Below are 141098 nucleotides of genomic sequence, written 5' to 3'. Positions count from 1 at the left end.
CCAAAAGGTTCAAGGTGAAGAGGTGAGACTCAGTAGGTCCCAGAATAGATCAAAGTCTCTTTCAGGCGGGAGTGGTTTTATTGCATACCCAGCCGGGGTGATGTGAGGGCTGCCCCACATGCTCAGCCTTTGAGGTGCCAGATTCACCAGCTCAGTGAGACCACAGGGTTGGGAGCCTAGAAGAGCATGCCAGGAAGACCCTGCAGTCAAGAAAAATCTCCAGGATCGGAGAGCAGTGGGACCCCAGTCCCAGGGAATACTTGGGTGCTGTCTGATGGGACTCTGATACCTTTCTTCTGTGCAGTGGGGATGATCCCATTCTCTGCCTTCTGGAGTGCAGTGCAGCCTTTTCTGGAGGCAGAGGTTGTGTGGGTCTGCTGCCTCCTTGGGTTGAGGGGCTTGAGCCTATGTGGGGTGATGACTGGCTCTGCACATGCACTTCCCAGCGGCCCAGCAAAGACACTTCTGTGAGTTCATGTTCCTTAACCCTTGCCCATCCAGTGGGGCTGAGCGGGACCAAGCTGGGCTGTGGAGAAGGGGGCTGCGGGGCTTGCACGGTGATGCTTTCCAAGTATGATCGTTTCCAGAACAAGATCGTGTATCCTTTGCCAGCTGGCTGATTGTCCATGCAAGGACTGTGATGCAGGGGTCAGGTTGTGAGTGCGTGTGTGCATGTGTGTGTGTGCATGCACACGAGACCTTTCTTGATGTTTATTTAGTTTTGAGACAGAGAGAGACAGAGCATGAAGGTTGAGGGGCAGAGAGAGAGGGAGACACAGAATCCGAAGCAGGCTCCAGGCTTGAGCTGTCAGCACAGAGCCGGACGTGGGACTCAAACTCACAAACTACAAGATCATAACCTGAGCCAAAGTCAGAGGCTTAACTGACTGAGCCACCCAGGCTCTCCTGAGACCTTTCTAAGATCCAGATTAATTTCCCATCCCACGAAATGCTTTACTTGGTCTCAACTGCCTATGGGATAAAGTCCAATCACTGTGCTTAGCACTCATGGCCCATAGAGGAAGGTGTGCCCCACCTTGCCTCTCCAGTTTTCTCCCTTCGTTGGACCAGCATCCCACCCCTGGGACAACTGTGGACTCCTAACACTCTCTTCCCGCTGATTTCCTGGTCTTTGCATAAGTTGTCATCCAAGTCTTAGAGTGCCCTTTTTCTAGGCCTTCTCTAGTTGGCTAACTCTTGCTAGCTCTTTCAGACTGGGTAAAATATTACCTCCTCCGGGAAGCCTTCCTTGACCTCCTAAGGTTGGGTTGGGTACCCCTTGTCTGTGCAGGTCCCACAGCGCCCTGTGCTCAGCCCTCCTGAAACGCTTACTATAAACTCTTTAGATTGCATCTTTATGCTGGCTTCTATTTTCCTGAGTTGACCACAGACTTCTAAAGAGCATCGTACACACCTCCATTTCCTCAGCCCCCAGCAGAATGCCTGGCATGTGACTGGCCCTCAGTAACTGATGTTGAGTAAATGGATGAGGGGTTCATAGAAAAATGGATATCAGGAAGCTCTGTGTAAGGGGCTGGTGTCTCATGTTCCCCGGGGACTGCCCCTCCCTGTTCCCCACAGAGCATGGGAGAAAAGGAGGTAGCTGAGAGCTGGGGAGCAAAAGGGACTGGAGCTTCTGAAACTGGAGAGGCTTCGGAAGGGCCCTACAGAGAGAGGAGCATACACTGTGCCTGGAACCTGTGGCAACTTCCTCTTGACTCAGCCTCCAGGGTCGGGCTAAGAGGTGACTGCGGGTGACCCTGGCGCCCGTGCTCCAGCTCGAAGGCCTAGGATGCACTGATGCATGCTCCATAGGACCCTGCAGGGGCTCGTGTCTCCCCGGGGCATGGCGGGGGGGAGGGGGGGGAGGGCTTCCTTTGTTGCTAGCCCAGAGTCCTGGGTGGAGACTTGAGGACAGCGGTGGAAGAGGCCAGAATGTAACGTAGAGTGAGGAGTAATGACACAAAGCGTCTCAAAGTCTCTGATGGCCTGTGTGGACAATGAAATGACCTTAATCTGGGGCTCCAGCCACTTTTCTGCCAATGCCTGCCTGGCCCCCATCTGTTCTTTGCATCATGTTGCCGTGACGACTGTGGAAGGAATAGGAAGCACCAAGTCGAGGCTGCATCCTGTGCAGGTAACTGGAGGAAACAGAAGCTCAGCCAAGGGCTACAGACTTGCTTTGGAATGTGAGGCTGAGTGTTACTGCCTGGCCGGGAGGTGCTGTGGCCCGGCCACCTCTCCATCTCCTCTGGGGGTGATGAGGTGGAAAGACGAGGCCTCAGGCCGAAAGCTCCCTCCTGGGACCATTGCATGACCCCAAGGGAACCACGAGGTCAACCAGATCTGGTGGCCAGGGCAGTCGGGTCATGCCAGAGCTCGAAGGGGGAAGGGGCGATGGATCTCCCCACCCAGCCCCCTGAGTGTGCTTAGGGAACCCCTGTCATCTCATATTCAAGATTCCAAAAGCTCTGTGCTCTTGATTAAGAAGGCTGCCTATTCCCTGCTCCCTCGAATGGTAATTCCATGGCTCCTCTCATGTCCTGCCTGCAGAAAATACAGATGTGAACTACAATGCCTCTATCGTCACTAACATGGAGGTTAGGATGGGCTTAAGAAGAGAATAGAGGCATCTGAATGTCTGACCGAGGCTTTTTTCCTGATGGTATCAGGCCACCTGGCAGTGGATGGAAATTAGGTACAAAGAGTGGACAGTAATCTGAGAGGTTTTGTGGAGAGAATCCAATGCTTTGGGGCAACGTGGAAAGAAATGATAGCAGAGCGCTGTGGGAAGGGAAGGCCCTTGTCCCCAGAGTGTGGGGAAACTGATGCAGGGGTCTTCTGGACATTATAGTCACAGAAGGTACCAGAGGCAGGCCCACTGGCCATTTGAGGAGACATGTTGCTCAGATCGTGCCTTTCTTGGGCACTTTTACGTGAATGTGGGGTCAGGGCCTCTGGCTGAGCAAGCTGGCTGCATTCTAGGGGAGGCGTGAAATTTTATTTTGAGCTTAAATTTCTTTGAAAGCAGATGAAAGAACAGTTTAAACACAGGGATCATGTCTGAATAATCAGCCAAAACCCTCATTTCCAATGGTACAGGTTCTTATTCCCAATGCACTTATTTTGGCCCCAAGTTGTTGTAGAGCCAGATTTCACTCCCGCTTTTCCACTGGCTTTTCTCTTGTGGTTCCTATGACACTACGCTTTGTTTGAATTCTTCCTACTTCCAAGTTGGTGCCCTGTGCTGGCTCCCTGCCGGTGGAGGTCCTGATTACTGCAATGTCCTCCTGGCTGGGGCCTGGGCCCTTCTCCTCTTGCCCTGCACACTCCCCCTAGGCAAGTTCATACCATCTACGTGTGCACAGCACTCACATTTATATCTTCAGCTTTGACCTCTCCTCACAGGTTAGTTTCATATTTCCAACTGCCTACTTGACACCACTATGTGAATGTCTAATCTCAAACTTGACAAATCCTATTTGGCCCCTGACTTCTTTCTTCCCCAGTCTTCCTCCCTCTGAATCAATGGCAAAAGCATCTGCCCACTTGCTCAAGACAAGACCTAGGAGTCACCTGTGATTCCTTCTCTCCTGTATCACACCCAATCCATCCAGAAGTGGTGTCTACTTGACTCCCAAAGCCTACAATGGCTTCTTCATCTTCTGTCAGTTTCCCCAATTACTGCCTGGTCCGAGTCACATTCCCTCTTGCCTGGACCATTGTTGTGTCCTGGTTCCTGTTTCTACTCTTGTCCCCTGGAAACCATTACGTAGCCAGAGCTAGAATGATTCTTAACAAACATAATTAGATCCTATATACTCTTCCCTGATCCAAATCAGGTCATTAATTCAACTTCCAAGTCACGTCTTCAGAGTGGCTGTTTCTGACCCCTCCAAGTAAGCCACTGGTCACTCCGGGTCCTGTCAGCTTATACTAATTCTCTACATAGCATTGGCCTCCACCTGGAATTTTCTTGTCTCTTTTGTCAGTTTCCCTACTAACTTCATGAGACTGGAGACCTCGTCTCTCTTCATTGCTCTGTCTCCAGTGCCTTACCATGTGTGGCATGTACTAAGCTCTCAGTAAATATTTATAAAATGGATGAACATATATGCCAGGCACTGGAAATGCAATATTTTAGCAATTTTATTTAACATAAGTCCCAGGAGAGACTCTGAAAAGACAATAATAATGATGATGATAATAATAATAATGTAATATGGAGAATCTCCTTGAACGAAAAATCTTGCATAAAAATCTTCTATATGACACATTTCCAAATTCGTATGTCCCCACTGGACTTCAAGGGTTTCCTTCACTTAAGAATGTAGTGATATTCCAGTTTGGAAAAAAATGTGTTCATCTGTTATTTTATTATTATTATTTTTTTAATGTTTACTTATTTTTGAAAGAGAGACAGAGACACAGTGTGAGCGGGGCAGGGCAGAGAGAGAGACACACAATCTGAGGCAGGCTCCAGGCTCCGAGCTGTCAGCACAGAGTCTGATGGGGTCCTCAGACTCACAAATCGTGAGATCATGACCTGAGCCGAAGTCAGAGGCTTAACTGACTGAGCCACCCCAGCACCCCATGTTCATCTCATTCTTAATAAACGCTGATTGAGGGGCGCCAGGGTGGCTCAGTTGGTTAAGCCTCTGACTTCGGCTCAGGTCATGATCTCACAGTTCTTGGGTTCGAGTCCTGTGTCGGGCTCTGTGCAGACAGCTCAGAGCCTGGAGCCTGCTTCGGATTCTGTGTGTCCCTCTCTCTCTGACCCTCCCCTGCTCACACTCTGTCTCTGCAGGTCTCTGAAAAGTGAATAAACATAAAAAATGTTTTTAAACTGCTAATTGATTTGGATTGCAGGCTAGTGCATTAAAAGAATATGACACAGCTCTTCCATTCACCATGTGCGATTTTGGCTAAATCTTTTAAAACTCTGGGCCTGCTTCGTCCTGTGTCCAATGCAGAGAATGGAGGGTGAGAAGTCCTTCCGGTTCTACTGGTCAGTTTTCTTTGAAGAGGCTTTTCTGTGAATAACTAGCATCGGTCGACTACCTGTTATGTGCCAAGTATGATAATGTCAAGGGTGTCATGTGAATTATGTCATTAAATCCTCACCACAGCCCCAGAGATAAGTACTAGGGTGGTCGTCATGATACAGATGAGGGGCCTGTGGCTCCCGAGAGGGTTGGTAACCTGGCCAAGGCCACAGTCAGCACTAAGACTGACTTTGTGCAGTGACTGCTACCCCACGCCACCTGTCGACGTGGACTGGCTTCAGCTGGGTCATCTAGAGAGCCTGAGAGCGTTTGTGCCAATGCATATGTGTACGTGGTCTGTCCCTTTTAGGAGAGAATTGCCAAAAGCCATGGCTCCCAGTGCGGGTTCTGCACCCCTGGCATCGTCATGAGCATGTACACGCTGCTCCGGAACCAGCCTGAGCCCACCATTGAGGAGATCGAGGATGCCTTCCAAGGTACGGGCCTGGAGGCACAGCCTAAGGGGTCGAATAGCAGCTGGGGCTTTGCGGAGGTTAGGGAAGGGCCAGAGTGTCAGCCAGGAATGGGTTGGGAGATGGGACACTGCCTTTTGGAGGAAAGGCTCAGGTACCCCAGCGTGGTGGCTACGGTCTGCTGGGAGCTTAGCCCTCTCTGAGTTTGAAGAACACTCACATGGTCTGGAGACCTCCTGGGTCTCCTGCCTTAGTGTTCATCTTCCCGAGGTGTCCTTCAGCGCTCGGATGGGGTGGCACTGCCTGGTTGGCACAGGAGGAGATCATGTGGAAAATTCCACAGAGGCTAGTCATGTGGCTTCTATTCTTCTCAGCTTTTATTAGACAGGATCCTGCAAAGGCCATTTAATGAGGAAGGTGGCTGTGATTCTGAGCCTTGGGCAGGAACTGGCTTCCCACTTGGTCTTTTGTGAATGGGCCCAGAACCCTGGGCATGGTGTCTGTGCCTCTGAATTGAACAGAGAAGACTTGCGTCCTTTCACCATTTCAATTCATCATCGACTCAATCAGTTGTATTGAGTCCTATCATATGTCAGGCACTATACAAGGTACAAGGGACACAGGGATGTCCCAGGGGATGAAAGATGGTCTCTATGCTCACGGAGTTTGCAGTCTGAATGGGAAGAGAGACTATAATGTAGTTTGATAAACTCATTGAGAAGGCCATGACCAGACACCAGGGGAGCGCTCAGAAGACACCTGATTCGGTCTGGGCAGTGTAGGAAGGCTTCCTGGAAGAAGTGATAGATGTTTTGAAGTCAGAAATACGAGGAGGAGGACAGGGTGTTCCAGGCAGAGACAACAGAATATGTAAAGTGAGTATTCAACTGAGCCAGGAGTAAAGTCACAAGCCCCTCACCTGCCCCCGGTGCCTGTGCTGACAATGCAGCTTTGTCCCTTGGCCCACAGGAAACCTGTGTCGCTGCACGGGCTACAGACCCATCCTCCAGGGCTTCCGGACCTTCGCCAGGGTAAGTGGGGGCTCTGGGACAGCTCCTCAAGCAGCGACACTCCAAAATCCCAGTTGGCAGGGTGCAAGGGCCCCTGGAGGAAGAGGAAAAGGGGGGATGGCCAGCTGGTGGATCTACCTGCATTGGACTCTGTTGTCTTTGTTCCGTCCACGTCAGTAGCACGAGGACTTCCCTTCCAGGGAAGGCTTGTTCCTGGAAGAAGCACGATGCCCAAGGCTAATTTCCTCCAGGGCATTTGGGTCTGACAGTGCTCTTGTGGCCCAGGTGCTGAGCCCTGGTGTTAAGTAACAACCCAGCCCACCCCGCAGCTGCGCCTCTCCTCCTTCCTCTCCCAGCTGCTTTCCGTGGTTGGCACCCTGTGGGGCCTATAAACCTGCTAATGAGGTCTCCAGACAGTGTGTGAATCCCTGCAGTGTTCGTACACCTCCGAGGGAGAAGTCTGGGGCTGGCTGTGCGGGCGCTGATTACATAAACACGACACACACCTGCCATCTGCCAGGGGAGGCGGACAGAGGGCTGGCCTCTCCCTCCTTGGCTTCTCTCCCCAGCTTCTACCTGGCCCCCCAACAGGGTCGAGTTGACTCTGACCCCAATCAAACCGTCTCATCTCAATTTAATTTTGGGTTGGGGGCAGAGTCAGATGCCTTTCACTGACCTTTCGGGGTGCTACATTAGGAAAAGGATATTGTATCCAGATGACCACAAAGAGTGGAGACACAGACAGAGCCTATGGGAGGGAGGGCAGCCCACTCTGCTGAAGGCGTTTGATGACAAAGAACAAGGAGGTGCGGATTTAAATGAAAAAGATCCAAAGACTCCTCCAGTCTTGGAGTCTGCAGACCTGGGTTCAAATCCTAGTCTTTCACTTACCCAATGTATGACCCTGGGCAATTTCCTTGTTTCTCAAATGGGGATTATAATGGCACATACAATATTATAACGTTATAATAATACATATATAATTGTAATAATATTACGAAATTATAATAATGCCTATAATAATTCTTATAGTGTTTGTGGAAAGTACTTCTTGTAAAGCCCTTAGAACAGTGCCTGGCACATCTTAAATATTAAGTATTTCTTCTCTCACGCAATATTTGATCTACATAAATTGCTCAAGCTTCCCTGAGAGCCAAGGATTGTTAATCTCGCCCACGTATTTATTTCTTAAGAGGCTTCTCAAAGAGCTACAATCTTATCAGCCCTCCTACTTTCTGAAAAAGTGAAGGGCTTTTGAGTGTAGTAGATGGTTATGTCCCTTCTCAGGGTTGGAGTTTTATCATCGTTGAAATGGTCCTCGACCAGCTGCCAGGCGGTGTAGAGCTGAGTGGCCTGAGCTCCCCAAATGACTCGCACACAGGGTGTGCTCAGAAGCTCATGCACACCAGTCGTTGGAGACCCCTGTCCCCAAGGTCTTATTCAGAGCCTTTGAACTCTGACTTTACCCACCATTCTAACAAACCTGCCTACCTCATTTTCATGCCCATAGCACACATTAGGTAAGTGAGGAGGATTTGCCAGAAGGAGGCACACTGTTCACAGCAAGAAATGGCACTGTCCATCTAGCAGCAGGGAAGGAAATGGAGGAACAGTAAAACGAGCACAAGCCTAGTAGTCTAGTACGCTGAGAAAAGGAGAAATCTCTCCAGGGGAGAAAAACCCAGCCTTATCCAACCTCATTGACATTAGACATTGAGGGAGTGACACATTATTGTACATCCCAGTAATTTATGTCATGGCCATGGCAATGGATTATCAAGAAGAACAATGTCAGGAAGAATGAGCTGACACTTCATCCGGAAAGGGTACTTTGGGGAAATATATCCTTCCCCCGCCAAGCACCGGGTGAGCGAGGCCGATGGCTTGCTGTATGCAGGTTCCCTCGCTTTGGTTAGGGCCTGGTGATTCTCCTGCATCACCCCTCTCCAGGAAGACAGGTGAGAAGAGACACTACAGGGACATTTATTTCTTCCAGAGGAAAAGGCAAGGCCGTGGTGGGAGGGTCCAGAGGAGACAGCACTGTGACGTCCAAGGCAAGGCTGTGAGTGCAGAAGGTGGCTGTGCACGGGGCAGCACGTGCAGGGACTGAGGCCAGGGCAGGGTTCTCTGTTGGTGACAGGTCTAACAGCACTTTCTTAAAGGCCATACTTTCAGCCTCCGTGGCCCTTTGGGGACTTTCCTGGGCCCACTAGTGGGGGTGTGACTCATCCCTTGGGAACTGGCAGCACGGAATGGTGTTTCCCATGATTCAAGTGCAGAAGGGCCACCCCAGACCTGCTGCTGTAGAAACTGGCTGCCTTGGAGGGGTGCCCGGGGCAATGTCTGGGAATTTCTCCCACCTTTGTCTCTGAGCATGATTCCATGATTCTAGAGTGTCTCCCAGGTCCTGAGCTGAGACTCCCGTCTTCTCAGGATGGATCACTCAGGTGGACCCACCCTTTCCCCACCCTCATTTCCTTCGTTCTGGGAGCTCTACCCTGTGCTCTGCCCCTGGCACCCTGAAAGATCTTGAGCTAGTCTTTCCCCAGGGAGATGGGTCATCAGACCTGTACCCATCCTCAAGCATAGGATCACAGTGAGGAGGGAAGTATGTCTAGCTTTCGTGAGGTCATCTGGCACACTGGCTGGACACCTCTTTGAACCCAACACTGGGCCCAGACATGCTTTGAAGGAGCTCCACAAGACCCCAGCCTGGAAAGAGGCCATCCGGGCCCCCTCAGAGCTTGACTGATGTAGAAGTAGAGGCTCTTGGGGGCCCAGAGAATAAAGGGAGAAAATGGAGCTAAAGATATGTTTTGGTAGAGTAGGACTTAGCTTTAATAGAGACATTTTCTCAAAATTTCCTGGTGCTTCCAGGAGAGATCTTACTTGTCTAGTCATGAGTGACTTAGTCTCCATCAACCAAGAAAGGGAGAGTGGTTAGAGCAGAGGTCTTCCGTCTGCGCAGAGGTCAGTGGAATAGGAGCGGCTGGCGGCTGTTTCTACTGATGCTGGCACAGCAGCAGGCCTCAATTTCGTTGAATATTCACGATCCAGCATCTGTAGCTTCTGTGCAAACTCTTTGCAAATATTTCTGTGTGAATATCTGTCATCTTTCTAGGATGGTGGGTGCTGCGGAGGAAGTGGGAACGACCTGAACTGTTGCATGAACCAGAAGACAGACCACAAGGTGAGTGGGACCTCCTTTCTCTGGAAGCCTGGGGGCCAATCTCAGATCCAAGGAGCAGCAGACTTTCTTCACAACCTCAGCAGTGCGGCCAGAAGAGGAAACGTTGATGCCCACCCTGAGTGGGGGGTGAATGTGCACATTAGCCCCGGGGCCTCTGGCGAGACCTCCTTGTTCCTGCCTCCCAGGAGCAGCACGGCCCCCCGCCAAGCCTGCTGGGGTGGGGGTGGGGAGGTGCAAACAAGCTCGCTTGGACAAAGGATTGGGTAGATCATACAGGCGTTTTAGAGGAGGAGATGAGGTATCACTCATCTGTTCCCTTTCCCAGCAGATCACTCTCTCGCCATCTCTATTCAACCCGGAGGAGTTCATGCCCCTGGATCCCACCCAGGAACCCATCTTCCCCCCAGAGTTGCTGGTAGGTGATGCCCCGCGGAGAGGCCCCGCTAAGTCTGTGTGCCATGAGCCCCTGGAGACCCACTTTATTCATACCAATGGGGACCTTTGTGTCCTTGTCCTTTGGGTTTTCCTTTCTCCTTCTGACACTGGAGGTCAAGTCCCTCTGTCACATACTCCCAAAGGGACCCACACTTGTCGCACACATGTCACTCTGAGCACAGAGAGTGGATCCCTCCAGGACCCTGTGCAGAGTAACAGGTGCTCCAGAAGCATCTGCTGACCTGGCTACGTCGGGTGTAAAAGTAAGTCCCTTAGCACCCATTCTCCTCCTTGCAAGCAGTCCATTATTTTACAAACCAACAACAAAGAAGCAAAGCTGTACTCAGAGGGCACAATGCATGGCTTGCTGCTCTGGTTTAAGGGCACTCTCACACCCACCCTCCCACCGTGACGATTCTGCTTCTTCGCTCCCACATTCATGGCAAGGAAAGAATCGTGCCTCTCTCTAAGTTCCCGAGTGCAGATTCCCTGGGGGTGTTGAGCACATGAAGACAGCCTGTTGAGTCCAATGGGACAGAAGGAAGGGCTTTGGGGCAGGCCACCGGCACACCTTTCTCTGGATCGTGCAACCTTGAACAAACTGTCAGTTTGATTTGGGGTTTCTCTCGCCCAGCCCCACGTCACCCCTCACACACTAGAACCAGCCTCTGCTGCGTTCCCTCCTGACACCCCTTCCTTTGCTACCTCGTCCCCCCCACACCTTGTCCACTGCACCTGCTGGGGACAGCGGGGGTGGGGCAGGGGGCACTGCACTGAACCTGGGCTTTTGGTCAGAACAGTTCAGGTCACCTGGTGGCAGGTGAAGGTCCCATAACGTCCTGGGTCCTCAGGTTCATCCCGCACCTGTGAAAGGTGGGGCTAACGATGCTTCCTCCCCGGAGGTCTCCTAAAGCCTAAGTGAGATCATGTGTGTGCCACGTCCTCCCTGCCTCAGTACGTGCAAGTTCCCCTCCCTTCTCCCCGGACCTGGATCCTCGTTCTGAATTCAGTATTGAACGGATCAGTAGAAGACTAGACCCCTTTGGGGACCTAAATTCATCAGGGAATGGCCGTAGGAAGGAGACTGTGTGGCAAGAAACTACATTTTCCAGAGGCTGAAAGATACTCCTCAGAAGCAGCTGCGTTTTGAAGGCGAGCGAGTGACCTGGATCCAGGCCTCAACCCTGCAGGAGCTGCTGGACCTCAAAGCCCAGGACCCCGAGGCCAAGCTGGTGGTGGGGAACACGGAGATCGGTGAGAGCGGGCCCGGCCTGCAGCCTGCAGGGGGCCAGTCTGCCTGGGCAACCCCACGCTGGCTGTGTGTCCTCAGGAAACTTGCTTTTCCTCCCCTGGCCCTGGTTCCCATTATATACAGGGAGGAATAACACCTCCTCAAAGGGCTGTTCTGAGTATTGGATGAGATCCTTACTGACCGCTCTCCGGAAACACGTCGGGTGCCAGCTATGTGCCGGGAACTGTGGGAGGAGCTGGGCTACCCAGATCAGTGTCTTCGTTCGTTCTCTGGAGTACCTCCCAGTGGAAGTGAGGGGGGAACAGTGGAAGTCAAGGTTCTAGGCCAGTGACAGATGCTAGGGGTTCCAGAAATGACATTCTCTCGTCCCCCACTTTTTCTGGGGGGTGATGTGGTAAAGGGAAAGGAGAGATGTGCCAATGTGACTGTGTCTGTGTTGCCAACAACTGTGGCCACCGGCCCTGTTCCTGCCACCACCTGGGACGTGAAGCTCACAATACGTGAATGGGCCAGGGTGGCTGGGGAATGTGTAGCTCTCTTCCCCAGTGCTCGAAGGGATGGAAGCAGAGGTGCCCAGGTCGCTGCTAATGTCCATCCGTTCCTGGAGCTGGCTTGGCCCTTTTCTCCTTTGCTGGCTCCCAAGCCCAGGGAGGCTCCAAGGAGAGGATCGTGGCATAGCCAAGGTCTTAGAGGACCTCTGGTTTCGGGGCAATCGACATACTTTTAAGCCACCACAACCATCCTGTGGGAGACTCCTGGCTGTTGTTCTGGAAAGAGTCCCCTGGGTCCTGGGTTTTTGTTGGATCTGAGGACACAGAGAGGAGGGCCTGGCTTGGCTCTAAGCTAGCAGAGTACAGATGCGGCCCCGGCCCCGTGAGCACAGGTGTGGTACAGAGACCCCAGCTGCAGTAACGTGGACACGTGAGATGTGCCTCAGGTGATGTGGTCCTGAGGGTCTGCGTAGCTGTGGCCCTGGGGTCCAGGGCAGCAGGAGTTAAAGTGGAGGACGACTGTCTGGAAGAGTCTTTGATCTCCTTTGACATGTGACATGTTCCTTGTCATGGGTCACCTAACATCCTGGACCCAGTTAGATTCTAATAGAAGGGAATCCATAAACATTTCATGAGCTCCAAGTGAGAGGGAATTTCTTACGACCACTCCCTCTGCCTCACCCCTTCTCCCTTATATATACACGCAGCAGTGTAACCACTGACAGCCAGGGTAGGGTGCTGGGGAAGCCGGGCATAGAGAGAACCTTGTCAAGACAGGCTGCGGATGGCCTTTGTCTGCAGTCTTTATCCTGGGAACCGGTATTCAAACAGGCCAGACTCCGCAAAGCCTGGGCCACCCACCAGACACTCTGAATAGCCCCCGAGAGGGTGGGGAGGATGGGCAGACATTTCTTTTTGAACCTTCCCAACTGTAGGTCTGTGGGAGGGGCTGGAGGGGCAGAGCTAACCAGGTCTCAGGAACAGAACAGAGGGGCGTCTGCTCACAGACCTTTCTAACTTGACAGAAGGCCGGTAGAGACGTGTGGTCCTGCAAAGTCCTGCTCAGGCAGGTGTCGGGGACCAGGAGGCAGATTTGATGTTTTCTCTCTCAGACGATTTTCCTTTTTGTCTGAATGCTAGACTTTCGTGTTATTAGGACTATTATACCCCAACTCTAAGAATTGTCTGTTCTTAGCTGTGTAATGTGGGCAAGAGCCTCACCTTCCTGTGCCTCAGTTTCTCTTCCTATAAACTGAAAATCACAGTATCTCCCAAGGCTATTGTGAGGATTTAATGAGTTAAAACATGTAAAGTGCTTACACAGGTTACTGACATATTTTAGCATGCTGCAGCTTCATCTATTATCCCCCACCCCTGTCCCATACACAGACACACACTCACACACACAGGTTAATTCACATTTCATCTCATTTAACACTAAAAGATACGTCAGCAGGGCCTACGGTGGTTCCATGTGTGCGAAGTGTGTATGACAGGATCAAGCAGGCTCTCCTTACTGAAGAGCAGAAAATCTGAAGGTGTTGAAGGTCCAAGCACAGAGTCAGAAAGCTAAATTTAAAAAAAAGGAAGGTTTTCTGGGTGATAAAAGAAATCAAAAGGCAAAAAAGAATTTCATCTCATCTGAATTCCACTAGGATTTTTGGGGGGAGGGAGAGAAAGACAAGTTTGCCGGCTGATAGTGTGGAAACCGCACTGAACCCCACATCTTATCTCCTGCACCTGCCAGTCCTAAGACACCCACAGAGCATGATGCGATCGTGAATATGTCATAGGTCCTGTGTGCGTGGTGGGAACAATGCCGAGGCCCGCCTGGTAGAAGCCTGTTAACTTCGGGTTTCTTGTTTTTCTCGAGGCATTGAGATGAAATTTAAGAATAAGCTGTTTCCTAAGATGGTCTGCCCAGCCTGGATCCCTGAGCTGAATTCAGTGGAGCATGGACCTGAGGGTAAGGAGGGGTTTGCCCTGAGCCCACGGAAGGCTGTGATGCTGCGGATGGGTCCCTTGGGAGGGGTGGCCGGTGCCAGGAGAGCCTCTCCTTTGGCTCCGCGGCCACCTGCTTCTCCTGGAGCTGCCTTGCGTGGGGAGCAGGGACCCCCTTCATTGCCTTCCTCCACTGAGCATCTGTGGCAGACTGCCAGTGGGCAAGGGGGCTGTGAGATTCTCTACAGTCATTCTCAATCCTGGCTCCACATTAGAATCGCTCACAGGGGGAGGGGGTCAGTGCTGGGAGATCTTGGGCACTTTCAAAAAAAAACAGGACTTCTCCCTCAGAGATCTGATTTTATTGAGATGACAACCACTGGTTTAGAGAAGTGAGCATTCTGGTTGTAGGATCAAGAGGGCTGTGGTTCAGTCCTGGCTGGTGTATTAGCTGGGTGGCATGGGGCAAGTCACTTCACCTCTCTGGGCGTTAATTCCTCATCCTTATAAGGATGTGAGAGCTGGTTCATCGTCACTCAGGTACCAGTAAAGCATCGTAGGGGCTGTGTGTCCAAATGTTTTCTGAACTGTGAAGGGAATCGCTGTTTTTCTGCGCACGTGTTCCCAGGTATCTCCTTCGGAGCCTCGTGTCCCTTGAGCTTTGTGGAAAAGACGCTGCTCGATGCAGTCGCCAACCTTCCTGCCCACCAAACAGAGGTGTTCAAAGGTGTTTTGGAGCAGCTGCGCTGGTTTGCTGGGAAGCAGGTCAAGTCTGTGGCGGTGAGTCCCTGTTCAGGAGCCCTCAAGGCTGAGGTCATGGGGCCTTTTGTCACAAGGCAGATGCGTTAGTCTGTCCTCTGCTGAAGATCTGGTGCGCCCCAAACTCTAGTGCTTAGAACTTGTGGGGTGTTTGTTAAAAATGCAGTTTCCTGGGCACTGCTCTCAGAGATTCCGACTCAGTAGGGCTGGGATGGAGCCCCAAAGGTGCTTCTGGGGAAGGGGGCCTGCGGGTCACTCTTGGAAACACATGCTGTGTGCCTCAGTCTTTACCCCTGAGGTTGGCAAGATGGAGCCTCCTGCCCACCTTGTTCCTGAACTTGGCCGAAGCTATCAGCAAGTGGTTGAGAGATTGAGCCAAATGTAGTCTTGGACTACCTTTCATCGTTGGGGGGAGAGCCAGAGGTAGACACCCCCAGAGAGGAGGGAGGGGTCCAGCTGTTGACTGTTCACAACTAAACTCCAGACTAGCCCCCAGGTTCCCCATTTGCTAGCGGCATTCACACACCCAGGACCATCGGCGGCTCACAACAGCTGACGGTGTAGGGTAGGCGGGGGTGGGGGGGGAGGGAAGGAAAGCCACCCCATCCATTCTATTTTGTTGTTTTCAATTAGAACAAAACCCAAAGGAAACAGCCCCCACCCCGTTCCTTCACCCTACCCCAAGCACCTGACACCTCTGATTGTGGCTGAGTAGACAGAAGCTCAGAAAGCTCCACTAAATTCTGCAGCTGGGTGGGGATCTACTTCCAGGAAGTATTTGCTTGCATCATGTGATAAACCACCTCAACCCTTTCAGAAAAAGTTTGGATGAAACTGAGCAGATTTCAAGGAGCTGACCCACATTACCGACGAGTAAATTTTAGAGCTGAGATCCAATCCCAAGTGTTCGGATCTCAGGTTTTGCACGTGGTTCTGGATGCTTGAGTTACGCCGGTCTTGTGCCTTCAGCAGGCAGGTGTCCCCCACCTGCCCTGTGTTCTGCAGCCTGCTGTGAGAGCAAGGTTTTCCTGGGTGGGCTGGGCTCTCACGCACACTCTCTGCTTGTTCTAGTCCATCGGAGGGAACATCATCACCGCCAGCCCCATCTCTGACCTCAACCCTGTGTTCATGGCCAGTGGGGCCAAGCTGACCATCGTGTCCACAGGTGAGAGCTACGTCATGCAGAAGTCAGGAAAGAGGGCCCCACGGGGGAGAAGGCTCACAAGATAGGTGACTTTTTGGAGAGACAGGGCCCACAATTCAATGACCCAGCCGTCCTAAGGTTTGGATCCCTGGGAACTGCAAGGGAGATATACCCAGATTGGGGGCCAGGAGAGCCAGACCATTTCCTTATTAAGAATTCCCAACAGGATCTGTCACCTAGAAGCCTTACCTAGTAGTGTGCTAGAGCCAGAATGCACTGGCTCACCACAGCCCACAGCTGGATTTTCAGGGAGTCTGTGAGTGTTTGATAGACATGGCCATTATTAAAAATTGAATTGTAGAAACTTACAATAAAATAAATTACATTAAAAATAAAGGTAATAAGTGCTCAAAATTCATCACGTCCTAATATTTGAGTTTATTTTACTATTGCCCATGCCCTTAGAGTTATTCCCATCTGTTATATCTGTAGAGTGGAAATGCTAAGTAATGATATGCTGCTATGCACCGTCCTTGTTGGAGGGTCCTCGAGACCATCCCAGTTTTGATGACTCCTCGGAAGTCAGGGAGGACTCCCAGCACTCAGCCTATCGTCATACTCATGGCTATGACTTATTAAGTGGGAGGACACAAAGTAAACTTGGCAAAGTGAAGAGGGACCTGGGGCACAGTCTGGAGGAATCCAGGCACAAGCTTCCAGAGACTTCTCCCGGTGGCGTCACACAGGACACACATCATTCCCTCAGTCACAAGCTGCATTGTGATAACACACGTGAAGTGTTGTCTGCCGGGGAAGCTCGTCAGAGACTGAACAGCTAGGGCTTTTTGGGGGGTTGTTTGCGTAGCCCTTCTTGGCAGGTACCAAAAGCCCAGGCACCCAGACAGAAAGCAGATGTTCAGCATAAACCATGCTGTTTGTATGAACAGTTTAGACACAGTCAGTCATCTTATCGGGGAATCTGCTGAAATGCAAGTTCCCAGAAGACAGCCATGGCCAACCATTGTAGGCAGTCCTTTCAGAGGACAGCAGGCGTGTCATGTCAACTCTTTGCCACCCTCTTTCCAACTTCATGTTCACTGATGTCACTCCGGGAGCCTGAAATTGGCTATGGTGGGAGTATTGACCGTAGAAATTAGCAAGTACTGCAAATCTGGACTCCCTCCGCCCACACATAGTCCATTGTTAAACATTCACCAGCACATCCCTGCGTAAGGATTTTAGATGGAGGACCTTGGCCCTAATTGTGCCAGCACTGCCCTCTGACTGTGGGTACCAGAGACCAGGATGGGGAATTTACCGGTGCCTCGTTCTCTGCTTTCTCACACTGGCTGCTCTGCATCCGGCCTGTGTACAGGCACCAGGAGGACGGTTCGGATGGATCACACCTTCTTCCCCGCGTACAGAAAGACCCTGCTAGCTCCGGAGGAGATACTGCTTTCCATCGAGATCCCCTACAGCAGGGAGGTGAGCTGCTCAGGAGCGTCCCATGTCACTCTTACCGCAGCGAGGCTCCAGACAAGAGACCAGAGTCTGCCTCGGGGACCAAGCTCAGCATCTCTCAACTTTAACAAAGTCTCTGAACACTGCCTTTCACCAACCATAGTGTTCTCTGGGCAATGAAGAGCTTCAGGGCAGGGAAGAGGGCATTCCATGGACTCATGGCACGTGATCATGGGCAAATCGTTTCAGATTTCTGAGCCTCAGCTTCCTCGTCTGTAAAACGGACACAGTGTTACCTACCCGGGAGGTTATCGTGTGGATTGAAATCAGGAATGCCTAAGTTTCCAGGCCGATGTCCAGAAACCAGTGGGGATCTCCATCTGGTAGCTAGCAACATGATTTCAAGAGCACATCCAGCCACTGAGCACTTCTGTCCCAGGTCAGAGGAGACTGGGGCTTGCACGCTGAGTGGAGGGGCTGCCCGTGGGTCAGGCCCACACATGTTGATGAGGTGTTTATTTGCTGACCTTGCTCTGAGTTGGCGTGGTTGCATTTCTGCTCATGGGAGGTTTTTCTGTCCTGTTGAGGCAAGTCTGGGCACTTCTGGCTGCCTCGCTGTTGTTCCTGGGGGCTCGTGGTGGCGTCACCAGGTGCCTTTCTCTCCTCCCTCACCAGCTACACATTCCATAATGGGCCGTGTAGAAAACTGATCTGTGTGAGGCTGGGAAAGCAGCTGTGATGGAGAGTATTAGGAGTTTTACCCAGGTAGCGCTTGAGCGCGCGTTACGAGGCATGTTCGCCCATGCTAATTTTGGCCCCCTTAATGAGAATGCTAAATAAATTAGAGCCATGATGTCCCTGAGGTGGTTTCTTACTGATTTTCTAGCTTGTCCTTATAGACCATTTTGAGCAGTGATTCCCAGACTTTTTGTATTTCACAGATCAGTAAATTTTCCTCTTTTTAATTATGAGTTGGAGAAGGGAGGAGGGAACAGGCATACAGGAGTCCAGTTTTTATTTTGCCAGATAGGGACATTAGCCAAAAACATTTCATAGGGGCGCCTGGGTGGCTCAGTCAGCTAAGCTTCTGACTTCAGCTCAGGTCACGATCTCACGGTTCGTGAGTGCAAGCCCCACATCGGGCTCTCTGCTGTCAGCACAGAGCCCGCTTCAGATCTTCTGTCCCTCTCTCTCTGTCTCTGTCCCTCCTCTGCTCATTCTGTCTCTCTCTCAAAAATAAATAAATACACTGAAGAAAATCTTTAAAAACAAAAACCATGTCATGACAGAAAGGAGATTTTAATACCCAGAAGTAGGGAGGATTTCTCAAGAAAGGACAGCTGCCAATCTGACACTGACATGGCGTGGCACCCCAGTGGACACGTCACCGTGGACTGGCACAGTCCTGTTCCAGAACCAAGCGCAGACTCCAGGCTCACGGTCCCGGGGCCATGCTTGACATCGGGAATCCGGACTAGCGTCATGGTCAGGAGGAAGCCCGATGACTTCTTCAAACAGAAGCTTGTGGCCAGTGTGGGCGTCCACAGTGAGCCTCGTTGGGCTTTCTCAACAACGCTTCCCTTAAGCCTCTGCCTTTGACGTTAATCAGAATTTGCGGTGCCAGCTGGTTTCAGACCTCAAGCAGAACCTGGCCAGAAAGGGCTTGATATGAGATCGTTCTTACCTGGAAAGCGACTCACGCAGCCCTCCTATCCTGACAGACAGGGCCTGCCTGGAGCCCAGTGGGAAATGTGTGGTCAAAGCACAAAGGGAGCTAGTGTTTCATAGTGTGGTTCATTCTTTCAGGAAGCAAGGTTTCTAACCGTGAACAATAGACCAGTGGGAGAGACAAGCTAGAGAGAGCACGTGCACAGGCGTGGGTGAGGGTGCGTTTCACACGCCCGGTGGCATCTCGTTGTATCTGCTCGAGAGGCAGTTAAGCCAACAGAGGTTTGGGCACAGCCGAGAGGCTGGGTGGGCTCTGAAGCTGGGCGCCAGGATGGGAGGACTGGGGGCTGGGGGACCCTGAGCAGCCTTTGTGAACATGTCTTTCCTCTTCCCAACCCTGCTCTCCTTTTCCTTGACTTTGGGTGTTCCTGACCGACAGGGGAAATCTCTCCCCTTTCCCAGCTTCTGGGAGTGTTGTCCGGGCCTCGTGCTGAGCACGGGACAGTCGGCGCCGCCCACATCTTTGAGTCCCACTGGCAGCCCCTTGCGGGGTTGCCATGGCCCTGTCCCTTCACCTGCCCTTTCACCCCCGTGCTTCAGCCTCACCATCTGCAGTTGTGGCAAATGCAGGGGAGAAGCAGGAACCTTTCTCTTGTTTTGCAGGGTGAGTATTTCTCAGCCTTTAAGCAGGCCTCTCGGAGAGAAGATGACATCGCCAAGGTGACCAGCGGCATGAGGGTCCTGTTCAACCCGGGAACCGCGCAGGTGAAGGAGCTGGCCCTTTGCTACGGCGGAATGCACGACAGAACCGTCTCGGCCCTCAAGACCACGCGGAAGCAGATAGCAAAGTGAGAGCTGCCGGCAGAGTGAAACGACCAGTGCCGCTCCGACTCCCGCAGTGCTGCTAGCTGCCGGGACTGCCGGCGGCGTTACTCTTGCTGCCGCTACAGCCATGACTTCCGCCCTTACCGGGGTTACCGCTGCTGCCACCCTGGCTGCCGCTACCCGTAGCTCGATTCCTGGTAGCATGGCTGTTGCTGCGCTGGTTCCACCCTGCCTGCTACGGCTCCGCTGCTCTTGGTACCGCTGGGCCCGCCGTTGCTGCGGCCACGAGCGGCCACCGTTGCCACTGCTCTCACGGCTGGGCCTCTACTGCAATTACTGCGGCTGGCACTACTCACACTGGTACTGCTGCTTCTGTTGCTACTCTTCCCGCTGCTGTCACTGCTGCTGTTTCTGCCACCGTCTCTCCTTGGACTAGTGTTGCCGCTGTGCCTTCCACAGCTGTTCCCAGCGATGCCACCACTGCAGTCTCTCTACCGCTGATGCTCGTATTGCGGCTCTATTCTTCCTGCGGCTCCTCCCGAGAGTACTGCCGACAGCGTTGCTGCTGCCACTGTGTGAATGCTGTTGCTGCCACCGTTGTGTGTGTCCCCACCGTGACTCTCGCCACGACTCACGGTCGTGCCTCTGCTGCTCCTCCCGCTACTAGTCACCAGCGCTGCTGCTACGGCTCTCACCACTGTTCCTCTTTCCACGACTTCTACGCCTTCTGCTTTTGCTTCTACCACGGCTGTTACTTCTGCTGCTCCTGTTCCGGCCACTGCTAGTATCCCTCCTGCGGTATTGCTGCTGCCCCTCCCGCTGCACTCTGACTGGGGCTACTCCTACTACTATGGCTAGTGTGTGACAGCAGTTATCCCGAGCCCTTCCCCGGCGCTGGCCTCTGTAACGCTGCCAATAACCAGATGGATAAATAAGGCTTACGTTTGGCGTTTGGCGTTTGGCTCTTTGGTTCCGATGCCTGGCTCCAACACTTTCCAGACGGCTCAGAGAAGTCAAGTTACAAATCTTCCCGTGCCTCAGTTTCCTCATCGGTAAAGGAGTATACAGATTTTCCATGCTACATTTTTACATGGAAATGAAAAGTGATCTTTCGTAAAAAGCACGGAGGACATTGCTTAGGGCGTTATAAGGACTGAATAGATTTAGTTAGTATAATTTTGTGGTCGTTTTAACATTGTGTCTATTTTTATTTGTATTATTTCTGTATGTATGTATTTATTTATATTTATTTTTATATTTTAGCGAGAGACAGAGAGAGAGAGAGAGAGAGAGAGAGAGAGAATCTTAAGAAGTGGGGCTGACCTGAGCGGAAATGAAGAGTTGGGTGCTCAACCGACTGAGCCATCAAGGCACCCAAATTGTGTCTAGTTTTAAATTTTAGGAAACTGAGGGGTGCCCGGGTGCCTCACTCGGTTAAGTGTCTGACTTTTGCTTGATCTCAGGGTCATGATCTCAGGGTTCATGAGTTTGAGCTCGCATCGGGCTCTGTGCCAACAGTGCTGAGCCTGGAGCCTGCTTCAGATTCCTAGTGTCCCTCCCTCTCTGCCCCTCCCATGCTTGACTTGCATCTCTCTCTCTCAAAAACAGAGAAACATTGAAAAAAGTGTTTTAAAAAAGATGAGGAAACTAAGGCTCAAGCAAGTAACTTACCTAAAGTTACACAAGTATAAGTATCCAAGCCAAATTTTGAACCAAGTTTCATATGACTACGGCCCTGTGCCTACCACCCCACACAAGTGATTCTGATGGCTGAGTAGGAGCGCTCTCCCGCCTTCTGCTCTCTGGCAGTTTCTGGAACGAGGAGCTGCTGCAGAACGTGTGTGCGGGCCTGGCGGAGGAGTTGTCCCTGGCCCCCGACGCCCCTGGCGGCATGGTGGAGTTTCGGCGTACCCTCACCCTCAGCTTCTTCTTCAAGTTCTACCTGACAGTGCTTCAGAAACTGGGCATACAGAACTCGAAAGATGTGAGTGTGGGGTGTGGGCAAGATACAGACTCTCTGCAGGACTTTTGTTTGGGAATTTAGGAAGCCAGTCTGAGGGAGGGGTACGGTGGACCAGGTGGTAAATTGGCTTCTCCCTTCTGACATCTAAGGACAGAGGAGCCTTTGCTCCAAGGACACACGGCCCAGGGAGCCACATGGAGATGGGAACCAACGGGATGGTCGAGAGGCAGAACACTGAACTGGGCGTCAACGACTAGGGTTCTGGTCCCTCCCTTGAAACTTGAATAGGTCACAACTCTCTTTAAATCTCAGTTGGGAAATCTGCTGATCTGGGTGGTAGACCAGATGATCCTTTTGACAGGCTAGCTGTTTCAACTGTGGTTTTGTAGTTAGAATGGAACGTGGAGTAAGATGAGAAGGTAGAGGGTGGAATGAGAATGTAATGGGTGCTGCTGCAGTCAGGAGACAGTGGTCACGGAGAGGGTGTGCATTCTGGAAAGGGTATGGCTGAGCGGAAGCCCAGCTCCCCATATTGGTTCAGTAAGCATTTACTTTGCACCGTCTATGCATAACATTGCACTTGGCCCCGGGGGCAGCCTCGTGTGGGAGAGAACGTGATCACTAAAGGCCAGCCTAGAGTGACAACTGAGCAGATGGCGTGGGGAGTGCAAAGGAGAGAAGCTTCCACAGATGTGGGGACCGCAGACAGAAATCCCTCTTTAAAAATCATCCCTAATAGCTTTCTTCTTTTTCTTTTTAAAAAGCATTTGTTTATTTATTTTGAGAGATAGAGAGAGAGAGTCCATGCATGCAAGTGAGCGGGCAGGGGCAGAGAGAGAATCCCAAGTAGGCTCTGCACTGACAGCACAGAACCCAACGTGGGGCTCGACCTCAGAACTGTGAGATCATGACCTGAGCTGAAAGCAAGGGTCAGATGCTTAATTGACTGAGCCACCCAGGCACCTTGAGTAGTTTCTGATTATAAGAGTAATACATTTCCTGTGGCAAACTTAAAAACACAGAAATATATTAAAAATTAAAATAGAAAATAAAAAACATTTCAACTTTTTATAAAAAATTAAATACTTTTTTTATTACTTTTCTTTTTAATTAAATAGCTTTTCTCTCAGATTCTAGAGGAAACCACTGCTACTAGTCTTGCTTTTTCCTCTGATCTTTTTCCTACATTCATTTGTCCATCTTCTGTCATTCTCTCTTTTCTCTTTCTTTCTATCTCTCCTTCCATCCCTCTCTCTACATACCTGTCGTCTTCCTATCTTTTGATCTGGACACATCATTTTCTAAACAGATTTAGGGTCATGCTGCATATAGAGTTTTCCATTTCCCCTGATTCTGTTGAGATTATATTGTGCGCATTTTCCATATCATTAAATATTTCCCATAGAAATGAGGAGGAAGAAGGTTTCCAGCAAGGCAAGGAGAGAGAGAGAGAGCAGCGTGAATAAATGCAGGAGGGAGGGAAACCATTTGGTGTGTTGGAGGAAGCACAAACATTCACCATGCAGGCTGCAGGGGTGGGAAGGGGCCCGAGGCTGTTATAAAATGCTGGGCTCTCAGAGCCCACGTTCTGATGTTGAGATAGATCCAGCCGGCACGAGGAGTGTACGATGAGGAGGTGAGGGGAACAGTTGTTACTGTTGCCACTTGGGGACAACCAAGGGTGGGATCAATGATAGAACTAGTCATGATCACTACTGTTAACTTACCTCCACAGAAGTGCGGCAAGCTGGACCCCACCCATGCCAGTGCCACCTTACTCTTTCAGAAAGACCCTCCAGCCAACGTCCAGCTCTTCCAAGTGAGTATACCTGATGTATGGCTGATATCACAGGCCCTTGCAGGGCACATCAGATGATGCTGACCTTTGGTGAATGACTGACTTGAGTCGTATGTAGGTGCTTAAAGCTCCTACTGCTTTGCATAAATATCCGGTGAAGAAAATGGGAATCGTATTAATGTCAATGAAGCTCTTTTCCTCCTTCCGTACCTAAATTTTGTCTCTCTTGAGATTACTCTCATCTTCACCTGCTCCTTAAAGAATAAAAAAAAACCTGTTGTCCTGATTTTGTCTTTTCTGGTGCCTCTGTGGGGCTGATGTGCAAAGCCAGGAGTTCTCCTGGCCATAACAACAAAACAACAACTTTCTGTCAATGGCAAGTTTTTGAGAAGCACTAGGTAAAGGGTTAACTTTCTCTGTAGACACTTTGGGTTTTGTGGGCCCTATAGTTTCAGTTGATGCTCCTCAACTTTGTCATTATAGCATAAGAGCAACCAGAGGTAACACGTAAATGAATGTGTGTGGTATGTACCAATAAAACTTTATTTATAGAAGCAGGCAGTGGGCCAGATTTGGCCCACAGGCCACAACTTGTGGAACCATGCAGTAGAGGCTAGTGGTCCAGAGTGTGAACTCTGGGCTCCACTGCCAGGACTTGAATTCAAACTCTGCCAGTTTGTAACTGTGTAACCTTCGACAAGTCACTTCCTCTCTGTGGCTTTTGGGCAAGTTAATTATGCCCACCTGCAAGTGTCCCTATGATGGCACCTGTTTCCTAGGATGGTTCTGAGGATTAAATGTGTTAGTAAAAGTAAATAGCTTAGATTAGCTCCTGGGATATATTAAATACTCAGTGACATGTTAGCCATTATTATTATGTCTTTGAAAAACCACATACAACAGAATTTTGTTACAAATCCATTTTGGAACACTTTGGCAAGTACAGAAAGATATAAAGAAGAAACGAAAATGACCCCAAGATCCCACCTCCAAGAGAAAATCATGATATTTTTGTTGACTTCTTTCCTTTTTTTCCTTTGCATATATGGACATTGACATGCTATGTTTATAACATACATATTTTTCCTACAAAATTCAAATCATCATACGCACACACAATGTTTTATGTCCTGTGTTTACATGTAATGTGAACATTCTTGCCTTCTAATTTAAAGTCTTCAAAAGTATGTCTTAATAGTTGCATACTGTTTGATTGGATGCACGTAGCACCAGCTTTTTACTCCACCCCCCATGAGTGCACATTGAGGTTCTTCTTTAGTTATTTATTTTTCCCCCCGTATGGGGACACTGTGACCACCTCGGCTCTGCTGGTCTGTTCCTTTGCCCTGTGTCCCTCCTGCCTCCTCCGTCTTCACTCAGGTTTGCTTTGGCCTGAAGCTCCCTGCAGTTTCCCCAGGCCTGTAGGGAAACAGTGTCTTATGCAGCTCAGCTTGACTGATGACCATGTTGTTCCAGGAGGTGCCCAAGGGTCAGTGCGAGGAGGACATGGTGGGTCGGCCCCTGCCCCACCTGGCCGCGGCCATGCAAGCGTCTGGGGAGGCCGTGTACTGTGACGACATCCCTCGCTACGAGAATGAGCTGTCCCTCCGGTTGGTCACCAGCACCCGGGCCCACGCCAAGATCAAGTGAGTGGAGTAAATATCCTGAGGGAGGAGGGTGCTGGGAAGCTCCTCCAGGGCCTTCCAGTCTAGAGAGGGACTGGGAACTCACCTGAAAACCAGCCTGGAGAGGAGCGGGAGAGGTTAGGGACTCAGTGGTGCCTGGCAGGGTGAGGGGATGCTGTTGGAGGCATAGGCAGGGGCCAGAACAGGAGAGCCTCGGAATGCTGAACCGGGACATTGCATTTGAGCCAAAAAGCAGTGAGGAGCTTTTAACAGGAGCAGGTCAGCTCTGCACTTTGATATTGGGCTAAACTTCAATGCAGTATTTCAGGAGAACTTGAGTCAGCACTAAGGGGAAGAGCGTGGCGTTAGAGTCAGACCGACCCGGGATCGAGTCTCTGTTCCAGTGTTTACCAGCTGTGACCTTGGCCTGGGATGCCTAAGCTCACAGTGTCTCTATTCATAGCCGGGTGTTTTCATGATGATCAGTGACAGAGTCTGCAAAGGACCTAGCAGAGAAGAGCCACCTGTGCCCGTTTGTTGAATTTGGAGAGCCCAAATGACAGGCATCCCCACCTCTATAATAATAGCAATACCCAACACTCATGTGGCACTTAATATTTGCTGCGGCCTTTAAAGCATTTTCCATACATTGGCAGCTTTACTCCTCACAACAACCCTACAGGCAGGTCCTGTTATGATCCCCATGTTCCAGATGAGGAAGCTGAGGCACAAGGGCGGTAAGTTACGTGCCCGAGGTGACAGAGTTGGTAAGCAGCCAAGCGGGAGTTTGAAGCCAGGCAGCATTAGCAGCCGAGCTGTGCTGCCTCTTGATGTTCAGGCCAGAGACTGCATTGATCTCCTGGTGGGCATCAGACACATATCCTGTTGAACAGAGCAGCTAGGAGAAACCCTCCCTTGGGCGCTGCCACTGCTTGGATTAGGGATCCCGTCTCCCCATCATTGGTTTTTCCCTCTGGCGCTCCTAGCTGCCTGGAGACAGGCTGCAGGAATGGTAACCTGGACACCGAGAAAACTTAACAGGTAAGTAAAGTCTTCTAGCTCTCTGAAAAAACTGTTTCAGACGATGTGGTTGCCATCTCTGGGGTAAATTCATTTGCTTTATCCTTGTCTTGAGCCCACACTGACCACACTGGCCACGATCCACATTGTCTACGTTCTTTGCTCCATCTGAGCGATGTGTGAATGGATGGAGGAGGGTGGGGGGCTCTGTAGTAACGGCAGTGACCTGGGCTTTCCCGGCTGCGTGCACTTGGAAAGAAGCGAGGACCTGGCTTTGGCTCTTCATAACCTAACCTCAGTCCTAATCCCACCTACGTTGCTCTCTGCTGGGTGACTTTGGAAAAGCTGCTCAATTTCCCTGAGCTTGAGTTGCCCCAAATGTAGAAGGAGGATAATGATGATGACGTTCTGGGCTCTGGTGAGGTTTGCCTGTTGGAAGTTGCTCGGCCCTTCAGAGTGGTTTCCATACCTTTCTGTGAGGTGCCTCTGCTCTATCTCCCCTTGGGGGCCCGGGCCAGAGTGAGCAGAACATAGTAGAGACTGTTATTAGTGAAACAGTCTCCAGGTGTTCTCCCTCTCGGGCCTGATGATGGCCGGGCTGCCCTGCTCTTCTGGGATAGCTTCATGAAGGTGGGGAGACAAATTTGGCTGTGTGACGATGTTCAGGGACATTCGATCAGTGGTGCAGCAAGGGCCCAAAAGTGATGATTCTGTGTGGGTATTAGCTGTGATGTGGGTGTGAGCTGGAGCTCTCAAGAGTAAATGCTACTCACTGTGATGTGGTTCCGTAGTAGAAGGTCCATGGGGGTGGGCCTGTCCTGTTCATTTTTTGTTCTCCACAGCACTCAGCATGGTGGCCTTCACAGGGTACGTATTTCATGAGCATTTGCAGAATAGGATAGGGTAGGATAGCCTATGGAATGTAGGCTAGGATAGAATACAGAATCTGGAAAGGATAGCATAGACTAGTGGATGGAGAAGGAAGGAATTTGAGTGGAGGAAAAATCAACATGAGGACAGTGGTATCCAGTTGGTGGTGGGTCTTCTGCTTCAGTTTCCCACCTGGGCCCCTCACTGTGCTCATTCTTGCAGGTCCATAGATACTTCAGAAGCTCAGAAGGTGCCAGGGTTTGTCTGCTTTATCTCTGCTGATGATGTTCCCGGGAGTAATATAACTGGAATTGGTAATGATGAAATGGTGTTTGCAAAGGATAAGGTATGTGTTGGATTTTGTTTTTAGATATGAAGTTAGTGGAATGGGCACTTGAGATTTAGTTTGCGCTCATTCCTCCAAATCCTTAATCTTAAAAAGATTACACATTGGTACATACTGTGGCCTTCATCGTGCAGGGCGATCAGTACAGGGATGGAATCGGTCTGGTGGCACTCTTAACTTTCACTTATGTTTACTTGTTTATTTCATTGTTGGTGGCTAGTTGCACATGTTAGGATGACTCCAGGCCAAACTGGTATTAAAACAAGACTGGTGATTATTTTTTAAACTGCCAGTTAGGTTTCAGGGGATAAATAGCTCCTTTGTGAAAAGAAAATAAAAATATGGTAAACAAACTACCAGAATAAAAATCACAATACTGTCACTATGTGTATTGAAAATTAACTTATACGAAAATTCATCTATTGCTGTCAAGCATATATGGAGTTTTGACACACACACGCACATAGACACGTTTTGAAACTTTCAGGGTGGAAGTCACTTGACAATTTTAATACAGTTCAAATGCAAATTGGAGATGAGTTGGCATTGCCTAAGGGCATATTCACTTTATTATTAATGTACAAGAGAAAGAGAGAATAAAAAACTACAACTATGAGACACAAGGACTCCATTTAACAAGAGAACAAATTGCTTTTGTAAATTTCGAGAATCTCTAAGACTACTGCTAACATGACGGTTAGTGAGAATTAGCTGGGATAAACCACCACAGCCCAATCAATTAAGTTAACAACTCAACTGGGTCCTCAAGAGACAACTATCAGAGACAGTATGGCTTTCTACTGTCAGAAACTCATATTGCAAAGTGATGAGTTGGACAATTTTTTTTTTGGTTCATGTTTGGGGATTTTTGGAAGAAAAATGCCTCTGAAGGAATGGAATCATTAAGTGGTGAGAAAATGACAATCATTGTTCTGAAAATCTAACAAAAACTGGTTTATTTATCAAGTCTGAGAACCAGAATTTGGGAACTCCTGCTTCTGGGCATTTGGATGAAGTGTAAGACATGATTGCTGCCTTTGAGAAACTTTTGGTGTAAATCTGGAAACAGAAATTCAAAGGGAGAGGGGTGCTAGAAAGAAAATGGAACTGGAAGCCAGGGCCTGAGATTTAGTCATGGTCTATTAATGAGCCAAGGCAAGACCATGATCTTGCCTTCTGGGTCTGCATCTCTTCACCTGAAAAACAAGGGTGTTGGAGTGCATCTGAGTCAACAAATAGACTTCATGCTTCCGTACCGTCCGTTCTGCTTACGGCGACATGACTAATCAATCACCACTTTCCATCCTGGGCAACTTCTCAACAAGCTGCCAGCGGTAAATCATGAAATTGGTCCCTGAGATAAAGCGAGTTTGCCATCTTGATACTCGTGATCTCCAAGTCCTAGTCCAGTTCCACTACTTCTAAATCCTCAATGAAGAAGCACATAATCCCAAACAGTAGGACAAAGACATGCCAAGATCCCAGAGGCATTCCTGGATGTCCCTTAAGGAAACTGTGGGGGCAAGGACTTCCTTCGCCTTTTGGGCAATCCAAAATCATTTGCTTCATGAGGAATGCATTATATGCTTTAACAGTTTGGCTCGGTTCCCAGGTGACTTGCATTGGGCACATCATTGGTGCTGTGGTCACCGACACCCGAGAACATGCCCAGAGAGCCGCTCAAGCGGTGAGAATCACCTATGAAGATCTTCCAGCCATTATCACAATAGAGGTAACTGAGAAAGGACTGCATGGGGAGGGGTGAGCCCCCTGTCCCTGGAGGCACCTTTACTGGGATACTTTAGAGGGGGCTGCAGCAGCATGTGGGATTCGATTAGACAGGAAGAGGTAAACCCTTCAGCCCCAGGATTGTGTGTTCTTTGGAAACCTTCCCCATCATGATCCCAGACTCAGTCTGCCAGAGGCCAGACTAGGTCCCTCCTTCCAATGCCAGCTCCCGTTGGTTCCTTGAGGGACTCTACTTTTCCTCAAGATCCAAGCGTGTCCAACTATCTCTGAGGAAATGGAGGCACATGGCCCCAGGCTACATGCAAGCTTACTTGAAGTCTGTGTAGGACCCTTGTACAGATGCCTGTGTGAGAAGAGGGAGGGTGGTTGCAACAACCTCTCTTCCCTCTGGTGGGAATGACCTTCCTTCTCCTGAAAGTCTGGTCACTGAATCGTCTTTGTGGTCCTCAGGATGCTATAGCAAAAGACTCCTTTTATGAGCCTGAGCTGAAGATAGAGAAAGGAAACCTCACGAAGGGGTTTTCGGAAGCAGACAACATTGTTTCAGGTACGGCCGTGCCATATAGTCCTGGGGTATGGGCTGGCCCTGGTTTATGAATTAAATTCAAGAGCTGGACCTTGAGTCCTGGAGCAGGGGAGTGAATTTTTAACAGAAGAGTCCTCCTGATGTTTGTAGCAAAATAGTGGACAATTGGCAGGGAAAGACCCTCTCTCATTTTTTTAAAATTTAAATGTTTATTTATTTTTGAGAGAGAGAGAGAGACAGAGCATAGGCTGGGGAGGGGTAGAGAGAGAGGGAGACACAGATTCGAAAGCGGCCTTCAGGCTCTGAGCTGTCTGCACAGAGCCCTACGAGGGGCTCAAACTCACCAATCAGGATATCGTGACTTGAGCTGAAGTAACGCTTCATTGACTGAGCCACCCAGGTGCCCCTAGACCCTCTGCCATCTTAATGTCCACCTCCTGTCTCCAGGTTACATATCTGTATGTGGTTCTGGGTAGCTGGGAGTGTGTGAAATTTAGAAGGCTGTCTGGGGAATTAGTGGCTACAGGTCCTGGCCCTCCCTGTGGGCAGCGGGGCACCCGTCTGCTGGTGACATCCCTTTGGGTATTGTTTCCTACATTGTCCATAGTGTATTCCTAAGCCACTGGTGAGTCATCTCTCCAACTGGCCCGATACCTTCCGTTCCAGAAGATGCTCTCATTTTTAGCTTTTCAGTCACATCTGTTAATCTGTTAATTCCTTCCTTACCATTCCCTAAATTTTACAAAATAATTTGAAAATCTGCAGTGAAAGATAGCTTCATGCCTGATGCATTTTGGTATCATTCTGGTTTCTTTGTTGGGGTGGGGGATTTGGCTCCCCCAGGTGGCTAAGGCTTTGAGACCCTTTTCACCCCTGCTGGGAACCTAGAGGGTACCTGTGTGTGAGCAGCTGGTTCCTGCCCAGGGCCCTAGGGGAGTGCACTCTCCTTCAGCAAACTCCGGATCACCATGAGGGTCACATTGCCTCCCCAGGCGAGTTGTACATTGGTGGCCAAGAGCACTTCTACCTGGAGACTCACTGCACCATCGCTGTCCCCAAAGGCGAGGCAGGGGAGATGGAGCTCTTTGTGTCTACACAGAACACCACGAAGACCCAGGTACCGTCCTGTGGGTCAGCTCCAGGGCCTGGGCACGGCACTGGGGAGCTTCTGGCTGACTAGGAGTTGGCGATGTAGGACATGGGAAAAGGGAGATCTCGGCTGGTCCAGAAGGGTATCTGAGGGTAGTGGTCCTGGAGCCAGACCCTATCAACCAACAAGCTTGTGTCACTGAGTTGTGACATAACCTTTCTTGGTTTCCTCTTCCATAAAATGGGCCTGGTAGGGTATTGTAATGACTAGATGTTTACTACTTGGATAGCACCTAATAAGAGTTGGCTTTCATTTTTCCAGTGAGATATGGCCTTGGTCAAATCACATCCGATCTCAGGCTCCTCATCTGTAAAACGTGGGTGATGGGTTTAGTGATAGCCACAGAGACCACTAAATTATCTGTGGCAGCTCAAATATGGCGGCTCCCCATTTCTCTATTGCTGGTAAGGCGACAGTACTGGCCAGCATTGTGGGCAGCTGGTCCTACCCCCGCAACTCACCAGTTCTTGGCTGGATGAAATGAACTTTGGCTCTGAAAGTCTGCTGTGGCCAGCCGCTGACCCCCCTTGCTAGAAACAAGTGTCTGAATTCAGTCTGCACTGACTAATGAGTGTTAGACTTCAGCACCTCGAGATCAAGGGCTGCCTGGGGAGGTGAGGGGGATTCCGGAATCAAGGAATTTCAGAACTGACGGCACTAAGTAGGCTTGCGGATGGCGGGCGGCTCTAGGTCAGGGTGAGGTAAGTCCAGATGATGTGTTCAGTGCAAGTAATTTTTCTTTTGTCCACAGAGCTTTGTTGCAAACATGTTGGGGGTTCCGGCAAACCGGATTTTGGTCCGGGTGAAGAGAATGGGAGGAGGCTTTGGAGGGAAAGAGACCCGGAGCACTGTGGTATCCACGGCAGTGGCTCTGGCTGCATACAAGTGAGTCCCCCTAGCCAGCTCAGAGAAGGAGAATAAGGCTGCCTCTGCCAAGAAGGCTTTCTGGATTTCTCCCTTTTAGAAGTAGATTTCTCTTGCTTTGAATTTCCACAGCCTTCTGCTTTTAGAACTCTTGGGCATTGGGGTGAGGGTAACACCACGTGTTTCTTTGTGTTCGATGCATGGATCCATGTTTAGCCTCCCCTGCCTGGCTGTGAGGGCCCTCAAGGCAAGGGCACACATCATATCCTTACATTCCCCATGTGTCCAGCAGCTTTATTTCTAGACAGTGAAGCAACCCAGCTCCAGTCCGCTTGTGCGCCAGGTGGAAAAAGAAGTCTCCCTTGCTTCCTCCCTGAGACCCAAGGATTGGGCTGTTGCAGAACCTCCCAGGGTGCTAACCCTCTGATGCCTCCCTTAGGACGGGCTGCCCTGTGCGCTGCATGCTGGATCGTGACGAGGACATGCTGATAACTGGTGGCAGACATCCCTTCTTGGCCAGATACAAGGTTCTAGTTGTCGGGAGCTATGTCGGGGCGGAAGGGGAATGCCATCTCACTGGGAAACCTGGAGATGAAGATCCAGGGATCCTGGGATGTTCTCTTACGTTTTTCACGAATACCTGTAGAAGTTCAAAGAAGAAATAGTAATGAGAAAAATTTAAATCTGCCAACAGCAACATAGAAGGGCGATGCTGGCCGGCCACTTCCCGAGTGAGGTCGCAGCATGGTGTTTACACCTTTTGTGAATTTTCTCTGCCCCATACCTAGTCTTTCTCCTCTCAGGCTCGGAAGCATGAGTTTTCAGTAGCCCTGGGGTAAATCCCTCCTGCAGAATGACCTAATGTGTTCATAGCCAGATGCAAAGATCAGAATGACTACTTTGTAATTTACAGTAAGAAATAAAGCTTCCAGGTTGTTAGGGTGGGCACCTGCTCCACCAGACCAGGGGTGGCGGTCCCTTTGCTGAGTCTGTGTGGATGACCAGCATCCTGTCCCTCTAAACACTAGTACAACCTGACAGATCCCAGTCTGGGAGCCCTTTCTCTCCATTAGGTGGCTTTGAACATTCCCCCTGTGACCTCTTCTCGTTTTGTTTCCTGATTGAACTCCCCCGAAGGGATTATATTTCCCTTCTTCCCAAATTCTTGCAGACCTGAAGAAAGTCCCAGGTCCTTACTTATGAAACGGCCTATAAAATTTGTTCTGATGGCTACCTAAGGTCAGGGATGTGAAAGCACATTCCTGCTTGTTGTGCACATTCCTGCTTGCTGTGGCTTGCTGGCCAAAATGTGTGAGGCATATCTCCAGTATCTCTCTGTTTCTCTTCCCAGCTCTCCCTTCTCTGCCTCCTCACTCCCTCTCATAAATTCAGAGCCAGTGTGGGTAGAAGGAAGGGGGAGCGTGGGGAGAGGGTGTGTCCAGGGTTGAGGACCCATGGAGCGTCACTGGAGAGATGTCAGGTCCTCTCTGCTTCACCTGTTAGCTCCGGTGACCTTGTTTTCATGGTATGATGTCTTGTTCTTTCTGCTTCCTCTGGGTAGCATGAGTGGGAGGGGATGACTCAGGTTAGGCAGAGGAAAGGGACTATCGAGAACTCTCTCCTTTTCATCAGGTTGGCTTCATGAAGACTGGGAGGGTTGTGGCTCTGAAGGTGGAGCATTACAGTAATGCAGGGAACACCCTGGATCTCTCCCAGAGTGTAAGTAGGGTGCGCCCATGCCTCTGGGTGGGGGGTGACTGGGAGGTCACGGGCAGGCCCCACAGCCCCACAGGCATAGGCCTCCTCACTTCCTACCTGGGATTATTGCAGTAGCCTCCCTGTTGGTCCCCACCTTGAGGCTCTCCACCCCTGGTTAAGGTCTAAAGCACAGAGATAATCCTATTACTTTTCAGATTGGAAATTCTTCCTTTGGGGTGCCGGGGTAGCTCAGTCAGTTAAGCATCATCGGATTTCAGCTCAGGTCATGATCTCACGGTCTGAGATCGAGTTCTGCATAAAAAAAAAAAAAAAAAAAAAAATCCTAGTAATAATAAAAAGAAAAGGAAATCCTTCCTTATTTTTCAGATATTTTGCCAAGCCAGCCAAGTCAGTTACAAAACTTTATGCAGAGTATGGTGACATTGTATGTATGTGTCTGTAAGATGAATATACCTCTATTATAGATATAATCATGTGCCTGGAAAATTCCAAAAGAACATATACTAAACAGTGATTGGATGGGATGAAGGGAGGGGCACCCACTGTCATTTTCTTTGTAACATATTTTTGTGATGTTTGAATTTTAAGTAATGAATTTCTTCTTTTTTTTGGTAACAGTTTCACTGAAATATACAATTTAAGGGTTTTTAGTAAATTTTAAGAATTATGTAACCATTATCATACTGTAGTTTTTGAACACTTCCATCACCTGAATGTGATCTCTTTCCATCACTCACGTTCTCACCCCCTACCCAGCCCAGACATACACAAATCTACTTTCTGTCTTTATAGATTCTCCTCTTGTAGTCTATTCATATAAATAGACTCTACACTGTGTAATCTTTTGTGTTCGGCTTTTTTCTCAGGATTGATTATTTATTTATAGTTTTATTTATTTAAGTGATCTCTGCACCCAACATGGGGCTCAAACTCACAAGCCCGGGATCAAGAGTTGCATGCTCCTCTGACTGAGCCAGCCAGGTGCCCCTCAGGATAATGTTTTAAGATTCCTTAGTCCTTCATTCTTTTCTCTTGATAATATTTCATTATATGGATAGGCCATTTTTTGTTTTCTACTCATCACTGAAGAGACTTTTGAGTTGTTCCCTGTTTTCAGCTTTTATGGGTAAGGCTACTTTGAACATTCTCATACTAGTCTTGTGTAGACATGAAATTTTGTTAATCTGTGTTAATTTTGTGTTAATTTTATTAATTTTGAAATTAGCAGTTACCTTTGTGGTATTACTTTTTATAATTTTCTTAAATCAGAATTTTATAACCATACTAGGTACAAACGTGTAGACTTTTCTTATAAAAGTCAGTCAGACATTTCAGGGCAAACAGAAGTTCCTGTTAGCCCCACTCCCCATGCCACTCCTCCTTGCTAGGGGCTAACTGGTTCCACTATAAAACTTCACACTTCAGATGCAGTGTAAAAACTGCTCAAAATAAGCAACACATTTAGTCTTCTCACCATTTGCAACCTGGGCCTCTTGGTGTTTTGGAAAAATCAGATTGAAAAAGATACAGTGCTTGTCCCCCAAAATCTTAGAAGCTTTTAAATCCAATCCAGCGAACATTTATTGAGCGCCTAGGGTGGCAACATAAAGAATAGATGGCATTGTTTCTGCCCCGGGAAGTTCACAGTACGGTGGGGGAGACAGATAACAAAAGACAAAATGAGGGGTGCGTGGGTGGCTCAGTCGGTTAAGCGTCTGACTTTGGCTCAGGTCATGATCTCGCAGTTTGTGAGTTCGAGCCCCGCATCGGGCTCTGTGCTGACAGCTCAGAGCCTGGAGCCTGTCTCATATTCTGTGTCTCCCTCCCTCTCTCTGACCCACCCCTGTTCATGCTCTGTCTCTCTCTGTCTCAAAAATCAATAAACGTTAAAAAAAATTTAAAAAAAAACACAAAATGAAATAGAAGTACAAGTTAGACAGAGTGCTAAGGGAAAGCAAAAACGGAATTAATTGAGACATACTCAAAACATTTAGGATGACTAAGACTAAAATAATCAAGGGCACGAAAAGCAGCCTGTCTGAGAGAGAGAATATACATGGGGAAGTAAACCAAACCCAAAATGAAACGAACAAATAAAAGCTGCCATTGATCTCATCAGGAAGATGAGTTATTACACCTTCAAGAAAGAATAGGAGGCCATAAACATGAAGCATTTGGAGAATAAAAACTAACTCTGGTGAGATAAAACTCTGAAAGCAAAAGGGTTGAAAGACACTTCAGCAAATCTCTCCAAACAGAAGAAAAAAAATACAGAAAAATTGGAAAGAAAATACAATGAAATTCGAGGACTAGTCCAGGAGACCCAAATGATAGAAGTTTCAGAGAGAAAGAATGGAAACAAGAGAGAGGAGGCAACTATCAAGAAGTAACTCAAGAAATCTCCCCAAACTATGGAACTGGAGAGTGTTATGCTAAGTGAAATGAGCCAGGCAGAGAAAGACGGATACCATATGGTTTCACTCTTATGTGGATCCTGAGAAACTTAACAGAAACCCATGGGGGAGGGGAAGGAAAAAAAAAAAAAGAGGTTAGAGTGGAAGAGAGCCAAAGCATAAGAGACTCTTAAAAACTGAGAACAAACTGAGGGTTGATGGAGGGTGGGAGGGAGGGGAGGGTGGGTGATGGGTATTGAGGAGGGCACCTTTTGGGATGAGCACTGGGTGTTGTATGGAAACCAATTTGACAATAAACTTCATATATTGAAAAAAAAAAAAAGAAATCTCCTCAAACTAATGGGCATACACTTTAAGGTTAAAAGAGCCCATCCAGTAACAAGCACAATGAAGGAAAATAGAACTATGCTAAGTTATATCACTGTGAACTTGGAGAAACCTGGAGATAAAGATTTTACAACTTGCAGGGAGGAGAAAAACACAACTATTTCCAAGAACTGGAAAGACATCGATTGGATTTGTCAATACTGGAGAGCTCGAATGCACTACCAAAATGCCTTCAGAATGTTGAGGGAAACTGGAAAACCTAATTCCAACCAAGAATCCTATATATATCTAAATCATTAGTTAAGGGTAAGAGTAGAAGAAAGACATTTCAGACATGCAAGTTTCAAAAATGTACTTCACGAAGTATTAGACTCTTAAAACTACTTGCCATACAACTTCAATGGGAAAAGAAACTGCTTTAAAAAGAATTCAAGGGTGCCTGGGTGGCTCAGTCGGTTAAGCGTCTGACTTTGGCTCAGGACATGATCTTGTGGTCGTGAGTTCGAGCCCTGCATCAGGCTCTGTGCTGACAGCTCTGAGCCTGGAGCCTGCTTCAGATTCTGTCTCCCTCTCTCTTCCCCTCCCCCACTTGTGCTCTGTCTCTCTATCACTCAAGAAAATAAACATTAAAAAAATTAAAAATAATTCATAAATCGCTGTTTTTCTTTTCTTTTTTTCTCTTTTCTTTTCTTTTCTTTTCTTTTCTCTTCTTCTTTTCTATCTTCCTTTTTTTATAGAGGCAAATGACCAGTCCTAACTGGGGAGTCTGGGAAGGGCTTCCCCAGGGAGGAACTGAATGAGGATGTTAGTAGATGGGAAACGTGCAGGGGAGGGCGGGCATGTCAGGTGATAGTAACATGTAGTCAGAAGAGAGGAAAAAAATATATTGGGGAAAAGTCATAAAGAGTCTTGTGTTCCATGCTGAAAGATGTATGAACTTTACTCTGAAGAGATTAAGTGCCATTTTTAAGCAAGAGGTTGACACAAAATGACCTTATGTTGTAGTTTGAGGCAGAGATTAGAGGAGGGAGAGACACAGAGTCCAGGAGCCCAGTAAGGAGTCTGTTGCAGTATCAGAGAAGAAATAATTTGGGCCTGAGGAGGAGCAGTGACCAGTGGGACTGGAAAGGCAAGGATGGGTGCAGCCCTCAACATCCCTTTCTTGAGGAGCCAATGAAATCGGTGCACTGCTCTCTCCCATTTTGGTTTCCTCTGCTGCAGATAATGGAACGAGCTCTATTCCACATGGACAACTGTTATAACATCCCCAACATCCGGGGCACTGGGCGGATGTGCAAGACCAACCTGCCCTCCAACACGGCTTTCAGGGGCTTTGGGGGGCCCCAGGGAATGCTCATTGCTGAGCATTGGATGAGTGAAGTCGCAGTGACCTGTGGGCTGCCGGCAGAGGAAGTAAGCTGGGAATTTGGTGGCACAGGTTAACCTACTTTGAGGGGACAGTGGCTTTGTGTCTTGGGCATCTCCCATGGGGGCAGAGGAGAGGGGTTGGAACCTTAACTTTAGGTTGTATCCGTTCATCTCTTGCCACCAACAAGGCCTCAGTGTCTCTCTCCTTGCAAAGGTGCGAAGGAAAAACATGTATAAGGAAGGGGACCTGACCCACTTCAACCAGAAGCTTGAGGGGTTCACCTTGCCCAGGTGCTGGGAGGAATGCCTAGCAAGCTCTCAGTATCATGCCCGGAAGAGGGAGGTTGACAAGTTCAACGAGTAAGCACCGGGAGGGGAGGAGTCTGATATTCTGGCATTCTCTTGGGTTTCATATTCTACAGCACATTTGCGATACTCATAATACCAAGCTAGTAAGGTGCTTGAGGGTGCTAAGTTTGCTGACCCACTCCCAGCCATCTCTTTAAGATACTCAAATGATTTGTTCAGCCTGGGGGCAGATGGGCATATACAGCGTTCACTCACTATCATAGCCCATCGATATGGTTCACCTTTACACTCATCTGCTGTTGGGGCACACCAGCCAAGGACTAAGAACACCACAGTGATGCAGCGGCCTCTAACATGAATCTATCACTGTGACCTTACAGTCACTCCATTTTCTTAGGCCCCAGTTTCAACATCTGTAAGATGGGGGTAATTACACCGGCCCTCTTTCCTCACTAAGTTACCCAGAAAACCAAACAGAAAGCACAGAGAAGGTGTTAACCACTATCATCAGTGAGTGTCATAAATGACTGTCTTCCCTGGTACAGTCACAGCACCCTGACTCTGTTTGAGCTCCACTCTGGGAGGAAGTTTTGATACTTTCAAGTGCAGACCCTCAGGGATGGGTCCTCCTTCAGCGCAGCTGAAGAACACAATCCCACCCCTTTTTCATTTGGTTTACCCAACTGGAGCACAACTCAGTTATGATAAGTACCATGTGGGCAGCACCAAGGATGCCTTATTTCAACTTTACAAAGATGTTGACTGAAACTACATCTGAGCTGACACAACCATGATAGAAAATGTTCTATGAGAATCTTCCTTTTTTTCTCCAGGGAGAATTGTTGGAAGAAGAGAGGGTTGTCCATAATTCCTACCAAGTTTGGAATAAGCTTCTCTGTTCCTTTTCTGAATCAGGTAATTGCCTTGTATAATTTTGTGCCTCTCCACTGGGCTGGGGCCCCATTTCCCTCCCTGTCTGCACTATCACATGGGAAAGGCCGTTGTGGCTGGTGCCAGAGCAGAGTGGAGGGGCTCTCTGCTGTTTAAATGGACTTGAACTTGCATATCCCTATTTGTCCAGGACGTCACAGGTCAGTGAGGGCAGCACAGGACTCAGAGATCTGGGGTCAACTCTCAGGTGTCCTTCTTCCTGATTGAAGGGCTACAGACAGCTACTCTGCCTTTCTGATCCTATGGCTTCATCTAAAAATGAGCACAAAGACATTTGACCTCCTTCCCTCTGTGGAAGACACACAGAAAGAGAGAGAGTGGAAATTTTTCGGGAACTGTTGAAGGGCTACATGATTAAATCACAAGATTCACGGTGCTTTAATTTGAGTCTGAGGCTGTAATCCAAAATGCTGCTTCCGGTTTTCTTTCTCCTGGGCTCCAGAAATATTGGCCCCAAGCATCTGGCTCAGTTAGGATTGACCCAATTTTGTGTTTGGAATCCTTCTCTTCCTGTAGGGAGGAGCCCTGGTTCACGTGTACACAGATGGCTCTGTGCTGCTGACCCATGGAGGCACTGAGATGGGCCAAGGCCTTCACACCAAGATGGTCCAGGTGAGCAGCCTGCAAAGGGTTGGGGGGGGGGGGTCCTCTCCGACATCATGGCGTCCATGTGAGGGAGGATGCTATAAGCAAGTGAGCGGCGGCACACCTGAGAAGCAGAAGCCGGCCTCAGCTTTGGTCAGTCCTGGCTCTGCTGCCCATTTTCGTGTGACCTCGGGCAAGTCTTCTCCCCTCTCAGCCTCTGTGTCTTCCTCTGTGCAATGCAGTTGGCCGGGTGACCACTCAGGTCACTTCCATTACCCACATTCTAGGGCCGTGGGGTTGTGTTGGTTTACAAGTTGCTCGGGAGCTTCTTGGGAGTAATCTGAAACTGGCCCCTGGACTCAGAGGGCAGAGGCAGACAGAAAAAAGAGGCCCAGGTTGGCAGGTCACAGTTGTAAGATGCAAAGGGAATTTACATGAGAGTCTTGCCTTGGGTGGCAGCAAGACAAATGGATCCCTACCCCCGCCCACCAAATCTTAAACGTTTGTAGGGAGAGAGGCCTCAACTGGGTTTAACCAAGGTACTGTGCAGGTGTTCTCAATCCCACGTCATCATCTCGAGGCTGTGTCCTAGAAGCAGCATCCAAGAGCCAGAAAGGCAAGCAGAACCCACATTCCAAGGACAGGGGAAGTGGTGAGGAGCCTCTGATCCTTTGAGTCCAGCTCATGGGTCAACTGGTGGTCACATTTTAAAAAAAAAAGGTTATTTATTTATTTTGAGAGAGATAGAGCATGAGCAGGGGAGGGACTAAGAGAAAGGGAGAGAGAGTTCTGCACTGTCAGTGTGCAGAGCCTGACTCGGGGCTTGAACTCATGAATTGTGAGATCATGACCTGTGCTGAAACCAGGAGTCAGACGCTTAACCAACTGAGCCCCGAGGAGCCCCCTGGTTGGTCACATATTTTTGGTGACCTTCCCTAACACTGTGTAAGAGGCTGTGTTATGTGTATAAAGGCTTCCCCCACACAGAGGAGCTAGGACATTGGAACTGGAGTAGAGTTGGAACACCTGCTTAGCTCATGGACTGGCCAGAGTAGATTTTTTAAAAAGCCAAGGTTAGCTTTAGAAAGCACTGCTAGTCACCATTAGGTTTATGAATTTTTTTTTTTTTTTGTAGCAAAATCACTCCATAAAGTTTTGCTTCCAATTGAGACAGATATAAGAACATCCCAGTCTCAGTGGGCTTATGGCTTATAAAATTATTATATTGCCTGTAATGGTGAACCTTAAACGGTCTTGGGGAGAAGGCAGCCAAGCCCCATGCCAAGCCCTCCCTGAATAAGTGATGTTGTCTCTTTTCTCAGGTGGCCAGCAGAGCACTGAAAATCCCCACCTCTAAGATTTACATCAGCGAGACAAGCACGAACACCGTGCCTAACACGTCTCCCACAGCTGCCTCCGTCAGCACTGACCTCAACGGACAGGCCACCTATGTAAGGAGCCTGGGGAGCCAGCAGAGCTGAGGGCCAGTCAAGGGCTTTGGGCCCAGAGCGCTCCCTGGGGTGGAAGCTGGAATGGTCCTTATAGGCTCTTTGGCTGTCTTATCCAAGAGGATGCTGTTCCTCCCAACACCATGTTGAAAGAGAGACCTAAAAGCCACAATCACTTCTGTCAAAGTCAAGAAGGATGAGTGTAGGATGGGGAGGAGACTTGGAGGGTCCCAGGGGGCGTTCTGCAAAGACATACTCCCCAGTGTTAGAACTGGCCACAAGACCATGGACTGAAGTTGGAATTCGATTTTGCAGCTGGCCAGGTCAGACCAACTCACTTCTCTTTCCACATAGAGGTTGTAATTAACAGATGAGTTTGATGGGAGAAGTCACTTCCTTTGGGTTCCCTCAAATATTTCATCTTCTGTAGCCTAAGAACCGGGTGTTCTCCCAGCAAGGGCCAATGCCAGTTCCTGTGGCAGGGTCCTGGGAGTGGAAGCCACACAGTCATTCTTAAGAGGGTGGCAAGACTATTTGCGTGGCACCTTGGGCACAGCATTACTTGGAGGTAGCCTTGCTGAGGCCCTTGGGGTTTTGCCTGGGCCAGGAAATACGGAAGACTGATATGTCTGGTGTGTGGGCATGTGTTCTTAGGAAGCTTGTCAGACCATTCTGAAAAGGCTGGAACCCTTCAAGAAAAAGAATCCCAGTGGCTCCTGGGAAGACTGGGTAAGTCTGAGCTGATCCAACGTGCTTTTGAAGAGGAGAGAAATTAAAGGCAGGTTCTCTGTCCCTGCCGCAGCAGGAATAGGTCACGATCTAGTCCCAGAGGCAGAGAAGCTGAGTGTTCCATAGGGTTCCACAGCACAAGTAAATGCTCCACCTTGCTGGGCCCCTTTCTCTAGGGTTTTCATAGTGGAGGGAAGGCACTGGAGGAAAACTTCTGAGCCAGGATCTTGACAACCCCATGGCGACTGGGGGTTTGGCTGCCCTGAGCCTGAGAAGGTAGGGCGACCGCTGAAGGTGCCTGACTCAGGCCTGGTTCCATACCCCACTTGTCCTGAGGCTTGAGGAATCTGGTTTTCCTCAAACCTGCTCTCCGAGGGCTGCTTCGCAGTACTTCCCCTTCCTCAGCTCTGGAGTCTGGGTCCACTGAGGCTCCATCTGTGAAGGAGTGGGGAAAAAGACATTTCCCAAGAGTTTATATCCTTCCTGTGGTTTTTTACAAGTGGCAGGCAAGCCACTCGTCTCATCACAAGAATGAACCCAGTTCTCTGGTTTCTGGTTTGGTGCCTGTGTGTCAGGAACCCTCAGAGGGAAGCGGTAAGGAAGTCTCTCTCTGGGGGCAGGCGGGGGGCTTCATCTCTTCCAACAAGCAGACATCTCAGTGGCAGCCCTGCTTTACCATCTCCCAGAGTAGAGTTGGGGTGGGAAAGTGAGCACAGTGGGAACATAGAAAATGAACCCACACCTGACCCACCTCAGATTGTACTAGTCTCCCTCCATAGACTCAAAGAAAATAGCTATTTTTCTCAGACCCACTTGCCTTATTGTGCCGCACGTGACCTCTACTTCCCTTCCAGACTCACAGATACCGCACACATATACCCCACGAATGTAGGTTGATTTTGGTAGTTTGGATTTTAGCGAGGAGACCCGGAGAGGCAAACTTGAGCTGGTCGTTGAGGGGAGAAAAGGATCGGGACAGATACAATGCAGGAACCACACGAATGGAGGTGCAGAGGTGTGGGAACATGGAGGGACTAAAATACATGAGTTTGGCTGGCATGGCGATGACGCGTGGGCAACATAAAGCCAGAGAGAGGATTGGGGTCCTTAATGTGAAGCATTTGCTCTATGGACAATGGGGAGTCAGCCAAAGTTGTCGAGTAGGGGAGTGATGTAGGCAGTATGGTATGTTAAGATGCTCACTGTGGTTGGGTTGGGCTACCTGGCAGCGTGGGGAGGCTATGTGATGGGGGAGGAGGCTACTGTAGTCCCCCAGGCTTCCAATGGCGGGGACCTAGTGCAGGTGAGAGCACAGTGCGGTCACCCAGTGCAGTGAGAATGTGAGGCAGGGTGTGGAAGCGAGGACCACCGGTACAAATAGTCGGTCAGCTTCCGGAGGAGGAGGGGAAGCTCATGAAATCTTAGTGCTGGGTCAGGGATTCTGGCACCCATGCTAAGCCCTTCCTGTTGTGTCTTTCCTCTCTTCAGGTCATAGCTGCCTACCTGGACGCAGTGAGCTTGTCTGCTACCGGGTTTTATAAGTAAGGACAGTGCTGCTGTCACCCACCTCACAAACTGTGGTCATCCTAGCCTCTGAAGTCCCCTCCCGCACCAAATGCTCTCAGCCTTTGGTCAGGAGAGAGCAGTCCCACCGAGACGCTTCAGTGGACTTGTGCCAATTTCAATTGAAAGATGCTCTGGAATACCTGGCATTGCCAACCTATGTGCCAACGAGGCAAAAGCATGAGCTGCCATTAAGAGAAGACCTGTGTTCTAGTTCTGGTCTTAAAGGGTACCATTCCATTTGGAGAAATGAGGGATTCTCTCTGAGCCCTTTTCCTCATTTACGACGTGGTGGGACCATCCCTCCCTCGGCATTCCCCTAGACCCAGGGCTGTCTGCTGTGTGGCGTTACCCTCGTGTGTTAGTTACTCTGCTGTGTGCGTTGGCTTTCTTTACGGAGGCTTTCCTGGGACAGAAAGAGAGGAAGATTTAGAACACGTGGTCTCATTACAAAGTGCAGAGTTCAGGGGAACTTGACGTGGGACTTGGAAAAGAGCACACGCCTTCTGCTACTTTGAACTCCAGTAGCAGTACAAAGAGCTAGAGACCCCGCCCAGCTGATGTAAAGGCTGGAAGAAGATGGGATCCAATTTGCTATCTCCCATAATGTTCTAGTTTTCTCTGGAGAATTTATTTATGTATAAAAAATTTTTTTTTTAACATTTATTTTTGAGACAGAGAGAGACAGAGCATGAACAGGGGAGGGGCAGATAGAGAGGGAGGCACAGAATCTGAAACAGGCTCCAGGCTCTGAGCTGTCAGCACAGACCCTGACGCGGGGCTTGAACTCACGGGCCGTGAGATCATGACCTGAGCCGAAGTCAGACGCTTAACCGACCAAGCCACCCAGGCGCCCCTTCTCTGGAGAATTTAATTAGGACCTTTCTTTCACAGATCAGTGGGTTTGGAAAAATAGTTCAGTATGCATTTTAGGCAAAGTCACGTTTTGCCAGTGCTCCTTGGGTTATGTGACATTTGACCTGCACAGGCAGAGATTAGAGCAGATGTTCTCGGATGTTCTCGTTCCGTTGTCAGAGTTGGTAAGACTGGGTAGGATACAGGAACACCCAGGTGAAGATGATGACCTCAGAGGTCAAAGGAGGTGGTGGGTTCTCCTGGGAGAAGCCTTTTCTCTCAGCTCCGAGTTGGTTTTGTTTTCATGCAGATTCCGATCCCTTCAGCTCACGTTGTTTCTGTGTCATGCGTAGAAAAACGGAGAGGCAGAGTACTGTGAACTCCAGGTGGGAGAATATGCACGTACACACGTGTGGATCGTGTGAACTTGGAATTGTATAAGATACTCAGGATCAAAGAAGAAAAACGTAGAAGAGAGCATCTGCTTTTATGAATAGCACTTTCCCCGAATCATTTGTTGACACCGAGAAGGGGCCAGTAGCCAAGGAGAAATGCAGGCAAGGGGTTAAAGGTACACCCAGGCTGACATGAGATGCTGACCTTAACTCTCCCCTGGAGAAAGGTGAGCAGCCCAGGAGGTGGCACAGGCAGGGGCTTTGGTTCTGAGAGCTTGAACTCTAATCCAACACTTCCTTTGGGTGTGGTTTTCGTGTCGTTTGTGAGCTTGTGCAAATGTGTCACCTGCTTCTACCACATAGAGGTGGGCACATGGATACTATACACCCCTGGGCTGTACAGAAGGCATCACATAAGGGCCATTGGCAGATCCTAGCAGACATGAGGCAAGAAACTCTGGAATACCTGGGTTTCATTAACAGGTCCAAAATATTAAAAACATGTGGACTCTTTTGAAGGGCAGCTGAATGAAAAAATAAAACCTGTGGAGTCTTAGGATTTTGTGGGACAAGCTGTGTGTGTGTGTGTGTGTGTGTGTGTGTGTGTGTGTGTGTGTAGGTGGGGGGCATGTTAATCTTAATACATATGCAGTGTTTTCTGTTTTCTCCTCCAGAACACCCAACCTTGGCTACAGCTTTGAGACAAACTCTGGGAATCCCTTCCACTACTTCAGCTATGGGGTGGCTTGCTCTGAAGTGGAAATCGACTGCTTAACAGGGGATCATAAAGTAAGAAGTTTGTAAAATCTTAGTACTAAGTTAGGGGAAAGAGAAGAGAAACAAGTGAGTTGCAAACATCAAGAACCAATAGAGACACACTTTCTGGCTGGGAGAATAATGTGTGATGTCACAGCCTGGCAAACTTCCGATGAAGGACCAGAGAGTAAATACTTGAGGCTTTCTGGGCCACAAAGACTCTGCCTCAACTACTCAATTCCATAACTGTAGCACAAGAACAGCCAGAGATGTATGCAAACAAATGGGCATGGCTGTGTTCCAATACGATGTAATTTGTGCACACTGAATGTGAATTTCACATAGCTTTCACATGCCGCGACATATTCTTAATTTTGTCAGTCATCTAATACCATAAACACCATTGGGGCACCTGGGTGGCTCAGTGGGTTAAGCGTCAGGCTTCGGCTGAGGTCATGATGTCATGGTTGATGGATTTGGACCCCACATTCGGCTCTGTGCTAATAGCTCAGAGCCTGGAGCCTGCTTCAGACTCTGTGTCTCTCTCTCTCTCTACCCCTGCCCTGATCGTACTCTGTCTCTCTCTCTCTCAGAAATAAATAAAACATTCCAAAATCTTAAGAAAATGTAAACACCATAATTAGCTCACAGGTCCTACAAAAACAGGGCACAGACTAGAATCAGCCCGTGGAATGTAGTTTGTTGTCCCCTTCCTTACACTATCTATCCAGACTCAGGTTCCGAGTCCCAGGAGCCTGGGAACCAGCCTTCCTGCTCATGGGTGTGTGTGCCTGTGTGTGTGTGCACAGTTCCTTCTGATCGCCCAGAGAGTGTGGCCACTCCCTTCCCCTGCCTAGTGGCCACAGACTCAAACTTCAGCATTGACCATGCCAGTGCAGACTGACAGGGATAGGAGCACCCTGCCTGAGCATGCCCAGGGCACGCTGCTTCTGAAAGTCCTATCTGGGTTGACACAATAATTTAAGGGTCACTGTGCCCCATCTATCATTCCGCACATTCCTTTCTTCTCACACTATTTGTATTTTGCCATCCACTTTAGAACCTCCGCACAGACATTGTCATGGATGTCGGCTCCAGTCTGAACCCTGCCATTGATATTGGACAGGTAAGGCACATGGGTGACCAGGGTGGTCATGGACTTGGCCAACCTTCAGTGCTAATGCCTTCGCTCTGCCTACACCACTGCCTGGCGAAGGCCCAGATAGCTGATCCCAGGCTGGGCAGGAGCCAGCTGGGCTGTCTGCAGAGGGCTGTTTTCAGCTTCTTTCCATGCCCACTCCCCGTGGGGCTTGGCGCCTATTGTGGGAAGCGGTATCTGTCCTTGGGGAGGGGTAGGCAGAGTGGCCATGGTCTCTGTCTGGCCTGCAGGTAGAAGGGGCGTTTGTCCAGGGCCTTGGCCTGTTCACCCTGGAGGAGCTGCACTACTCCCCGGAGGGGAGCCTGCACACCCGTGGCCCCAGCACCTACAAGATCCCTGCATTTGGCAGCATCCCCAGTGAGTTCAGGGTGTCGCTGCTCCGTGACTGTCCCAACAAGAAGGCCATCTATGCGTCCAAGGTACTGTTGCCCTGGGTCTGCACTGTGGGAGGACATGGGGGTAAGACCCACCTACCGCATGGGTCTGCAGGGGGCTTGTCTGGAAGAGACCAGGGTGCTTGACACGAGTTTTGGCGAGGATGGTGGAGCGATGGGCAGTCCCTGCCTGGGAAAAAGAAAACTGGGATGACACCAGCTCTGTGTGGTCAAAGCCAGCTCCTTTGGGTGCACTCGGAGAGATTCCTTTAATCCAGTCCTGTAGGTCAAGTCCTGACCAACATCTATGTCTCAGGTGTGCATCTTGAGCTTGGTCCTAAAGAGGACCCCACAGGTACACACCCCTCCCTGTTATCCCTTAAAAATAGCACATTCACTGCAGATGGGGCAATACTTCTGTGCAATCCCTTGTGCCTCCTTCAGTGGCTGGCACCTGACTTGAAACTTGATCTGCACGTCTCAAGGATTAGAGTCATCCCTTATTTCCTCCCGGTCCCCAGTAATTATGAAAAATGGTTGAAAATCCCATAAGCTGATTGATACAGTCCTAATCAAAGAAGGAAAACACATAATCACTTGTAACCAGTGAAACATACCCATTTGTTCCTTTCATGATTTACTTCACTGTGGTTGGGTCTGGGACACTTTTTGATCTCGCCATCGACTCTCACACTTTAGTATGCCTTGGGATCACTGCAGGCTCATGAAAAAAATACATTTTGGTGAGACCTGTCCCTAGAAATTTGGTTCAGGAGGGCTGGAGTAGGACCCTGCAACATGCATTTTTAATAAGCATCTCTAGTGCTTTTGATACATGGAATTTCTGGTCAGTGCTTTGGGGGAACAAAACCAACTCTGCTAGAAAATGTTTAATTCCTATTGGTCGTGATGCCTAGATTCCAGATGACGTTGTAAGTATAATTAGGGTGCCTACAAGTATAATTAAGGTGCCTGTAAATGTGGGTGTCAGAGTTGCAGGTAGAGGATTCCCCCAGCCTTATAACTGCGAGGAAAGGGTCCAAATTCAGGTCAGACACTTTGTCCATAAAATATAATTATTTAAAACAGCTTTGAATGGTACATTTTCTTTGCATGGTGTCATCAGAGAAAAGTGACACAGTAAGAGTTGAGAACGCCATGGAGGTTGAGTCATTTACCAGATTGATTGTTCTCAGCCCTGAAGAATTTTGAGCAGCCTTCCTGCCTTGCTGGCCGTGGCCCGCTGGGGCTGGCTGGGGTTCCTGGCATCTCCAGCCCTCCTGGCGCAGAGGCTGGGGTCCTGTTGCCTGACTCCCTGTCCTGCGCTCTGTCCGCCCAGGCTGTCGGCGAACCGCCCCTCTTCCTGGCAGCCTCCATCTTCTTCGCCATCAAGGATGCCATCCGTGCAGCTCGAGCTGGGAACCCGGATTGTAAGACAAAGAAGCTTTTCCAGCTAAACAGCCCCGCCACCCCGGAGAAGATCCGCAACGCCTGCGTGGACCAGTTCACCAGGCTGGTATGAGGCCCCTCGAGCACCCACTCCGTTGGGGGGAGGCCGGGCAGAGGCGGCCCATGCAGAGAGGAGAGCGGGATGCCAGGCTGTCTGTCCACTGGGCAGCCTTGGGTCCTCGCTGCCTTCCTTGTGCCGTTGAGGCACCCCCTTGAACTTGCTGGAAAAGAGCAAGAAATGAAGTTTGTAGCTGGGCTTCCTTAGAGGAAAGAGGGCTCTTTGGTGCACAGCTGTCAACCACAGATTTAATTTTTTCCCTTGAAGATGAGGGTGATGGGTAAACGTCCAGAAGAGCCTAGTCTTTAGCGTCCATCACTAGCACTTTGGGGACCCTTCTTTGCGAAAGTCACCGTGTGAGTGCTGTGGAGACGGAGACGAAAAGGGGAGTTAAGGAATTGATTAGATGCACCACGTTCGTTCTGCGATGACTATATGCCATACCGATGCTGGCACACATGGATGCCCACAGAGACTTTGTGGTATTTTAGGAAACCAGCTAATTGTATTTTGCGGTGGCTGGTTACGACCTTAGTGTACGTAGCAGCATGTAGGAGGAATTCTATGGTCTTTGGACCATGGGAAGCGCTTCCATGATACTTGTAGTGCGCAACGCCTGGCCACAGAGGACCATGCAGGGACAGATTCTTCCCCTGTTGCCTCTGAGTTGTGCTGAAGCGGGCTCTGCCCACACAGGACCCTCCAACTGCCTTTACAACAGCAGCCTCTGTTGAGTTAGCAGAGCCAGATTCTTCCTGATAACCCAAGTTGGATTTCCTCCTGGGTATTTGATAGAAGATTTGTTGGGCCTTTTTGGTTTAGAGGTGAAATGGGTACTCATGGACCGAAAGGGTTCCAGGGATGGGAGGTTGCGGGAGAGTCTTGAAAGCAGGCCAATCTGCCTTTTCAGGCCTCAGCACCAAGGGTGAGGGAGACCGAGGGGTCCCCAGGTAGGCCACTGTCATCTGCCAATAGCTTTAGCTATGGGGTAAGACCACCAGACCACGTGTTGAGTTTCCAGGCAGCGAGGATGCCCACAACTCTGCAGCAACCTTCCCACAGCCCAGAACCTTCTCACCATGGCCACATGCTGACAGTTTCCCAAACCCCTTCCCCGGGAGACGAGGTGCTGCCTGGCTCCCGATAAGCTTACCCAGGTGGCCAAGTTAGCTCCTTGAAAAGAATCTGATGCAGAACTCATTGATTTAATGAAGCCCTCCAGGTCCTCAGACCTAAAGCACAGATTCTGACCCAAGCCCCTTTGCTCTGTTATAACACACCAGTGAGTTAAATCCCTGCAGCAGGTTTGCATGAGTAACTGATTCTATGACCCAATCATGATTTCAGGGACTGTGTGTAGCACGTGTGAAGGGATCACTTCCGTATTTGGTCATTCCTGTGGCTTCGGGGCCTACTAGAGTGCCTCCCACATGGGAAGTGCTTGGCAAAACTAAAGGAATGACTAGGCAGTTAGAGGGCCCTGCCCTGGGGGCACTCCCAACAGCTGAGACTGCAGAGGGATGGCTCACCTTGGAATGGTGGCCGGCAGTGGTGGGAGGTGGCATGGGCATCCGAGTGGGCAACGTGTCCTGTGCTATGGGAAGACCCCGGTGATGAGTTTTCTTTCATTCCTTCCTAGTGTGTCACTGGCACTGCAGAAAGCTGTAAGCCCTGGTCTGTGAGGGTCTGACGACAAAGCCCCCAGCAGAGTCTGCTTATGCTGTGCGGGAGTTTCCATGGAGCATGAGACATGCCTGCAGAACATGATCTATACATGTCATGGGGTGACAGTGCTGTGAGTCATCAGGATGATGTTTGGAAGCACACGGAATGCGTTGGAAGATTTTGTTTTGTTTTCGCTGAAGATTTTGATCAAAAATATGGTTTGCAAACATAATGAAAAGCAAATTCAGAACTCTGAGGCCACGTGGCTAATATGCAATGAGAGTCTTTGTATGTCTGCTTTAATCATGTATGTCAAATAGGTGTATGTGCTCTGTCCCAGCTCACAGGCAAGGCTGTATAGCCTCAGGTGCTGACAGTGTCTGTCCTTCAAAGAAGATGCCCCCCCAGCCTCTGGAAGTTTCCATCCTAAACCAGAGTCTTCCCTTCAAACCAATGAACATCACATTATAACCGCTGACCCATAGTCAACTTTGCAATGGGACAGTGGGGTGAGATTCAAATCCCTAACCACCTTTGATCATTGAAGAGAATAGACACTGAAACGAATTCAAGGTTAATCTAACCTTGTTAAGTGGCAGCAAGGAAATTATTCTATAGCATCCAAAGCCGACCAACCCATTTACTGAGCACCTACAATGTGCTAGGTTTCTTTCTCTTCCCCTTTGTACAGTAAAAGAAATCAGGTTTAAAATGTTTCACTCGAGGGGCTCCTGGGTGGCTCAGTTGGTTAAACATCTGATTCTTGACTTCGGCTCAGGTCATGATGTGAGATCAAGCCCCGCGCCGGGCTCTGTGCTGACAGTGCACAGAGCCTGATTGGGATCTTCTCTCTCTCTCTCTCCCTCTGTCTCTGACTCTCCCATGTGCATGTTCTCTCTGTCTCTTGAAACCAATAAACTTTATAAAAAATTAAAAATCTTCATTCATTGCCAGAGTAATTTCCATTTAGAAATCATGCAACCAAAAGCAAGATCAGCCCGAAGAATCACAGTCAAGAAGCCTGGGTTCTCATCCCAGCTGCGTCTCTATCTGTGTGACCTCAGTCTGTCACTTCTCTTTTCTGTGCTTTTCCTTACTCTAGAAGGAGAGAACTGGACTGGACTAATCCCTAAGGCCTTCCCTGGCTCTGAAAGTCTATAAATATACGACCCGAAAACTCCAGTTACATAAGGGCTCTGCAGCTATCAGAGACGTGGCTCCCTTACTGTGATGTGACATCTGGGCTTATTGAACTCTGCTTCGATTCTCCCAAGTTCTTGAAGTTGGTACAGAGCACAGGAGAGGAGCAAGCATCCCTCTAGCTGTTCCAACAGGTGATTTCGTCGCTGTATGGTGCTGGGTGAATGATGTGACATCGTCCTGCGCCTTCACTGCTCCAAACACCCAACCTTGTCCCAGATGGGGCCATGGCTCTGGCCATGGAGGGAGAAGAGGGGAAACCATACAGTTGAGCCCAGCACTTGATGCCACTAAGAAATGAAACGGTCAACTGGTTGGCATGTGAGAAATGCTTATTAACCATCATGATCTCACCAAATGCGAATATCTGCCATATCTTAGCCAGTCTTCATTTCTAGAGAACACAGGCACACAAAACACTGACACACATGCGCTCACACGACACACACACACTTTCTTACAAAATTCCCTTCCTCAGAATAGTCTAGATATGCCAGCCATGTTATAGCACAGTTAAAAGGGAGGAACATTTTATTTTACTTGATTTTATATGTAATTTATTGTCAAATTGGTTTCCATACAACAATCAGTGCTCATCCCAACAGGTACCCTCCTCAATGCCCATCACCCACTTTCCCCTCTCCCCCACCCCCATTCAACCCTCAGTTTGTTCGCAGTATTTAAGAGTCTCTTATAGTTTGCCTCCTTCCCTCTCTGTAACTTACCCCCCCCCCCACCATTCTCCTCCCCCCTGGTCTTCTGTGGAGTTTCTCAGGATCCACATATGAGTGAAAACATATGGTATCTGTCTTTTTTTCCTGACTTATTTCACTCAGCATAACACTCTCCGGTTCCATCCACATTGCTACAAATGGCCAGATTTCATTCTTTAAAAGTGAGTAACATTTTAAGTTGAACTAATAGTTCCATGGAGATCCATGCAGGTCCGTTTCACTGACTATCTGGAATGTTCTAGAACATTAGGCCAGTAGCCCAAGATGGAGATGTGCCAGCTGTTATTAGCCAGGCTGTAAGCACTGGATAATGACTGTAAATTCTCTCCTGAGCTTAGCAACAGAGGCAAGGCAGGGTGGTTAAGAAAATCAAACAAGCGAGCGCTCCGTGCGCTGTACATCACTGTTATGCCGAGGTGGTGTTCTCAGACACCTGGCCTTGCCCTGCTGTCCTAACCTGTAAACCTTCCGGAGTCTGTGAGGCAGGGTGCCTGGTGTTCCTGCCAACAGCGCCTGCAGTTTCGCACCGCGACCTGCAGAGGGCGGAAGACGACCGGACAGGAGACCAAAGCCTCCAGGGGCACCACCTCTGGGATCAGTTACCAGGGAACTGACTGAGCATCTCGGAGTGGACCGAGTGTCTTCAAAGGCCCCTCCAGGAGTTGGACCTAAAGCCGACTTAGGGCTTCAGAATGGCAAAATCTCCGCTAAAGAGCCCGTGGCAGTGAGTTTTTGATGCGGGGCTAGTATGGGGAAGGGAAAGGCAAGTCTTCTTTCCTGAGCATCTGCAACTTGCCAGATGCCACATTTCGTGCTTTACCTGCAGGGTTTCCTTGAACCCTCCCAGGGGCCTTAAGAAGTGTTCACTGAATCTCTGAAGGAGAAGCCCTACCCGCAACTCCACAGAGGACTTTCCATTCGGGGGTGTTTACTGCTGGGGAAACACCACAGGCGGTGCCCTCAGCGAGCCTGCTGTAGACCGGGAGTCGTTGAGCCTGACAGCGCGGACTCGGGCTCAGGAGGCTGGCAGAGGCTGCTGGAGGCCCCTGGATGCTATCTCTTCCGCCAGAGGCGGTGTTGGGTTGTAACGCTGGCGTGGCCAAGCTGCTGAACTGTTGTCCAAAGGCAGCTGAGGAACGTGGCCCTACTCCAGAGCTGGGGTGGCTGGAGGGTCAGGATGGAGACGACAGGATGCATGGAGATCACAGCAGGAACCCCAGGCAAAGGCTGGGAACAGAAAGGGGCCTAGCCTATCGGTTTAGGACTGGGAACATCCCTGAGGCTTGGTTATTTTTATCTCTAGCCTAGGGGGAGCCTGGAAACCATTTGCTGCCTATTTTAGGTCCTGGGATAAGGCTATTTGGAACACGTAGCTTCCTGGACCTGCTGAAGCTTGACATCACCCTGCGGCCCCTGGGCCCGGGGGCCTGCCCTTTCGTTTTGTCTCTATCCTGAATTGGAAGAGTACGCGTTCCCAAGGCAGGAGACAGATCTTGTGACAATCTTGTCACCTGCAACACAGCAGCCCATGGATGGAAGGGGAAATATGAGGCTTTGCCCTTGAACTGGCCCAGCCCTGGTCTTGCACCATCCCCCAGACCAACTCAGCGCTCTGGAGTGTGGGTACCATCAAGGTCAAGCTCTTTGTGTCAGACCTGAGAAACCTAAGCCCAGAGAGGGTAATTGACTTGTTTGGGGTCCCACAGCCCTTCAGCGTGAGACACAGGCTTACGACAAGGGTGCCAGATTCCTGGTCCAGACTCTCTAAATCACACCTCTGCTCATCAAGTGGGCCTTCTCTTATGCAAATGGGTCAGATTTCTGGGGGGTCAGATAGAAATCCAGTTATGCTGGTTGGGAAGAAGATATGGAAGGCTTGGGGCCCAAGACGAACACTGTGGCAAGGGGGGCAGGATGCTAAAATGGGATTCTTTCTTAAGCCCCACGGATTGGAATAAAACAGTAAGTGGAAAACATCCCCCTCATTCCGGAGTGAGATGCTCAGTCACCTACGCAAGACTTGTAGAGGGGGTGGCTGGAAACGGAGTCATTTAGCTCATCCCCTACCTCCAGGAAACAAAGGGTTGAAATGGACTTTGAGAGATTGGAGAGAGAGAATTTCTCTGAAGAGAGCAAGCTGTACATCCTCCCTGCCAAAGAGGAGAGAGAGGGGTGGGGTGGGAGGGGGAGAGAGAGAGTGTGTGTGTATTATAGAGGGAAGGTCTCCCCAACCAGGCCATTGGAGGGGGAGTTTCCAGTGGACCACTCAAGGACCCAAACGGTGACCGTTGCTTGAGAAGCTGTGGTTGGATGAGCCAGAAGCAGCAGGAAGGGAGTGTGAGCGAGCCACGCATTCTCCAGTGTCCAGGCAAGGGTACCGGTGTGACCACAGGGGACGTCGAAGGTTACTCTGCATCTTGTTTACACTTGGCTTTTCCATTTAAAAAAATTTTTTTTACATTTAATTTTTGGGAGAGAGAGAGAGAGAACAAAAGAGGGAGAGAGAGGGAGAGAGGGAGCCCGAGTAGGGGTGGGGCAGAGAAAGAGAGAGACACACAGAATCAGAAGCAGGTTCCAGGCTCTGAGCTGTCAGCACAGAGCCTGATGCGGGACTCAAACTCACGGACTGTGACATCATGACCCGAGCTGAAGTGGGACGCTTAACCGACTGAGCCACTCAGGCACCCCAATAGTTTCTCAACTTTTATTTTTTATTTTTTTTATTTTTTAATAATTTGAAATCCTTTTTTATTATTTATTTTTTTCATAGGGAATTGATTGTCAAAATGGTTTCCATACAACAAGCAGTGCTCATCCCAACAGGTGCCCTCCTCAATGCCCATCACCCACTTTCCCCTCCCTCCCACCCCCCATCAACCCTCAGTTTAGTCTCAGTTTTTAAGAGTCTCTTACGGTTTGCCTCCCTCCCTCTCTGTAACTTTTTTTTCCTTTCCCTCCCCCATGGTCTTCTGTTAAGTTTCTCAGGATCCACATAAGAGTGGAAACCTATGGTATCTTTCTCTGTATGACTTATTTCACTTAGCATAACACTGTCCAGTTCCATCCATGTTGCTACAAAAGGCCATATTTCATTCTTTCTCATTGCCACGTAGTATTCCATTGTGTATATAAACCACAATTTCTGTATCCATTCATCAGTTGATGGACATTTAGGCTCTTCCCACAATTTGGCTATTGTTGAGAGTGTTGCTATAAACATTAGGGTATAAGTGCTCCTATGCATCAGCACTCCTGTATCCCTGGGGTAAATTCCTGGCAGTGCTATTGCTGGGTCATAGGGTAGATCTTTTTTTAATGTTTTGAGGAAGTTCCACACTGTTTTCCAGAGAGGCTGCAGCAGTTTGCGTTCCCAACAGTGCAAGAGGGGTCTCGTTTCTCCACATCCTCGCCAGCATCTATGGTCTCCTGATTTGTTCATTTTAGCCACTCTGACTGGCATGAGGTTATCTCAGTGTGGTTTTGATTTGTATTTCCCTGATGAGGAGTGATGTTGAGCATCTGTAATGTGCCTGTTGGCCATCTGGATGTCTTCTTTAGAGAAGTGTCTATTCATGCCTTCTGCCCATGTCTTCATTGGATTATTTGTTTTCTTGGGTGTGGAGTTTGGTGAGTTCTTTATAGATTTTGGATACTAGCCCTTTTATGTCATTTGCAAATATCTTTTCCCATTCCATTGGTTGCCTTTTTGTTTTGTTGATTGTTTCCTTTGCAGTGCAGAAGCTTTTTATCTTCATGAGGTCCCAATAGTTCCTTTTTGCTTTTAATTCCCTTGCCTTTGGGGATGTGTCAAGTAAGAAATTGCTGCGGCTGAGGTCAGAGAGGTTTTTTCCTGCTTTCACTTCTAGGGTTTTGATGGTTTCCTGTCTCACATTCAGGTCCTTTATGCATTTTGAGTTTATTTTTGTGAATGGTGTAAGAAAGTCGTCTAGTTTCATTCTTCTGCATATCGCTGTCTAGTTCTCCCAGCACCATTTGTTAAAGAGACTTTTTTTCCATTAGATATTCTTTCCTGCTTTGTCAAAGATTAGTTGGCCATACTTTTATGGGTCCAATTCTGGAGTCTCTCTTCTATTCCATTGGTCTATGTGTCTGTTTTTGTGCCAATACCATACTGTCTTGAGGATTAGAGCTTTGTGGTAGAGGCTAAAGTCTGGGATTGTGATGCCTTCTGCTTTGGTCTTCTTCAATATTACTTTGGCTATTTGGGGTCTTTTGTGGTTCCATAGAAATTTTAGGATTGCTTGTTCTAGCTTCGAGAAGAATGCTGGTGCAATTTTGATTGGGATTGCATTGAATGTGTAGATTGCGTTGGGTAGTATTGACAGTTTAACAATATTCTTCCAATCTGTGAGCACAGAATGTTTTTCCATTTCTTTATATCTTATTTAATTTCTTCACAAGCTTTCTATAGTTTTCAGCATACAGATCTTTTATATCTTTGGTTAAATTTATTCCTAGGTATTTTATGCTTCTTGGTGCAACTGTGAATGGGATCAGTTTCTTTATGTGTCTTTCTGTTGCTTCATCATTAGTGTAGAAGAATGCAACTGATTTCTGTACATTAATTTTGTATCCTGCAACTTTGCTGAATTCATGTATCAGTTCTAGCAGTCTTTTGGTGGAGTCTTTTGGGTTTTCCAGTGTTTCATCTGTTAAATGTTAGCTATTCTAGTGGATGGATATGATTTTACAACACACTCATGCACAAGTACTGTGCATTACATCTGGATATACACATAGAAAATATACAAACATGAATGGGGAGGATGGACACCGACCTCAGGACACTGACTACCTCCAGGCTGAGAGGAAAGCCTGAGGGTAGAAGTTACAACAGAAGGCTTCGTGATACAACATTAATTTTTAAACACGGCAAAGAAACATTTTTAGAACTGGGTGGGAAGTGTATGTGTGTCTTTGATTTTTCTCCATGTTACGTAGGTTTGATTTATACTATAATTAATTTTTTTCATTTAAGGAAAAAAGCTCTTAGAAGAAAAACGACACCCTTCATACGGAAGCAAACAAAGTCACAGTGTATCTGGTTATAAAATACACCACTTGAAACTTGGCTAATAGATCAGACATTCCCCTCCTGGGTATAATTGTGTCAATATATAGAAATGTTTTAAGAAACTGTAGTACAGAATAAATAATAGGACTGGAAGCAAATATTAAAGGTGGACATCTTCATAATACATGTATATATTGCTAGGAGGGTAATTCCTCATGCTTGGTGATACCTCTCGAGTGTCCATTTAGAAAAAGACTGGGAGATCAGGACCTGAGCCGAAGTCGGGTGCTTAACCGACTGAGCCACCCAGCCACTCAGGTAATTGTGACATTTTTAACCTGCCCACTGTCTTTAGCAAAGAAAACATTTATTTATTATTCATATGCTGTCAGCACACAGAGAAGAACCTTGAATGCATCCACTGGGATCTTTGTCTCCCACCACGCCCTCATCACTGAGTGCCGCCGTTTCCGCTGCTTGGAACAGTCATGGCGGTGTTATTCCTGAAGGGTCCGATATTTACTTGTACTCATGTTTAGCTTTGGTTTTCTCATCCCGGCTTTCATAACCCACTCCTTCCTTCTGCATTCACTTTCCTTCTTTCAGAAACACATCCTTTAGCAGTTTTTTCAGACATTATAAATGGTCAACTCAGTCTTTTGTAAAAATGTCTTTATTTTTTCCTTCCTTCTCAAATAATGCTTTCGCTGGGCACTGCATTGCAGGTGGTAGTGATGTCTCCCAATCTATGGACCATGTTTTTCTGATGGCAGCCTAAGGGTCTTTCCTTGGCAGGTAAAATAACTTCTCTCTCACTAGCTGCTTTTCTTCTGTTAAGATATTTTATTTTAGGGTGTTCCGTTATCTAGGTAGGGAGAAACTTTTTATTTATTTTTTAAAAAATGTTTATTTATTTTGGGGGCAGGACAGAGAGAGAGAGAGTGAGAGAGAAAATCCCAAGCAGGCTCTGATGTCAGCACAGAGCCCGATGCAGGGCTCAAACTCACAAACCGTGAGATCATGACCTGAGCCAAAGTCAGATGCTTAACCCACTGAGCCACCCAGGTGTCCTGGTATGGAGAAACTTTTAATTTATTATGCTTGGGATTTAGTTTCTTCATTCCCATGTCAACATCAAAGGATGTTGGTGGGGGTCCACTTTACATAGTCACTCAGAGACCAAGGATAACACAGTCCCCCCCCCCCCCCATCTTGTAGTTGCACCAACTGGGTTAGGAATCTGTTTTTGGAGCTCTTGCTCTCGACATTCTGACTTTGAGTTCCCTTTTCCTTTACAGAACTTGGGGGTTTCCCTTTCTCTCTCTTGAGCTCAGCTGGGTGCTAAGTGAATTTACATTTTCTACAACATTTATATCCATTTGAAGCAGCAGAACATTCATTTAATTAAAACTTCACATTGCCAGAAGTTGAATGTTTTTTTTCCTGTTGTTTATAAACCACCCAATTTCTGGTATTCTTTTAATTTTTAAAAAATTTTTGCTTCCCTTCCCTTATGTTCATCTGTTCTGTGTCTTAACATCCTCATATGAGTGAAGTCATATGATTTTTGTCTTTCTCTGAGTGACTAATTTCGCTTAGCATAATACTCTCTAGTTCCATCCACGTAGTTGCAAATGGCAAGATTTCATTCTTTTTGATTGCTGAGCAATACTCTATTGTGTGTGTGTGTATATATATATATATATATATATATATACACACACACTACATGTATATATATATACATGTATATAGTATATGTATGTAGTGTGTGTATATATATATATATATATATATATATATATATATACTACATCTTCTTTATCCATTCATCCATCGATGGACATTTGGGCTCTTTCCATACTTTGGCTATTGTTGATAGTGCTGCTATAAACATGGGGGTGCATGTGCTCCTTTGAAGCAGCATACCTGTATCACTTGGATAAATACCTAGTAGTGCAATTGCTGGGTCGTAGGGTAGTTCTATTTTTAATTTTTTGAGGAACCTCCATACTATTTTCCAGAGTGGCTGCACCAGTTTGCATTCCCACCAACAGTGCAAAAGAGATCCTCTTTCTCTGACTCCTCACCAACATCTGTTGTTGTCTGAGTTGTTAATGTTAGCCATTCTGACAGGAGTGAGGTGGCATCTCATTGTGGTTTTGATTTGTATTTCTCTGATGATGAGTGATGTTGAGCATTTTTCATGTGTCGGTTGGCCATCTGGATATGTTCTTTGGAGAAGTGTCTATTCACGTCTTTTTCCCACTTCTTCACTGGATTATTTGTTTCTTGGGTGTTGAGTTTGAGAAGTTCTTTATAGATTTTGGATACTCACCCTTTATCTCATATGTCGTTTGCAATTATCTTCCCCATTCTGTCGGTTGCCTTTCAGTTTTGCTGATTGTTTCTTTCAATGTGCAGAAGCTTTTTATTTTGATGGGGTCCCAGTACTTCGTTTTTGCTTTTGTTTCCCTTGCCTCCCGAGACGTGTTGAGTAAGAAATTGCTGCGGGCAAGATCAAAGAGGTTTTTGCTTGCTTTCTCCTCGAGGATTGTGATGGCTTTCTGTCTTACATTGAGGTCTTTCCTCCATTTTGGGTTTATTTTTGTGTATGGTGTAAGAAAGTGGTCCAGGTTCATTCTTCTTCATTTCGTGGACCAGTTTTCCCGGCACCACTTGCTGAAGAGACTGTCTTTATTCCATTGGATATTCTTTCCTACTTTGACAAAGATTAGTTGGCCATACGTTTGTGGGTCCATTTCTGCATTCTCCATTCTGTTCCATTGATCTGAGGGTCTGTTCTTGTGCCAATACCAAACTGTCTTGATGATTATAGCTTTGTAGTATAGCTTGAAGTCTGGGATTGTGATGCCTCCTGCTTTGGTTTTCTTTTTCAAGATTGCTTTGGCTATTCGGGGTCTTTTCTGGTTCCATACAAATTTTAGGATTGTTTGTTCCAGCTCTGAGAAGAATGCTGGTGTTCTTCACCAGGGATTGCATTGAATATGTAGATTGCTTTGGGTAGTATCGGCATTTTAACAATATTTGTTCTTCCTATCCAGGAGCATGGAATCTTTTTCCATTTTTTTGTGTTTTCTTCAATTTCTTTCATAAGCTTTCTACAGTTTTCATTGTATAGATTTTTCACCTCTTTGATTAGATTTATTGCTGGGTATTTTATGGGTTTTGGTGCAACTGTAAATGGGATTGAAATCTTGATTTCTCTTTCTGTTGCTTCATTGTAGGTGTATAGGAATGCAACCGATTTCTGAGCATTGATTTTATAACCTGAAACTTTGCTGAATTCATGAATCAGTTCTAACAGATTTTTGGTGGAATCTTTTGGGTTTTCCATGTAGAGTATCACGTCATCTGCAAAGAGTGAAAGTTTGACCTCCTCCTAGCCGATTTGGATGCCTTTTATTTCTTTGTGTTGTCTGATTGCAGAGGCTAAGACTTCCAATACTGTGTTGAATAACAGTGGCGAGAGTCGACATCCCTGTCTTGCTCCTGACCTCAGGGGGAAAGCTCTCAGTTTTTCCCCATCAAGGATGTTATTAGCTTTGGGACATTCATATGTGGCTTTTATGATCTTGAAGTATGATCCTTCTATGCCTACTTTCTTGAGGGTTTTTATCAAGAAAGGAGGCTGTATTTTGTCAAATACTTTCTCTGCATGTATTGAGAGGATCATATGGTTCTTGTCCTTTCTTTTATTAATGTGATGAGTCACATTGTTTTGTGGATATTGAACCAGCCCTGCATCCCAGGTATAAATCCTGCTTGGTCGTGGTGAATAATTTTTTTAAAGTATTGTTAAATTCGTTTGGCTAATATCTTGTTGAGGATTTTTGCATCCATGTTCATCAGGGAAATTGGTCTATAGTTCTCCTCTTTAGTGGGGTCTGTGTCTGGTTTTGGAATCACAGTAATGCTGGCTTCATAGAAAGAGTTTGGAAATTTTCCTTCCGTTTCTATTTTTTGGAACAGCTTCAAGAGAATAGGTGTTAACTCTTCCTTCAATATTTGGTAGAATTCCCCTGGAAAGCCATCTGGCCCTGGACTCTTGTGTTTTGCAGATTTTTGATGACTAATTCGATTTCCTTACTGGTTATGGGTCTTTCAAATTTTCTATTTCTTCCTGTTTCAGTTTTGGTCGTGTATATGTTTCTAGGAATTTGTCCATTTCTTCCATATTGCCCGTTTTATTGGCATGTAATTGCTCTTAATTTTCTCTTATTATTGCTTGTATTTCTGTTGTGTTGGTTGTGATCTCTCGTCTTCCATTCTTGATTTCATTTATTTGGGTCCTTTCCTTTTTCTTCATGATCAGGCTGGTTAGTGGTTTATCAGTTTTGTTAATTCTTTACAAGAACCAGCTTCTGGTTTCATTGATCTGTTCTACTGTTTTATTTTGGATTTGATAGCATTAATTTCTGCTCTCATCTTTATTAGTTCCTGTCTTCTGCTGGTTTTGGGTTTTATTTGCTGTTCTTTTTCCAGCTCCTTAAGGTGTAAGGTTAGGTTGTGTATCTGAGATCTTTCTTCCTTCTTTGGGAAGGCCTGGATTCCTATACAGTTTCCTCTTATGACCACCTTTGCTGCCTCCCAGAGGTTTTGGGTTGTGGTGTTATCATTTTCATTGACTTCCATATACTTTTTAATTTCTCTTTCACTGCATGGTTAGCCCATTCATTCCTTAGGAGGATGTTCTTCAGTCTCCAAGGATTTGTTACCTTTCCAAATTTTTCTTGTGGTTGATTTCGAGTTTCATAGCGTTGTGTTCTGAAAATATGCAGAGTATGATCTCAATCTTTTTGTATTTACTTAGCTCTGATTTGTGTCGCACTGTATGGTGTATTCTGGAGAACATTCCATGTGCACTGGAGAAGAATGTATATTGTGCTGCTTTAGGATAAAATATCCTGAATACATCTGTTAAGTCCATCTGGTCCAGTGTGTCATTCAAAGCCATTGATTCCTTGTTGATTTTTTGATTAGATGATCTGTCCATTTCTGTGAGTGGGGTGTTGAAGTCTCCTACTATTATGGTATTACTATCGATGAGTTTCTTGATGTTTGTGATTAATTGATCTATATATTTGTGTACTTCCACATTTGGTGCATAGATGTTTACAATTGTTAGGTCTCCTTGGTGGATAGACCCCTTGATTATGATATAATGCCCTTCTGCATCTCTTGATACAGTCTTTATTTTAAAGTCTAGAATGTCTGATATGAGTATGGCTACTCCAGCTTTCTTTTGTTGACCGTTAGCATGATAGATGGTTCTCCAACCCCTTACTTTCAATCTGAAGGTGTCTTTAGGTCTAAAGTGGGTCTCTTCTAAGTAGTATATAGATGGGTCTTTTTTTCTTATCCATTGTGTTACCCTATGTCTTTTGATTGGAGCATTGAGTCCACTGACATTTAGAGTGAGTACTGAAAGATAAGAATTTATTGCCAGTATGTCACTTGTAGATTTGGAGTTTCTGGTGGTGTTCTCTGGTCCTTTCTAATCTTTTATTGCCTTTGGTAATTATGTATATATATACATTTTTTTTTCAATATATGAAATTTATTGTCAAATTGGTTTCCATACAACACCCAGTGCTCATCCCAAAAGGTGCCCTCCTCAATACCCATCACCCACCCTCCCCTCCCTCCCACTCCCCCATCAACCCTCAGTTTGTTCTCAGTTTTTAACAGTCTCTTATGCTTTGGCTCTCTCCCACTCTAACCTCTTTTTTTTTTTTTCCTTCCCCTCCCCCATGGGTTTCTGTTAAGTTTCTCAGGATCCACATAAGAGTGAAACCATACGGTATCTGTCTTTCTCTGTATGGCTTATTTCACTTAGCATCACACTCTCCAGTTCCATCCACGTTGCTACAAAGGGTCATATTTCATTCTTTCTCATTGCCACGTAGTATCCCATTGTGTATATAAACCACAATTTCTTTATCCATTCATCAGTTGATGGACATTTAGGCTCTTTCCATAGTTTGGCTATTGTTGAGAGTGCTGCTATAAACATTGGGGTACAAGTGCCCCTGTGCATCAGTACTCCTGTATCCCTTGGGTAAATTCCTAGCAGTGCTATTGCTGGGTCATAGGGTAGGTCTATTTTTAATTTTCTGAGGAATCTCCACACTGCTTTCCAGAGCGGCTGCACCAATTTGCATTCCCACCAACAGTGCAAGAGGTTTCCCGTTTCTCCACATCCTCTCCAGCATCTATAGTCTCCTGATTTCTTCATTTTGGCCACTCTGACTGGCGTGAGGTGATATCTGAGTGTGGTTTTGATCTGTATTTCCCTGATAAGGAGCGACGTTGAACATCTTTTCATGTGCCTGTTGGCCATCCGCATGTCTTCTTTAAAGAAGTGTCTATTCATGTTTTCTGCCCATTTCTTCACTGGGTTATTTGTTTTTCGGGTGTGGAGTTTGGTGAGCTCTTTATAGATTTTGGATACTAGCCCTTTGTCCGATATGTCATTTGCAAATATCTTTTCCCATTCCGTTGGTTGCCTTTTAGTTTTGTTGGTTGTTTCCTTTGCTGTGCAGAAGCTTTTTATCTTCATGAGGTCCCAATAGTTCATTTTTGCTTTTAATTCCCTTGCTTTGGGGAATGTGTCAAGTAAGAAATTGCTATGACTGAGGTCAGAGAGGTCTTTTCCTGTTTTCTCCTCTAGGGTTTTGATGGTTTCCTGTCTCACATTCAGGTCCTTTATCCATTTTGAGTTTATTTTTATGAATGGTGTGAGAAAGTGGTCTAGTTTCAACCTCCTGCATGTTGCTGTCCAGTTCTCCCAGCACCATTTGTTAAAGAGACTGTCTCTTTTCCATTGGATGTTCTTTCCTGCTTTGTCAAAGACGAGTTGGCCATACGTTTGTGGATGTAGTTCTGGGGTTTCTATTCTATTCCATTGGTCTATGTGTCTGTTTTTGTGCCAATACCATTCTGTCTTGATGATTACAGCTTTGTAGTAGAGGCTAAAGTCTGGGATTGTGATGCCTCCTGCTTTGGTCTTCTTCTTCAAAATTACTTTGACTATTTGGGGCCTTTTGTGGTTCCCTATGAATTTTAGGATTGCTCGTTCTAGCTTCGAGAAGAATGCTGGTGCAATTTTGATTGGGATTGCATTGAATGTGTAGATTGCATTATGTAGTATTGACATTTTGACAATATTTGTTCTTCCAATCCGTGAGCACGGAATGTTTTTCCATTTCTTTATATCTTCTTCAATTTCCTTCATAAGCTTTCTATAGTTTTCAGCATACAGATCTTTTACATCTTTGATTAAATTTATGCCTAGGTATTTTATGCTTCTTGGTGCAATTGTGAATGGGATCAGTTTCTTTATTTGTCTTTCTGTTGCTTCATTGTTAGTATATAAGAATGCAACTGATTTCTGCACATTTATTTTGCATCCTGCGACTTTGCTGAATTCATGTATCAGTTCTAGCAGACTTTTGGTGGAGTCTATCGGATTTTCCATGTATAATATCACGTCATCTGCAAAAAGTGAAAGCTTTGCCAATTTTGATGCCTTTGAGTTCCTTTTGTTGTCTGATTGCTGATGCTAGAACTTCCAACACTATATTAAACAACAGTGGTGAGAGTGGGCATCCCTGTCATGTTCCTGATCTCAGGGAAAAAGCTCTCAGTTTTTCCCCATTGAGGATGATGTTAGCTGTGGGCTTTTCATAAATGGCTTTTATGATCTTTAAGTATGTTCCCTCTATCCCGACTTTCTCAAGGGTTTTTATTAAGAAAGGGTGCTGGATTTTGTCAAAGGCCTTTTCTGTATCGATTGACAGGATCATATGGTTCTTCTCTTTTTTTTTTATTAATGTGATGTATCACGTTGATTGATTTGCGAATGTTGAACCAGCCCTGCATCCCAGGAATGAATCCCACTTGATCATGGTGAATAATTCTTTTTATATGCTGTTGAATTCGATTTGCTAGTATCTTATTGAGAATTTTTGCATCCATATTCATCAGGGATATTGGCCTGTAGTTCTCTTTTTTTACTGGGTCTCTGTCTGGTTTAGGAATCAAAGTAATACTGGCTTCATAGAATGAGTCTGGAAGTTTTCCTTCCCTTTCTATTTCTTGGAATAGCTTGAGAAGGATAGGTGTTATCTCTGCTTCAAACGTCTGGTAGAAGTCCCCTGGGAAGCCATCTGGTCCTGGACTCTTATTTGTTGGGAGATTTTTGATGACTGATTCAATTTCTTCACTGGTTATGGGTCTGTTCAAGCTTTCTATTTCCTCGTGATTGAGTTTTGGAAGCGTGTGGGTGTTTAGGAATTTGTCCATATCTTCCAGGTTGTCCAGTTTATTGGCATATAATTTTTCATACTATTTCCTGATAATTGCTTGTATCTCGGAGGGATTGGTTGTAATAATCCCATTTTCATTCATGATTTTATCTATTTGGGTCATCTCCCTTTTCTTTTTGAGAAGCATGGCTAGAGGTTTATCAATTTTCTTTATTTTTTCAAAAAGCCAACCCTTGGTTTCATTGATCTGCTCTACAGTGTTTTTAGATTCTATATTGTTTATTTATGCTCTGATCTTTATTATTTCTCTTCTTCTGCTGGGTTTAGGCTGTCTTTGCTGTTATTTCTCTTCTTCTGCTGGGTTTAGGCTGTCTTTGCTGTTCTGCTTCTATTTCCTTTAGGTGTGCTGTTAGATTTTGTATTTGGGATTTTTCTTGTTTCTTGAGATAGGCCTGGATTGCAATGTATTTTCCTCTCAGGACTGCCTTCGCTGCATCCCAAAGCGTTTGGATTGTTGTATTTTCATTTTCGTTTGTTTCCATATATTTTTAAATGTCTTCTCTAATTGCCTGGTTGACCCACTCATTCTTGAGTAGGGTGTTCTTTAACCTCCATGCTTTTGGAGGTTTTCCAGACTTTTTCCTGTGGTTAATTTCAAACTTCATAGCACTGTGGTCTGAAAGTATGCATGGTATGATCTCAATTCTTGTATACTTATGAAGGGCTGTTTTGTGTCCCAGTATGTGATCTATCTTGGAGAATGTTCCATGTGCACTCGAGAAGAAAGTATATTCTGTTGCTTTGGGTGCAGAGTTCTAAATATATCTGTCAAGTCCATCTGATCCAATGTATCATTCAGGGCCCTTGTTTCTTTATTGACCGTGTGTCTAGATGATCTATCCATTTCTGTAAGTGGAGTGTTAAAGTCCCCTGCAATTACCACATTCTTATCAATAAGGTTGCTTATGTTTGTGAGTAATTGTTTTATATATTTGGGGGCTCCCGTATTCTGCTCATAGACATTTATAATTGTTAGGTCTTCTTGATGGATAGACCCTGTAATTATTATATAATGCCCTTCTTGATCTCTTGTTACAGCCTTTAATTAATTAATTTTTTTTCATTTGGGCCCACTTGTATGTTTATTTTTTTTTTCAATATATGAAATTTATTGTCAAATTGGTTTCCATACAACACCCAGTGCTCATCCCAAAAGGTGCCCTCCTCAATACCCATCACCCACCCTCCCCTCCCTCCCACCCCCCATCAACCCTCAGTTTGTTCTCAGTTTTTAACAGTCTCTTATGCTTTGGCTCTCTCCCACTCTAACCTCTTTTTATTTTTTTTCCTTCCCTTCCCCCATGGGTTTCTGTTAAGTTTCTCAGGATCCACATAAGAGTGAAACCATATGGTATCTGTCTTTCTCTGTATGGCTTATTTTACTAAGCATCACACTCTCCAGTTCCATCCACATTGCTACAAAAGGCCATATTTCATTCTTTCTCATTGCCACGTAGTATTCCATTGTGTATATAAACCACAATTTCTTTATCCATTCATCAGTTGATGGACATTTAGGCTCTTTCCATAATTTGGCTATTGTTGAGAGTTACAGCCTTTAATTTAAAGTCTAGTTTGTCTCATATAAGTATGGCTACTCCAGCTTTCTTTTGACTTCCAGTAGCATGATAAATAGTTCTCCATCCCCTCACTTTTAATCTGAAGGTGTCCTCAGGTCTAAAATGAGTCTCTTGTAGACAGCAAATAGATGGGTCTTGATTTTTTATCCATTCTGTTACCCTATGTCTTTTGGTTGGCACATTTAGTCCATTTACGTTCAGTGTTATTATAGAAAGATATGGGTTTAGAGTCATTGTGATGTCTGTAGGTTTCATGCTTGTAGCGATGTTTCTGGTACTTTGTCTCACAGGATCCCCCTTAGGATCTCTTGTAGGGTTGGTTTAGTGGTGATGAATTCCTTCAGTTTTTGTTTGTTTGGGAAGACCTTCATCTCTCCTTCTATTCTAAATGACAGACTTGCTGGATAAAGGATTCTCGGCTGCATATTTTGTCTGTTCATCACATTGAAGATTTCCTGCCATTCCTTTCTGCCCTGCCAAGTTTCAGTAGAGAGATCCGTCACGAGTCTTATAGGTCTCCCTTTATATGTTAGAGCATGTTTATCCCTGGCTGCTTTCAGAATTTTCTCTTTATCCTTGTATTTTGCCAGTTTCACTATGATATGTTGTGCAGAAGATCAATTCAAGTTACGTCTGAAGGGAGTTCTCTGTGCCTCTTGGATTTCAATGCCTTTTTCCTTCCCCAGATCCGGGAAGTTCTCAGCTATTATTTCTTCAAGTACACCTTCAGCACCTTTCCCTCTCTCTTCCTCCTCTGGAATACCAATTATGCATAAATTATTTCTCTTTAGTGCATCACTTAGTTCTCTAATTTTCCCCTCATACTCCTGGATATTTTTTTATCTCTCTTTTTCTCAGCTTCCTCTTTTTCCATAATTTTATCTTCTAGTTCCCCTATTCTCTCCTCTGCCTCTTCAATCCAAGCCGTGGCCATCTCCATTTTATTTTGCAGTTCATTTATAGCATTTTTCAGCTCCTCCTGACTGTTCCTTAGTCCCTTGATCTCTGTAGCAATAGATTCTCTGCTGTCCTCTATACCGTTTTCAAGCCCAGCGATTAATTTTGTGACTATTATTCTAAATTCACTTTCTGTTATATTATTTAAATCGTTTTCGATCAGTTCATTAGCTGTTGTTATTTCCTGGAGATTCTTTTGAGGGGAATTCTTCCGTTTCATCATTTTTGATAGAACTGCAGGACACTTCCCCTGTGCTGTCTTGAATAACTTGTGTTGGTGGGCGGGGCCGCAGTCAGACCTGAAGTCTGCCCCCAGCCCATCGCTGGGGTCATAGTCAGACTGGTGTGTACCTTCTCTTCCCCTCTCGTAGGGGCGGGTTTCACTGTGGGGTGGCGTGGCCCGTCTGGGCTACTTGCACACTGCCAGGCTTGTGGTGCTGGGATCTGGCGTATTAGCTGGGGTGGGTAGGCAAGGTGCACGGGGGCAGGAGGGGTAGGCTTAGCTCGCTTCTCCTTAGGTGATCAGCTTCGGGAGGGGCCCTGCAGCAGCCGGAGGGAGTCAGACCCGCCGCAGGAGGGATGGATCCGCAGAAGCACAGGGTTGGGTGTTTGTGTGGTGCAAGCGAGTTCCCTGACAGGAACTGGTTCCCTTTGGGATTTTGGCTGGAGGATGGGCGAGGGAGATGGCGCTGGCGAGTGCCTTTGTTCCCCACCAAGCTGAGCTCTGTCGTCCGTCTGGGGCTCAGCAAATCTCCCTCCCATTGTCCTCCAGCCTCACCGCTCTCCAAGCAGAGCTGTTACCTTATAACCTTCCAGATGTTAAGTCCCGCTTGCTGTCAGAACACACTCCATCTGGCCACTCTGCTTTTGCAAGCCAGACTCAGGGGCTCTGCTTGGGCGGCGGGCTGCCCCTCCACCCCGGCTCCCTCCCGCCAGTCCGTGTAGTGCGCACCGCCTCTCCGCCCTTCCTACCCTCTTCCGTGGGCCTCTTGTCTGCGCTTGGCTCCAGAGAATCTGTTCTCTCTCTCTCTCTCTCTCTCTCTATTTTTTTCATCTTTTCTCCCCTCAGAGAGTCCCCCTTAAAATTTCTTGCAGGGCTGGTTTGGTGGTCACATAGTCCTTTAAGTTTTGTTTGTCTGGGAAACTTTTTATCTCTCCTTCTATTTTGAATGCCAGCCTTGCTGGATAAAGAATTCTTGGCTGCATATTTTTATGATTCAGCACACTGAATATATCCTGCTACTCCTTTCTGGCCTGCCAAGTTTCTTTGGATAGGACTGCTGCAAACCTGATCTGTCTTCCCTTGTAGGTTAGGGACTTTTTTTCCCTTGATGCTTTCATGATTCTCTCCTTGCCTGAGTATTTTGTGAATTTGACTATGATATGCCTTGTGGATGGTCAGTTTTTGTTGAATCTAATGGGGGTCCTCTGTGCTTCCTGGATTTCGATGTCTTTGTCTTTCCCCAGGTTAGGAAAGTGTTTCGCTATGATTTGCTCACATAATCCTTCTACCCCTATTTCTCTCTCTTCCTCTTCTGGGACCCCTATGATTCTGATGTTGTTCCTTTTTAATGAGTCACTGATTTCTCCAATTCTTAAATCATGCCCTTTTGCCTTAATCTCCCTCTCTTTTTCTGCTTCGTTATTCTCTATAAGTTTGTCCTCTCTATCGCTGATTCTCTGTTCTGTCTCATCCATCCTTGCCGCCGCTGCATCCATCTGTGATTGCAAGTCAGTTGTAGCATTTTTAACTTCATTCTGGCTATTTTTTACTTCTTTTATCTCTGCAGAAGGGATTTTAATCTATTTTCAACTCCAACTAGTATTCTTATTATCGTGATTCTAAATTCTGGTTCAGACATCTTGCTTGTATCTGTGTTGGTTAAATCCCTGGCTGTCTTTTCTTTGTGCTCTTTCTTTTGGCGTGAATTCCTTCGTTTTGTCATTTTGAAGGGAGAAAAGGCATTAATGAGGTAGAAAAATTGAAATTAAAAATGTGAAAATTTAAAAAATATTAATATTAAAAATTAAACACACACACACACACACACACACAAACACACACACAAAAGGAATAGATGATGCTAGATCCTAGGTGTGCTTTGGTCTGGGTGTTGAAAGTGGGTTGACAGATTAGAGGAAAAAAAAAGAAAAAAAACAGGGGGGTGGGGGAAAAAAAAGGAAATCATTTGAGAATTTGAAAAAATGAATACACTGAAGTAGACTAAAATGAGATGATGGGGGTAAAATAGAATTTGAAAAAGTATAAACAAAAGTAAAGAATACAATAGAAAAAAATAAAGGAAAATATTTTTGATAAAAATTAAAAAGAAATATGAATTTTTTCATTGTCTGTTTTTAAGAAAAAAGAAAAGAAAAAAGAGAAAAAAGATAAGAAAAACGGAAAAAGAAAAGAAAAAATCATTTGAAAATTTGAAAAAGTGAATACACTGGAATAGACAAAATAAAATTAGTAAAATAGAATTTAAAAAATTACATAAAAGCAAAAAATATAGTAAGAAAAATTAAATAAAAATATTTTTAAAAAGGATTGAAAGTAAAAATGAAGTTTTTCTCTTCCTGCATTCAAGAAAAAGAAAAGAATTTAAAAGAGAGAATGGAAAAAGAAAAAACAACTGAATAGATGAAACTGCTAACAGATTGAAGTAGGACTGAAATTGCTTCGTTTCCCCTAGAGGTGAGTCCACGTAGCTCTTTAAATTCCATAAATTAGCCCGCGGTGAGGCTTGTGTTCTTGAAGAGCCAAGTTGGCCCAGTGGGCGGGGCTCAGTGTAACAGCTCTGCTCTCCACTAGATGGCGCTGCTAGCCTACCGGGTGAGGTGCTCATAGTTGCGTATGTGCATGCGCGGGTTTTGCGACAATGGCGCCCTCCAGCTAGTCTGTTCTCCCGGATCAGCAATCGCGCACTGTCCTCTGTCTTCAGTTCTTGTCACTCCCCGCTTTTTCACTGTCTGTAACCAGGCCCCAGGCAGTACCTCTCTCCCAAGTTTTGTCTCAGAGGCGGCTGTTTTCCCCGGCCCTTTACTTCCGAAGGACTGCGGCTTTGACCCGTTCCCCCCTCTGTGGGACGGTCTCACTGAACAATGGCTGAATGAGCAATGGCCCAATGCCGGCTGCACCCAGGAACGCCCGCTGGACCCTGCTGTTGCTGGTGTCCTGAGACTGCGGCCAGGTGCCACCCACCCCAGAAAAGGTTCGCGAGATAGTGTAGCAGCAGCGTTTCAGGGATTATGGAAAATCACAACGCACATCTGGCACCAGGTTTCACCCTTAATGACCTTGTTCCAGCACCAGCGAATGTGGCCGTTCTCTGGGGTCTTGCTGGGCCCAGGTTGTCTCACAGCCGCTACCAAATGTCCTTCCAGCCATGGAACTGCTCTTCCCCTTGTGGCCCAAGAACCTCCCGCACCCCACTCTGCTCCTGGGGATTTGCCCTTCCCACCAGAGCACCACCAGGTATCGAGCTGCAGAGTTGCAATCTAAGCTCCCCTTGTTTACAGTCTTAATGGAATTTAATCCCTCTCCTTTCTCCTTTCTCCTTTCTCCCTTTTTAGTTCAGTCCCTGCGGCTGTTCCCAAGTTTCCGCTTTCTCTCCAGCTGCTTTCAGGGGTGGGGGGAGGTGCTTTTCTTCTATTCTCCCTCCCCTGTCTCTGTCCTCTCCCTGCACAGAAAAGCACCTCCTACCCTCAGAGGTTTCTCTCTCCCCCAGTTCACCTCTCTGCACTGTATACCTCCTGAATTCTGTGGTTCAGGGTGTGCAGATTGTTGTGTTAATCCTCAGATCAGTTTTCTAGGTGTGCAGGATGGTTTAGTGTTGGTCTGGCTGTATATCATGGACGCGAGACACACAAAAAACTTCCATACTGTTTCGCCATCTTGGCTCCTCCTAGATTGATTTTTTTAAAGCACTTGGGCTAACTGGAAGTTCTGCCATTTTCAGTGTGTGACTTCCAAGGTCACCCTGGGCATTGACGTTAGTGATCAGACAGTGGGAGAGAGAGAGTGGGAGCCAGGATACTGTGAACACCACATTCGGCCATATTATATTCGTGAGAACCCAGTCATAGGGCTGCCTCGCATATAAGGGGATGGGAAATGGTGAGTGACCTCCCAGCAGAAACTCTTCATTAGAGAAGGAGGGCATGAACATTTGGTGAAAAGGTAGACATGTCTGCCATACTTACATTCTCTTGGGTGCAGAGAGAATAGGGTGCAGACAATAAACACGTAAGTAGGTACATTGTATAGTATTTCAGATGATAATAAGGAAAACAAGTCAGGTGAGAGGAATAGGAGGTGCAAACAAATTGTGAAAATAATTTTCCTACATGGCTACTCATTGGGCCATATTGTCTACATAGCAAATGTGAGTTGATCCTTTGCATGAGCTACAAGTAAGGACTCTCCTTCCTGCTTTGTGCTGGAGCTCTCAGATTGGAAAGAGAGACCTTACATTCTGTCCAGACAAGCCCATATTGTCCTCCACAAATGCCCCCAGGGTTACAGAGTTTATTGAGTACAAAAGACGTTATCAAAAAACATAACAGATGCAGACATATAAAGTGGGTTTAAATTGCTTCTGGGCTTTTTCTATTCCTTGAGCTTTTGTGTGCCTGCAGTAACTGACCTAGGGTGAAATTCAGAAGCTTTTAGTTTTGACTCAGTTCCTTTTTCGATAATACCAACTTCTTGATTCTAGAAGGATCTACTTCCCAGATGTGTGTAGAATATCAAGGGTTGATTTCCTCCAAAGTAATAAAGGATGACTTGTTGCTGACGAATACTAGCTGGTTACCTGATATCAACAATAGAAGGTTAGTTGGAAAGGAGCTAGGAAGGAACTGAATGTTGCTAATAACATGGAAGAAAGTTCTGTTATTCAATGAGAGTCAGGGGGACCTAGTGGGCATTATGCTAAGTGAGAAATGTCAGATTGAGAAAGCCAAATACCATATGACTTCAGTTATATGGGGAATCTAAAGAAACAACAGAAGTGAACAAACAAACACAAATCAGAATCGGATCTATCCATACAGAGACCTGCTGGTTGCCAGGGGGAGGGCGGTAGAGGGATGGGCAAACGGGTGAAGGGGTGTGGGAAGTGCGGGCTTCTAGTTATGGAACGAATAAGTGATGCGGATGAAAAAAGTACAGCATAGGGAATGTAGTCAATGATATCGTAATAGTGTCGTATGGTGACAGAAGGGAGCTACGCCTGTGGTGAGCACAGCACAATATACAGAGGCATTTAATACCCACGTATATGGTTGAAACCATTGTAATCTGTGCCAACTATACTAAAAAAAAATCTAATGAATCAAGAAAAAAGTCAGGGGCTTAGACATTTCTGAAAATATACCCTATGCCTTGCATCGTGGGCTCACCCAATAAGCATTTATTGATCCTTCTTGCACACCTGGCAGTACACTAGGCCCCGGCGACACAGCAGTGATGCAGTTCTGCTCCCCCACCCAGGGCTCACCACCCGGGCGTGGAAGACACTTCAGCCACCAGCAGGCTGGATTCCAGCTGCACTGAGAATGCCACGCTGACAGTCCTGCGTGTATGCTCCACGTTAGGGGAGAACCGTTGAAGAGATGATTTCTCTGCTGCGGAGTGGGTAACAGACAAGCGTGCTGTGGCATTATTGGCAAGTCAACCTCTTTGCCCCTCATCTTCTTTGTCTGGAAAGAGGAGATAATAATAACTTCCCTGCCCATCTTGCAGGGCTGCTATAAAGATCAAATGAAATCATAATACGCTATTCAGGTGTCAAGAATGTGATTAGGGCTGGATAACAATCTAGATGTCTGGGAGCACACGGGAAGGCAGGTCCTGCACAGCGATGTTCCGGGAACATAGCAAAATCTTGAATCCAGCATGAGCATATCTAAGAGGGAGACCAGTCTTAGGAAACAAACAAAAAACAAAAACAAACTTCATAAAAGAAACCCACCTCCCCCCCGCAAAAAACAAACAAACAACAAACAAAAAACAAACAACCTGAGTAATGGAATATTTTGCAAGAAAAGTGATTCCTTTTTTCTTATCATTTATTTGCTATTGAGAGACAGAGAGAGACAAAGCATGAGCATGGGAAGTGCAGAGAGAGGAGGAGACACAGAATCTGAAGCAGGCTCCAGGTTCTGTGCTGTTAGCATAGAGCCTGACACAGGGCTCGAACCCTTCAACCACAAGATCATGACCTGAGATGAAGTTGGACGCTTAACCCACTGAGCCACCCAGGTACCCCTGTTTTTTTCTTTTCAAGTGAAGTTTGTCAAAAGTGAAAAAAAAACAAAACAAAAAGAGAAAATGCCCTAAGGTACAGATCAAAATGCAAATTCAGGTGTGAAGCAAAGAAAGGACCCCCCATGGAGTGAGGCAGCCCAGGCTGGTTCAGGACTGGCAGGAGGACTTCTGCAGGCATCAGGACCTGCCAGGACATGTGTGTGGCCTGCCTGCCCGAGAACCCCTCCAAAGTAATAGAGGCTCGACAGCTGTTGTCTGGCCCTGAGCAGACCTCCAGAGAATATTCCAGAAGTTCTCCTGAATTGCTTTTCCTCCAGGGGGTGCTTGGACCCAAGGGAGCTCACTGTTCCAGAAATAAGGACTTCTCTCGGCAGTGTTTTCATTCTTCACTCTAGTGATTTCCCACAAGTGTTGTTCCAGAAGGGAAGATGCTTCTGTTCAGGGGGCCTCGGGACTCATTTGGCCTTTCTGTGGACTTTGAGACTTCACGTGCCCACACAGTATCTATTATAAACCAAGGCATTCCTTAGGGAAAACAGGGTAAGTTCACATAGCGTAAGCCATAGTGGCCCTATTTCAAGCCCCGAGATCCCATTCATTCAGCCCAAATTTGAGAATTCATCCTAACATTGAAAGCATATGCAGGAGATCTTCAGCTTGGGGAGGTGGGGGGAGGAAATGCTTACTTTGGACTGTTTTCTTCTAATTTGTGACATGTTGAAAACTTACAGAGAAGGAAATGGTCCTTGTTTTCTGTTGGATAATGAGCAACCATAGAAAGTCAAAGTTTTGCCAAATCTCAGTATTACGGAGATAAACCAGTTATTATAGTTAGTACAGAAATAAAACCTGAATGACAACAAAGGCCCTTATTAAAAATTTATTTCACTTTTGTTTTTTTAATGCTCACAGTAACAGAGGAATTTCATGTCTAGATAGAGAAAGAGGCTGAAGGTCAGTTGCCTAACCTGGGTCTCATTTAATTCTTACTAGATGGGATTCTTACAAAGTAGGCAGTCACCCCCATTTCATAAATGAGATTGAGACCAAGAGAGTGATTTTTGCCAAAGGTCACACAGCAGTTCTAGAGCCATTATTTAAGCCTGATTACCCAACCCTCAACACTGAGCTCTTTCCTCTGCCCCCCACCTTCACATTGAGAGTCTCCTAGGACTTTGGCTGCAGTCTAGCCAGGAGGAAGTAAAGGGCTTGCAAAACTGGTTGGATCAGTGGATAGAGGAAAAGCCTGTCAACCACAGAGATGTGAGTGTGGTCAGGGAGTATTGCCCTAGTATGAAATACCACCCAGACTCAGTCCTTCTACCTCTCCCCACCTCCTTCCTCCTTCTTCCTTTTGGAGCACTTCTCAATCTTGCCTCTATTGACATTTAAAGACCAGATAATTCTCTGTTGTGTGTGTGTGTGTGTGTGTGTGTGTGTGTGTGTGTGTGGCTGGGGGGGTGGGGGTGCTGTCCTCTGCATTGCAGGGTGTTTAGTAGCATCCCCAGCCCCCAATTTCTTATCCACTAGATGCCAGTAGCACCTCTCAGTCATGGTAAGGACATGGGAATATTTCCTCCCGCCAACCCTCCAGTTAAGAGCCATTGTTTTATGGTGACGGGTCATCCCACTTTGTTCTGGACTGAGAGGTTGGTCCCAGTATGAGTGTTTAAAGCAGGATAGTGGGGACCAAACAGGGACGCTTGGTCACCCTACAAGTGAGATTTCATCTCCTGCTTAAATAAAGTCTGTGGAGCAAGAGGGCATTGTGTTGACAGTGTCCTGGCAGTCTGCGGTTTCAGTGAGCTGTTGCTACACCGACTACTTCTGCCTGATCCTCCTTTCTTCCTCCAGGTAGCCTGCGAGGGGCTCAGGGGAAGTGACCTCCTTCAAGTGACCTCCATCAGAGAGGCTGGCTGAGTAGCCATGTGCGTTGTCAGAGGACTGAAGAAGACGGGCGGGAACACTCGTGTGTGTGCACGTGTGTGAGCTGGGAGGCACAGGTGGGTGCTGACCACAGAGAGCCTATGGCGCCGTCCAGGTGGGCGACGTTCAGGTGTGTTCACACCAGAAATTGATACTGGATGGGAGAAGGCTTTCAGCTCTGTGTTAAGTTGGCCTGTGCCTCTATGGTGTGGCTGTTTTAATTTATTGATAGTATATTGGTTTATTGTTGATATTTTGAAATATTCTTAGGAGTTACTCTGGGAGCCAATGAGAGGCCTTTCCCTGAGAGAAATAAACAAAAGAAAAACTTCAAAAATCGTTTGTTATCAGGATGATTTTTCTTGTGCTGTTGAGAATACAGGTGCAGTAGTTGGAAATATTTGGGTTCTTGGCAAACTTACCAAGTACTACTAAAACGTATCATTTGCCTCTCAGGCACTCAGCTCTTGGGGTCATGCATATACCCATTTACAGGATGAAACCAGCTGAGTTCTGAAGACAACAATGCTGAGGTCCAATGCTAGGTTTTGCTTCTGGATCACTGGGCTCCGTGGCTTGTGACCCCTGTGGTCCTCCAGGCTGTGGGAGAATGAGTCCTTTGTCTAAGTGCTGAGTCTGGGTTGCTGTAAACCTGAATGGTAAAATGACAAGTGTGGACGTGGAGGGTGTGGGTCATTTCTACTACCGTGGCTCTGCACATGGCCCTTCTTCCTTCTGTGGCTGCAGCAGCGGGGAGAAGAAGCAGGTTCCATGAGGGCAGTGCTAATGACAGCAGGTCACCTGGTGGCAAGGCCCTCCCCTTCCGGGTTTCTGGGTTTCTTCACGGTCCTTCCACTGTGCTCTTTGACACAGGTGTGGGGAGGGCGATTTACCATGTAGGAGTGTTTGCATTTTTCTTGATTATGTAAACCGGTAGCTTTTGCCAAGAACACCCTGTGCCCTGAGGCTCTAGGCTGGTTTCTTCCCATTGGCTGGCCAGGTTTCATTTTATTGGGAGGTGTAGTTTCCAAGTTGTCAAGGGGCCATACCTGCTGGTGCCTCTTTGGAGCAAAGCACCTGGAGGCAGGGGGCCCACACCCCACCCCGTAACAATGACAGTGGATGAGTTGGTTTTCTTTGTGAATGGCAAAAAGGTAAGATCGAGCTAGCCTTTGGACTGGCTTCTCCGCTCCCCCGAATGGAAGTTTGTCCTTTGGAAGAGGCCTGTTCTCTCTTTCCTATTCTCTTTCTCTCTCTCCCTCCAAAGGCTTGCTGCATTTGGGGTAACACTGGGGAGAGAAAACCTTCTCAGAGCTAGAACACAGTCAAAACACTCCAGGGGCAAAGGAGTGGGGGGGAGGCAGGCGAGAAGAGCGGTCTCAGTTGCCAGCGACTCTGCAGCAGCAGAGACCCTGGCACAAAGCTGGAAAAGGGCACAGGGTCCTTCCTGGGTGAGAGTGGAGGTCACCCACCACGCCTCCGTCTTTGTGTTTATTCCAACACACCCTGAGGCTTTCGTTGTTGTCTTTACTGAGAGAAGAAGCAGGAACTTGTTTTCTTGCTAATACCGGGAAAGAAGATGTTCGTAGCCTTTGATTCAGATATTTCACATACGTAAATGTGACAGCTAACTTGTGAGGACATTTACTGACATCTTGTGGCAAGCCACAGTTTTTTTTTTTTTTTTCCTCCCCGTAAGGGGCATGTTTCTCTCCCCCTCCCCCCCTCCCCAGTATTGCAATAAATGTTTCTAGTCTCTTACTTTGATAAAATAGCCCCTTGGGTGACCTCCATTGGTGCATAGGGACGTGGGGAAGGTAGGGGTTGTGGAGCAGAGGGGGCCTTATGATGTGGGTACCAGTCTTCCAGGCACAGCAAGGCTATGAATCTTTGCCAATTTCACTGCAGGTGAGGGGTGGGGGGGGTGTAAGCACGTGCCTAGTCCCATCCCCTTTCCCCCACCACTGCTGGGGTACCCTGGCCTGCTCCAGAAACTCAGTAGGGAATGAGAGGGACAGTAAAAGGACAGCCATAGTTTTATCTTGTAAATGGCCATGTGTCCAAGGTGCCCAACCCCCTCCAAACAAGGGTAGTTTTATCTGTTTTGCTCTATTGGCACTTTTGAGTTGAGAGATTGGGTGACGTTTGAGGTAATTTTCAAGAACGAAAATGTACTTCACAGGGCGGGTAGTGGTTAAATTGTCAGGATGTGTTTGCATGACTAGCAAGGGAATTGCGTGAGCCATGGCAACATCCATGCTCTGAAGACCGTCGGGTTCAGTTTGAGTGGTGCCACCGGGAGGCACTGAGGATGAGGTCAGCCGTGTTCTTCCGGGTTCTTGTGTCTCTCCCTGTAGATTTCTTTTCGGGACTGGCATCTGGCAGCTAGCCATGAGGCAGGGCAAACTTCCCTGTTGACGCTTGTGAGACTTTGGCATCTGACATTTCCAACAACTTTGTTGCACTCAGCGGTTGCGTTGGAGAGTGTCAAGAAACAGTAGAGTTGGCCTTCTGGAAGGGTTACCCGCACAAAGCATCTTCTGTGGCATTTTTCTGGTCAATGTTTGCGAGTGAGCACCTGGATTCAGTGACTTCCAAGGCCGTGTCTTAGTCTCAGATTCTATTATTTGTTATGCCATCAGTTTGTGTGTGACAGGACAAGATTCTGCTCTTCTTTAGGGATGGTGTGCTGTGACCCACTGGATCTGAAAAGGACATTTCAGGGTCCAACTGGCTTGGCAAAGCTGTGTCCCACGTATTTTCGTTTCACTTTAGAAGAGCAATTTCATATTTCTAGATGGTGTCATCACATCAAACTCTACTATCCCTGGAAGCTTTTCCTATTGTCAGTGTCTGTGATGCATACTCAGGTTCTAAGTTATAAACCTGTGGCCTCTTGAGAATCTGCTAGAAAGGGGGAGAGGCAGTATAAGAAGTGATGAGGTGAAAGCATTGCTTGGGAAACAAGACCAAGCAGGGATTCCCAGGCAGATCAAGGCAGCTGTGAATAAGTTTGTTTCCATTTCTATTTCCAAGATCTTTCTATATCTAACTCTTTTGGTGTTGGATATTATGCAGAGAACTTACCAGAGAAGCCGCTGGAATTGGTGACTCACTCTTTTTTTCTTTTAAATTTTTAATGTTTATTCCTGAAATAAAGAGAGAGAGAGAGAGAGAGAGAGAGAGAGAGAAAGAGAGAGAGAGAGAATGAGTGGGGGAGGGCAGAGAGAGAGACACACACACACACAGAATCTGAAGCAGACTCCAGGCTCTGAGCTGTGAGCACAGAGCGCGATGCGGGGCTCAAACCCACCAACCGCAAGGTCATGACCTGAGGCAAATTCAGACACTTAACCGACTGAGCCACTCAGGCACCCCAGAAATTAGTGACTCACTCTTAAATGTAAGCCTCTTATTCTCCCTGTGTGAGACCGTCCAGGACTCTGTCTCCACCAGCTCGGGTTCTGGACAGGGTATAAGATGCCACTGATCAAATACCTCAAGTGTTTTCTGTGGCAGTGATGGGCCTTGATGACCAGTGTCATATCCTCTGTTGTAGAGTCAGAGTTGGAGGGAAAGAAAGAACTGCCTAGGATTTTGGTGTTATCGTAGTGACAGTCATTTTGGTGGGTGGGATTCTAGAGGCAGTGACTCCGTTTCGTGGAGATTGAGGCACCTGGAGGAATCTGGCAGCTTTGGCACGTGGGGCGCAGCCAAAGGTGTCCACGAGTGATCCCCACAAGAAGCAGGTGGCAGCTACAGAGAGCCTCTCAGTGGCTTCCACTCACTCACTCACTCACTCACCCCCATTTACAAGCTCCTCCGTAGACTAAGCCTGTGGGGTATGTACACACTGGAGGAATATGATCTCTAAGACCAGGCATCAGCCATTCAGGAGCTTGTGAACCAGTTAAGGAGAAGGATTTTCATTCGGCAAAGTAATATATTGCAAAATGTGTTTCACAGAAAACTCTCCCCATGAGACCCTCTTTTCAGATATACCTTTTCTGTTTTAGAAGAGGGTGTGTTTGTTTATTTTTTTAATGCCTTCCCAGAATCTTATTTTATTACTATCTTTTAATATAATTTATGGTCAAGTTAGCTAACATACAGTATATACAGTGTGCTCTTGGTTTTGGGGGTAGATTCCCACAATTCATCACTTACATACAACACCCAGTGCTCATCCCAACAAGTGCCCTCCTCAGTGTTCATCACCCATTTCCCTCCCCCCGCCCCGCCTTCTTAAACCACTTAGCACAGTGTTGGCACATAACTGGTGCCCAATTAATGAGGACAGAATGAGTGCATGAGTACTAAAAGCCCTTAGAAATCCTCTACTCAAGAAATTTAGTTTGTAAACTTTGCACTTTGAAATTATCTTAAATTTGCCTAAAACGTTGTAAGAAGAATACAAAGAGATATTACAGACTACTCACATTCACCAACTTAACATTTTGTCACATTTTACTTTATCATTAACTTTGTCATTCTCTCTCTCTGTATGTACACACACATACACACACGCACACACACACATCGAGATGTTTATATGGTACACACACGTATTAGATTTTTATGTATCTATTTATAGATATGCATGTAGATATATAGATGTATATAAGTACCTAATTAATTTTATATATTTATTTATGTATGTAATTATAGGAATAAATACATAGAGTATACAATTTTCTTCTTGAACCATTTGAGGGTAAATTTCTGATATAATGCCATTTTACCTGTTAAACCAAGCGTAAGAATATTCTTATAGAGCCAGTGTCTCTAAAAATCAGGGAATGTGGTATTGACCTAACACTATTATCTAATCTGCCACCCCTCTGCAGCATATTCCAATGTCCCCAATAATGTCATTTTTAACTTCTCCTAGGGTCCCAGGGTCATACCATGGCAGGGTCCCAAGCCCAGGACCCAGGGTCATACTCCGGCAGTTGGTCGCCATGTCTGTTAGTTTCCCTCGAGCCAGAATGGCTCCTTAGCTTTCCTTGTCTTTTGTGACACTGAAGTTTATGAAGAGACTAGACCATTATTTCTTAGAATGTCTCTCATTTTGAGTTTGTGTCATGCTTTCTTTTGATTAGATTCAGAGTCTGCATTTTGGGCAGGAATTCCAGAGAAGCGATAAGTGGTTCTCAGTGCGTTGCATCAGGAGGCACATGGTGTCAGTCTCCTCCATTATTTGGGATGCAAACTCTGATCACTTGGTTATGGTGGCATCCACCAGTTTTCTCTAATGTAAGATTACTTTTTTACTCTTTAGAGTTAATCAGTAATCCATGAGAAGATCCTCTGAGTCTATGAAACTATCTTGATCATCAACCTTTCACCCACTAGTTTTAGCTCCCATTGATGTTTCTTGACTTGGTCAGTTATTGTGCTGATTGCAAGGTTAGGCTAACTGTATTCATTAGTTGGAACTCTTCTGTCAGAAAGAACTTTCTTTCTCTCCAGCCTGTTTATTTATCAGTTACCACTTTGGACTCGTAAATTTTAGTTTTATTTAATGGTTTATAATCCATTAGAGCTATTATTTGTTTTGATGCTTAAATTTTATCAGAGCAATCTGCTGAACCCAGCATTTCCTAAGCTCATATCCCCATGAAGCGTTTGTCCTTCAGAATGCCCACTGGCCCTGTCAAGAGAGGATTCTGTGGTATTTGCCGGAGCAACCCTGTGGCCGTGCTGTGAGGTGGCACAGCCATTCTCTGTAGGAATTCAAGGAAGGTGGGACCAGGTGTGCCTGGAGTGATATAAAAAGTGTTTGCCGGAGAGGTTTCACTGGAGTATAAAGTCTAGATTGTCAGGAAAGTAGAAGAGGAAAAGGCTGGAAATGAAGGTTAGTAACATAATGGAAAAAGGCCTTGGAAGACAGTCTAAAGAACTTGGATGTTATCTTGAACATATGGGAAGGCACGAAAGGCACAGAACAGGGGCCAGATGTGATGAAAACCAAATTGGACGATAAGCAGAAGCTACAATTTGGGGGGTAGTAGTAAGCTAAGAGGCTTCTTTCTGCAGGAAAGGAGGTAGGAATCTTTATTTGTGTGTTTATGACTTCTCTGAGAGAAAAGAAATAACTCCTTGTGTGCACTTTGTAACCAGGACTTTGGACAAACTGGATCTGTGGGGTGTAATAAAAGAAAGCTAATTTGTTTTTCTACTTTCCTTGAAACTTTCTTCAAGGGGCAAATTCTGTCAGTTTTATGACTTGTTGGGTTTCTCCTAATCAATAAAGCAGTGCTGTGGTCATTTCTAAGTTTCCATACACAGTCTCAGTTCAGGATAGAGAGGTGAGGATAGCAAGAAAGTTCTCATCTAATCAGTGCTGGTTAAGATGGCTTCCCACCACGGGGAGCATTCAACTGTAAGTCTCACGACATCGGGCATGTGCTTTCCTCTGGCCTGCAGCTCTTCCTCAGTCTCCAGTTTAGGGAGGACTACTCCACACAGACTCTGTTGGAGGTCCCATCGCCCTCTACAGTCAGCGTTCTGGGGATGATTTAAACAACTCCACACCAACTTTCCCTCTTCTGCATGGACTACACTAGGTCCTCAGGCAACCCTCCACATCCTCTGCTTTCCCAAACTCTGAGAGTGCTCACCAATTCCAATGCTGCCATTTCTTCTTCAGTAAGCCTATCTCTAGCTTTTAGATATGCAGACCGCTATATCCCCTGTCTACAATGGCTGTATGTTAGCTTCACATGTAGGGCTATGGAAGCCCCCTCACAAAGTTTGAGGCATGAGATACCTCCTCTCCTCAAGCTTAACAAGATGTAAGTCTCACAGTACCATTCTCTGGAAAGAAATTCTTGTCACAAATTCTCTCTTTAATCATCCCAATCACCCAAACCCTATTACCCTTGATAACATATGATGAATGTGAGTAGTGAAATAGGTTGTCATGGATTTCCTTTGACTATTTGCACTGAAAACTGGTACCTCACTTTGTAGACCACATTTTCATCTTGTTGAATATATCATTTGTGGACCTTTGGGTTGAGATCTCCTCCACATCTCACATGTGTTGATGTTATTGACTGTGCTAGCCCAACACACACAATATTCCCTGTGACCACAGGCCAACAGACTGGCTCTCTACCGTCTGAGAATGTACATGCTGGGAGGCATAGCCAGAGACCTGCATGCTGCCATTCTTAGTTGTCCCTGGCATTCACAGGTGTGACCTAACAGCTGGAAATGAGATGTTTGACTTTAAGGGGGCTCTGCCTTGGCCAGCCCAACACGGCAGGCGCAATACCTAAGCCCTCCGTGGTAGATGCAGAGCAAAGCACTAAGACTTTTAGATTTGGAAAATATCGGCATGTACACAGAACGGCTTGTAGATCGTATGTTCATTCTTGTGGAATTATCAAGAAAAAGACCTTGGTTTTCATGATATATTTAGCACATCCCTATTAACTCCACAGATTCTTGGGCAAGACAGTGGCTAAGTATACCTAGGATATCTTTTCTTTTTGTTTTTACTCTTATAGGTGGTGGAGAAGAATGCGGACCCAGAAACAACCCTTTTGGCCTACCTGAGAAGAAAATGTATCCTGACTTTGGAGGGGGAGGGGGCGATGGGGACTCATTCTCTAGGCCTTATGTCACTTTCTGGTGACGGGTGGGAGGCCATGAAGTGTGGAGGACAGAGCCCTAGAGTCTGGCTCTGGGCCCCTGCTTTGTAGCTCTGTCACTCAGCAGCTGTGTGACTTTGGGAAGTCATCTGAACCTTCCAGGAGTAAAATTATCTGCTGTCCACTGAGATGATTCTTCCTGATATTTCTTAAGATCTCTTCCAGGTAAGACTCAAGTGATGCCAGGGTTTAATCCAGGGTGTGTAAAATGAAGAGCTGTGAATGGCCCTCATTAGCCCTAGTTAAGCTTCACCGCCATTCCCCTTGAGGAGGGGGCCTTCCTCAGGAGATCCCTGCTGACCCATAGAGGGCTTCCTGGCAATCTTCCCAGCTCTGTGAAGGCGGAGGGAAGGTCGGAGGAAGGGGTGTTCTTTGGGAAAGGATGCCTGAGCTGGGGAACTGTATAGAGGTGCCATCCATTGTGGAGATGGTAGGCCCCAGGAGGCACGGGACAGTGGAGTCCTGAGGGGCCCTTGGGATGCTCCTCTTCCCTCAGCGAAGGCAGGGTTCTGTAACATCTAATACCTTGTGGTCTTTCAAGGTAGGAAAGTACTCTGAGACCCTAGAACAGAAACAACAGAGAAAATATGATAGGAGGTGGCATTGAAAGAACACTTACTATATGTAGGTGGAGTTCAAGGTGATTTTCATATGTGATCTCACTGATCCCCATAGCCATTCCTTTGACAGAGGAGGAAGTGAGGCTGGCACATGAGAAGGTCCTGCTTCTTGCTCATGTTCTGGGCAAATGCTAACAGAGCCCAGGCTAAAGCCCAGAGCCAGGCTCTTAACCTCCTGACCATACTGGAAACTATTCAGGGTTGGTTGCCGGGATGATGCTCATCCTGACCTCCTCTCACCCCAGGGGCAGGGATGTCCAGTGGCTCATTCAGGTGATATGTCCTGGGACAACAAAGGATTTTTTCAGTTCCCACAGAAAAAAGTCTGAAGTCCATGGCCTTACCTCTAGTTCACTCGCCTCTTATCAGATGGTGTCTGGCTCTCGTGTACTTTGTCCTGGATTTTCCATCTGGAGAGGGCAAGTCTGGCCTATTCCTTAGGCATGTTAGCAAACTCAAAGTTATCAATTTCTGCCAGTGTATGTAAGAGATGGCTCCAATAGTGGTCCCCAACCTCAAAGAATCTTCCTTTTAATTTATGTTCACATAGCCTATGTGGATATTCAAAAGCTCCTCATCCAACCCTAATTTTGGTTCCTGGACTTCATCACCCAAAAGGTTCAAGGTGAAGAGGTGAGACTCAGTAGGTCCCAGAATAGATCAAAGTCTCTTTCAGGCGGGAGTGGTTTTATTGCATACCCAGCCGGGGTGATGTGAGGGCTGCCCCACATGCTCAGCCTTTGAGGTGCCAGATTCACCAGCTCAGTGAGACCACAGGGTTGGGAGCCTAGAAGAGCATGCCAGGAAGACCCTGCAGTCAAGAAAAATCTCCAGGATCGGAGAGCAGTGGGACCCCAGTCCCAGGGAATACTTGGGTGCTGTCTGATGGGACTCTGATACCTTTCTTCTGTGCAGTGGGGATGATCCCATTCTCTGCCTTCTGGAGTGCAGTGCAGCCTTTTCTGGAGGCAGAGGTTGTGTGGGTCTGCTGCCTCCTTGGGTTGAGGGGCTTGAGCCTATGTGGGGTGATGACTGGCTCTGCACATGCACTTCCCAGCGGCCCAGCAAAGACACTTCTGTGAGTTCATGTTCCTTAACCCTTGCCCATCCAGTGGGGCTGAGCGGGACCAAGCTGGGCTGTGGAGAAGGGGGCTGCGGGGCTTGCACGGTGATGCTTTCCAAGTATGATCGTTTCCAGAACAAGATCGTGTATCCTTTGCCAGCTGGCTGATTGTCCATGCAAGGACTGTGATGCAGGGGTCAGGTTGTGAGTGCGTGTGTGCATGTGTGTGTGTGCATGCACACGAGACCTTTCTTGATGTTTATTTAGTTTTGAGACAGAGAGAGACAGAGCATGAAGGTTGAGGGGCAGAGAGAGAGGGAGACACAGAATCCGAAGCAGGCTCCAGGCTTGAGCTGTCAGCACAGAGCCGGACGTGGGACTCAAACTCACAAACTACAAGATCATAACCTGAGCCAAAGTCAGAGGCTTAACTGACTGAGCCACCCAGGCTCTCCTGAGACCTTTCTAAGATCCAGATTAATTTCCCATCCCACGAAATGCTTTACTTGGTCTCAACTGCCTATGGGATAAAGTCCAATCACTGTGCTTAGCACTCATGGCCCATAGAGGAGGGTGTGCCCCACCTTGCCTCTCCAGTTTTCTCCCTTCGTTGGACCAGCATCCCACCCCTGGGACAACTGTGGACTCCTAACACTCTCTTCCCGCTGATTTCCTGGTCTTTGCATAAGTTGTCATCCAAGTCTTAGAGTGCCCTTTTTCTAGGCCTTCTCTAGTTGGCTAACTCTTGCTAGCTCTTTCAGACTGGGTAAAATATTACCTCCTCCGGGAAGCCTTCCTTGACCTCCTAAGGTTGGGTTGGGTACCCCTTGTCTGTGCAGGTCCCACAGCGCCCTGTGCTCAGCCCTCCTGAAACGCTTACTATAAACTCTTTAGATTGCATCTTTATGCTGGCTTCTATTTTCCTGAGTTGACCACAGACTTCTAAAGAGCATCGTACACACCTCCATTTCCTCAGCCCCCAGCAGAATGCCTGGCATGTGACTGGCCCTCAGTAACTGATGTTGAGTAAATGGATGAGGGGTTCATAGAAAAATGGATATCAGGAAGCTCTGTGTAAGGGGCTGGTGTCTCATGTTCCCCGGGGACTGCCCCTCCCTGTTCCCCACAGAGCATGGGAGAAAAGGAGGTAGCTGAGAGCTGGGGAGCAAAAGGGACTGGAGCTTCTGAAACTGGAGAGGCTTCGGAAGGGCCCTACAGAGAGAGGAGCATACACTGTGCCTGGAACCTGTGGCAACTTCCTCTTGACTCAGCCTCCAGGGTCGGGCTAAGAGGTGACTGCGGGTGACCCTGGCGCCCGTGCTCCAGCTCGAAGGCCTAGGATGCACTGATGCATGCTCCATAGGACCCTGCAGGGGCTCGTGTCTCCCCGGGGCATGGCGGGGGGGAGGGGGGGGAGGGCTTCCTTTGTTGCTAGCCCAGAGTCCTGGGTGGAGACTTGAGGACAGCGGTGGAAGAGGCCAGAATGTAACGTAGAGTGAGGAGTAATGACACAAAGCGTCTCAAAGTCTCTGATGGCCTGTGTGGACAATGAAATGACCTTAATCTGGGGCTCCAGCCACTTTTCTGCCAATGCCTGCCTGGCCCCCATCTGTTCTTTGCATCATGTTGCCGTGACGACTGTGGAAGGAATAGGAAGCACCAAGTCGAGGCTGCATCCTGTGCAGGTAACTGGAGGAAACAGAAGCTCAGCCAAGGGCTACAGACTTGCTTTGGAATGTGAGGCTGAGTGTTACTGCCTGGCCGGGAGGTGCTGTGGCCCGGCCACCTCTCCATCTCCTCTGGGGGTGATGAGGTGGAAAGACGAGGCCTCAGGCCGAAAGCTCCCTCCTGGGACCATTGCATGACCCCAAGGGAACCACGAGGTCAACCAGATCTGGTGGCCAGGGCAGTCGGGTCATGCCAGAGCTCGAAGGGGGAAGGGGCGATGGATCTCCCCACCCAGCCCCCTGAGTGTGCTTAGGGAACCCCTGTCATCTCATATTCAAGATTCCAAAAGCTCTGTGCTCTTGATTAAGAAGGCTGCCTATTCCCTGCTCCCTCGAATGGTAATTCCATGGCTCCTCTCATGTCCTGCCTGCAGAAAATACAGATGTGAACTACAATGCCTCTATCGTCACTAACATGGAGGTTAGGATGGGCTTAAGAAGAGAATAGAGGCATCTGAATGTCTGACCGAGGCTTTTTTCCTGATGGTATCAGGCCACCTGGCAGTGGATGGAAATTAGGTACAAAGAGTGGACAGTAATCTGAGAGGTTTTGTGGAGAGAATCCAATGCTTTGGGGCAACGTGGAAAGAAATGATAGCAGAGCGCTGTGGGAAGGGAAGGCCCTTGTCCCCAGAGTGTGGGGAAACTGATGCAGGGGTCTTCTGGACATTATAGTCACAGAAGGTACCAGAGGCAGGCCCACTGGCCATTTGAGGAGACATGTTGCTCAGATCGTGCCTTTCTTGGGCACTTTTACGTGAATGTGGGGTCAGGGCCTCTGGCTGAGCAAGCTGGCTGCATTCTAGGGGAGGCGTGAAATTTTATTTTGAGCTTAAATTTCTTTGAAAGCAGATGAAAGAACAGTTTAAACACAGGGATCATGTCTGAATAATCAGCCAAAACCCTCATTTCCAATGGTACAGGTTCTTATTCCCAATGCACTTATTTTGGCCCCAAGTTGTTGTAGAGCCAGATTTCACTCCCGCTTTTCCACTGGCTTTTCTCTTGTGGTTCCTATGACACTACGCTTTGTTTGAATTCTTCCTACTTCCAAGTTGGTGCCCTGTGCTGGCTCCCTGCCGGTGGAGGTCCTGATTACTGCAATGTCCTCCTGGCTGGGGCCTGGGCCCTTCTCCTCTTGCCCTGCACACTCCCCCTAGGCAAGTTCATACCATCTACGTGTGCACAGCACTCACATTTATATCTTCAGCTTTGACCTCTCCTCACAGGTTAGTTTCATATTTCCAACTGCCTACTTGACACCACTATGTGAATGTCTAATCTCAAACTTGACAAATCCTATTTGGCCCCTGACTTCTTTCTTCCCCAGTCTTCCTCCCTCTGAATCAATGGCAAAAGCATCTGCCCACTTGCTCAAGACAAGACCTAGGAGTCACCTGTGATTCCTTCTCTCCTGTATCACACCCAATCCATCCAGAAGTGGTGTCTACTTGACTCCCAAAGCCTACAATGGCTTCTTCATCTTCTGTCAGTTTCCCCAATTACTGCCTGGTCCGAGTCACATTCCCTCTTGCCTGGACCATTGTTGTGTCCTGGTTCCTGTTTCTACTCTTGTCCCCTGGAAACCATTACGTAGCCAGAGCTAGAATGATTCTTAACAAACATAATTAGATCCTATATACTCTTCCCTGATCCAAATCAGGTCATTAATTCAACTTCCAAGTCACGTCTTCAGAGTGGCTGTTTCTGACCCCTCCAAGTAAGCCACTGGTCACTCCGGGTCCTGTCAGCTTATACTAATTCTCTACATAGCATTGGCCTCCACCTGGAATTTTCTTGTCTCTTTTGTCAGTTTCCCTACTAACTTCATGAGACTGGAGACCTCGTCTCTCTTCATTGCTCTGTCTCCAGTGCCTTACCATGTGTGGCATGTACTAAGCTCTCAGTAAATATTTATAAAATGGATGAACATATATGCCAGGCACTGGAAATGCAATATTTTAGCAATTTTATTTAACATAAGTCCCAGGAGAGACTCTGAAAAGACAATAATAATGATGATGATAATAATAATAATGTAATATGGAGAATCTCCTTGAACGAAAAATCTTGCATAAAAATCTTCTATATGACACATTTCCAAATTCGTATGTCCCCACTGGACTTCAAGGGTTTCCTTCACTTAAGAATGTAGTGATATTCCAGTTTGGAAAAAAATGTGTTCATCTGTTATTTTATTATTATTATTTTTTTAATGTTTACTTATTTTTGAAAGAGAGACAGAGACACAGTGTGAGCGGGGCAGGGCAGAGAGAGAGACACACAATCTGAGGCAGGCTCCAGGCTCCGAGCTGTCAGCACAGAGTCTGATGGGGTCCTCAGACTCACAAATCGTGAGATCATGACCTGAGCCGAAGTCAGAGGCTTAACTGACTGAGCCACCCCAGCACCCCATGTTCATCTCATTCTTAATAAACGCTGATTGAGGGGCGCCAGGGTGGCTCAGTTGGTTAAGCCTCTGACTTCGGCTCAGGTCATGATCTCACAGTTCTTGGGTTCGAGTCCTGTGTCGGGCTCTGTGCAGACAGCTCAGAGCCTGGAGCCTGCTTCGGATTCTGTGTGTCCCTCTCTCTCTGACCCTCCCCTGCTCACACTCTGTCTCTGCAGGTCTCTGAAAAGTGAATAAACATAAAAAATGTTTTTAAACTGCTAATTGATTTGGATTGCAGGCTAGTGCATTAAAAGAATATGACACAGCTCTTCCATTCACCATGTGCGATTTTGGCTAAATGTTTTAAAACTCTGGGCCTGCTTCGTCCTGTGTCCAATGCAGAGAATGGAGGGTGAGAAGTCCTTCCGGTTCTACTGGTCAGTTTTCTTTGAAGAGGCTTTTCTGTGAATAACTAGCATCGGTCGACTACCTGTTATGTGCCAAGTATGATAATGTCAAGGGTGTCATGTGAATTATGTCATTAAATCCTCACCACAGCCCCAGAGATAAGTACTAGGGTGGTCGTCATGATACAGATGAGGGGCCTGTGGCTCCCGAGAGGGTTGGTAACCTGGCCAAGGCCACAGTCAGCACTAAGACTGACTTTGTGCAGTGACTGCTACCCCACGCCACCTGTCGACGTGGACTGGCTTCAGCTGGGTCATCTAGAGAGCCTGAGAGCGTTTGTGCCAATGCATATGTGTACGTGGTCTGTCCCTTTTAGGAGAGAATTGCCAAAAGCCATGGCTCCCAGTGCGGGTTCTGCACCCCTGGCATCGTCATGAGCATGTACACGCTGCTCCGGAACCAGCCTGAGCCCACCATTGAGGAGATCGAGGATGCCTTCCAAGGTACGGGCCTGGAGGCACAGCCTAAGGGGTCGAATAGCAGCTGGGGCTTTGCGGAGGTTAGGGAAGGGCCAGAGTGTCAGCCAGGAATGGGTTGGGAGATGGGACACTGCCTTTTGGAGGAAAGGCTCAGGTACCCCAGCGTGGTGGCTACGGTCTGCTGGGAGCTTAGCCCTCTCTGAGTTTGAAGAACACTCACATGGTCTGGAGACCTCCTGGGTCTCCTGCCTTAGTGTTCATCTTCCCGAGGTGTCCTTCAGCGCTCGGATGGGGTGGCACTGCCTGGTTGGCACAGGAGGAGATCATGTGGAAAATTCCACAGAGGCTAGTCATGTGGCTTCTATTCTTCTCAGCTTTTATTAGACAGGATCCTGCAAAGGCCATTTAATGAGGAAGGTGGCTGTGATTCTGAGCCTTGGGCAGGAACTGGCTTCCCACTTGGTCTTTTGTGAATGGGCCCAGAACCCTGGGCATGGTGTCTGTGCCTCTGAATTGAACAGAGAAGACTTGCGTCCTTTCACCATTTCAATTCATCATCGACTCAATCAGTTGTATTGAGTCCTATCATATGTCAGGCACTATACAAGGTACAAGGGACACAGGGATGTCCCAGGGGATGAAAGATGGTCTCTATGCTCACGGAGTTTGCAGTCTGAATGGGAAGAGAGACTATAATGTAGTTTGATAAACTCATTGAGAAGGCCATGACCAGACACCAGGGGAGCGCTCAGAAGACACCTGATTCGGTCTGGGCAGTGTAGGAAGGCTTCCTGGAAGAAGTGATAGATGTTTTGAAGTCAGAAATACGAGGAGGAGGACAGGGTGTTCCAGGCAGAGACAACAGAATATGTAAAGTGAGTATTCAACTGAGCCAGGAGTAAAGTCACAAGCCCCTCACCTGCCCCCGGTGCCTGTGCTGACAATGCAGCTTTGTCCCTTGGCCCACAGGAAACCTGTGTCGCTGCACGGGCTACAGACCCATCCTCCAGGGCTTCCGGACCTTCGCCAGGGTAAGTGGGGGCTCTGGGACAGCTCCTCAAGCAGCGACACTCCAAAATCCCAGTTGGCAGGGTGCAAGGGCCCCTGGAGGAAGAGGAAAAGGGGGGATGGCCAGCTGGTGGATCTACCTGCATTGGACTCTGTTGTCTTTGTTCCGTCCACGTCAGTAGCACGAGGACTTCCCTTCCAGGGAAGGCTTGTTCCTGGAAGAAGCACGATGCCCAAGGCTAATTTCCTCCAGGGCATTTGGGTCTGACAGTGCTCTTGTGGCCCAGGTGCTGAGCCCTGGTGTTAAGTAACAACCCAGCCCACCCCGCAGCTGCGCCTCTCCTCCTTCCTCTCCCAGCTGCTTTCCGTGGTTGGCACCCTGTGGGGCCTATAAACCTGCTAATGAGGTCTCCAGACAGTGTGTGAATCCCTGCAGTGTTCGTACACCTCCGAGGGAGAAGTCTGGGGCTGGCTGTGCGGGCGCTGATTACATAAACACGACACACACCTGCCATCTGCCAGGGGAGGCGGACAGAGGGCTGGCCTCTCCCTCCTTGGCTTCTCTCCCCAGCTTCTACCTGGCCCCCCAACAGGGTCGAGTTGACTCTGACCCCAATCAAACCGTCTCATCTCAATTTAATTTTGGGTTGGGGGCAGAGTCAGATGCCTTTCACTGACCTTTCGGGGTGCTACATTAGGAAAAGGATATTGTATCCAGATGACCACAAAGAGTGGAGACACAGACAGAGCCTATGGGAGGGAGGGCAGCCCACTCTGCTGAAGGCGTTTGATGACAAAGAACAAGGAGGTGCGGATTTAAATGAAAAAGATCCAAAGACTCCTCCAGTCTTGGAGTCTGCAGACCTGGGTTCAAATCCTAGTCTTTCACTTACCCGATGTATGACCCTGGGCAATTTCCTTGTTTCTCAAATGGGGATTATAATGGCACATACAATATTATAACGTTATAATAATACATATATAATTGTAATAATATTACGAAATTATAATAATGCCTATAATAATTCTTATAGTGTTTGTGGAAAGTACTTCTTGTAAAGCCCTTAGAACAGTGCCTGGCACATCTTAAATATTAAGTATTTCTTCTCTCACGCAATATTTGATCTACATAAATTGCTCAAGCTTCCCTGAGAGCCAAGGATTGTTAATCTCGCCCACGTATTTATTTCTTAAGAGGCTTCTCAAAGAGCTACAATCTTATCAGCCCTCCTACTTTCTGAAAAAGTGAAGGGCTTTTGAGTGTAGTAGATGGTTATGTCCCTTCTCAGGGTTGGAGTTTTATCATCGTTGAAATGGTCCTCGACCAGCTGCCAGGCGGTGTAGAGCTGAGTGGCCTGAGCTCCCCAAATGACTCGCACACAGGGTGTGCTCAGAAGCTCATGCACACCAGTCGTTGGAGACCCCTGTCCCCAAGGTCTTATTCAGAGCCTTTGAACTCTGACTTTACCCACCATTCTAACAAACCTGCCTACCTCATTTTCATGCCCATAGCACACATTAGGTAAGTGAGGAGGATTTGCCAGAAGGAGGCACACTGTTCACAGCAAGAAATGGCACTGTCCATCTAGCAGCAGGGAAGGAAATGGAGGAACAGTAAAACGAGCACAAGCCTAGTAGTCTAGTACGCTGAGAAAAGGAGAAATCTCTCCAGGGGAGAAAAACCCAGCCTTATCCAACCTCATTGACATTAGACATTGAGGGAGTGACACATTATTGTACATCCCAGTAATTTATGTCATGGCCATGGCAATGGATTATCAAGAAGAACAATGTCAGGAAGAATGAGCTGACACTTCATCCGGAAAGGGTACTTTGGGGAAATATATCCTTCCCCCGCCAAGCACCGGGTGAGCGAGGCCGATGGCTTGCTGTATGCAGGTTCCCTCGCTTTGGTTAGGGCCTGGTGATTCTCCTGCATCACCCCTCTCCAGGAAGACAGGTGAGAAGAGACACTACAGGGACATTTATTTCTTCCAGAGGAAAAGGCAAGGCCGTGGTGGGAGGGTCCAGAGGAGACAGCACTGTGACGTCCAAGGCAAGGCTGTGAGTGCAGAAGGTGGCTGTGCACGGGGCAGCACGTGCAGGGACTGAGGCCAGGGCAGGGTTCTCTGTTGGTGACAGGTCTAACAGCACTTTCTTAAAGGCCATACTTTCAGCCTCCGTGGCCCTTTGGGGACTTTCCTGGGCCCACTAGTGGGGGTGTGACTCATCCCTTGGGAACTGGCAGCACGGAATGGTGTTTCCCATGATTCAAGTGCAGAAGGGCCACCCCAGACCTGCTGCTGTAGAAACTGGCTGCCTTGGAGGGGTGCCCGGGGCAATGTCTGGGAATTTCTCCCACCTTTGTCTCTGAGCATGATTCCATGATTCTAGAGTGTCTCCCAGGTCCTGAGCTGAGACTCCCGTCTTCTCAGGATGGATCACTCAGGTGGACCCACCCTTTCCCCACCCTCATTTCCTTCGTTCTGGGAGCTCTACCCTGTGCTCTGCCCCTGGCACCCTGAAAGATCTTGAGCTAGTCTTTCCCCAGGGAGATGGGTCATCAGACCTGTACCCATCCTCAAGCATAGGATCACAGTGAGGAGGGAAGTATGTCTAGCTTTCGTGAGGTCATCTGGCACACTGGCTGGACACCTCTTTGAACCCAACACTGGGCCCAGACATGCTTTGAAGGAGCTCCACAAGACCCCAGCCTGGAAAGAGGCCATCCGGGCCCCCTCAGAGCTTGACTGATGTAGAAGTAGAGGCTCTTGGGGGCCCAGAGAATAAAGGGAGAAAATGGAGCTAAAGATATGTTTTGGTAGAGTAGGACTTAGCTTTAATAGAGACATTTTCTCAAAATTTCCTGGTGCTTCCAGGAGAGATCTTACTTGTCTAGTCATGAGTGACTTAGTCTCCATCAACCAAGAAAGGGAGAGTGGTTAGAGCAGAGGTCTTCCGTCTGCGCAGAGGTCAGTGGAATAGGAGCGGCTGGCGGCTGTTTCTACTGATGCTGGCACAGCAGCAGGCCTCAATTTCGTTGAATATTCACGATCCAGCATCTGTAGCTTCTGTGCAAACTCTTTGCAAATATTTCTGTGTGAATATCTGTCATCTTTCTAGGATGGTGGGTGCTGCGGAGGAAGTGGGAACGACCTGAACTGTTGCATGAACCAGAAGACAGACCACAAGGTGAGTGGGACCTCCTTTCTCTGGAAGCCTGGGGGCCAATCTCAGATCCAAGGAGCAGCAGACTTTCTTCACAACCTCAGCAGTGCGGCCAGAAGAGGAAACGTTGATGCCCACCCTGAGTGGGGGGTGAATGTGCACATTAGCCCCGGGGCCTCTGGCGAGACCTCCTTGTTCCTGCCTCCCAGGAGCAGCACGGCCCCCCGCCAAGCCTGCTGGGGTGGGGGTGGGGAGGTGCAAACAAGCTCGCTTGGACAAAGGATTGGGTAGATCATACAGGCGTTTTAGAGGAGGAGATGAGGTATCACTCATCTGTTCCCTTTCCCAGCAGATCACTCTCTCGCCATCTCTATTCAACCCGGAGGAGTTCATGCCCCTGGATCCCACCCAGGAACCCATCTTCCCCCCAGAGTTGCTGGTAGGTGATGCCCCGCGGAGAGGCCCCGCTAAGTCTGTGTGCCATGAGCCCCTGGAGACCCACTTTATTCATACCAATGGGGACCTTTGTGTCCTTGTCCTTTGGGTTTTCCTTTCTCCTTCTGACACTGGAGGTCAAGTCCCTCTGTCACATACTCCCAAAGGGACCCACACTTGTCGCACACATGTCACTCTGAGCACAGAGAGTGGATCCCTCCAGGACCCTGTGCAGAGTAACAGGTGCTCCAGAAGCATCTGCTGACCTGGCTACGTCGGGTGTAAAAGTAAGTCCCTTAGCACCCATTCTCCTCCTTGCAAGCAGTCCATTATTTTACAAACCAACAACAAAGAAGCAAAGCTGTACTCAGAGGGCACAATGCATGGCTTGCTGCTCTGGTTTAAGGGCACTCTCACACCCACCCTCCCACCGTGACGATTCTGCTTCTTCGCTCCCACATTCATGGCAAGGAAAGAATCGTGCCTCTCTCTAAGTTCCCGAGTGCAGATTCCCTGGGGGTGTTGAGCACATGAAGACAGCCTGTTGAGTCCAATGGGACAGAAGGAAGGGCTTTGGGGCAGGCCACCGGCACACCTTTCTCTGGATCGTGCAACCTTGAACAAACTGTCAGTTTGATTTGGGGTTTCTCTCGCCCAGCCCCACGTCACCCCTCACACACTAGAACCAGCCTCTGCTGCGTTCCCTCCTGACACCCCTTCCTTTGCTACCTCGTCCCCCCCACACCTTGTCCACTGCACCTGCTGGGGACAGCGGGGGTGGGGCAGGGGGCACTGCACTGAACCTGGGCTTTTGGTCAGAACAGTTCAGGTCACCTGGTGGCAGGTGAAGGTCCCATAACGTCCTGGGTCCTCAGGTTCATCCCGCACCTGTGAAAGGTGGGGCTAACGATGCTTCCTCCCCGGAGGTCTCCTAAAGCCTAAGTGAGATCATGTGTGTGCCACGTCCTCCCTGCCTCAGTACGTGCAAGTTCCCCTCCCTTCTCCCCGGACCTGGATCCTCGTTCTGAATTCAGTATTGAACGGATCAGTAGAAGACTAGACCCCTTTGGGGACCTAAATTCATCAGGGAATGGCCGTAGGAAGGAGACTGTGTGGCAAGAAACTACATTTTCCAGAGGCTGAAAGATACTCCTCAGAAGCAGCTGCGTTTTGAAGGCGAGCGAGTGACCTGGATCCAGGCCTCAACCCTGCAGGAGCTGCTGGACCTCAAAGCCCAGGACCCCGAGGCCAAGCTGGTGGTGGGGAACACGGAGATCGGTGAGAGCGGGCCCGGCCTGCAGCCTGCAGGGGGCCAGTCTGCCTGGGCAACCCCACGCTGGCTGTGTGTCCTCAGGAAACTTGCTTTTCCTCCCCTGGCCCTGGTTCCCATTATATACAGGGAGGAATAACACCTCCTCAAAGGGCTGTTCTGAGTATTGGATGAGATCCTTACTGACCGCTCTCCGGAAACACGTCGGGTGCCAGCTATGTGCCGGGAACTGTGGGAGGAGCTGGGCTACCCAGATCAGTGTCTTCGTTCGTTCTCTGGAGTACCTCCCAGTGGAAGTGAGGGGGGAACAGTGGAAGTCAAGGTTCTAGGCCAGTGACAGATGCTAGGGGTTCCAGAAATGACATTCTCTCGTCCCCCACTTTTTCTGGGGGGTGATGTGGTAAAGGGAAAGGAGAGATGTGCCAATGTGACTGTGTCTGTGTTGCCAACAACTGTGGCCACCGGCCCTGTTCCTGCCACCACCTGGGACGTGAAGCTCACAATACGTGAATGGGCCAGGGTGGCTGGGGAATGTGTAGCTCTCTTCCCCAGTGCTCGAAGGGATGGAAGCAGAGGTGCCCAGGTCGCTGCTAATGTCCATCCGTTCCTGGAGCTGGCTTGGCCCTTTTCTCCTTTGCTGGCTCCCAAGCCCAGGGAGGCTCCAAGGAGAGGATCGTGGCATAGCCAAGGTCTTAGAGGACCTCTGGTTTCGGGGCAATCGACATACTTTTAAGCCACCACAACCATCCTGTGGGAGACTCCTGGCTGTTGTTCTGGAAAGAGTCCCCTGGGTCCTGGGTTTTTGTTGGATCTGAGGACACAGAGAGGAGGGCCTGGCTTGGCTCTAAGCTAGCAGAGTACAGATGCGGCCCCGGCCCCGTGAGCACAGGTGTGGTACAGAGACCCCAGCTGCAGTAACGTGGACACGTGAGATGTGCCTCAGGTGATGTGGTCCTGAGGGTCTGCGTAGCTGTGGCCCTGGGGTCCAGGGCAGCAGGAGTTAAAGTGGAGGACGACTGTCTGGAAGAGTCTTTGATCTCCTTTGACATGTGACATGTTCCTTGTCATGGGTCACCTAACATCCTGGACCCAGTTAGATTCTAATAGAAGGGAATCCATAAACATTTCATGAGCTCCAAGTGAGAGGGAATTTCTTACGACCACTCCCTCTGCCTCACCCCTTCTCCCTTATATATACACGCAGCAGTGTAACCACTGACAGCCAGGGTAGGGTGCTGGGGAAGCCGGGCATAGAGAGAACCTTGTCAAGACAGGCTGCGGATGGCCTTTGTCTGCAGTCTTTATCCTGGGAACCGGTATTCAAACAGGCCAGACTCCGCAAAGCCTGGGCCACCCACCAGACACTCTGAATAGCCCCCGAGAGGGTGGGGAGGATGGGCAGACATTTCTTTTTGAACCTTCCCAACTGTAGGTCTGTGGGAGGGGCTGGAGGGGCAGAGCTAACCAGGTCTCAGGAACAGAACAGAGGGGCGTCTGCTCACAGACCTTTCTAACTTGACAGAAGGCCGGTAGAGACGTGTGGTCCTGCAAAGTCCTGCTCAGGCAGGTGTCGGGGACCAGGAGGCAGATTTGATGTTTTCTCTCTCAGACGATTTTCCTTTTTGTCTGAATGCTAGACTTTCGTGTTATTAGGACTATTATACCCCAACTCTAAGAATTGTCTGTTCTTAGCTGTGTAATGTGGGCAAGAGCCTCACCTTCCTGTGCCTCAGTTTCTCTTCCTATAAACTGAAAATCACAGTATCTCCCAAGGCTATTGTGAGGATTTAATGAGTTAAAACATGTAAAGTGCTTACACAGGTTACTGACATATTTTAGCATGCTGCAGCTTCATCTATTATCCCCCACCCCTGTCCCATACACAGACACACACTCACACACACAGGTTAATTCACATTTCATCTCATTTAACACTAAAAGATACGTCAGCAGGGCCTACGGTGGTTCCATGTGTGCGAAGTGTGTATGACAGGATCAAGCAGGCTCTCCTTACTGAAGAGCAGAAAATCTGAAGGTGTTGAAGGTCCAAGCACAGAGTCAGAAAGCTAAATTTAAAAAAAAGGAAGGTTTTCTGGGTGATAAAAGAAATCAAAAGGCAAAAAAGAATTTCATCTCATCTGAATTCCACTAGGATTTTTGGGGGGAGGGAGAGAAAGACAAGTTTGCCGGCTGATAGTGTGGAAACCGCACTGAACCCCACATCTTATCTCCTGCACCTGCCAGTCCTAAGACACCCACAGAGCATGATGCGATCGTGAATATGTCATAGGTCCTGTGTGCGTGGTGGGAACAATGCCGAGGCCCGCCTGGTAGAAGCCTGTTAACTTCGGGTTTCTTGTTTTTCTCGAGGCATTGAGATGAAATTTAAGAATAAGCTGTTTCCTAAGATGGTCTGCCCAGCCTGGATCCCTGAGCTGAATTCAGTGGAGCATGGACCTGAGGGTAAGGAGGGGTTTGCCCTGAGCCCACGGAAGGCTGTGATGCTGCGGATGGGTCCCTTGGGAGGGGTGGCCGGTGCCAGGAGAGCCTCTCCTTTGGCTCCGCGGCCACCTGCTTCTCCTGGAGCTGCCTTGCGTGGGGAGCAGGGACCCCCTTCATTGCCTTCCTCCACTGAGCATCTGTGGCAGACTGCCAGTGGGCAAGGGGGCTGTGAGATTCTCCACAGTCATTCTCAATCCTGGCTCCACATTAGAATCGCTCACAGGGGGAGGGGGTCAGTGCTGGGAGATCTTGGGCACTTTCAAAAAAAAACAGGACTTCTCCCTCAGAGATCTGATTTTATTGAGATGACAACCACTGGTTTAGAGAAGTGAGCATTCTGGTTGTAGGATCAAGAGGGCTGTGGTTCAGTCCTGGCTGGTGTATTAGCTGGGTGGCATGGGGCAAGTCACTTCACCTCTCTGGGCGTTAATTCCTCATCCTTATAAGGATGTGAGAGCTGGTTCATCGTCACTCAGGTACCAGTAAAGCATCGTAGGGGCTGTGTGTCCAAATGTTTTCTGAACTGTGAAGGGAATCGCTGTTTTTCTGCGCACGTGTTCCCAGGTATCTCCTTCGGAGCCTCGTGTCCCTTGAGCTTTGTGGAAAAGACGCTGCTCGATGCAGTCGCCAACCTTCCTGCCCACCAAACAGAGGTGTTCAAAGGTGTTTTGGAGCAGCTGCGCTGGTTTGCTGGGAAGCAGGTCAAGTCTGTGGCGGTGAGTCCCTGTTCAGGAGCCCTCAAGGCTGAGGTCATGGGGCCTTTTGTCACAAGGCAGATGCGTTAGTCTGTCCTCTGCTGAAGATCTGGTGCGCCCCAAACTCTAGTGCTTAGAACTTGTGGGGTGTTTGTTAAAAATGCAGTTTCCTGGGCACTGCTCTCAGAGATTCCGACTCAGTAGGGCTGGGATGGAGCCCCAAAGGTGCTTCTGGGGAAGGGGGCCTGCGGGTCACTCTTGGAAACACATGCTGTGTGCCTCAGTCTTTACCCCTGAGGTTGGCAAGATGGAGCCTCCTGCCCACCTTGTTCCTGAACTTGGCCGAAGCTATCAGCAAGTGGGTGAGAGATTGAGCCAAATGTAGTCTTGGACTACCTTTCATCGTTGGGGGGAGAGCCAGAGGTAGACACCCCCAGAGAGGAGGGAGGGGTCCAGCTGTTGACTGTTCACAACTAAACTCCAGACTAGCCCCCAGGTTCCCCATTTGCTAGCGGCATTCACACACCCAGGACCATCGGCGGCTCACAACAGCTGACGGTGTAGGGTAGGCGGGGGTGGGGGGGGAGGGAAGGAAAGCCACCCCATCCATTCTATTTTGTTGTTTTCAATTAGAACAAAACCCAAAGGAAACAGCCCCCACCCCGTTCCTTCACCCTACCCCAAGCACCTGACACCTCTGATTGTGGCTGAGTAGACAGAAGCTCAGAAAGCTCCACTAAATTCTGCAGCTGGGTGGGGATCTACTTCCAGGAAGTATTTGCTTGCATCATGTGATAAACCACCTCAACCCTTTCAGAAAAAGTTTGGATGAAACTGAGCAGATTTCAAGGAGCTGACCCACATTACCGACGAGTAAATTTTAGAGCTGAGATCCAATCCCAAGTGTTCGGATCTCAGGTTTTGCACGTGGTTCTGGATGCTTGAGTTACGCCGGTCTTGTGCCTTCAGCAGGCAGGTGTCCCCCACCTGCCCTGTGTTCTGCAGCCTGCTGTGAGAGCAAGGTTTTCCTGGGTGGGCTGGGCTCTCACGCACACTCTCTGCTTGTTCTAGTCCATCGGAGGGAACATCATCACCGCCAGCCCCATCTCTGACCTCAACCCTGTGTTCATGGCCAGTGGGGCCAAGCTGACCATCGTGTCCACAGGTGAGAGCTACGTCATGCAGAAGTCAGGAAAGAGGGCCCCACGGGGGAGAAGGCTCACAAGATAGGTGACTTTTTGGAGAGACAGGGCCCACAATTCAATGACCCAGCCGTCCTAAGGTTTGGATCCCTGGGAACTGCAAGGGAGATATACCCAGATTGGGGGCCAGGAGAGCCAGACCATTTCCTTATTAAGAATTCCCAACAGGATCTGTCACCTAGAAGCCTTACCTAGTAGTGTGCTAGAGCCAGAATGCACTGGCTCGCCACAGCCCACAGCTGGATTTTCAGGGAGTCTGTGAGTGTTTGATAGACATGGCCATTATTAAAAATTGAATTGTAGAAACTTACAATAAAATAAATTACATTAAAAATAAAGGTAATAAGTGCTCAAAATTCATCACGTCCTAATATTTGAGTTTATTTTACTATTGCCCATGCCCTTAGAGTTATTCCCATCTGTTATATCTGTAGAGTGGAAATGCTAAGTAATGATATGCTGCTATGCACCGTCCTTGTTGGAGGGTCCTCGAGACCATCCCAGTTTTGATGACTCCTCGGAAGTCAGGGAGGACTCCCAGCACTCAGCCTATCGTCATACTCATGGCTATGACTTATTAAGTGGGAGGACACAAAGTAAACTTGGCAAAGTGAAGAGGGACCTGGGGCACAGTCTGGAGGAATCCAGGCACAAGCTTCCAGAGACTTCTCCCGGTGGCGTCACAGAGGACACACATCATTCCCTCAGTCAAAAGCTGCATTGTGATAACACACGTGAAGTGTTGTCTGCCGGGGAAGCTCGTCAGAGACTGAACAGCTAGGGCTTTTTGGGGGGTTGTTTGCGTAGCCCTTCTTGGCAGGTACCAAAAGCCCAGGCACCCAGACAGAAAGCAGATGTTCAGCATAAACCATGCTGTTTGTATGAACAGTTTAGACACAGTCAGTCATCTTATCGGGGAATCTGCTGAAATGCAAGTTCCCAGAAGACAGCCATGGCCAACCATTGTAGGCAGTCCTTTCAGAGGACAGCAGACGTGTCATGTCAACTCTTTGCCACCCTCTTTCCAACTTCATGTTCACTGATGTCACTCCGGGAGCCTGAAATTGGCTATGGTGGGAGTATTGACCGTAGAAATTAGCAAGTACTGCAAATCTGGACTCCCTCCGCCCACACATAGTCCATTGTTAAACATTCACCAGCACATCCCTGCGTAAGGATTTTAGATGGAGGACCTTGGCCCTAATTGTGCCAGCACTGCCCTCTGACTGTGGGTACCAGAGACCAGGATGGGGAATTTACCGGTGCCTCGTTCTCTGCTTTCTCACACTGGCCGCTCTGCATCCGGCCTGTGTACAGGCACCAGGAGGACGGTTCGGATGGATCACACCTTCTTCCCCGCGTACAGAAAGACCCTGCTAGCTCCGGAGGAGATACTGCTTTCCATCGAGATCCCCTACAGCAGGGAGGTGAGCTGCTCAGGAGCGTCCCATGTCACTCTTACCGCAGCGAGGCTCCAGACAAGAGACCAGAGTCTGCCTCGGGGACCAAGCTCAGCATCTCTCAACTTTAACAAAGTCTCTGAACACTGCCTTTCACCAACCATAGTGTTCTCTGGGCAATGAAGAGCTTCAGGGCAGGGAAGAGGGCATTCCATGGACTCATGGCACGTGATCATGGGCAAATCGTTTCAGATTTCTGAGCCTCAGCTTCCTCGTCTGTAAAACGGACACAGTGTTACCTACCCGGGAGGTTATCGTGTGGATTGAAATCAGGAATGCCTAAGTTTCCAGGCCGATGTCCAGAAACCAGTGGGGATCTCCATCTGGTAGCTAGCAACATGATTTCAAGAGCACATCCAGCCACTGAGCACTTCTGTCCCAGGTCAGAGGAGACTGGGGCTTGCACGCTGAGTGGAGGGGCTGCCCGTGGGTCAGGCCCACACATGTTGATGAGGTGTTTATTTGCTGACCTTGCTCTGAGTTGGCGTGGTTGCATTTCTGCTCATGGGAGGTTTTTCTGTCCTGTTGAGGCAAGTCTGGGCACTTCTGGCTGCCTCGCTGTTGTTCCTGGGGGCTCGTGGTGGCGTCACCAGGTGCCTTTCTCTCCTCCCTCACCAGCTACACATTCCATAATGGGCCGTGTAGAAAACTGATCTGTGTGAGGCTGGGAAAGCAGCTGTGATGGAGAGTATTAGGAGTTTTACCCAGGTAGCGCTTGAGCGCGCGTTACGAGGCATGTTCGCCCATGCTAATTTTGGCCCCCTTAATGAGAATGCTAAATAAATTAGAGCCATGATGTCCCTGAGGTGGTTTCTTACTGATTTTCTAGCTTGTCCTTATAGACCATTTTGAGCAGTGATTCCCAGACTTTTTGTATTTCACAGATCAGTAAATTTTCCTCTTTTTAATTATGAGTTGGAGAAGGGAGGAGGGAACAGGCATACAGGAGTCCAGTTTTTATTTTGCCAGATAGGGACATTAGCCAAAAACATTTCATAGGGGCGCCTGGGTGGCTCAGTCAGCTAAGCTTCTGACTTCAGCTCAGGTCACGATCTCACGGTTCGTGAGTGCAAGCCCCACATCGGGCTCTCTGCTGTCAGCACAGAGCCCGCTTCAGATCTTCTGTCCCTCTCTCTCTGTCTCTGTCCCTCCTCTGCTCATTCTGTCTCTCTCTCAAAAATAAATAAATACACTGAAGAAAATCTTTAAAAACAAAAACCATGTCATGACAGAAAGGAGATTTTAATACCCAGAAGTAGGGAGGATTTCTCAAGAAAGGACAGCTGCCAATCTGACACTGACATGGCGTGGCACCCCAGTGGACGCGTCACCGTGGACTGGCACAGTCCTGTTCCAGAACCAAGCGCAGACTCCAGGCTCACGGTCCCGGGGCCATGCTTGACATCGGGAATCCGGACTAGCGTCATGGTCAGGAGGAAGCCCGATGACTTCTTCAAACAGAAGCTTGTGGCCAGTGTGGGCGTCCACAGTGAGCCTCGTTGGGCTTTCTCAACAACGCTTCCCTTAAGCCTCTGCCTTTGACGTTAATCAGAATTTGCGGTGCTAGGTGGGTTCAGACCTCAAGCAGAACCTGGCCAGAAAGGGCTTGATATGAGATCGTTCTTACCTGGAAAGCGACTCACGCAGCCCTCCTATCCTGACAGACAGGGCCTGCCTGGAGCCCAGTGGGAAATGTGTGGTCAAAGCACAAAGGGAGCTAGTGTTTCATAGTGTGGTTCATTCTTTCAGGAAGCAAGGTTTCTAACCGTGAACAATAGACCAGTGGGAGAGACAAGCTAGAGAGAGCACGTGCACAGGCGTGGGTGAGGGTGCGTTTCACACGCCCGGTGGCATCTCGTTGTATCTGCTCGAGAGGCAGTTAAGCCAACAGAGGTTTGGGCACAGCCGAGAGGCTGGGTGGGCTCTGAAGCTGGGCGCCAGGATGGGAGGACTGGGGGCTGGGGGACCCTAAGCAGCCTTTGTGAACATGTCTTTCCTCTTCCCAACCCTGCTCTCCTTTTCCTTGACTTTGGGTGTTCCTGACCGACAGGGGAAATCTCTCCCCTTTCCCAGCTTCTGGGAGTGTTGTCCGGGCCTCGTGCTGAGCACGGGACAGTCGGCACCGCCCACATCTTTGAGTCCCACCGGCAGCCCCTTGCGGGGTTGCCATGGCCCTGTCCCTTCACCTGCCCTTTCACCCCCGTGCTTCAGCCTCACCATCTGCAGTTGTAGCAAATGCAGGGGAGAAGCAGGAACCTTTCTCTTGTTTTGCAGGGTGAGTATTTCTCAGCCTTTAAGCAGGCCTCTCGGAGAGAAGATGACATCGCCAAGGTGACCAGCGGCATGAGGGTCCTGTTCAACCCGGGAACCGCGCAGGTGAAGGAGCTGGCCCTTTGCTACGGCGGAATGCACGACAGAACCGTCTCGGCCCTCAAGACCACGCGGAAGCAGATAGCAAAGTGAGAGCTGCCGGCAGAGTGAAACGACCAGTGCCGCTCCGACTCCCGCAGTGCTGCTAGCTGCCGGGACTGCCGGCGGCGTTACTCTTGCTGCCGCTACAGCCATGACTTCCGCCCTTACCGGGGTTACCGCTGCTGCCACCCTGACTGCCGCTACCCGTAGCTCGATTCCTGGTAGCATGGCTGTTGCTGCGCTGGTTCCACCCTGCCTGCTACGACTCCGCTGCTCTTGGTACCGCTGGGCCCGCCGTTGCTGCGGCCACGAGCGGCCGCCGTTGCCATTGCTCTCACGGCTGGGCCTCTACTGCAATTACTGCGGCTGGCACTACTCACACTGGTACTGCTGCTTCTGTTGCTACTCTTCCCGCTGCTGTCACTGCTGCTGTTTCTGCCACCGTCTCTCCTTGGACTAGTGTTGCCGCTGTGCCTTCCACTGCTGTTCCCAGCGATGCCACCACTGCAGTCTCTCTACCGCTGATGCTCGTATTGCGGCTCTATTCTTCCTGCGGCTCCTCCCGAGAGTACTGCCGACAGCGTTGCTGCTGCCACTGTGTGAATGCTGTTGCTGCCACCGTTGTGTGTGTCCCCACCGTGACTCTCGCCACGACTCACGGTTGTGCCTCTGCTGCTCCTCCCGCTACTAGTCACCAGCGCTGCTGCTACGGCTCTCACCACTGTTCCTCTTTCCACGACTTCTACGCCTTCTGCTTTTGCTTCTACCACGGCTGTTACTTCTGCTGCTCCTGTTCCGGCCACTGCTAGTATCCCTCCTGCGGTATTGCTGCTGCCCCTCCCGCTCCACTCTGACTGGGGCTACTCCTACTACCGTGGCTAGTGTGTGGCAGCAGTTATCCCGAGCCCTTCCCCAGCGCTGGCCTCTGTAACGCTGCCAATAACCAGATGGATAAATGAGGCTTACGTTTGGCGTTTGGCTCTTTGGTTCCGATGCCTGGCTCCAACACTTTCCAGACGGCTCAGAGAAGTCAAGTTACAAATCTTCCCGTGCCTCAGTTTCCTCATCGGTAAAGGAGTATACAGATTTTCCATGCTACATTTTTACATGGAAATGAAAAGTGATCTTTCGTAAAAAGCACGGAGGACATTGCTTAGGGCGTTATAAGGACTGAATAGATTTAGTTAGTATAATTTTGTGGTCGTTTTAACATTGTGTCTATTTTTATTTGTATTATTTCTGTATGTATGTATTTATTTATATTTATTTTTATATTTTAGCGAGAGACAGAGAGAGAGAGAGAGAGAGAGAGAGAGAATCTTAAGAAGTGGGGCTGACCTGAGCAGAAATGAAGAGTTGGGTGCTCAACCGACTGAGCCATCAAGGCACCCAAATTGTGTCTAGTTTTAAATTTTAGGAAACTGAGGGGTGCCCGGGTGCCTCACTCGGTTAAGTGTCTGACTTTTGCTTGATCTCAGGGTCATGATCTCAGGGCTCATGAGTTTGAGCTCGCATCGGGCTCTGTGCCAACAGTGCTGAGCCTGGAGCCTGCTTCAGATTCCTAGTGTCCCTCCCTCTCTGCCCCTCCCATGCTTGACTTGCATCTCTCTCTCTCAAAAACAGAGAAACATTGAAAAAAGTGTTTTAAAAAAGATGAGGAAACTAAGGCTCAAGCAAGTAACTTACCTAAAGTTACACAAGTATAAGTATCCAAGCCAAATTTTGAACCAAGTTTCATATGACTACGGCCCTGTGCCTACCACCCCACACAAGTGATTCTGATGGCTGAGTAGGAGCGCTCTCCCGCCTTCTGCTCTCTGGCAGTTTCTGGAACGAGGAGCTGCTGCAGAACGTGTGTGCGGGCCTGGCGGAGGAGTTGTCCCTGGCCCCCGACGCCCCTGGCGGCATGGTGGAGTTTCGGCGTACCCTCACCCTCAGCTTCTTCTTCAAGTTCTACCTGACAGTGCTTCAGAAACTGGGCATACAGAACTCGAAAGATGTGAGTGTGGGGTGTGGGCAAGATACAGACTCTCTGCAGGACTTTTGTTTGGGAATTTAGGAAGCCAGTCTGAGGGAGGGGTACGGTGGACCAGGTGGTAAATTGGCTTCTCCCTTCTGACATCTAAGGACAGAGGAGCCTTTGCTCCAAGGACACACGGCCCAGGGAGCCACATGGAGATGGGAACCAACGGGATGGTCGAGAGGCAGAACACTGAACTGGGCGTCAACGACTAGGGTTCTGGTCCCTCCCTTGAAACTTGAATAGGTCACAACTCTCTTTAAATCTCAGTTGGGAAATCTGCTGATCTGGGTGGTAGACCAGATGATCCTTTTGACAGGCTAGCTGTTTCAACTGTGGTTTTGTAGTTAGAATAGAACGTGGAGTGAGATGAGAAGGTAGAGGGTGGAATGAGAATGTAATGGGTGCTGCTGCAGTCAGGAGACAGTGGTCACGGAGAGGGTGTGCATTCTGGAAAGGGTATGGCTGAGCGGAAGCCCAGCTCCCCATATTGGTTCAGTAAGCATTTACTTTGCACCGTCTATGCATAACATTGCACTTGGCCCCGGGGGCAGCCTCGTGTGGGAGAGAACGTGATCACTAAAGGCCAGCCTAGAGTGACAACTGAGCAGATGGCGTGGGGAGTGCAAAGGAGAGAAGCTTCCACAGATGTGGGGACCGCAGACAGAAATCCCTCTTTAAAAAGCATCCCTAATAGCTTTCTTCTTTTTCTTTTTAAAAAGCATTTGTTTATTTATTTTGAGAGATAGAGAGAGAGAGTCCATGCATGCAAGTGAGCGGGCAGGGGCAGAGAGAGAATCCCAAGTAGGCTCTGCACTGACAGCACAGAACCCAACGTGGGGCTCGACCTCAGAACTGTGAGATCATGACCTGAGCTGAAAGCAAGGGTCAGATGCTTAATTGACTGAGCCACCCAGGCACCTTGAGTAGTTTCTGATTATAAGAGTAATACATTTCCTGTGGCAAACTTAAAAACACAGAAATATATTAAAAATTAAAATAGAAAATAAAAAACATTTCAACTTTTTATAAAAAATTAAATACTTTTTTTATTACTTTTCTTTTTAATTAAATAGCTTTTCTCTCAGATTCTAGAGGAAACCACTGCTACTAGTCTTGCTTTTTCCTCTGATCTTTTTCCTACATTCATTTGTCCATCTTCTGTCATTCTCTCTTTTCTCTTTCTTTCTATCTCTCCTTCCATCCCTCTCTCTACATACCTGTCGTCTTCCTATCTTTTGATCTGGACACATCATTTTCTAAACAGATTTAGGGTCATGCTGCATATAGAGTTTTCCATTTCCCCTGATTCTGTTGAGATTATATTGTGCGCATTTTCCATATCATTAAATATTTCCCATAGAAATGAGGAGGAAGAAGGTTTCCAGCAAGGCAAGGAGAGAGAGAGAGCAGCGTGAATAAATGCAGGAGGGAGGGAAACCATTTGGTGTGTTGGAGGAAGCACAAACGTTCACCATGCAGGCTGCAGGGGTGGGAAGGGGCCCGAGGCTGTTATAAAATGCTGGGCTCTCAGAGCCCACGTTCTGATGTTGAGATAGATCCAGCCGGCACGAGGAGTGTACGATGAGGAGGTGAGGGGAACAGTTGTTACTGTTGCCACTTGGGGACAACCAAGGGTGGGATCAATGATAGAACTAGTCATGATCACTACTGTTAACTTACCTCCACAGAAGTGCGGCAAGCTGGACCCCACCCATGCCAGTGCCACCTTACTCTTTCAGAAAGACCCTCCAGCCAACGTCCAGCTCTTCCAAGTGAGTATACCTGATGTATGGCTGATATCACAGGCCCTTGCAGGGCACATCAGATGATGCTGACCTTTGGTGAATGACTGACTTGAGTCGTATGTAGGTGCTTAAAGCTCCTACTGCTTTGCATAAATATCCGGTGAAGAAAATGGGAATCGTATTAATGTCAATGAAGCTCTTTTCCTCCTTCCGTACCTAAATTTTGTCTCTCTTGAGATTACTCTCATCTTCACCTGCTCCTTAAAGAATAAAAAAAAACCTGTTGTCCCGATTTTGTCTTTTCTGGTGCCTCTGTGGGGCTGATGTGCAAAGCCAGGAGTTCTCCTGGCCATAACAACAAAACAACAACTTTCTGTCAATGGCAAGTTTTTTTTTTTTTTTTTTTTTATTTTATTTTTTAATATATGAAATTTACTGTCAAATTGGTTTCCATACAACACCCAGTGCTCATCCCAAAAGGTGCCCTCCTCAATACCCATCACCCACCCTGCCCTCCCTCCCACCCCCCATCAACCCTCAGTTTGTTCTCAGTTTTTAACAGTCTCTAATGCTTTGGCTATCTCCCACTCTAACCTCTTTTTTTTTTTTTTTTTTTTTTTCCCTTCCCCTCCCCCATGGGTTTCTGTTATGTTTCTCAGGATCCACATAAGAGTGAAACCATATGGTATCTGTCTTTCTCTGTATGGCTTATTTCACTTAGCATCACACTCTCCAGTTCCATCCATGTTGCTACAAAAGGCCATATTTCATTTTTTCTCATTGCCACGTAGTATTCCATTGTGTATATAGACCACAATTTCTTTATCCATTCATCAGTTGATGGACATTTAGGCTCTTTCCATAATTTGGCTATTGTTGAGAGTGCCGCTATAAACATTGGGGTACAGGTGCCCCTATGCATCAGTACTCCTGTATCCCTTGGATAAATTCCTAGCAGTGCTATTGCTGGGTCATAGGGTAGGTCTATTTTTAATTTTCTGAGGAACCTCCACACTGCTTTCCAGAGCGGCTGCACCAATTTGCATTCCCACCAACAGTGCAAGAGGGTTCCTGTTTCTCCACATCCTCTCCAGCATCTATAGTCTCCTGATTTCTTCATTTTGGCCACTCTGACTGGCGTGAGGCGGTATCTGAGTGTGGTTTTGATTTGTATTTCCCTGATAAGGAGCGACGTTGAACATCTTTTCATGTGCCTGTTGGCCATCCGGATGTCTTCTTTAGAGAAGTGTCTATTCATGTTTTCTGCCCATTTCTTCACTGGGTTATTTGTTTTTCGGGTGTGGAGTTTGATGAGCTCTTTATAGATTTTGGATACTAGCCCTTTGTCCGATGTGTCATTTGCAAATATCTTTTCCCATTCCGTTGGTTGCCTTTTAGTTTTGTTGGTTGTTTCCTTTGCTGTGCAGAAACTTTTTATCTTCATAAGGTCCCAGTAATTCACTTTTGCTTTTAATTCCCTAATGGCAAGTTTTTGAGAAGCACTAGGTAAAGGGTTAACTTTCTCTGTAGACACTTTGGGTTTTGTGGGCCCTATAGTTTCAGTTGATGCTCCTCAACTTTGTCATTATAGCATAAGAGCAACCAGAGGTAACACGTAAATGAATGTGTGTGGTATGTACCAATAAAACTTTATTTATAGAAGCAGGCAGTGGGCCAGATTTGGCCCACAGGCCACAACTTGTGGAACCATGCAGTAGAGGCTAGTGGTCCAGAGTGTGAACTCTGGGCTCCACTGCCAGGACTTGAATTCAAACTCTGCCAGTTTGTAACTGTGTAACCTTCGACAAGTCACTTCCTCTCTGTGGCTTTTGGGCAAGTTAATTATGCCCACCTGCAAGTGTCCCTATGATGGCACCTGTTTCCTAGGATGGTTCTGAGGATTAAATGTGTTAGTAAAAGTAAATAGCTTAGATTAGCTCCTGGGATATATTAAATACTCAGTGACATGTTAGCCATTATTATTATGTCTTTGAAAAACCACATACAACAGAATTTTGTTACAAATCCATTTTGGAACACTTTGGCAAGTACAGAAAGATATAAAGAAGAAACGAAAATGACCCCAAGATCCCACCTCCAAGAGAAAATCAATGTATTTTTGTTGACTTCTTTCCTTTTTTTCCTTTGCATATATGGACATGGACATGCTATGTTTATAACATACATATTTTTCCTACAGAATTCAAATCATCATACGCACACACAATGTTTTATGTCCTGTGTTTACATGTAATGTGAACATTCTTGCCTTCTAATTTAAAGTCTTCAAAAGTATGTCTTAATAGTTGCATACTGTTTGATTGGATGCACGTAGCACCAGCTTTTTACTCCACCCCCCACGAGTGCACATTGAGGTTCTTCTTTAGTTATTTATTTTTCCCCCCGTATGGGGACACTGTGACCACCTCGGCTCTGCTGGTCTGTTCCTTTGCCCTGTGTCCCTCCTGCCTCCTCCGTCTTCACTCAGGTTTGCTTTGGCCTGAAGCTCCCTGCAGTTTCCCCAGGCCTGTAGGGAAACAGTGTCTTATGCAGCTCAGCTTGACTGATGACCATGTTGTTCCAGGAGGTGCCCAAGGGTCAGTGCGAGGAGGACATGGTGGGTCGGCCCCTGCCCCACCTGGCCGCGGCCATGCAAGCGTCTGGGGAGGCCGTGTACTGTGACGACATCCCTCGCTACGAGAATGAGCTGTCCCTCCGGTTGGTCACCAGCACCCGGGCCCACGCCAAGATCAAGTGAGTGGAGTAAATATCCTGAGGGAGGAGGGTGCTGGGAAGCTCCTCCAGGGCCTTCCAGTCTAGAGAGGGACTGGGAACTCACCTGAAAACCAGCCTGGAGAGGAGCGGGAGAGGTTAGGGACTCAGTGGTGCCTGGCAGGGTGAGGGGATGCTGTTGGAGGCATAGGCAGGGGCCAGAACAGGAGAGCCTCGGAATGCTGAACCGGGACATTGCACTTGAGCCAAAAAGCAGTGAGGAGCTTTTAACAGGAGCAGGTCAGCTCTGCACTTTGATATTGGGCTAAACTTCAATGCAGTATTTCAGGAGAACTTGAGTCAGCACTAAGGGGAAGAGCGTGGCCTTAGAGTCAGACCGACCCGGGATCGAGTCTCTGTTCCAGTGTTTACCAGCTGTGACCTTGGCCTGGGATGCCTAAGCTCACAGTGTCTCTATTCATAGCCGGGTGTTTTCATGATGATCAGTGACAGAGTCTGCAAAGGACCTAGCAGAGAAGAGCCACCTGTGCCCGTTTGTTGAATTTGGAGAGCCCAAATGACAAGCATCGCCACCTCTATAATAATAGCAATACCCAACACTCATGTGGCACTTAATATTTGCTGCGGCCTTTAAAGCATTTTCCATACATTGGCAGCTTTACTCCTCACAACAACCCTACAGGCAGGTCCTGTTATGATCCCCATGTTCCAGATGAGGAAGCTGAGGCACAAGGGCGGTAAGTTACGTGCCCGAGGTGACAGAGTTGGTAAGCAGCCAAGCGGGAGTTTGAAGCCAGGCAGCATTAGCAGCCGAGCTGTGCTGCCTCTTGATGTTCAGGCCAGAGACTGCATTGATCTCCTGGTGGGCATCAGACACATATCCTGTTGAACAGAGCAGCTAGGAGAAACCCTCCCTTGGGCGCTGCCACTGCTTGGATTAGGGATCCCGTCTCCCCATCATTGGTTTTTCCCTCTGGCGCTCCTAGCTGCCTGGAGACAGGCTGCAGGAATGGTAACCTGGACACCGAGAAAACTTAACAGGTAAGTAAAGTCTTCTAGCTCTCTGAAAAAACTGTTTCAGACGATGTGGTTGCCATCTCTGGGGTAAATTCATTTGCTTTATCCTTGTCTTGAGCCCACACTGACCACACTGGCCACGATCCACATTGTCTACGTTCTTTGCTCCATCTGAGCGATGTGTGAATGGATGGAGGAGGGTGGGGGGCTCTGTAGTAACAGCAGTGACCTGGGCTTTCCCGGCTGCGTGCACTTGGAAAGAAGCGAGGACCTGGCTTTGGCTCTTCATAACCTAACCTCAGTCCTAATCCCACCTACGTTGCTCTCTGCTGGGTGACTTTGGAAAAGCTGCTCAATTTCCCTGAGCTTGAGTTGCCCCAAATGTAGAAGGAGGATAATGATGATGACGTTCTGGGCTCTGGTGAGGTTTGCCTGTTGGAAGTTGCTCGGCCCTTCAGAGTGGTTTCCATACCTTTCTGTGAGGTGCCTCTGCTCTATCTCCCCTTGGGGGCCCGGGCCAGAGTGAGCAGAACATAGTAGAGACTGTTATTAGTGAAACAGTCTCCAGGTGTTCTCCCTCTCGGGCCTGATGATGGCCGGGCTGCCCTGCTCTTCTGGGATAGCTTCATGAAGGTGGGGAGACAAATTTGGCTGTGTGACGATGTTCAGGGACATTCGATCAGTGGTGCAGCAAGGGCCCAAAAGTGATGATTCTGTGTGGGTATTAGCTGTGATGTGGGTGTGAGCTGGAGCTCTCAAGAGTAAATGCTACTCACTGTGATGTGGTTCCGTAGTAGAAGGTCCATGGGGGTGGGCCTGTCCTGTTCATTTTTTGTTCTCCACAGCACTCAGCATGGTGGCCTTCACAGGGTACGTATTTCATGAGCATTTGCAGAATAGGATAGGGTAGGATAGCCTATGGAATGTAGGCTAGGATAGAATACAGAATCTGGAAAGGATAGCATAGACTAGTGGATGGAGAAGGAAGGAATTTGAGTGGAGGAAAAATCAACATGAGGACAGTGGTATCCAGTTGGTGGTGGGTCTTCTGCTTCAGTTTCCCACCTGGGCCCCTCACTGTGCTCATTCTTGCAGGTCCATAGATACTTCAGAAGCTCAGAAGGTGCCAGGGTTTGTCTGCTTTATCTCTGCTGATGATGTTCCCGGGAGTAATATAACTGGAATTGGTAATGATGAAATGGTGTTTGCAAAGGATAAGGTATGTGTTGGATTTTGTTTTTAGATATGAAGTTAGTGGAATGGGCACTTGAGATTTAGTTTGCGCTCATTCCTCCAAATCCTTAATCTTAAAAAGATTACACATTGGTACATACTGTGGCCTTCATCGTGCAGGGCGATCAGTACAGGGATGGAATCGGTCTGGTGGCACTTTTAACTTTCACTTATGTTTACTTGTTTATTTCATTGTTGGTGGCTAGTTGCACATGTTAGGATGACTCCAGGCCAAACTGGTATTAAAACAAGACTGGTGATTATTTTTTAAACTGCCAGTTAGGTTTCAGGGGATAAATAGCTCCTTTGTGAAAAGAAAATAAAAATATGGTAAACAAACTACCAGAATAAAAATCACAATACTGTCACTATGTGTATTGAAAATTCACTTATACGAAAATTCATCTATTGCTGTCAAGCATATGTGGAGTTTTGACACACACACGCACATAGACACGTTTTGAAACTTTCAGGGTGGAAGTCACTTGACAATTTTAATACAGTTCAAATGCAAATTGGAGATGAGTTGGCATTGCCTAAGGGCATATTCACTTTATTATTAATGTACAAGAGAAAGAGAGAATAAAAAACTACAACTATGAGACACAAGGACTCCATTTAACAAGAGAACAAATTGCTTTTGTAAATTTCGAGAATCTCTAAGACTACTGCTAACATGACGGTTAGTGAGAATTAGCTGGGATAAACCACCACAGCCCAATCAATTAAGTTAACAACTCAACTGGGTCCTCAAGAGACAACTATCAGAGACAGTATGGCTTTCTACTGTCAGAAACTCATATTGCAAAGTGATGAGTTGGACAATTTTTTTTTTGGTTCATGTTTGGGGATTTTTGGAAGAAAAATGCCTCTGAAGGAATGGAATCATTAAGTGGTGAGAAAATGACAATCATTGTTCTGAAAATCTAACAAAAACTGGTTTATTTATCAAGTCTGAGAACCAGAATTTGGGAACTCCTGCTTCTGGGCATTTGGATGAAGTGTAAGACATGATTGCTGCCTTTGAGAAACTTTTGGTGTAAATCTGGAAACAGAAATTCAAAGGGAGAGGGGTGCTAGAAAGAAAATGGAACTGGAAGCCAGGGCCTGAGATTTAGTCATGGTCTATTAATGAGCCAAGGCAAGACCATGATCTTGCCTTCTGGGTCTGCATCTCTTCACCTGAAAAACAAGGGTGTTGGAGTGCATCTGAGTCAACAAATAGACTTCATGCTTCCGTACCATCCGTTCTGCTCACGGCGACATGACTAATCAATCACCACTTTCCATCCTGGGCAACTTCTCAACAAGCTGCCAGCGGTAAATCATGAAATTGGTCCCTGAGATAAAGCGAGTTTGCCATCTTGATACTCGTGATCTCCAAGTCCTAGTCCAGTTCCACTACTTCTAAATCCTCAATGAAGAAGCACATAATCCCAAACAGTAGGACAAAGACATGCCAAGATCCCAGAGGCATTCCTGGATGTCCCTTAAGGAAACTGTGGGGGCAAGGACTTCCTTCGCCTTTTGGGCAATCCAAAATCATTTGCTTCATGAGGAATGCATTATATGCTTTAACAGTTTGGCTCGGTTCCCAGGTGACTTGCATTGGGCACATCATTGGTGCTGTGGTCACCGACACCCGAGAACATGCCCAGAGAGCCGCTCAAGCAGTGAGAATCACCTATGAAGATCTTCCAGCCATTATCACAATAGAGGTAACTGAGAAAGGACTGCATGGGGAGGGGTGAGCCCCCTGTCCCTGGAGGCACCTTTACTGGGATACTTTAGAGGGGGCTGCAGCAGCATGTGGGATTCGATTAGACAGGAACAGGTAAACCCTTCAGCCCCAGGATTGTGTGTTCTTTGGAAAACTTCCCCATCATGATCCCAGACTCAGTCTGCCAGAGGCCAGACTAGGTCCCTCCTTCCAATGCCAGCTCCCGTTGGTTCCTTGAGGGACTCTACTTTTCCTCAAGATCCAAGCGTGTCCAACTATCTCTGAGGAAATGGAGGCACATGGCCCCAGGCTACATGCAAGCTTACTTGAAGTCTGTGTAGGACCCTTGTACAGATGCCTGTGTGAGAAGAGGGAGGGTGGTTGCAATAACCTCTCTTCCCTCTGGTGGGAATGACCTTCCTTCTCCTGAAAGTCTGGTCACTGAATCGTCTTTGTGGTCCTCAGGATGCTATAGCAAAAGACTCCTTTTATGAGCCTGAGCTGAAGATAGAGAAAGGAAACCTCACGAAGGGGTTTTCGGAAGCAGACAACATTGTTTCAGGTACGGCCGTGCCATATAGTCCTGGGGTATGGGCTGGCCCTGGTTTATGAATTAAATTCAAGAGCTGGACCTTGAGTCCTGGAGCAGGGGAGTGAATTTTTAACAGAAGAGTCCTCCTGATGTTTGTAGCAAAATAGTGGACAATTGGCAGGGAAAGACCCTCTCTCATTTTTTTAAAATTTAAATGTTTATTTATTTTTGAGAGAGAGAGAGAGACAGAGCATAGGCTGGGGAGGGGTAGAGAGAGAGGGAGACACAGATTCGAAAGCGGCCTTCAGGCTCTGAGCTGTCTGCACAGAGCCCTACGAGGGGCTCAAACTCACCAATCAGGATATCGCGACTTGAGCTGAAGTAACGCTTCATTGACTGAGCCACCCAGGTGCCCCTAGACCCTCTGCCATCTTAATGTCCACCTCCTGTCTCCAGGTTACATATCTGTATGTGGTTCTGGGTAGCTGGGTGTGTGTGAAATTTAGAAGGCTGTCTGGGGAATTAGTGGCTACAGGTCCTGGCCCTCCCTGTGGGCAGCGGGGCACCCGTCTGCTGGTGACATCCCTTTGGGTATTGTTTCCTACATTGTCCATAGTGTATTCCTAAGCCACTGGTGAGTCATCTCTCCAACTGGCCCGATACCTTCCGTTCCAGAAGATGCTCTCATTTTTAGCTTTTCAGTCACATCTGTTAATCTGTTAATTCCTTCCTTACCATTCCCTGAATTTTACAAAATAATTTGAAAATCTGCAGTGAAAGATAGCTTCATGCCTGATGCATTTTGGTATCATTCTGGTTTCTTTGTTGGGGTGGGGGATTTGGCTCCCCCAGGTGGCTAAGGCTTTGAGACCCTTTTCACCCCTGCTGGGAACCTAGAGGGTACCTGTGTGTGAGCAGCTGGTTCCTGCCCAGGGCCCTAGGGGAGTGCACTCTCCTTCAGCAAACTCCGGATCACCATGAGGGTCACATTGCCTCCCCAGGCGAGTTGTACATTGGTGGCCAAGAGCACTTCTACCTGGAGACTCACTGCACCATCGCTGTCCCCAAAGGCGAGGCAGGGGAGATGGAGCTCTTTGTGTCTACACAGAACACCACGAAGACCCAGGTACCGTCCTGTGGGTCAGCTCCAGGGCCTGGGCACGGCACTGGGGAGCTTCTGGCTGACTAGGAGTTGGCGATGTAGGACATGGGAAAAGGGAGATCTCGGCTGGTCCAGAAGGGTATCTGAGGGTAGTGGTCCTGGAGCCAGACCCTATCAACCAACAAGCTTGTGTCACTGAGTTGTGACATAACCTTTCTTGGTTTCCTCTTCCATAAAATGGGCCTGGTAGGGTATTGTAATGACTAGATGTTTACTACTTGGATAGCACCTAATAAGAGTTGGCTTTCATTTTTCCAGTGAGATATGGCCTTGGTCAAATCACATCCGATCTCAGGCTCCTCATCTGTAAAACGTGGGTGATGGGTTTAGTGATAGCCACAGAGACCACTAAATTATCTGTGGCAGCTCAAATATGGCGGCTCCCCATTTCTCTATTGCTGGTAAGGCGACAGTACTGGCCAGCATTGTGGGCAGCTGGTCCTACCCCCGCAACTCACCAGTTCTTGGCTGGATGAAATGAACTTTGGCTCTGAAAGTCTGCTGTGGCCAGCCGCTGACCCCCCTTGCTAGAAACAAGTGTCTGAATTCAGTCTGCACTGACTAATGAGTGTTAGACTTCAGCACCTCGAGATCAAGGGCTGCCTGGGGAGGTGAGGGGGATTCCGGAATCAAGGAATTTCAGAACTGACGGCACTAAGTAGGCTTGCGGATGGCGGGCGGCTCTAGGTCAGGGTGAGGTAAGTCCAGATGATGTGTTCAGTGCAAGTAATTATTCTTTTGTCCACAGAGCTTTGTTGCAAACATGTTGGGGGTTCCGGCAAACCGGATTTTGGTCCGGGTGAAGAGAATGGGAGGAGGCTTTGGAGGGAAAGAGACCCGGAGCACTGTGGTATCCACGGCAGTGGCTCTGGCTGCATACAAGTGAGTCCCCCTAGCCAGCTCAGAGAAGGAGAATAAGGCTGCCTCTGCCAAGAAGGCTTTCTGGATTTCTCCCTTTTAGAAGTAGATTTCTCTTGCTTTGAATTTTCACAGCCTTCTGCTTTTAGAACTCTTGGGCATTGGGGTGAGGGTAACACCACGTGTTTCTTTGTGTTCGATGCATGGATCCATGTTTAGCCTCCCCTGCCTGGCTGTGAGGGCCCTCAAGGCAAGGGCACACATCATATCCTTACATTCCCCATGTGTCCAGCAGCTTTATTTCTAGACAGTGAAGCAACCCAGCTCCAGTCTGCTTGTGCGCCAGGTGGAAAAAGAAGTCTCCCTTGCTTCCTCCCTGAGACCCAAGGATTGGGCTGTTGCAGAACCTCCCAGGGTGCTAACCCTCTGATGCCTCCCTTAGGACGGGCTGCCCTGTGCGCTGCATGCTGGATCGTGACGAGGACATGCTGATAACTGGTGGCAGACATCCCTTCTTGGCCAGATACAAGGTTCTAGTTGTCGGGAGATATGTCGGGGCGGAAGGGGAATGCCATCTCACTGGGAAACCTGGAGATGAAGATCCAGGGATCCTGGGATGTTCTCTTATGTTTTTCACGAATACCTGTAGAAGTTCAAAGAAGAATTAGTAATGAGAAAAATTTAAATCTGCCAACAGCAACATAGAAGGGCGATGCTGGCTGGCCACTTCCCGAGTGAGGTCGCAGCATGGTGTTTACACCTTTTGTGAATTTTCTCTGCCCCATACCTAGTCTTTCTCCTCTCAGGCTCGGAAGCATGAGTTTTCAGTAGCCCTGGGGTAAATCCCTCCTGCAGAATGACCTAATGTGTTCATAGCCAGATGCAAAGATCAGAATGACTACTTTGTAATTTACAGTAAGAAATAAAGCTTCCAGGTTGTTAGGGTGGGCACCTGCTCCACCAGACCAGGGGTGGCGGTCCCTTTGCTGAGTCTATGTGGATGACCAGCATCCTGTCCCTCTAAACACTAGTACAACCTGACAGATCCCAGTCTGGGAGCCCTTTCTCTCCATTAGGTGGCTTTGAACATTCCCCCTGTGACCTCTTCTCGTTTTGTTTCCTGATTGAACTCCCCCGAAGGGATTATATTTCCCTTCTTCCCAAATTCTTGCAGACCTGAAGAAAGTCCCAGGTCCTTACTTATGAAACGGCCTATAAAATTTGTTCTGATGGCTACCTAAGGTCAGGGATGTGAAAGCACATTCCTGCTTGTTGTGCACATTCCTGCTTGCTGTGGCTTGCTGGCCAAAATGTGTGAGGCATATCTCCAGTATCTCTCTGTTTCTCTTCCCAGCTCTCCCTTCTCTGCCTCCTCACTCCCTCTCGTAAATTCAGAGCCAGTGTGGGTAGAAGGAAGGGGGAGCGTGGGGAGAGGGTGTGTCCAGGGTTGAGGACCCATGGAGCGTCACTGGAGAGATGTCAGGTCCTCTCTGCTTCACCTGTTAGCTCCGGTGACCTTGTTTTCATGGTATGATGTCTTGTTCTTTCTGCTTCCTCTGGGTAGCATGAGTGGGAGGGGATGACTCAGGTTAGGCAGAGGAAAGGGACTATCGAGAACTCTCTCCTTTTCATCAGGTTGGCTTCATGAAGACTGGGAGGGTTGTGGCTCTGAAGGTGGAGCATTACAGTAATGCAGGGAACACCCTGGATCTCTCCCAGTATGTAAGTAGGGTGCGCCCATGCCTCTGGGTGGGGGGTGACTGGGAGGTCACGGGCAGGCCCCACAGCCCCACAGGCATAGGCCTCCTCACTTCCTACCTGGGATTATTGCGGTAGCCTCCCTGTTGGTCCCCACCTTGAGGCTCTCCACCCCTGGTTAAGGTCTAAAGCACAGAGATAATCCTATTACTTTTCAGATTGGAAATTCTTCCTTTGGGGTGCCGGGGTAGCTCAGTCAGTTAAGCATCATCGGATTTCAGCTCAGGTCATGATCTCACGGTCTGAGATCGAGTTCTGCATCAAAAAAAAAAAAAAAAAAAAATCCTAGTAATAATAAAAAGAAAAGGAAATCCTTCCTTATTTTTCAGATATTTTGCCAAGCCAGCCAAGTCAGTTACAAAACTTTATGCAGAGTATGGTGACATTGTATGTATGTGTCTGTAAGATGAATATACCTCTATTATAGATATAATCATGTGCCTGGAAAATTCCAAAAGAACATATACTAAACAGTGATTGGATGGGATGAAGGGAGGGGCACCCACTGTCATTTTCTTTGTAACATATTTTTGTGATGTTTGAATTTTAAGTAATGAATTTCTTTCTTCTTTTTTTTGGTAACAGTTTCACTGAAATATACAATTTAAGGGTTTTTAGTAAATTTTAAGAATTATGTAACCATTATCATACTGTAGTTTTTGAACACTTCCATCACCTGAATGTGATCTCTTTCCATCACTCCCGTTCTCACCCCCTACCCAGCCCAGACATACACAAATCTACTTTCTGTCTTTATAGATTCTCCTCTTGTAGTCTATTCATATAAATAGACTCTACACTGTGTAATCTTTTGTGTTCGGCTTTTTTCTCAGGATTGATTATTTATTTATAGTTTTATTTATTTAAGTGATCTCTGCACCCAACATGGGGCTCAAACTCACAAGCCCGGGATCAAGAGTTGCATGCTCCTCTGACTGAGCCAGCCAGGTGCCCCTCAGGATAATGTTTTAAGATTCCTTAGTCCTTCATTCTTTTCTCTTGATAATATTTCATTATATGGATAGGCCATTTTTTGTTTTCTACTCACCACTTAAGAGACTTTTGAGTTGTTCCCTGTTTTCAGCTTTTATGGGTAAGGCTACTTTGAACATTCTCATACTAGTCTTGTGTAGACATGAAATTTTGTTAATCTGTGTTAATTTTGTGTTAATTTTATTAATTTTGAAATTAGCAGTTACCTTTGTGGTATTACTTTTTATAATTTTTTTAATCCAAAAATTATAACCATACTAGGTACAAACGTGTAGACTTTTCTTATAAAAGTCAGTCAGACATTTCAGGGCAAACAGAAGTTCCTGTTAGCCCCACTCCCCATGCCACTCCTCCTTGCTAGGGGCTAACTGGTTCCACTATAAAACTTCACACTTCAGATGCAGTGTAAAAACTGCTCAAAATAAGCAACACATTTAGTCTTCTCACCGTTTGCAACCTGGGCCTCTTGGTGTTTTGGAAAAATCAGATTGAAAAAGATACAGTGCTTGTCCCCCAAAATCTTAGAAGCTTTTAAATCCAATCCAGCGAACATTTATTGAGCGCCTAGGGTGGCAACATAAAGAATAGATGGCATTGTTTCTGCCCCGGGAAGTTCACAGTACGGTGGGGGAGACAGATAACAAAAGACAAAATGAGGGGTGCGTGGGTGGCTCAGTCGGTTAAGCGTCTGACTTTGGCTCAGGTCATGATCTCGCAGTTTGTGAGTTCGAGCCCCGCATCGGGCTCTGTGCTGACAGCTCAGAGCCTGGAGCCTGTCTCATATTCTGTGTCTCCCTCCCTCTCTCTGACCCACCCCTGTTCATGCTCTGTCTCTCTCTGTCTCAAAAATCAATAAATTTAAAAAAAAACACAAAATGAAATAGAAGTACAAGTTAGACAGAGTGCTAAGGGAAAGCAAAAATGGAATTAATTGAGACATACTCAAAACATTTAGGATGACTAAGACTAAAATAATCAAGGGCACGAAAAGCAGCCTGTCTGAGAGAGAGAATATACATGGGGAAGTAAACCAAACCCAAAATGAAACGAACAAATAAAAGCTGCCATTGATCTCATCAGGAAGATGAGTTATTACACCTTCAAGAAAGAATAGGAGGCCATAAACATGAAGCATTTGGAGAATAAAAACTAACTCTGGTGAGATAAAACTCTGAAAGCAAAAGGGTTGAAAGACACTTCAGCAAATCTCTCCAAACAGAAGAAAAAAAATACAGAAAAATTGGAAAGAAAATACAATGAAATTCGAGGACTAGTCCAGGAGACCCAAATGATAGAAGTTTCAGAGAGAAAGAATGGAAACAAGAGAGAGGAGGCAACTATCAAGAAGTAACTCAAGAAATCTCCCCAAACTATGGAACTGGAGAGTGTTATGCTAAGTGAAATGAGCCATGCAGAGAAAGACAGATACCATATGGTTTCACTCTTATGTGGATCCTGAGAAACTTAACAGAAACCCATGGGGGAGGGGAAGGAAAAAAAAAAAAGAGGTTAGAGTGGAAGAGAGCCAAAGCATAAGAGACTCTTAAAAACTGAGAACAAACTGAGGGTTGATGGAGGGTGGGAGGGAGGGGAGGGTGGGTGATGGGTATTGAGGAGGGCACCTTTTGGGATGAGCACTGGGTGTTGTATGGAAACCAATTTGACAATAAACTTCATATATTGAAAAAAAAAAAAAGAAATCTCCTCAAACTAATGGGCATACACTTTAAGGTTAAAAGAGCCCATCCAGTAACAAGCACAATGAAGGAAAATAGAACTATGCTAAGTTATATCACTGTGAACTTGGAGAAACCTGGAGATAAAGATTTTACAACTTGCAGGGAGGAGAAAAACACAACTATTTCCAAGAACTGGAAAGACATCGATTGGATTTGTCAATACTGGAGAGCTCGAATGCACTACCAAAATGCCTTCAGAATGTTGAGGGAAACTGGAAAACCTAATTCCAACCAAGAATCCTATATATATCTAAATCATTAGTTAAGGGTAAGAGTAGAAGAAAGACATTTCAGACATGCAAGTTTCAAAAATGTACTTCACGAAGTATTAGACTCTTTAAACTACTTGCCATACAACTTCACTGGGAAAAGAAACTGCTTTAAAAAGAATTCAAGGGTGCCTGGGTGGCTCAGTCGGTTAAGCGTCTGACTTTGGCTCAGGACATGATCTTGTGGTCCGTGAGTTCGAGCCCTGCATCAGGCTCTGTGCTGACAGCTCTGAGCCTGGAGCCTGCTTCAGATTCTGTCTCCCTCTCTCTTCCCCTCCCCCACTTGTGCTCTGTCTCTCTATCACTCAAGAAAATAAACATTAAAAAAATTAAAAATAATTCATAAATCGCTGTTTTTCTTTTCTTTTTTTCTCTTTTCTTTTCTTTTCTTTTCTCTTCTTCTTTTCTATCTTCCTTTTTTTATAGAGGCAAATGACCAGTCCTAACTGGGGAGTCTGGGAAGGGCTTCCCCAGGGAGGAACTGAATGAGGATGTTAGTAGATGGGAAACGTGCAGGGGAGGGCGGGCATGTCAGGTGATAGTAACATGTAGTCAGAAGAGAGGAAAAAAATATATTGGGGAAAAGTCATAAAGAGTCTTGTGTTCCATGCTGAAAGATGTATGAACTTTACTCTGAAGAGATTAAGTGCCATTTTTAAGCAAGAGGTTGACACAAAATGACCTTATGTTGTAGTTTGAGGCAGAGATTAGAGGAGGGAGAGACACAGAGGCCAGGAGCCCAGTAAGGAGTCTGTTGCCGTATCAGAGAAGAAATAATTTGGGCCTGAGGAGGAGCAGTGACCAGTGGGACTGGAAAGGCAAGGATGGGTGCAGCCCTCAACATCCCTTTCTTGAGGAGCCAATGAAATCGGTGCACTGCTCTCTCCCATTTTGGTTTCCTCTGCTGCAGATAATGGAACGAGCTCTATTCCACATGGACAACTGTTATAACATCCCCAACATCCGGGGCACTGGGCGGATGTGCAAGACCAACCTGCCCTCCAACACGGCTTTCAGGGGCTTTGGGGGGCCCCAGGGAATGCTCATTGCTGAGCATTGGATGAGTGAAGTCGCAGTGACCTGTGGGCTGCCGGCAGAGGAAGTAAGCTGGGAATTTGGTGGCACAGGTTAACCTACTTTGAGGGGACAGTGGCTTTGTGTCTTGGGCATCTCCCATGGGGGCAGAGGAGAGGGGTTGGAACCTTAACTTTAGGTTGTATCCATTCATCTCTTGCCACCAACAAGGCCTCAGTGTCTCTCTCCTTGCAAAGGTGCGAAGGAAAAACATGTATAAGGAAGGGGACCTGACCCACTTCAACCAGAAGCTTGAGGGGTTCACCTTGCCCAGGTGCTGGGATGAATGCCTAGCAAGCTCTCAGTATCATGCCCGGAAGAGGGAGGTTGACAAGTTCAACGAGTAAGCACCGGGAGGGGAGGAGTCTGATATTCTGGCATTCTCTTGGGTTTCATATTCTACAGCACATTTGCAATACTCATAATACCAAGCTAGTAAGGTGCTTGAGGGTGCTAAGTTTGCTGACCCACTCCCAGCCATCTCTTTAAGATACTCAAATGATTTGTTCAGCCTGGGGGCAGATGGGCATATACAGCGTTCACTCACTATCATAGCCCATCGATATGGTTCACCTTTACACTCATCTGCTGTTGGGGCACACCAGCCAAGGACTAAGAACACCACAGTGATGTAGCGGCCTCTAACATGAATCTATCACTGTGACCTTACAGTCACTCCATTTTCTTAGGCCCCAGTTTCAACATCTGTAAGATGGGGGTAATTACACCGGCCCTCTTTCCTCACTAAGTTACCCAGAAAACCAAACAGAAAGCACAGAGAAGGTGTTAACCACTATCATCAGTGAGTGTCATAAGTGACTGTCTTCCCTGGTACAGTCACAGCACCCTGACTCTGTTTGAGCTCCACTCTGGGAGGAAGTTTTGATACTTTCAAGTGCAGACCCTCAGGGATGGGTCCTCCTTCAGCGCAGCTGAAGAACACAATCCCACCCCTTTTTCATTTGGTTTACCCAACTGGAGCACAACTCAGTTATGATAAGTACCATGTGGGCAGCACCAAGGATGCCTTATTCCAACTTTACAAAGATGTTGACTGAAACTACATCTGAGCTGACACAACCATGATAGAAAATGTTCTATGAGAATCTTCCTTTTTTTCTCCAGGGAGAATTGTTGGAAGAAGAGAGGGTTGTCCATAATTCCTACCAAGTTTGGAATAAGCTTCTCTGTTCCTTTTCTGAATCAGGTAATTGCCTTGTATAATTTTGTGCCTCTCCACTGGGCTGGGGCCCCATTTCCCTCCCTGTCTGCACTATCACATGGGAAAGGCCGTTGTGGCTGGTGCCAGAGCAGAGTGGAGGGGCTCTCTGCTGTTTAAATGGACTTGAACTTGCATATCCCTATTTGTCCAGGACGTCACAGGTCAGTGAGGGCAGCACAGGACTCAGAGATCTGGGGTCAACTCTCAGGTCTCCTTCTTCCTGACTGAAGGGCTACAGACAGCTACTCTGCCTTTCTGATCCTATGGCTTCATCTAAAAATGAGCACAAAGACATTTGACCTCCTTCCCTCTGTGGAAGACACACAGAAAGAGAGAGAGTGGAAATTTTTCGGGAACTGTTGAAGGGCTACATGATTAAATCACAAGATTCACGGTGCTTTAATTTGAGTCTGAGGCTGTAATCCAAAATGCTGCTTCCGGTTTTCTTTCTCCTGGGCTCCAGAAATATTGGCCCCAAGCATCTGGCTGAGTTAGGATTGACCCAATTTTGTGTTTGGAATCCTTCTCTTCCTGTAGGGAGGAGCCCTGGTTCACGTGTACACAGATGGCTCTGTGCTGCTGACCCATGGAGGCACTGAGATGGGCCAAGGCCTTCACACCAAGATGGTCCAGGTGAGCAGCCTGCAAAGGGTTGGGGGGGGGGGGGGTCCTCTCCGACATCATGGCGTCCATGTGAGGGAGGATGCTATAAGCAAGTGAGCGGCGGCACACCTGAGAAGCAGAAGCCGGCCTCAGCTGTGGTCAGTCCTGGCTCTGCTGCCCATTTTCGTGTGACCTCGGGCAAGTCTTCTCCCCTCTCGGCCTCTGTGTCTTCCTCTGTGCAATGCAGTTGGCCGGGTGACCACTCAGGTCACTTCCATTACCCACATTCTAGGGCCGTGGGGTTGTGTTGGTTTACAAGTTGCTCGGGAGCTTCTTGGGAGTAATCTGAAACTGGCCCCTGGACTCAGAGGGCAGAGGCAGACAGAAAAAAGAGGCCCAGGTTGGCAGGTCACAGTTGTAAGATGCAAAGGGAATTTACATGAGAGGCTTGCCTTGGGTGGCAGCAAGACAAATGGATCCCTACCCCCACCCACCAAATCTTAAACGTTTGTAGGGAGAGAGGCCTCAACTGGGTTTAGCCAAGGTACTGTGCAGGTATTCTCAATCCCACGTCATCATCTCGAGGCTGTGTCCTAGAAGCAGCATCCAAGAGCCAGAAAGGCAAGCAGAACCCACATTCCAAGAACAGGGGAAGTGGTGAGGAGCCTCTGATCCTTTGAGTCCAGCTCATGGGTCAACTGGTGGTCACATTTTAAAAAAAAAGGTTATTTATTTATTTTGAGAGAGATAGAGCATGAGCAGGGGAGGGACTAAGAGAAAGGGAGAGAGAGTTCTGCACTGTCAGTGTGCAGAGCCTGACTCGGGGCTTGAACTCATGAATTGTGAGATCATGACCTGTGCTGAAACCAGGAGTCAGACGCTTAACCAACTGAGCCCCGAGGAGCCCCCTGGTTGGTCACATATTTTTGGTGACCTTCCCTAACACTGTGTAAGAGGCTGTGTTATGTGTATAAAGGCTTCCCCCACACAGAGGAGCTAGGACATTGGAACTGGAGTAGAGTTGGAACACCTGCTTAGCTCATGGACTGGCCAGAGTAGATTTTTTAAAAAGCCAAGGTTAGCTTTAGAAAGCACTGCTAGTCACCATTAGGTTTATGAATTTTTTTTTTTTTGTAGCAAAATCACTCCATAAAGTTTTGCTTCCAATTGAGACAGATATAAGAACATCCCAGTCTCAGTGGGCTTATGGCTTATAAAATTATTATATTGCCTGTAATGGTGAACCTTAAACGGTCTTGGGGAGAAGGCAGCCAAGCCCCATGCCAAGCCCTCCCTGAATAAGTGATGTTGTCTCTTTTCTCAGGTGGCCAGCAGAGCACTGAAAATCCCCACCTCTAAGATTTACATCAGCGAGACAAGCACGAACACCGTGCCTAACACGTCTCCCACAGCTGCCTCCGTCAGCACTGACCTCAACGGACAGGCCACCTATGTAAGGAGCCTGGGGAGCCAGCAGAGCTGAGGGCCAGTCAAGGGCTTTGGGCCCAGAGCGCTCCCTGGGGTGGAAGCTGGAATGGTCCTTATAGGCTCTTTGGCTGTGGCCATGCCTTTGGCTGTCTTATCCAAGAGAATGCTGTTCCTCCCAACACCATGTTGAAAGAGAGACCTAAAAGCCACAATCACTTCTGTCAAAGTCAAGAAGGATGAGTGTAGGATGGGGAGGAGACTTGGAGGGTCCCAGGGGGCGTTCTGCAAAGACATACTCCCCAGTGTTAGAACTGGCCACAAGACCATGGACTGAAGTTGGAATTCGATTTTGCAGCTGGCCAGGTCAGACCAACTCACTTCTCTTTCCACATAGAGGTTGTAATTAACAGATGAGTCTGATGGGAGAAGTCACTTCCTTTGGGTTCCCTCAAATATTTCATCTTCTGTAGCCTAAGAACCGGGTGTTCTCCCAGCAAGGGCCAATGCCAGTTCCTGTGGCAGGGTCCTGGGAGTGGAAGCCACACAGTCATTCTTAAGAGGGTGGCAAGACTAATTGCGTGGCACCTTGGGCACAGCATTACTTGGAGGTAGCCTTGCTGAGGCCCTTGGGGTTTTGCCTGGGCCAGGAAATACGGAAGACTGATATGTCTGGTGTGTGGGCATGTGTTCTTAGGAAGCTTGTCAGACCATTCTGAAAAGGCTGGAACCCTTCAAGAAAAAGAATCCCAGTGGCTCCTGGGAAGACTGGGTAAGTCTGAGCTGATCCAACGTGCTTTTGAAGAGGAGAGAAATTAAAGGCAGGTTCTCTGTCCCTGCGGCAGCAGGAATAGGTCACGATCTAGTCCCAGAGGCAGAGAAGCTGAGTGTTCCATAGGGTTCCACAGCACAAGTAAATGCTCCACCTTGCTGGGCCCCTTTCTCTAGGGTTTTCATAGTGGAGGGAAGGCACTGGAGGAAAACTTCTGAGCCAGGATCTTGACAACCCCATGGCGACTGGGGGTTTGGCTGCCCTGAGCCTGAGAAGGTAGGGCGACCGCTGAAGGTGCCTGACTCAGGCCTGGTTCCATACCCCACTTGTCCTGAGGCTTGAGGAATCTGGTTTTCCTCAAACCTGCTCTCCGAGGGCTGCTTCGCAGTACTTCCCCTTCCTCAGCTCTGGAGTCTGGGTCCACTGAGGCTCCATCTGTGAAGGAGTGGGGAAAAAGACATTTCCCAAGAGTTTATATCCTTCCTGTGGTTTTTTACAAGTGGCAGGCAAGCCACTCGTCTCATCACAAGAATGAACCCAGTTCTCTGGTTTCTGGTTTGGTGCCTGTGTGTCGGGAACCCTCAGAGGGAAGCGGTAAGGAAGTCTCTCTCTGGGGGCAGGCGGGGGGCTTCATCTCTTCCAACAAGCAGACATCTCAGTGGCAGCCCTGCTTTACCATCTCCCAGAGTAGAGTTGGGGTGGGAAAGTGAGCACAGTGGGAACATAGAAAATGAACCCACACCTGACCCACCTCAGATTGTACTAGTCTCCCTCCATAGACTCAAAGAAAATAGCTATTTTTCTCAGACCCACTCGCCTTATTGTGCCGCACGTGACCTCTACTTCCCTTCCACACTCACAGATACCGCACACATATACCCCACGAATGTAGGTTGATTTTGGTAGTTTGGATTTTAGCGAGGAGACCCGGAGAGGCAAACTTGAGCTGGTCGTTGAGGGGAGAAAAGGATCGGGACAGATACAATGCAGGAACCACACGAATGGAGGTGCAGAGGTGTGGGAACATGGAGGGACTAAAATACATGAGTTTGGCTGTCATGGCGATGACGCGTGGGCAACATAAAGCCAGAGAGAGGATTGGGGTCCTTAATGTGAAGCATTTGCTCTATGGACAATGGGGAGTCAGCCAAAGTTGTCGAGTAGGGGAGTGATGTAGGCAGTATGGTATGTTAAGATGCTCACTGTGGTTGGGTTGGGCTACCTGGCAGCGTGGGGAGGCTATGTGATGGGGGAGGAGGCTACTGTAGTCCCCCAGGCTTCCAATGGCGGGGACCTAGTGCAGGTGAGAGCACAGTGCGGTCACCCAGTGCAGTGAGAATGTGAGGCAGGGTGTGGAAGCGAGGACCACCGGTACAAATAGTCGGTCAGCTTCCGGAGGAGGAGGGGAAGCTCATGAAATCTTAGTGCTGGGTCAGGGATTCTGGCACCCATGCTCAGCCCTTCCTGTTGTCTCTTTCCTCTCTTCAGGTCACAGATGCCTACCTGGACGCAGTGAGCTTGTCTGCTACCGGGTTTTATAAGTAAGGACAGTGCTGCTGTCACCCACCTCACAAACTGTGGTCATCCTAGCCTCTGAAGTCCCCTCCCGCATCAAATGCTCTCAGCCTTTGGTCAGGAGAGAGCAGTCCCACCGAGACGCTTCAGTGGACTTGTGCCAATTTCAATTGAAAGATGCTCTGGAATACCTGGCATTGCCAACCTATGTGCCAACGAGGCAAAAGCATGAGCTGCCATTAAGAGAAGACCTGTGTTCTAGTTCTGGTCTTAAAGGGTACCATTCCATTTGGAGAAATGAGGGATTCTCTCTGAGCCCTTTTCCTCATTTACGACGTGGTGGGACCATCCCTCCCTCGGCATTCCCCTAGACCCAGGGCTGTCTGCTGTGTGGCGTTACCCTCGTGTGTTAGTTACTCTGCTGTGTGCGTTGGCTTTCTTTACGGAGGCTTTCCTGGGACAGAAAGACAGGAAGATTTAGAACACGTGGTCTCATTACAAAGTGCAGAGTTCAGGGGAACTTGACGTGGGACTTGGAAAAGAGCACACGCCTTCTGCTACTTTGAACTCCAGTAGCAGTACAAAGAGCTAGAGACCCCGCCCAGCTGATGTAAAGGCTGGAAGAAGATGGGATCCAATTTGCTATCTCCCATAATGTTCTAGTTTTCTCTGGAGAATTTATTTATGTATAAAAAAATTTTTTTTTAACGTTTATTTTTGAGACAGAGAGAGACAGAGCATGAACAGGGGAGGGGCCGATAGAGAGGGAGACACAGAATCTGAAACAGGCTCCAGGCTCTGAGCTGTCAGCACAGACCCTGACGCGGGGCTTGAACTCACGGGCCGTGAGATCATGACCTGAGCCGAAGTCAGACGCTTAACCGACCAAGCCACCCAGGCGCCCCTTCTCTGGAGAATTTAATTAGGACCTTTCTTTCACAGATCAGTGGGTTTGGAAAAATAGTTCAGTATGCATTTTAGGCAAAGTCACGTTTTGCCAGTGCTCCTTGGGTTATGTGACATTTGACCTGCACAGGCAGAGATTAGAGCAGATGTTCTCGAATGTTCTCGTTCTGTTGTCAGAGTTGGTAAGACTGGGTAGGATACAGGAACACCCAGGTGAAGATGATGACCTCAGAGGTCAAAGGAGGTGGTGGGTTCTCCTGGGAGAAGCCTTTTCTCTCAGCTCCGAGTTGGTTTTGTTTTCATGCAGATTCCGATCCCTTCAGCTCACGTTGTTTCTGTGTCATGCGTAGAAAAACGGAGAGGCAGAGTACTGTGAACTCCAGGTGGGAGAATATGCACGTACACACGTGTGGATCGTGTGAACTTGGAATTGTATAAGATACTCAGGATCAAAGAAGAAAAACGTAGAAGAGAGCATCTGCTTTTATGAATAGCACTTTCCCCGAATCATTTGTTGACACCGAGAAGGGGCCAGTAGCCAAGGAGAAATGCAGGCAAGGGGTTAAAGGTACACCCAGGCTGACATGAGATGCTGACCTTAACTCTCCCCTGGAGAAAGGTGAGCAGCCCAGGAGGTGGCACAGGCAGGGGCTTTGGTTCTGAGAGCTTGAACTCTAATCCAACACTTACTTTGGGTGTGGTTTTCGTGTCGTTTGTGAGCTTGTGCAAATGTGTCACCTGCTTCTACCACATAGAGGTGGGCACACGGATACTATACACCCCTGGGCTGTACAGAAGGCATCACATAAGGGCCATTGGCAGATCCTAGCAGACATGAGGCAAGAAACTCTGGAATACCTGGGTTTCATTAACAGGTCCAAAATATTAAAAACATGTGGACTCTTTTGAAGGGCAGCTGAATGAAAAAATAAAACCTGTGGAGTCTTAGGATTTTGTGGGACAAGCTGTGTGTGTGTGTGTGTGTGTGTGTGTGTGTGTGTGTAGGTGGGGGGCATGTTAATCTTAATACATATGCAGTGTTTTCTGTTTTCTCCTCCAGAACACCCAACCTTGGCTACAGCTTTGAGACAAACTCTGGGAATCCCTTCCACTACTTCAGCTATGGGGTGGCTTGCTCTGAAGTGGAAATCGACTGCTTAACAGGGGATCATAAAGTAAGAAGTTTGTAAAATCTTAGTACTAAGTTAGGGGAAAGAGAAGAGAAACAAGTGAGTTGCAAACATCAAGAACCAATAGAGACACACTTTCTGGCTGGGAGAATAATGTGTGATGTCACAGCCTGGCAAACTTCCGATGAAGGACCAGAGAGTAAATACTTGAGGCTTTCTGGGCCACAAAGACTCTGCCTCAACTACTCAATTCCATCACTGTAGCACAAGAACAGCCAGAGATGTATGCAAACAAATGGGCATGGCTGTGTTCCAATACGATGTAATTTGTGCACACTGAATGTGAATTTCACATAGCTTTCACATGCCGCGACATATTCTTAATTTTGTCAGTCATCTAATACCATAAACACCATTGGGGCACCTGGGTGGCTCAGTGGGTTAAGCGTCAGGCTTCGGCTGAGGTCATGATGTCATGGTTGATGGATTTGGACCCCACATTCGGCTCTGTGCTAATAGCTCAGAGCCTGGAGCCTGCTTCAGACTCTGTGTCTCTCTCTCTCTCTACCCCTGCCCTGATCGTACTCTGTCTCTCTCTCTCTCAGAAATAAATAAAACATTCCAAAATCTTAAGAAAATGTAAACACCATAATTAGCTCACAGGTCCTACAAAAACAGGGCACAGACTAGAATCAGCCCGTGGAATGTAGTTTGTTGTCCCCTTCCTTACACTATCTATCCAGACTCAGGTTCCGAGTCCCAGGAGCCTGGGAACCAGCCTTCCTGCTCATGGGTGTGTGTGCCTGTGTGTGTGTGCACAGTTCCTTCTGATCGCCCAGAGAGTGTGGCCACTCCCTTCCCCTGCCTAGTGGCCACAGACTCAAACTTCAGCATTGACCATGCCAGTGCAGACTGACAGGGATAGGAGCACCCTGCCTGAGCATGCCCAGGGCACGCTGCTTCTGAAAGTCCTATCTGGGTTGACACAATAATTTAAGGGTCACTGTGCCCCATCTATCATTCCGCACATTCCTTTCTTCTCACACTATTTGTATTTTGCCATCCACTTTAGAACCTCCGCACAGACATTGTCATGGATGTCGGCTCCAGTCTGAACCCTGCCATTGATATTGGACAGGTAAGGCACATGGGTGACCAGGGTGGTCATGGACTTGGCCAACCTTCAGTGCTAATGCCTTCGCTCTGCCTACACCACTGCCTGGCGAAGGCCCAGATAGCTGATCCCAGGCTGGGCAGGAGCCAGCTGGGCTGTCTGCAGAGGGCTGTTTTCAGCTTCTTTCCATGCCCACTCCCCGTGGGGCTTGGCGCCTATTGTGGGAAGCGGTATCTGTCCTTGGGGAGGGGTAGGCAGAGTGGCCATGGTCTCTGTCTGGCCTGCAGGTAGAAGGGGCGTTTGTCCAGGGCCTTGGCCTGTTCACCCTGGAGGAGCTGCACTACTCCCCGGAGGGGAGCCTGCACACCCGTGGCCCCAGCACCTACAAGATCCCTGCGTTTGGCAGCATCCCCAGTGAGTTCAGGGTGTCGCTGCTCCGTGACTGTCCCAACAAGAAGGCCATCTATGCGTCCAAGGTACTGTTGCCCTGGGTCTGCACTGTGGGAGGACATGGGGGTAAGACCCACCTACCGCATGGGTCTGCAGGGGGCTTGTCTGGAAGAGACCAGGGTGCTTGACACGAGTTTTGGCGAGGATGGTGGAGCGATGGGCAGTCCCTGCCTGGGAAAAAGAAAACTGGGATGACACCAGCTCTGTGTGGTCAAAGCCAGCTCCTTTGGGTGCACTCGGAGAGATTCCTTTAATCCAGTCCTGTAGGTCAAGTCCTGACCAACATCTATGTCTCAGGTGTGCATCTTGAGCTTGGTCCTAAAGAGGACCCCACAGGTACACACCCCTCCCTGTTATCCCTTAAAAATAGCACATTCACTGCAGATGGGGCAATACTTCTGTGCAATCCCTTGTGCCTCCTTCAGTGGCTGGCACCTGACTTGAAACTTGATCTGCACGTCTCAAGGATTAGAGTCATCCCTTATTTCCTCCCGGTCCCCAGTAATTATGAAAAATGGTTGAAAATCCCATAAGCTGATTGATACAGTCCTAATCAAAGAAGGAAAACACATAATCACTTGTAACCAGTGAAACATACCCATTTGTTCCTTTCATGATTTACTTCACTGTGGTTGGGTCTGGGACACTTTTTGATCTCGCCATCGACTCTCACACTTTAGTATGCCTTGGGATCACTGCAGGCTCATGAAAAAAATACATTTTGGTGAGACCTGTCCCTAGAAATTTGGTTCAGGAGGGCTGGAGTAGGACCCTGCAACATGCATTTTTAATAAGCATCTCTAGTGCTTTTGATACATGGAATTTCTGGTCAGTGCTTTGGGGGAACAAAACCAACTCTGCTAGAAAATGTTTAATTCCTATTGGTCGTGATGCCTAGATTCCAGATGACGTTGTAAGTATAATTAGGGTGCCTACAAGTATAATTAAGGTGCCTGTAAATGTGGGTGTCAGAGTTGCAGGTAGAGGATTCCCCCAGCCTTATAACTGCGAGGAAAGGGTCCAAATTCAGGTCAGACACTTTGTCCATAAAATATAATTATTTAAAACAGCTTTGAATGGTACATTTTCTTTGCATGGTGTTATCAGAGAAAAGTGACACAGTAAGAGTTGAGAACGCCATGGAGGTTGAGTCATTTACCAGATTGATTGTTCTCAGCCCTGAAGAATTTTGAGCAGCCTTCCTGCCTTGCTGGCCGTGGCCCGCTGGGGCTGGCTGGGGTTCCTGGCATCTCCAGCCCTCCTGGCGCAGAGGCTGGGGTCCTGTTGCCTGACTCCCTGTCCTGCGCTCTGTCCGCCCAGGCTGTCGGCGAACCGCCCCTCTTCCTGGCAGCCTCCATCTTCTTCGCCATCAAGGATGCCATCCGTGCAGCTCGAGCTGGGAACCCGGATTGTAAGACAAAGAAGCTTTTCCAGCTAAACAGCCCCGCCACCCCGGAGAAGATCCGCAACGCCTGCGTGGACCAGTTCACCAGGCTGGTATGAGGCCCCTCGAGCACCCACTCCGTTGGGGGGAGGCCGGGCAGAGGCGGCCCATGCAGAGAGGAGAGCGGGATGCCAGGCTGTCTGTCCACTGAGCAGCCTTGGGTCCTCGCTGCCTTCCTTGTGCCGTTGAGGCACCCCCTTGAACTTGCTGGAAAAGAGCAAGAAATGAAGTTTGTAGCTGGGCTTCCTTAGAGGAAAGAGGGCTCTTTGGTGCACAGCTGTCAACCACAGATTTAATTTTTTCCCTTGAAGATGAGGGTGATGGGTAAACGTCCAGAAGAGCCTAGTCTTTAGCGTCCATCACTAGCACTTTGGGGACCCTTCTTTGCGAAAGTCACCGTGTGAGTGCTGTGGAGACGGAGACGAAAAGGGGAGTTAAGGAATTGATTAGATGCACCACGTTCGTTCTGCGATGACTATATGCCATACCGATGCTGGCACACATGGATGCCCACAGAGACTTTGTGGTATTTTAGGAAACCAGCTAATTGTATTTTGCGGTGGCTGGTTACGACCTTAGTGTACGTAGCAGCATGTAGGAGGAATTCTATGGTCTTTGGACCATGGGAAGCGCTTCCATGATACTTGTAGTGCGCAACGCCTGGCCACAGAGGACCATGCAGGGACAGATTCTTCCCCTGTTGCCTCTGAGTTGTGCTGAAGCGGGCTCTGCCCACACAGGACCCTCCAACTGCCTTTACAACAGCAGCCTCTGTTGAGTTAGCAGAGCCAGATTCTTCCTGATAACCCAAGTTGGATTTCCTCCTGGGTATTTGATAGAAGATTTGTTGGGCCTTTTTGGTTTAGAGGTGAAATGGGTACTCATGGACCGAAAGGGTTCCAGGGATGGGAGGTTGCGGGAGAGTCTTGAAAGCAGGCCAATCTGCCTTTTCAGGCCTCAGCACCAAGGGTGAGGGAGACCGAGGGGTCCCCAGGTAGGCCACTGTCATCTGCCAATAGCTTTAGCTATGGGGTAAGACCACCAGACCACGTGTTGAGTTTCCAGGCAGCGAGGATGCCCACAACTCTGCAGCAACCTTCCCACAGCCCAGAACCTTCTCACCATGGCCACATGCTGACAGTTTCCCAAACCCCTTCCCCGGGAGACGAGGTGCTGCCTGGCTCCCGATAAGCTTACCCAGGTGGCCAAGTTAGCTCCTTGAAAAGAATCTGATGCAGAACTCATTGATTTAATGAAGCCCTCCAGGTCCTCGGACCTAAAGCACAGATTCTGACCCAAGCCCCTTTGCTCTGTTATAACACACCAGTGAGTTAAATCCCTGCAGCAGGTTTGCATGAGTAACTGATTCTATGACCCAATCATGATTTCAGGGACTGTGTGTAGCACGTGTGAAGGGATCACTTCCGTATTTGGTCATTCCTGTGGCTTCGGGGCCTACTAGAGTGCCTCCCACATGGGAAGTGCTTGGCAAAACTAAAGGAATGACTAGGCAGTTAGGGGGCCCTGCCCTGGGGGCACTCCCAACAGCTGAGACTGCAGAGGGATGGCTCACCTTGGAATGGTGGCCGGCAGTGGTGGGAGGTGGCATGGGCATCCGAGTGGGCAACGTGTCCTGTGCTATGGGAAGACCCCGGTGATGAGTTTTCTTTCATTCCTTCCTAGTGTGTCACTGGCACTGCAGAAAGCTGTAAGCCCTGGTCTGTGAGGGTCTGACGACAAAGCCCCCAGCAGAGTCTGCTTATGCTGTGCGGGAGTTTCCATGGAGCATGAGACATGCCTGCAGAACATGATCTATACATGTCATGGGGTGACAGTGCTGTGAGTCATCAGGATGATGTTTGGAAGCACACGGAATGCGTTGGAAGATTTTGTTTTGTTTTCGCTGAAGATTTTGATCAAAAATATGGTTTGCAAACATAATGAAAAGCAAATTCAGAACTCTGAGGCCACGTGGCTAATATGCAATGAGAGTCTTTGTATGTCTGCTTTAATCATGTATGTCAAATAGGTGTACGTGCTCTGTCCCAGCTCACAGGCAAGGCTGTATAGCCTCAGGTGCTGACAGTGTCTGTCCTTCAAAGAAGATGCCCCCCCAGCCTCTGGAAGTTTCCATCCTAAACCAGAGTCTTCCCTTCAAACCAATGAACATCACATTATAACCGCTGACCCATAGTCAACTTTGCAATGGGACAGTGGGGTGAGATTCAAATCCCTAACCACCTTTGATCATTGAAGAGAATAGACACTGAAACGAATTCAAGGTTAATCTAACCTTGTTAAGTGGCAGCAAGGAAATTATTCTATAGCATCCAAAGCCGACCAACCCATTTACTGAGCACCTACAATGTGCTAGGTTTCTTTCTCTTCCCCTTTGTACAGTAAAAGAAATCAGGTTTAAAATGTTTCACTCGAGGGGCTCCTGGGTGGCTCAGTTGGTTAAACATCTGATTCTTGACTTCGGCTCAGGTCATGATGTGAGATCAAGCCCCGCGCCGGGCTCTGTGCTGACAGTGCACAGAGCCTGATTGGGATCTTCTCTCTCTCTCTCTCCCTCTGTCTCTGACTCTCCCATGTGCATGTTCTCTCTGTCTCTTGAAACCAATAAACTTTATAAAAAATTAAAAATCTTCATTCATTGCCAGAGTAATTTCCATTTAGAAATCATGCAACCAAAAGCAAGATCAGCCCGAAGAATCACAGTCAAGAAGCCTGGGTTCTCATCCCAGCTGCGTCTCTATCTGTGTGACCTCAGTCTGTCACTTCTCTTTTCTGTGCTTTTCCTTACTCTAGAAGGAGAGAACTGGACTGGACTAATCCCTAAGGCCTTCCCTGGCTCTGAAAGTCTATAAATATACGACCCGAAAACTCCAGTTACATAAGGGCTCTGCAGCTATCAGAGACGTGGCTCCCTTACTGTGATGTGACATCTGGGCTTATTGAACTCTGCTTCTATTCTCCCAAGTTCTTGAAGTTGGTACAGAGCACAGGAGAGGAGCAAGCATCCCTCTAGCTGTTCCAACAGGTGATTTCGTCGCTGTATGGTGCTGGGTGAATGATGTGACATCGTCCTGCGCCTTCACTGCTCCAAACACCCAACCTTGTCCCAGATGGGGCCATGGCTCTGGCCATGGAGGGAGAAGAGGGGAAACCATACAGTTGAGCCCAGCACTTGATGCCACTAAGAAATGAAACGGTCAACTGGTTGGCATGTGAGAAATGCTTATTAACCATCATGATCTCACCAAATGCGAATATCTGCCATATCTTAGCCAGTCTTCATTTCTAGAGAACACAGGCACACAAAACACTGACACACATGCGCTCACACGACACACACACACTTTCTTACAAAATTCCCTTCCTCAGAATAGTCTAGATATGCCAGCCATGTTATAGCACAGTTAAAAGGGAGGAACATTTTATTTTACTTGATTTTATATGTAATTTATTGTCAAATTGGTTTCCATACAACAATCAGTGCTCATCCCAACAGGTACCCTCCTCAATGCCCATCACCCACTTTCCCCTCTCCCCCACCCCCATTCAACCCTCAGTTTGTTCGCAGTATTTAAGAGTCTCTTATAGTTTGCCTCCTTCCCTCTCTGTAACTTACCCCCCCCCCCACCATTCTCCTCCCCCCTGGTCTTCTGTGGAGTTTCTCAGGATCCACATATGAGTGAAAACATATGGTATCTGTCTTTTTTTCCTGACTTATTTCACTCAGCATAACACTCTCCGGTTCCATCCACATTGCTACAAATGGCCAGATTTCATTCTTTAAAAGTGAGTAACATTTTAAGTTGAACTAATAGTTCCATGGAGATCCATGCAGGTCCGTTTCACTGACTATCTGGAATGTTCTAGAACATTAGGCCAGTAGCCCAAGATGGAGATGTGCCAGCTGTTATTAGCCAGGCTGTAAGCACTGGATAATGACTGTGAATTCTCTCCTGAGCTTAGCAACAGAGGCAAGGCAGGGTGGTTAAGAAAATCAAACAAGCGAGCGCTCCGTGCGCTGTACATCACTGTTATGCCGAGGTGGTGTTCTCAGACACCTGGCCTTGCCCTGCTGTCCTAACCTGTAAACCTTCCGGAGTCTGTGAGGCAGGGTGCCTGGTGTTCCTGCCAACAGCGCCTGCAGTTTCGCACCGCGACCTGCAGAGGGCGGAAGACGACCGGACAGGAGACCAAAGCCTCCAGGGGCACCACCTCTGGGATCAGTTACCAGGGAACTGACTGAGCATCTCGGAGTGGACCGAGTGTCTTCAAAGGCCCCTCCAGGAGTTGGACCTAAAGCCGACTTAGGGCTTCAGAATGGCAAAATCTCCGCTAAAGAGCCCGTGGCAGTGAGTTTTTGATGCGGGGCTAGTATGGGGAAGGGAAAGGCAAGTCTTCTTTCCTGAGCATCTGCAACTTGCCAGATGCCACATTTCGTGCTTTACCTGCAGGGTTTCCTTGAACCCTCCCAGGGGCCTTAAGAAGTGTTCACTGAATCTCTGAAGGAGAAGCCCTACCCGCAACTCCACAGAGGACTTTCCATTCGGGGGTGTTTACTGCTGGGGAAACACCACAGGCGGTGCCCTCAGCGAGCCTGCTGTAGACCGGGAGTCGTTGAGCCTGACAGCGCGGACTCGGGCTCAGGAGGCTGGCAGAGGCTGCCGGAGGCCCCTGGATGCTATCTCTTCCGCCAGAGGCGGTGTTGGGTTGTAACGCTGGCGTGGCCAAGCTGCTGAACTGTTGTCCAAAGGCAGCTGAGGAACGTGGCCCTACTCCAGAGCTGGGGTGGCTGGAGGGTCAGGATGGAGACGACAGGATGCATGGAGATCACAGCAGGAACCCCAGGCAAAGGCTGGGAACAGAAAGGGGCCTAGCCTATCGGTTTAGGACTGGGAACATCCCTGAGGCTTGGTTATTTTTATCTCTAGCCTAGGGGGAGCCTGGAAACCATTTGCTGCCTATTTTAGGTCCTGGGATAAGGCTATTTGGAACACGTAGCTTCCTGGACCTGCTGAAGCTTGACATCACCCTGTGGCCCCTGGGCCCGGGGGCCTGCCCTTTCGTTTTGTCTCTATCCTGAATTGGAAGAGTACGCGTTCCCAAGGCAGGAGACAGATCTTGTGACAATCTTGTCACCTGCAACACAGCAGCCCATGGATGGAAGGGGAAATATGAGGCTTTGCCCTTGAACTGGCCCAGCCCTGGTCTTGCACCATCCCCCAGACCAACTCAGCGCTCTGGAGTGTGGGTACCATCAAGGTCAAGCTCTTTGTGTCAGACCTGAGAAACCTAAGCCCAGAGAGGGTAATTGACTTGTTTGGGGTCCCACAGCCCTTCAGCGTGAGACACAGGCTTACGACAAGGGTGCCAGATTCCTGGTCCAGACTCTCTAAATCACACCTCTGCTCATCAAGTGGGCCTTCTCTTATGCAAATGGGTCAGATTTCTGGGGGGTCAGATAGAAATCCAGTTATGCTGGTTGGGAAGAAGATATGGAAGGCTTGGGGCCCAAGACAAACACTGTGGCAAGGGGGGCAGGATGCTAAAATGGGATTCTTTCTTAAGCCCCACGGATTGGAATAACATCCAATAACAGTAAGTGGAAAACATCCCCCTCATTCCGGAGTGAGATGCTCAGTCACCTACGCAAGACTTGTAGAGGGGGTGGCTGGAAACGGAGTCATTTAGCTCATCCCCTACCTCCAGGAAACAAAGGGTTGAAATGGACTTTGAGAGATTGGAGAGAGAGAATTTCTCTGAAGAGAGCAAGCTGTACATCCTCCCTGCCAAAGAGGAGAGAGAGGGATGGGGTGGGAGGGGGAGAGAGAGAGTGTGTGTGTATCATAGGGGGAAGGTCTCCCCAACCAGGCCATTGGAGGGGGAGTTTCCAGTGGACCACTCAAGGACCCAAACGGTGACCGTTGCTTGAGAAGCTGTGGTTGGATGAGCCAGAAGCAGCAGGAAGGGAGTGTGAGCGAGCCACGCATTCTCCAGTGTCCAGGCAAGGGTACCGGTGTGACCACAGGGGACGTCGAAGGTTACTCTGCATCTTGTTTACACTTGGCTTTTCCATTTAAAAAAATTTTTTTTACATTTAATTTTTGGGAGAGAGAGAGAGAGAACAAAAGAGGGAGAGAGAGGGAGAGAGGGAGCCCGAGTAGGGGTGGGGCAGAGAAAGAGAGAGACACACAGAATCAGAAGCAGGTTCCAGGCTCTGAGCTGTCAGCACAGAGCCTGATGCGGGGCTCAAACTCACGGACTGTGACATCATGACCCGAGCTGAAGTGGGACGCTTAACCGACTGAGCCACTCAGGCACCCCAATAGTTTCTCAACTTTTATTTTTTATTTTTTTTATTTTTTAATAATTTGAAATCCTTTTTTATTATTTATTTTTTTCATAGGGAATTGATTGTCAAAATGGTTTCCATACAACAAGCAGTGCTCATCCCAACAGGTGCCCTCCTCAATGCCCATCACCCACTTTCCCCTCCCTCCCACCCCCCATCAACCCTCAGTTTAGTCTCAGTTTTTAAGAGTCTCTTACGGTTTGCCTCCCTCCCTCTCTGTAACTTTTTTTTCCTTTCCCTCCCCCATGGTCTTCTGTTAAGTTTCTCAGGATCCACATAAGAGTGGAAACCTATGGTATCTTTCTCTGTATGACTTATTTCACTTAGCATAACACTGTCCAGTTCCATCCATGTTGCTACAAAAGGCCATATTTCATTCTTTCTCATTGCCACGTAGTATTCCATTGTGTATATAAACCACAATTTCTGTATCCATTCATCAGTTGATGGACATTTAGGCTCTTCCCACAATTTGGCTATTGTTGAGAGTGTTGCTATAAACATTAGGGTATAAGTGCTCCTATGCATCAGCACTCCTGTATCCCTGGGGTAAATTCCTGGCAGTGCTATTGCTGGGTCATAGGGTAGATCTTTTTTTAATGTTTTGAGGAAGCTCCACACTGTTTTCCAGAGAGGCTGCAGCAGTTTGCGTTCCCAACAGTGCAAGAGGGGTCTCGTTTCTCCACATCCTCGCCAGCATCTATGGTCTCCTGATTTGTTCATTTTAGCCACTCTGACTGGCATGAGGTTATCTCAGTGTGGTTTTGATTTGTATTTCCCTGATGAGGAGTGATGTTGAGCATCTGTAATGTGCCTGTTGGCCATCTGGATGTCTTCTTTAGAGAAGTGTCTATTCATGCCTTCTGCCCATGTCTTCATTGGATTATTTGTTTTCTTGGGTGTGGAGTTTGGTGAGTTCTTTATAGATTTTGGATACTAGCCCTTTTATGTCATTTGCAAATATCTTTTCCCATTCCATTGGTTGCCTTTTTGTTTTGTTGATTGTTTCCTTTGCAGTGCAGAAGCTTTTTATCTTCATGAGGTCCCAATAGTTCCTTTTTGCTTT

At 47.9% G+C, this 141098-nt stretch overlaps 2 protein-coding genes across 4 annotated transcripts in view; both read left to right on the top strand.

Moving 5' to 3' along the window:
• LOC132677295 (xanthine dehydrogenase/oxidase) overlaps positions 1–49912 on the top strand; it is a 57798-nt gene extending 7886 nt beyond the window's left edge. Inside the window, exons 3-36 of one of the 2 annotated variants that reach the window (XM_078444823.2) lie at positions 502–598; positions 2029–2137; positions 5356–5482; positions 6428–6489; positions 9590–9658; positions 9987–10073; positions 11206–11347; positions 13710–13802; positions 14406–14557; positions 15608–15701; positions 17056–17165; positions 19473–19657; positions 21444–21618; positions 23333–23416; positions 24872–25041; positions 27133–27256; positions 28869–28988; positions 29456–29552; positions 30524–30648; positions 31433–31566; positions 31985–32072; positions 33178–33264; positions 37227–37418; positions 37588–37733; positions 38516–38597; positions 39150–39245; positions 40541–40669; positions 41321–41395; positions 42884–42936; positions 44883–44997; positions 46025–46090; positions 46354–46542; positions 47837–48013; positions 49644–49912. In XM_078444823.2, the coding sequence (XP_078300949.2) occupies positions 502–598; positions 2029–2137; positions 5356–5482; positions 6428–6489; positions 9590–9658; positions 9987–10073; positions 11206–11347; positions 13710–13802; positions 14406–14557; positions 15608–15701; positions 17056–17165; positions 19473–19657; positions 21444–21618; positions 23333–23416; positions 24872–25041; positions 27133–27256; positions 28869–28988; positions 29456–29552; positions 30524–30648; positions 31433–31566; positions 31985–32072; positions 33178–33264; positions 37227–37418; positions 37588–37733; positions 38516–38597; positions 39150–39245; positions 40541–40669; positions 41321–41395; positions 42884–42936; positions 44883–44997; positions 46025–46090; positions 46354–46542; positions 47837–48013; positions 49644–49694 (3902 nt within the window). In that variant the 3' untranslated portion in view covers positions 49695–49912. Of the gene's footprint in view, positions 1–501; positions 599–2028; positions 2138–5355; positions 5483–6427; positions 6490–9589; positions 9659–9983; positions 10074–11205; positions 11348–13709; positions 13803–14405; positions 14558–15607; positions 15702–17055; positions 17166–19472; positions 19658–21443; positions 21619–23332; positions 23417–24871; positions 25042–27132; positions 27257–28868; positions 28989–29455; positions 29553–30523; positions 30649–31432; positions 31567–31984; positions 32073–33177; positions 33265–37226; positions 37419–37587; positions 37734–38515; positions 38598–39149; positions 39246–40540; positions 40670–41320; positions 41396–42883; positions 42937–44882; positions 44998–46024; positions 46091–46353; positions 46543–47836; positions 48014–49643 lie in introns of both variants that reach the window. The other variant, XM_081795200.1, reaches the window with a different exon arrangement.
• A 26832-nt stretch (positions 49913–76744) lies between these two features.
• LOC145715355 (xanthine dehydrogenase/oxidase-like) lies at positions 76745–135769 on the top strand. Of its 2 annotated transcripts, none has more exons than XM_081795199.1 (36): positions 76745–76880; positions 83244–83301; positions 85120–85216; positions 86647–86755; positions 89974–90100; positions 91046–91107; positions 94208–94276; positions 94605–94691; positions 95824–95965; positions 98328–98420; positions 99024–99175; positions 100226–100319; positions 101674–101783; positions 104091–104275; positions 106053–106227; positions 107940–108023; positions 110581–110750; positions 112842–112965; positions 114578–114697; positions 115165–115261; positions 116233–116357; positions 117142–117275; positions 117694–117781; positions 118887–118973; positions 122921–123112; positions 123282–123427; positions 124210–124291; positions 124844–124939; positions 126234–126362; positions 127032–127106; positions 128595–128647; positions 130588–130702; positions 131730–131795; positions 132059–132247; positions 133542–133718; positions 135349–135769. In XM_081795199.1, the coding sequence occupies exons 1-36, from the start codon at positions 76839–76841 to the stop codon at positions 135397–135399; spliced, it is 4002 nt and encodes a 1333-aa protein (XP_081651325.1). In that variant the 5' UTR covers positions 76745–76838; the 3' UTR covers positions 135400–135769. The 2 variants fall into 2 exon arrangements, with proteins under 2 accessions (XP_081651325.1, XP_081651324.1); XM_081795198.1 differs by having other exon boundaries at positions 94602–94691.
• The last annotated feature ends 5329 nt before the right edge of the window (positions 135770–141098 follow it).

This window comes from Panthera onca, chromosome A3, assembly GCF_046562875.1.
Source record: "Panthera onca isolate mPanOnc1 chromosome A3, mPanOnc1 haplotype 2, whole genome shotgun sequence".
Lineage (NCBI taxonomy): Eukaryota > Metazoa > Chordata > Mammalia > Carnivora > Felidae > Panthera > Panthera onca.
Note: the sequence above shows the minus strand (reverse complement) of the source record. Positions and strands in the feature narration are given on the sequence as shown.

What these genes read in the sequence shown, in the direction of transcription:
- LOC145715355 (XM_081795198.1), top strand. Translation starts at nt 76,839, where the DNA reads ATGACAGTGGATGAGTTGGTTTTCTTTGTGAATGGCAAAAAG. An exon ending in AGGCCATCTATGCGTCCAAG is followed by an intron (nt 132,248 to 133,541) that starts GTACTGTTGCCC and finishes CTGTCCGCCCAG; the next exon opens with GCTGTCGGCGAACCGCCCCT. An exon ending in TGGACCAGTTCACCAGGCTG is followed by an intron (nt 133,719 to 135,348) that starts GTATGAGGCCCC and finishes ATTCCTTCCTAG; the next exon opens with TGTGTCACTGGCACTGCAGA.